General features: G+C 44.8%; 3 protein-coding genes and 2 pseudogenes across 4 annotated transcripts; 1 reads left to right on the top strand and 4 right to left on the bottom strand.

The window, feature by feature from the left end:
* Window positions 1-18,740: 18,740 nt before the first annotated feature.
* Window positions 18,741-19,851, bottom strand: LOC139414124 (complex I assembly factor TIMMDC1, mitochondrial-like). The gene is made up of 2 exons (XM_071162004.1): window positions 19,222-19,851; window positions 18,741-19,140 (listed from the first exon to the last, which is right to left on the bottom strand). The coding sequence occupies exons 1-2, from the start codon at window positions 19,401-19,403 to the stop codon at window positions 19,002-19,004; spliced, it is 321 nt and encodes a 106-aa protein (XP_071018105.1). The 5' UTR covers window positions 19,404-19,851; the 3' UTR covers window positions 18,741-19,001.
* A 5,415-nt stretch (window positions 19,852-25,266) lies between these two features.
* On the bottom strand, window positions 25,267-26,679 carry LOC139414123 (complex I assembly factor TIMMDC1, mitochondrial-like; annotated as a pseudogene).
* Window positions 26,680-28,377: 1,698 nt separating this feature from the next.
* LOC139414023 (protein O-glucosyltransferase 1-like) lies at window positions 28,378-35,624 on the bottom strand (annotated as a pseudogene).
* A 1,119-nt stretch (window positions 35,625-36,743) lies between these two features.
* On the top strand, window positions 36,744-46,172 carry LOC139414122 (calsequestrin-2-like). Its single transcript, XM_071162003.1, has 11 exons — window positions 36,744-37,215; window positions 40,771-40,855; window positions 42,385-42,485; window positions 43,351-43,459; window positions 44,184-44,257; window positions 44,374-44,504; window positions 44,818-44,863; window positions 44,965-45,019; window positions 45,304-45,404; window positions 45,520-45,594; window positions 45,770-46,172. Exons 1-11 carry the CDS (start codon window positions 36,979-36,981, stop codon window positions 45,986-45,988), a joined length of 1,233 nt encoding a protein of 410 aa, XP_071018104.1. The 5' UTR covers window positions 36,744-36,978; the 3' UTR covers window positions 45,989-46,172.
* A 7,121-nt stretch (window positions 46,173-53,293) lies between these two features.
* LOC139412977 (vang-like protein 1) lies at window positions 53,294-102,667 on the bottom strand. Of its 2 annotated transcripts, none has more exons than XM_071159911.1 (9): window positions 102,507-102,667; window positions 94,133-94,407; window positions 81,670-81,799; window positions 68,274-68,705; window positions 66,211-66,386; window positions 58,701-58,834; window positions 56,698-56,845; window positions 54,480-54,714; window positions 53,294-54,246 (listed from the first exon to the last, which is right to left on the bottom strand). In XM_071159911.1, the coding sequence occupies exons 2-9, from the start codon at window positions 94,201-94,203 to the stop codon at window positions 53,986-53,988; spliced, it is 1,587 nt and encodes a 528-aa protein (XP_071016012.1). In that variant the 5' UTR covers window positions 94,204-94,407; window positions 102,507-102,667; the 3' UTR covers window positions 53,294-53,985. The 2 variants fall into 2 exon arrangements, with proteins under 2 accessions (XP_071016012.1, XP_071016011.1); XM_071159910.1 differs by having other exon boundaries at window positions 58,674-58,834; window positions 102,507-102,663.
* Window positions 102,668-108,267: the final 5,600 nt, after the last annotated feature.

The following is a 108,267-nucleotide window of genomic DNA, read 5'->3' as shown; positions in this document are numbered from 1 at the left end:
AATGATTACAATGACGATTCTAATCCAAACATACATTCATACATTGTGCCCCTGGCCTGAGAGGATGGAAGTTCAATATGTAGCTAGATGTAGTAGGTTAATATAAACTAGCTGGCCTGGCGCATCGTTGCCCTTGACAGTAAGTTAGGCTAGCGAGCAAACATTTTAGCCAGGTAGCCTAGGACAACAAAAAGTGTTTAGGTCTACTGTATGACAGTCATTGACCGTTTCATCAACATGAAGGATGTTATTGACCGTTTCATCAACATGAAGGATGTCATTGACCGTTTCATCAACATGAAGGATGTCATTGACCGTTTCATCAACATGAAGGATGTCATTGACCGTTTCGCTACAAGTAGGGTGAGCCATGTTTTTTCTACTTCACACACACACACACACACACACACACACACACACACACACACACACACACACACACACACACACACACACACACACACACACACACACACACACACACACACACACACACACACACACAGTAATCAATACTATAGACAGTCACATCATATTTAGCTTACGTTGATTGGAATAAATTGTTTTTGGTATCTTTTAGTTGTCACTGTATTAGACTAAGCATGGGTGATTTGATGATACTGAAATGTTAAAGTTGAAATGGTGCTGGAATAGTGGAAGCAGCTCCTGTTTTCTTTTCAACTTGTGGTAAGTCTGTGGTTCTAAATCAATAGAAAATGACGGAAACATTAACTTCCTTGATCATGCTGTAGGTCATGCTACCCTCGGGGTGGCAGGGTAGCCTAGTGGTTAGAGCGTTGGGCTAGTAACCGAACTTCACTCCGTTCCAGCCATTATTATGAGCCGTCTTCCCCTCAACGGCCTCCACTGATGTAACTGTTTGTTACATGTAATATGCTTTGTTGCTCTCATTTTTGTGATGAAACAAAGGTGTGGTTAAATGTATTTCTGCCACTGTCTTATTGTCTCGGCATTAGGCCTACATATCACACTATATATCACAGTAGCAAGGCATATGAACTAACAGGTTATAGAGCAAACAACACAATTATGGCTTTTTTTCCTGGATTGGCTTCCCAAGGGATTTTACTCACGCACCGCTACTGGGCTAAACTAGCTGGCTAGCTGAAGTATGCTTGTTTTCATCCTCATTGCGAATCTTCATAAATACTGCACCCTCAACTTCAAAACTCATTTGTTAGTTATATAAACATGTAACTAAGACATTCGCTGGAAAGCAACTGAAATGATGTATTGTTTTATTAAAGTCATGACTGGTTCGAGATATCTGTCGTAAGACGACGGTGGAGAAGGATATCATTGCTACTTAACGCGGATCCAAGTTCAGTTTTGAGATCCAACGGCGCCATTAGCGTAGGGTTAGCTGGGTGTTTCTGACTGGTCTTGGAACTGTGACAGCGGGAAGCTTTACCCGCTTGGCTTGATGGGATATTTTGTGATTTTGCCAACAGCAATGTTCAGTATGTACATAGTCTTGTACCCTTAACCTTTTTTCAACTGACTATCGTATTTGTTGATTAATCACTCTTTATTAATATAATGAGAAATCCAGGAATGTCACAAGAAAACTGGAGAAAATAACAACTCTACAGATTGCAATGAGTACAATGAATGGCTAAATTACTTCCTTAAAATTAACTTAAGGCTAGGGGGCAGTATCCTGAATTTTCAGCTGACTGAGGTGCCCAAAGTAAACTGTCTGTTACTCAGGCCCAGAGGATATGATATGCATATAATTGGTAGCATTGGATAGAAAACACGCAGAAGTTTTGAAAACTGTTAAAATGATGTCTGTGTGTATAACAGAACTGATTTGACTGTTGAAAACCTGAGGAAAATCCATCCGGAATTATTATTTTTGGAGGTCACAGGCCTTTTCAATGCAAGCCTATGGGATATACAAAATAGCTCCCAGATTGCAGTTTCTATGGCTTCCTATGGCTTCCACTAGATGTCAACAGTTTTATACAGGTTTTCAGGCTTGTTTCTTGAAAAACGAACAAGTAGTTGTAGGTTATCCAAAATGTTCTCATCAGGAAAGGTAGGCTTTTGGCATGCGTGAATGAGGGCGCGCTATTCATTATTTCCCTTTTCTATTGAACACCGCTCTTTCCGTCTGAAATATTATAATTCATTTACATATTAGGGTACCTGAGGATTGATTAGAAACATTGTTTGACTTGTTTGGACAAAGTTTACCGGTAGATGTTTGGATTTCTTTGTATGCATGTTGAAGGAATGGATTACTGAAATCAATGGTGCCAACTAAACAGACTTTTTGGATATAAAGAAGGACTTTATCGAACAAAACAAACATTCATTGTGTATCTGGGACCCTTGGGATTGCAAACAGAGGAAGATCTTCAAAAGGTAAGTGATTTATTTTATCGCCATTTGTGATTTTTGTAAAGCCTGTGCTGGTTGAATAAGTATTTTGATGTGGGGCGCTGTTCTGAAATCTGACAAAGGGGTTGGATTAACAAGTTAAGCTTTTAAATTATTTAAGACACTTGTATGTTCATGAATGTTCAATACTATGATTTTGTAACTTGAATTTGGCGCGCTCCAATTTCATAGGATGTTGTCAAATTTGATCCCGCTAGCGGGATCTGATCCCTTAGAGGTTTTCATTTTAACAGGCAGTTGTCTTTAGTTTTTGTAACGTGTCGCCAAATGACCCATGGGAACTTCTTCCTGCGATGTGATTGAGACGCTAAATACCAACAATGTTTACAGTCACTGTCAGAAATTAAAACCGAGAACATTGACATCTCGACTCACTCCTCTCACGAATCACCGCCCAATAAACGCCATCGCTCATCCTGGGCACAAATCTCGATGCACTGAGATGCCAAGGAGATTAATTACAGTCGTATTGCAACCATTGTCTGCCCTCGTGCACATCATGGCCAGCCTTCCTCCGCCTGTACCAAACCCAACCTCTGAACGGAGCGTGGTTGTAGAATCGGGTGACACTTTCCCACTATTATGACAGAGACTACGTGCACTCTTTTTCATTATTTTTTATTTCAAGTTCTCATTTGCAACTGCGACCTGGCCAAGATAAAGCGTGGCAATTCGACACATACAACAACACAGAGTTACACATGGAATAAACAAAACATACAATCAATAATACAGTAGAACAAAATAAAATAAAAAGTCTATATACAGTGTGTGCAAATGAGGTAAGTTAAGGAAATAAATAGGCCATGGTGGAGAAGTAATTACAGTATAGCAATTAAACACTGGAATGGTAGATCGGCAGAAGATGAATGTGCAGGTAGAGATACTGGAGTGCAAAGGAGCAAAATAAAAATAAAAATACCAGTATGGGGATGAGGTAGGTAGATAGTACATCTGTAAACAGCCCATCTATGTACAGGTGCAGTGATCTGTAAGCTGCTCTGACAGCTAGTGCTTAAAGCTAGTGAGGGAGATGTGAGTCTCCAGCTTCAGAGATTTTTGCAGTTCGTTCCAGTCATGGGCAGCAGAGAACTGGAAGGAAAGATGACCAAAGGAAGAATTGGCTTTGGGGGTGACCAGTGAGATATACCTGCTGGAGCGCGTGCTATGAGTGGGTGCTGCTATGGTGACCAGTGAGTTGAGATAAGGCGGGGCTTTACCTAGCAGAGACTTGTAGATAACCTGTAGCCAGTGGGTTTGGCGACGAGTATGAAGCGAGGGCCAACCAACGAGAGCTTACAGGTCGCAATGGTGGGTAGTGTATGGGGCTTTGGTGACAAAACGGATGGCACTGTGATAGACTGCATCCAGTTTGTTGAGTAGAGTGTTAGAGGCTATTTTATAGATGACATCACCGAAGTCAAGGATCGGTAGGATGGTCAGTTTTACGAGGGTATGTTTGGCAGCATGAGTGAAGGATGCTTTGTTGCGATTCTAGATTTAAGCCGATTCTAGATTTAATTTTGGACTAAAGATGCTTAATGTGAGTCTGGAAGGAGAGTTTACAGTCTAACCAGACACCCAGGTATTTGTAGTTGTCCACGTATTCTAAGTCAGAGCCGTCCAGAGTAGTGATGCTGGACGGGCGAGCAGGTGCGGGCAGTGATCGATTAAATAGCATGCATTTAGTTTTACTTGCGCTTAAGAGCAGTTGGAGGCCACGGAAGGAGAGTTGTATGGCATTGAAGCTCGTCTGGAGGTTAGTTAACACAGTGTCCAAGGAGGGGCCAGAAGTATACAGAATGGTGTCGTCTGCGTAGAGGTGGATCAGAGAATCAGCAAGAGCAACATCATTGATGTATACTGAAAAGAGAGTCGGCCCGAGAATTGAACCCTGTGGCACACCCATAGAGACTGTCAGAGGTCCGGACAACAGGCCCTCCGATTTGACACACTGAACTCTTTCAGTAGTTGGTAAAAGTAGTTGGTAAACCAGGCGAGGCAATCATTTGAGAAACCAAGGCTGTCGAGTCTGCCAATAAGAATGTTGTGATTGACAGAGTCGAAAGCCTTGGCCAGGTCGATGAATACGTCTGCACAGTAATGTCTCTTATCGATGGCGGTTATGATGTCGTTTAGAACCTTGAGCGTGGCTGAGGTGCACCCATGACCAGCTCTGAAACCAGATTGCATAGCGGAGAAACCTTAGAAAGACAGGGTAGGATAGATATAGGTCTGTGTCAGTTTGAGTCTAGAGTGTCACCCCCTTTGGAGAGGGGGATGACCGCGGCAGCTTTCCAATCTTTGGGAATCTCAGACGATACGAAAGAGAGGTTGAACAGGCTAGTAATAGGGGTTGCAACAATTTCGGCAGATCATTTTAGAAAGAGGGGGTCCAGATTGTCTAGCACGGCTGATTTGTAGGGGTCCAGATTTTGCAGCTCTTTCAGAACATCAGCTATCTGGATTTGGGTAAAGGAGAAATGGTGGGGGATTTGGCGGGGTGCTGTGGAGGGTGCCGGGCAGTTGACCGGGGTAGGGGTAGCCATGTGGAAAGCATGGCCAGCCGTAGAAAAATGCTTATTGAAATTCTCAATTATAGTGGATCTATCGGTGATGATGGGTGATGACGACTGATGATGATGATGATGACTCTAATGATGATGCTATGAACCACAGCTCTAGCGTCGACCAGTCCCAGCCTGCCGGCTTGGCAGTGACCGTCGACTAGAAAATATCCTTGTCTGAAATCTTTGAGTGTGTGCAAGGAGGAACCTCAGTGTGTAGCATACACCTACTGCCGTGGCATCCTCATCCAAGTTTGATAAATTCAGTTCTTCAAAGACGGAGACATCCATCCCGTTGTTCAAATACTTTGTGCGTGAGCTCCAATGTACTTTGACCATGCCAAATGACAGAACCCTAGCCATGCCAAGCCTTGCGAATTTCCATCGAATTTCCCGTCGCCGTCGCTGCAGGAGTCGCCCTTCACGCCGTCGCTGCCGGAGTCGCCCTTCACGCCGTCGCTGCCGGAGTCGCCCTTCACGCCGTCGCTGCCGGAGTCGCCCTTCACGCCGTCGCTGCCGGAGTCGCCCTTCACGCCGTCGCTGCCGGAGTCTCCCGCCCGTCTATTCGGGGGCCGCTGCAAGGGTCCCCAGTCCGAGGTCGGCGGCGAGGGTCACCGCTCCAAAGGCGCAACTTAAGTGGGCCAAGACTATGGTGGAGTGGGGTCCACATCCCACGCCAGAGCCGCCAATGCGGACAGATGCCCACCCAGACCCTTCCCTATGGGTTTAGGTGTTGCGGCCGGAGTCCGCACCTTTGGGGGGTTGGTACTGTCATGCCCTGACCGTCAATTGCTTTGTATGTTTCTAGTTTTAGTTTGGTCAGGGTGTGATGTGGGTGGGTATTCTATATTTTGTTCTTTGTTTGTATTTCTATGTGTTTGGCCTGGTATGGTTCCCAATCAGAGGCAGCTGTCAATCGTTGTCTCTGATTGGGAACCTTACTTAGGCGGCCTGATTTCGCCCTTGAGTTGTGGGTAGTTGTTTTCTGTCTTTGTGTGTCTGCACCAGACAGAACTGTTTAGTTTGTTCTGCTTTGTTGTTTTTTGTTCTAGTGTTCAGTTTCTTTATTAAATTTACCTTGAACATGTACCACGCTGCACCTTGGTCCTCTTCACCTTCTTCCACCTACTACAACCGTTACATGTCCGGAAGGACCTGTATAGAACCAAACACGATGCTACAGTATGGAGAGAGACAGAAATTGTATAATTTATGCTGCTGCTCTTGCTTTCACGAGAGTGGCACGTGTAGCTTGTTGTTGGCCAATCGTAAGTGTTGTGACTTTACCTTCATTAATCTGATGACTGTTATTTATTTAATCCACTAGCTATGTTTAATTATTACCCGATTCAATTAATTGTATAACAATTAACTCATTAGAATTTGGGGCACCACGGAAGAAGATGTTTAGAGTTACCATCTCCCGAATTAAACTCTATAAGGTCTTTACCTATAGCATCCATAAAACATATTAATCATAACCTCTTATCAATTCTCATTCTGACCTTCTTGGATCTGCAAGAACCCCAGCCTTGAGCATTATTCAGTACTTCACAAATTGGTTTGATAATTTATTTACTAGCTTACTAAATAAGTGTGAATACACACTTACATGAGACAAGGGTCCCTAGTGGCTGACAAAATATAATGGCTTATTACACAGAGTTGGAGAAAAAGAGACACATTCTATAACTATTCTCACATTAATCATATACCTTGCACCCAAACCACCGCCCGCTTGGAATAAGAAATAATGAATGTATTTTCGTGTGAAATGCCTTTGTTCATGGTTAATCTCAGTCGGAACCAAGCCTTCTCTGAAAGTTGTTGTGGTGGGATCTCCTGTTGGTGTAAGGCTCTGATTGTCCACAAGAGGTCATAATATCCCTCTTCTAAATTGTCTGTCGTTTAAATGATTCCCATTGATGATGAGCATAGTAGGAAAGCCTCACTTAGATTCGCTTTGTGATTTGTCTGAGGTGAGCTTCTCCTCTCTTCCTCCTCGTGTTGGCATTCAGGATTCGGACCAAGATGGACATGAGCTGCAGCTCTTAGTCTCTCTGAAGGAAGGTGAGTTAATTTATTCACCCCGTGTTGAGGTTCAAAGCGTCAACCATTTCAAAGCATGTAGCTCTCCTCCTCACGTTTCCTGGTCTAAAGGTTGATTTTGTCACCAAGGCTTTTTATGCACTCTGGCCAAAGGGGGCGTTCTGTCATGCTGACACGATCTCTGAGCTCACTCGGGCGTGGATAGTTACTGTGCATAGTTTATAGGAAAAACAATTATCTCATTAGAAAACAAAAATCACAGTCCTATCTTAACATAGGATTGTTAAGACATTGCCATTTTTAATGACATCACAAAATAGACATTAGTTTTCCATAGACCATCTCTCATCATTCCACACAATCAGATGTTAGAAAAATTGTTCCAGTGTTCACTTTTTGGACGTTAGAGTTTTGGGCGTTCCTTTGGTTGATACTAAAGGGTAGAGAGAGAGACTCCCTCTCTGGTCATTTACGAAGGTCGATCATCCAGCAGCCCCCCCTCCTCTGTGGGATAGAGAGAGAGGCTTGATTTTATTGTATTTTTATTTATTAACCTTTATTTACCTAGGCAAGTCAGTTAAAAACAAATTGTTATTTACACTGCTCAAAAAAATAAAGGGAACACTTAAACAACACAATGTAACTCCAAGTCAATCACACATCTGTGAAATCAAACTGTCCACTTAGGAAGCAACACTGATTGACAATAAATTTCACATGCTGTTGTGCAAATGGAATAGACAACAGGTGGAAATTATAGGCAATTAGCAAGACACCCCCAATAAAGGAGTGGTTCTGTAGGTGGTGACCACAGACCACTTCTCAGTTCTATGCTTCCTGGCTGATGTTTTGGTCACTTTTGAATGCTGGCGGTGCTTTCACTCTAGTGGTAGCATGAGACGGAGTCTACAACCCACACAAGTGGCTCAGGTAGTGCAGCTCATCCAGGATGGACATCAATGCGAGCTGTGGCAAGAAGGTTTGCTGTGTCTGTCAGCGTAGTGTCCAGAGCATGGAGGCGCTACCAGGAGACAGGCCAGTACATCAGGAGACGTGGAGGAGGCCGTAGGAGGGCAACAACCCAGCAGCAGGACCGCTACCTCCGCCTTTGTGCAAGGAAGGCCACTGCCAGAGCCCTGAAAAATGACCTCCAGCAGGCCACAAACGTGCATGTGTCTGCTCAAACGGTCAGAAACAGACTCCATGCGGGTGGTATGAGGGCCCGACGTCCACAGGTGGGGGTTGTGCTTACAGCCCAACACCGTGCAGGACGTTTGGCATTTGCCAGAGAACACCAAGATTGGCAAATTCGCCACTGGCGCCCTGTGCTCATCACAGATGAAAGCAGGTTCACACTGAGCACATGTGACAGACGTGACAGTCTGGAGACGCCGTGGAGAACGTTCTGCTGCCTGCAACATCCTCCAGCATGACCAGTTTGGCGGTGGGTCAGTCATGGTGTGGGGTGGCATTTCTTTGGGGAGCCGCACAGCCCTCCATGTGCTCGCCAGAGGTAGCCTGACTGCCATTAGGTACAGAGATGAGATCCTCAGACCCCTTGTGAGACCATATGCTGGTGCGGTTGGCCCTGGGTTCCTCTTAATGCAAGCCAATGCTAGACCTCATGTGGCTGGAGTGTGTCAGCAGTTCCTGCAAGAGGAAGGCATTGATGCTATGGACTGGCCCACCCGTTCCCCAGACCTGAATCCAATTGAGCACATCTGGGACATCATGTCTCATCATGCTTTAGTCCAGGTCTGGGAGGAGATCCCTCAGGAGACCATCCGCCACCTCATCAGGAGCATGCCCAGGCGTTGTAGGGAGGTCATACAGGCACGTGGAGGCCACACACACTACTGAGCCTCATTTTGACTTGTTTTAAGGACATTACATCAAAGTTGGATCAGCCTGTAGTGTGGTTTTCCACTTTAATTTTGAGTGTGACTCCAAATCCAGACCTCCATGGGTTGATAAATTTGATTTCCATTGATAATTTTTGTGTGATTTTGTTGTCAGCACATTCAACTATGTAAAGAAAAAAGTATTTAATAAGAATATTTGATTCATTCAGATCTAGGATGTGTTATTTTAGTGTTCCCTTTATTTTTTTGAGCAGTGTATAATGATGGCCTACCCTGGCCATACCCGGACGACACTGGGCCAATTGTGTGCCGCCCTATGGTACTCCCAATCACGGCCGGATGTGATTTAGCCTGGACTCGAACCAGGGACTGTAGTGTCACCTCTTGCACTGAGATGCAGTGCCTTAGACCGTTGCGCCACACTGTCACAATCTCGCCAGTCTGATCCTCACAGGATAGTCATCAAAGCAGCAATAGGCTACAGTCAAAGAGTTAGGAGATATGTAATCACAGGAAAATGGAAATAAAATGATGGAATTAAAAGTTGGAGACGGATAGGCTACAATTACCAAAAGCCCACAGGTAGGCTGCTACTTAATATTCTGAATGGAGTTGTAACTGATTGTAACTGCGTAGGACAAGAAAGCTCATGCAGCCTCATTTAGTTTAGCTATCTTAACTAGATTCTCCCGGTTTGATGCAGTCAAGACCGGTAGGTACTGTGTAATCATATTGGATGATAAATAATCTTGCTATAGCAGCTATTAGTCTAATATAGTGCGAGTCTGCGTGGTTGGTTGCTGTCTCTCCCTCCCTCCTCCCCACTTACCGTGTCACTCGCTCACAGTAGCCTACACACACATCACAGGTGAGCTTTCTACCTCCTCACCCTCGCGCCTTATAAGCTCCGGGTAATAAAGTAGCTTAAAAATGTACTTTTCTGCTGCTTCCCTCGCTCGGATCGGGTCTGAATCCGACCAGGTCTAATTGGAATGGATTTAGTTGTCCTTGGGTCCGTTCGGAACTGGTCCAACTTTTTGGACCTTTGAAGGCCTCTAGTTCAGACCAAGAGCTGCCTAACAAATGATGCAGGGCATTTGATTGCTTTCTACGCAGAACACATGACAGCACCTCTTCAGCCGCCAGGCTTACCAATTCAGTAGCGATACATGCTTTCTATCAGAAGGCGCTGCAGGCACGCCTCGCCGCAAACTACGATGCTGAGACCATGAAAGAACTGTCTACAGTTACAGACCTACTCATCCAATGTCTTCGGGAGAATGCTCAGATGTTTGGGAAATCAAATCAAATCATTGGCAACACTGTGTTGAACGGCACCACCAATGGTTAGGGAAGTCCAAGCTCCCTGACAAAGAGAAGGTTCCACTCCTAGGTGTACCCATATCACCTGGCCAGACATTTGACCCAGCAGCGGCTCACCTCCTCCAAGTGTCTGAAGAAGACAAGGAAGCAAAGATGGTGCTTCAGCGCGTCATTCCAAAGCTTATAATGCATCCGGCAGCAAACCATTACTCCCGTTCCAGGGCCCCAACTGGGATGCCGAGAAACCAGGCTCAGACTTGGGCTGTACCTGCTCAGGAGTGGAGGAACAGACACTCTCAGCCCTACCGACGAGGTGGAGCGCAGCATCGCCCAAGAAGCAGAGGTGTTCCATGTGCAGCCGTGTCCCCTCTGCACCACAGCACGCTGAGCCTCGTTCCTGACGGGGCTGACTCTCTAGCGCAACATAATTTCCTTGAGCACCACCTTTCCAGCTGGAAAAGGTCAACAGCCAACAAATGGGTGTTATGCACTCTAACACAAGGTTACGCACTACAATTGTCAGTGACCCCTACACTTCAGGGGTGTCTTGAAAACAACAGCTCGCCACCCTGCTGAAAAGCAAACTCACTGCTCAGAAATGCATTTCCTCCTGGAAAAGCATGCAATCGAAGAGGTAGAACCAGAGCAACAAAACTGCAGGTTCTACACAAATCTATTTTCTGGTGCCAAAAAAGGGCAGAGCCCTCATTCTGATCCTGGCCCAAAGGTGTCTGAATCATAATCGTTCAGCACTTCCCTTCAAAATGCTGCTAATCAAAACCATCCTTCAGTCAGTAAAACCAGGTGATTGGTTCACCACAGTGGACCTGAAAGACGCATACTTTCATATCTCATTCCAGCTGCACACAGAAAATACCTGAGGTTTGCCTTCGAAAAATAGTGTTTTCAGTTATTTCACTCGCCCCTCTGCTTGACACTGTACACTCAAATCATGTGAGCAACACTCTCTCCGGAAAGAGTGGTGTCGTTGCCAAATTTCCTTTCAACATTCAAACTGAGAAAACAGGTGACAGTGCTAGAGAGTCAGAGGCTCCTAGGCCTCCTAGCTGCTGCAGTCCATGTTGTACCGTTGGGCTTGCTCCAAACAGTCACCTCCCTACAGGGATGAGGAACAGCCTTGAACTAGTCAGGGGTCTATGATGTATGGTCAGCACCATAGACAACACCTCACATCAACGTACTGGAGCTCAATGCAGTTCACCGTGCACTCCGTCACTTCCTCCCAGTACTATAGGACAACCGTGGTTGCACACATCAACCACCAGGGCGGACTGAGGTCTATAGCACTGCAGCAGGTACTAATGGAGCTACTGCTTTGGGCAAACAGACACCTTACATTCCTCAGAGCAATACACCTGCCGGGTGTAGAGAATCAGGCAGCATACCTTCTCTCTAGTGGAGGCCCTTATCCTTCATCCTGGTGGATACAGTGGGCTGCTGGAAGAGTTTCCAACAATTCTCTTGCTCCGTCAAGGTCTTGAGGAAGATCAGTCTCGAGAGCATGTCAGTTCTACTTGTTGATCCACATTGGCCACAGCATCACTGGTTTTCAGACCTTGTACAGCTGACAACCTCCCAACCATGGGATTCCCCTCTTCGAAAGGACCTCAGCATACTGAAGTTGTGGGTGTGGCCCCTGAACGTGACTGCCTTGTAGCTGCAGGGTTGCCCTCCTTGGTAATTGATACAGTTCAGGCAGAACCTCTATGCTGGAAAGTGGAATTTGTTCTGTAATTGGACTTTTCTCCAGTAGCTTATGTCTGCAGGGAAGTCCCCATCTATACTGACGTGTTGATCCCATGTCTCATGAGCAGAAATAAAAGTTCCCAGAAATGTTCCATTCGCACAAAAAGCTTTGTTTCTCTCACATTTTGTGCACAAATTCTTTTGCATCCCTGTTAGTGAGCATTTCTCCTTTGCCAAGATGATCCATCTACCTGACAGGTGTGGCACATCAAGAAGCTGATTAAACAGCATGATCATTACACAGGTATACCTTGTTCTGGGGACAATAAAATACCACTCTTAAATGTGCAGTTTTGTCACACAACACAATGCCACAGATGTCTCATGTTTTGAGGGCGCACGCACCTGGCATGTTGACTACAGGAATGTTCACCAGAGCTGTTGCCAGAGAATTTAATGTTCATGTATCTACCATAAACAGCCTCCAATGTCGTTTTAGAGAATTTGGCAGTATGTCGAACCGGCCTTAAAACCACATGTAACCATGCCAACCGGGACCTCTACATCCAGCTTCTTCATCTGTAAGATCATCTGAGACAAGCCACCCGGACGGTTGATGAAACTTAGGAGTATTTCTATCTGTAATAAAGCCCCTGCTCAGTCATGTGAAATCCATAGATTAGGGCCTAATGAATGTTTTTTAATTGACTGATTTCCTTATATAAACTCAGTAAAATCGTTGAAATTGTTGCATGTTGCGTTTATATTTTTGTTCAGTATACATTAAAAGTGTATATGGCAGCCATCTTTATGGGTCATGGCCAGATTGCAGGTGCATCAGAGGCATTCTAGAATTACAATTAATTAAAGGTGCCCACAGGCTACGGCCCTCCAACGCTCCTTCAATACCCTCATGGGCGTTAGATGTTGTCCCACGGTCACTTATGAGCCCACCATTTGAGCCCCTGGCTTCACTTGAGCTATACTACATGACCAAAAGTATGTGGCCACCGGCTGGTTAAACATTTTATTCCAAAATCATGGGCATTAAAATGGAGTTGGTCCACCCTTTGCTGATATAACAGCCTCCACTGTTCTGGGAAGGCTTTCCACTAGATGTTGGAACATTACTGCGGGGACTTGCTTCCATTCAGCCACAAGAGCATTAGTGAGGCCGGGCACTGATGTTGGACGATTAGGCCTGGCTCGCAGTCATCGTTCCAATTGATCCCAAAGGTCAATGGGGTTGAGGTCAGGGTTCTGTGCAGGACAGTCAAGTTCTTCCAAACCGATCTTGACAAACCATTTCTGTATGGAACTCACTTTGTGCATGGGGGCATTGTCAAGCAGAAACAGGAAAGGGCCTTTCCCAAACTGTTGCCACAAAGTTGGAAGCATAGGATCGTCTAGAATGTCATTGTATGCTGTAACTTTAGGATTTCCCTTCAATGGAACTAAAGGGCCTAGCCCAAACCATGAAAAATAGCCCCAGAACATTATTCCTCCAACACCAGACTTTACAGTTGGCACTATATGCATTGGAGCAGGTAGCGTTCTCCTGCCAGATGGTGAAGCGTGATTCATCACTCCAGAGTCCAATGGCAGCGAGCTTTACACCACTCCAGCCGAAGCTTGGCATTGTGCATGGTGATCTTAGACTTGTGTGTGGCTGCTCAGCCATGGAAACCCATTTCATGCAGCTCCCAACCAACAATTCGTGTTCTGATGTTGCTTCCAGAGGCAGTTTGGAACTCGGTAGTGTGTTGCAACCGAGCACAGAAGATTTTTACTTCAGCACTCGGCGGTCCAGTTCTGTCAGCTTGTGTGGCCTACCACTTTGCGGCTGAGCCATTGTTGCTTCTAGACATTTCCACTTCACAATAACAGCACTTACAGTTGACAGGGGCATCTATAGCAGGGTAGAAATTTGACAAACTGACTGTTGGAAAGGGGCATCCTATGATGATGCCACATTGAAAGTCACTGAGCTCTTCAGTAAGACTATTCTACTGCCAATGTTTGTCTATGGAGATTGCACGGCTTTGTGCTCGATCTTATACACCTCTCAGTAACGAAATAGCCGAAACCACTCATTTGAAGGGGTGTCCACATAATTTTGTATATATGGTGTATGTGAGCTCTCAGTCAATTGGCTACTGTTTCAGCCTAGCGTGTTGGAGAATTACATGCTCTTTCTACTCATCCTTCCAGCCTCACTTCAGCAGAACATGGCTCTAAGGCAGTGCTTCTGCCAAATCTAGCAAATCTAAGGTGCTTTCATCGTCACATGCTAACCAGCCCTTAATCATAGAAGCATTTCACCTGCCTCCTCACAAGAGTCATGAGTTGCATATCCTTTGCCCAGTTAGGGAACTGGCTGCCTATCTTGCTGCAACAAAAACTGTTTGTCAAACGGAACAGTTTTTTGTGTGTTAATGGGGAGAACACCAAAGGTTGCACTGTTTAGAAGCAGAGACTGGTACATTGGATTACCAATGCAGTGTCAAAATTATACGCTGCAGCAGGTACACCAAGTCCAGACAGCGTGGAAGCACACTCCACCAGGGATATGGTCACTTCATCGGCCCTGTTCAGAGGGGCCTCCCTGGACTCTATCTGTGCTGATGCAAGTTGGGAAACACCCATGACTTTCATGAGGTACTACACACTCAATGTTATGCCCACACCATCAGTGTGGTGTGTGAATCTGGACACAGCACACTAGCTCAACCCAGAAAAGTGAGCGCACCGTGAACCTTGTACATACTTATCAACCATCAGTGAGATGGACGTTCTAAACAGTGACCTTCCACTCTTGGTGCTGTTGCACCCAGTCGAAGCCTCATGTTTTAAGTTCTAGCTTTCAGCTTGCTTGTCTATAAGGTTGTAAATCACAGTAGAAAGTCTGTGTTACCCTGTTGGGTAATTATATATTGCTGCATCCTGTTGTGGATACAAGGATGTCCCTTGGACTCATCTGGACTAAGTTAAATGGGGGGTTATCCCACTCTGTTGTCCGAAAGAACTCTTTGGTACCACCTCTCCCATAGGTTGTTTGGTGACATGTTGCGAAAACGAAAGAGAACGTTACAGATGTAACCTTGGTTCTCAGAGTAGAGTAACAGGTCGCTAAGCTTTCATGTCTTTCCACTTTCCGCCACACCGCCTTTTATAATGACAGGTCATGTGAGTACAGTAAGGGTGTGGAGTGACTGTACAATGGTTGGTTCTAATCCTGAATGCTGATTGGTTAAAACCGCATTCCAGTCGGTGTCTATTTCACAAGTTACCACCGGCTAAATCTATGACGTTGAAATGCCTATTTACTCTGTTCCATCTCACTGCGCAATCCACTGTCTCATCCACCCTGCCAGGAAATGTATAAACTTGACCTCCACTATAAAAAACATAGACATTATCTCCCTTTTCTTTTATAGACTAGAATTTGGTTTTCAACAGCAGAGACTTGTATAAACCTTGCTGTCTGTCTCTCTGACCTTTTCAATATTGTTTCAATGTTGAATTGCGATCTCCACCGCCCCATATAAAATGAACATATCAGAACGACACTGACAGCATATCCTTCTCCGACAGTTTTATGGAAATGTACGAAATGGGAAGGGGGAGCAGTACAGCATATGTAGTTACCTGGCACTCCGGAGTGGGCTCAACCGGTTTCTAAACAACCCACCCATCGGTCGCAGCTGGTGCCTTATGCAGGACACTGAATTTACCACCTCATGTATTTCAGGGAAACATCAAACAGCTAATACGACAAGGAAAATATATCACAATCAGCCACCCTCCCTTCACTGATAAGGACATGGCCCAGCTCCAAAACTCCCAGGCTCTGAATCCCGGTACACCAAGGGGTCTGGTCCAGAAAGTGTGGTTCGACCTCCAGTTACATCTGGGTTGAAGAGGAAAAGACGGGAACAGACAACTAAAGCCCAACGGACTAAGGTATGTTGTTCATAACCTGTTTGTTATTTCTAAGTTGCACTCGTAATTAGGCTACTGGAAAACAACGCATTCTCTCTCAGATACGCCACTCTCGCATATAACGAGGCCATAAAGAATCATCTGGACCCAAGGGAGACACCGGTGCCAATATATCCAACAAACACCGGCCTCTCGGGCATTATAACTTAAGTCAGCTGTGGTGGATAACAACATGAATGTATGGTTTCATTTATTAAAATCAGCTCAAATGAATATCATGAATTGTCTTTATTTTGTCTGAATAATAAATAAGAACGTTGCCAGTCAGTATGGCATTTAGAACGAACGACTGGGTCGCGTCCACAGAACAAAAAGAACGAAGCAACCCTAGATTTGTGTCAGGGCTATATCTTGTGGAAAGATGAAATAGTACGAATAAATGTATCAAAATAACTTTTTTAATGAAAATATGTCGATCATTATTTCCCTAAGTTGGTAACCCGTTGTAAAAAACAGTGATAATGCCCTAGAAGCTGACATTATCACTTAAACGTTTGATATGTCTCAGCCTCCAGTATTTATGCTGCAGTAGTTTGTGTTGGGGGGCTAGGGTCAGTTTGTTATATCTGGAGTACTTCTCCTGTCCTATTCGGTGTCCTGTGTGAATTTAAGTGTGCTCTCTCTAATTCTCGCTTTCTCTCTCAGAGGACCTGAGCCCTAGGACCATGCCTCAGGACTACCTGACATGATGACTCCTTGCTGTCCCCAGTCCACCTGGCCGTGCTGCTGCTCCAGTTAACTGTTCTGCCTTATTATTATTGGACCATGCTGGTCATTTATGAACATTTAGACATCTTGGCCATGTTCTGTTATAATCTCCACCCGGCACAGCCAGAAGAGGACTGGCCACCCCACATAGCCTGGTTCCTCTCTAGGTTTCTTCCTAGGTTTTGGCCTTTCTAGGGAGTTTTTCCTAGCCACCGTGCTTCTACACCTGCATTGCTTGCTGTTTGGGGTTTTAGGCTGGGTTTCTGTACAGCACTTTGAGATATAAGCTGATGTACGAAGGGCTATATAAATACATTTGATATTAAGCGTTTCAATCACATCGCGTGAAGGAGTTCCCATAAATCGCTTGACGACAGACTACTCAGAGAACCAAGGCTACATCCGTAACCCAACGTTATGTTAGCGGGCACATGGCGATGTCAATATTGATGCAGTGAGACAAGGAACTGACAGTGGTGAGGTTTTCAACTGCACAAAATTGGTTGGTTTTCATTTTCATTTTCTCACGTTACCTCTGAGGTTGCTTTTCTATAGACACCTACCTTTCCAATGTTATTTCCGGTGCAGTGGGAATCCCATTAGCTTTGACAGCTTTACATACACACTGTAGGCGTAAAGATGTTATACAATCTATGCAAATGTACAGCAGCATGAATTGTTTTGGTACATTTTTTTAAAAGCATGTCATAATTTTGTCTAAAACACGCTGCTCAGTGCCCTGAAAATAAATTCCATACATTCCTAATGCCATTCCAATCCAATTATTTAAATTGGACTGTAGGCTAGCCTTCAGCTGGGAGGTGAAGAAAAATGTATTTCTTTAGTAATAGCTCCGTGGAACAAAAGGAGACACTATTGCATTGCATTTCAACAAAAACGAATTTGCATAATAACGCTTACATCACATGTTGATCTGAGGAGATTCCCTCTGATAGGACATGAAATGTGATTCATTCAAATGGAGCAGCAGGTAGTGGTTAGAGTGTTTGACTTGTGACTGAAAGGTTGCAAGATCGAATCCCAGAGCTGACGTGGTACAAAATGTCGTTCTGCCACTGAACAAGGCAGTTAACCCACTGTTCCTATGCCGTCATTGAAAATAAGAATTTGTTCTTAACTGACTTGCCTAGTTAAATTTAAAAAATCATAACTTAATGACACACTAAAGCACATAGCTGTCACTGACCAAACCTTTAAAGTTTAATTAGAATGTTAGCTGTGGCTATATGTTGTCAGTCTGAGCCCCAGCTGTTACTGTGCCACATCTTGTTTACAGCAGGGGCAGAGGCTATGGTTGACCTAGTTGCTGCTGACAAGCCTAGGGGCCAACATCACAGACATGGAAACACACACACACAGATTGTAATTCAATTTGTATGTTTCTAGACACACGCTCCACTGTGATTAAGAAAGAATGAAGCAGGTCAATTCCATGCTAACAGAATGCTGAGACTGATTTTTCAATTCTAAATGTTTAAAATTTTTACAAAAACACATTTACTTGAACAGAGCAGATGCAAAGTTTGGTAACAGAAGGACGGCACAAACCATTCTTCTGTTAACAAACTTTGAATTTGCACTGTTCTTCAAATGTTTTTGTAAATTGTTCAATGGAAATTGTTAAGTCGTCCTTGTGCATAGAGTTTTATGGTTTAACTTTGCAATCATTGGTTTTTGTTTGGCATACCGTGGAATTGCCTAGCAGTCGGTTGCTTGATCATTTATCTGAACATAATGGCAATGTGATTGTCTTAACCTATACACTGGGCAGCAGGCAGCCTAGTGGTTAAGAGCGTTGGGATAGTAGCCAAAAGGTCGCTGGTTTGAATCCCGAGCTGACTAAGTGAAAAATCTGTTGATGTGTGCTTGAGCAAGACACAACCCTAAGTTGCTCTGGATAAGGGCGTCTAGCTAAATGACTAAAATGTAGTGCTTTTCCTCAAAGTTCTTCTGAATAATGGGACCACAACTTCAGACCCACTGGCTCTCAGCCTCATGTACTTTGCACACAATGTCATGACTAATGCAGTGAATTTCAGACCTGAAGATACTGTGTCATTATTGGCATTTATATTAAATATGTTGGAAATCATTTAAAAGTTCCAGACAAAGCGATTACATTTACAGTATAAATCATAATACAGCATCAATACATATTTTGTTGAGCGAATAAGTAGGTCCCCTTTTCCATTCAACAGGAGTAAACAGAACAGAGTAGTCAACATCAAAAGAAACCAGTATGTCCTCAGGGGTGAGGAAAGTCCCACCCACCATTGTCTGTCTGTGAGGATGGCTATGATTGGTATCTGAGTATTTCAGCTGCTGTCATTGGCTGTCAGTCTTGGGCCACGGACTCGTTCCATGGTAAACTGAGCAGCTCCTGGATCTTCTGTATGTCCTTGTCTACATCCTGGATCCGCCCACTGCTGCTCAAATCACCAATCAGGTCATCCGTCAACTGCAAACGGGCACTCCTTGAGGGTGTAGGAAAAAGTGAGTGAATACTAGGAGTAAAAAAGTGTGTGTGTGTGTGTTTTGATGCCCATGGAATGTACCATTCTGCCAGTTTTAGTTCATACAGCTTTCTGCGCTCCCTCCTCCTCTCCCGTACTGTTTCTCCTGCCAATCCCTGCATGGTGCTGATCAGAGCTCCAGCCAATCCCTGCATGGCGATGATCAGAGCTCCTGCCGGCACCCTGACAAGAGATGACATGAGCCGAGCTGACATCACCTTCATTCCAACATGTCAATGTTCTGCGTCACATTAAATTCTGTCACTGTGGCTGTCACTTACTCTCAGTAACCATCAGACTGTTATACAATATAGAGAATTTGGCCAACTTTAGAGATGGACGCCATGTTGCTACCTCTCTGAGCATTTCACCCGATATCAACTGCAGTTCTCATTCCAACCCCCTTAAACTCAGTTTAGCATGAAGAGCTGTGGTGGCTGTCACTCACTTAGTAACCCGCCCCGCCCCATCACCTCATCCACGTGTCAGGACTATGAGGGAGGTAGGGGCAGACATTTGGAGCGTGATGTGTTATCTGATTAGCTGCCTGCTTTCATCCCCCCACGTTGCACCTGGCTGAGGCTGTGGGTGCTCCCGGGACTGTTTGCACACATCAAACACACAGTCCAGGTGGCTGGGCACTGAGGCAGACACGAACAGCGCTCTGCTTCGCTCTGGAGACACAGCAACATGGATGCTGGATCACATACACCCAGTCCATTACTACTCTAAAAACCTTCACTGACACATTAGATATACATACAAATCAAAAGGGGAAGAGAGGCAGGAGAGGAAAAAGAGGGAGAAGACAGGTGAAGAGGAGAGGACAGAAGGGACTAGTGCAGCAGAGATAGAGGGAGCTGGATAGAGATGAAACGCTGGAGTAACAATGGGGTGGTAAAAATAGAGGGGCAGCTGCTGCCTTGGCCTCCCTCCCTGCTCTTCTGCCCAAAACACAACCCTCTGCAACGCACATGAGTCCCTCTGGCACCCAGCGCATGGTTAGGGGGAGGGAGGGGGGCAGCTGGGTAGCAGAGGGGTTGCAGGGAGGGGGCGCAGCTGGCAGCCAGAGACTTGCTTCTCAAATTCTTCAGGCTTCATAGTTCATATTTTACCATAGTCCGGGCTTGCCATGCAGTATCTGGCTCCCTCAAATTGCTCCTCAAACCTCTTCACTGTAAACACTATTAGTCCAGGTAACCACTTCGTTCAAAACCAGCCCGTTATTTTGCCACTGAAAACCCTTATATCATATCCCACCCCATGGTTGCTCCTGTGGCCGTGCCTGCCACCAGTCCCCAGAGACCCAGGTTCAGCCTGAATAGGCCTCCTGTCACAGCTGCTCAAACCCACACAGGCAGGAATGTCATACACACACATATTTACAAAATCACACTTACTGTGCCTTCAGAAAGTATTCATACCCTTGACTTATTCTACATTGTGTTACAGCCTGAATTCAAAATAAAAAATGTTCACCGATCTAAACACAAGTGAAAACATGTTTTTAGGAATTAGCAAATGTATTGAAAATGAAATACAGAAATGTCTCATTTACATAAGTATTCACACTCGAGTTAATACTTTGTAGAAGCACCTTTGGTCGGGATACAGCTTTGAGTCGTCTTGGGTATGTCTGTATCAGCTTTGCACATCTGGATTTGGGGATTATTTCAACCTGTTAAGTGAGATGGGGAGCGGTGGTGTATTTCCACAGATTTTCAATGGGATTCTGGGCCACTCAAGGACTTTCAGTCTTGTTCTGAAGCCATTCCAGCGTTGCTTTGGCTGTATGCTTGGGGTCATTGTCCTGTTGGAACGTAAATCTTTGCCCCAGTCTAAGGTTGTTTGCAATGAAGCAGGTTGTCATTAATGATTTTCCTGTATTTGTCTCCATTAATTGTTCCCTCTGTCCTTACCAGTCTCCCAGTCCATGCCACTGAAAAGCATCCCCATAGCATGATGCTGCCACTACCATGCTTTACGGTAGGGATTGTGTTAGATGGGTGATGAGCTGTGCCTGGTTTTCTCCAGACATAGCGCTTTCCATTCAGGCCAAATCATCAGACTACAGAATCTTTTGAGTCTTTCACGTGCATTTTGGCAAACTCCAGGCGTGCTGTCATGTGCCTTTTTCTCAGGAGTGGCTACCGTCTGGCCACTCCCATAAAGCCCGGATTTCCCAATGATGGTGACCACTGTGATCTTGGAAAATTTCAACACTAGAAATTGTTTTTATACCCTTCCCCAGATATATGCCTCCTCACAATTCTCTCTCAAATATTTACTGTTACAAATTTGCTGAAATATCTTAAAACATGTTTTCACTTTTTCCATTATGGGGTATTGGGTGACAAAAAATATTTAATCCATTTTGAATTCAGGCTGTAACATAAAAAAATATAGAATAATTCAAGGGGTATGAATTATTTCTACCCTGCAGGAAAAGTATATTCATTATCAGCATTTTCTTATCTAATAAATTATATCATAATTAACAGTATATATCAACAATTATTTCACTAGAACCCATTTATATTAAAACACTATCGCAATGACATTTTCATAAATCACAAGACTCATATACAGTGCCTTCGGAAAGTATTCAGACCCCTTGACTTTTTCCACATTACACCCTTTTCTTAAAGTGGATTAAATAAATAAAAACCTTCAGCAATCTACACACAATACCCCCTAATGACGAAGCAAAAAGAGTTTTGCAAATGTATTAAAAATAAAAAACAGAAATACCTTATTTACATAAGTATTCAGACCCTTTGCTATGAGAATCAAAATTTAGCTCAGGTGCATCCTGTTTCCATTGATCATCCTTGAGATGTTTCTACAACTTGATTGGACTTGGTCCGGCGGCAAGTAGCCTAGTGGTTAGAGTGTTGGACTAGTAACCGAAAGGTTGCAAGATCGAATCCCGAGCTGACAAGCTAAAAATCTGTCGTTCTGCCCCTGAACAAGGCAGTTAATTCACTTGATTGGACATGATTTGGAAAGGCACACACTATATAATGTCCCACAGTTGAAAGTGCATGTCAGAGCAAAGACCAAGCCGTGAGGTCGAAGGAATTGTCCGGAGAGCTCCGAGACAGGATTGTGTCGAGGCACAGATCTGGGGAAGGGTACCAAAACATTTCTGCAGCATTGAAGGTCCCCAAGAACACAGTGGCCTCCATCATTATTAAATGGAAGAAGTTTAGAACCACCAAGACTCTTCCTGGGGAGAAGGGCCTTGGTCAGGGAAGTGATCACGGGAAGGTCACTGACAGAGCTCTACAGTTCCTCTGTGGAGATGGGATAACCTTTCAGAAGGACAGCCATTTCTCTCACTCCTCAGTAAAAGGCACATGACAGCCCACTTGGAGACAAGACAAAAAAAACAAGATTCTCTAGTCTGATGAAACTAGGATTAAACTCTTTGGCCTGAATGCCAAGCGTCATGTCTGGAGGAAACCTGGCACCCTCCCTTGAGTGAAGCATGGTGGGGATGTTTTTCAGCGACAGGGACTGGGAGACTAGTCAGGTTTGAGGGAAAGATGAATCCTTGATGAAAACCTGCTCCAGAGCGCTCAGTACCTCAGACTGGGGCAAAGTTTCACCTTCCAACAGCACTGCCTGGTATGGCAACTGCTCGGCCTCCGACCTCAAGGGAATACAGAGGGTAGTGCGAACGGCCCAGTACATCACTGGGGCCAAGCTTCCTGCCATCCAGGACCTCTATACCAGGCAGTATCAGAGGAAGGCCCTAAAAATTGTCAAAGAATCCAGCCACCCTAGTCATAGACTGTTCTCTCTGCAACCGGGCGGTAAACGTTACCGGAGCGCCAAGTCTAGGAGACTCCCGAACATCTAATCAAATGCCCAGACTATTTGCCCCCCTTTTACACCGCTGCTACTCTTGGTTGTTATCGTCTATGCATAGTCACTTTAAAAACTCTACCTACATGTACATATTAACGGTACCCGGTACAGAGTCAAGGTCTCGCTATTGTTATTTTACTGCTGCTCTTTAATTATTTGTTACTTTTATTTCTTATTCTTAACCATTTTATTTTTTTTAACAGCATTTTTGGTTAGGTGCTCGTAAGTAAGCATTTCACTGTAAGGTTGTATTCGGCGCATGTGACAAATAAAATTTGATTTGAAGACAACGCAGGAGTGGCTTAGAGCCCGGACTTGAACCCGATCGATCATACATCTCTGGAGAGACCTGAAAATAGCTGTGCAGCAACGTTCCCCATCCAACCTGACAGAACTCATCAAATACAGGTGTGCCAAGCTTGTAGCATCATACCCAAGAAGACTCGAGGCTGTAATCGCTTCAACAAAGTTCTCAGTAAAGGGTCTGAATACTAATGTAAATGTGATATTTCTGGTTTTTGCTTTGTCACTATGGGTTATTGTGTGTAGATTGATGAGGGGAAAAAAGTATTTAATACATTTTCGAATAAGGCTGTAACGTAACAAAATGTGGAAAAAGTCAAGGGGTCTGAATACTTTCCGAAGGCACTGTATACAGTACCAGTCAGAAGTTGACACCTACTCATTCAAGGGTTTTTCTTTATTTTTACATTGTAGAATAATAGTGAAGACATCGAAACTATGAAATAACACATATGGAATCATGTAGTAACCAAAAAAAGTGTTAACCAAATCAAAATATATTTTGATAAAAATATAGCCACCCTTTGCCTTGATGACAGCTTTGTACACTCTTGGCATTCTCTCAACCAGCTTCATGAGGTAGTCACTTGAAATGCATTTCAATTAACAGGTGTGCCTTGTTAAGTTAATTTGAGGAATTTCTTTCCTTTTTAGTGCGTTTGAGCCAATCAGTTGTGTTGTGACAAGGTAGGGGTGGTATACAGAAGATAGCCCTATTTGGTAAAAGACCAAGTCCATATTATGTCAAGAACAGCTCAAATAAGCAAAGAGAAACGACAGTCCATCATTACTTTAAGACATGAAAGTCAATCAATGTGGAAAATTTCAAGAACTTTTAAAGTTTCTTCAAGTGCAGTCGCAAAAAACATCAAGCGCTATGATGAAACTGGCTCTCAGGAAAAGAAGACCCGTCACAGGAAAGGAAGACCCAGAGTTACCTCTGCTGCAGAGGATAAGTTCATTAGAGTTACCAGCCTCAGAAATCGCAGCCCAAATAAATGCTTCACTGAGTTCAAGTAACAGATACATCTCAACATCAATTGTTCAGATGAGACTGTGTGAATCAGGCCTTCATGGTCTAATTTCTGCAAAGAAACCACTACTAAAAGGACACCAATAAGAAGAAGAGACTTGCTTGGGCCAAGAAACATGAGCAATGGACATTAGATCGGTGGAAAATGTGAGATTTTTGGTTCCAACTGCCGTGTCTTTGTGAGAAGCAGAGTAGGTGAACAAATGATTGCCGCATTTGTAGTTCCCACCATGAAGCATGGAGGAGGAGGTGTGATGGGGTGCTTTGCTGGTGACACTGTCGGGTGATTTATTTAGAATTCAAGGCACACGTAACCAGCATGGCTACCACAGCATTCTTCCACGATACACTATCCCACTATCATTTGTTTTTCAAAAGGACAATGACCCAACACACCTCCAGGCTGTGTAAGGGCTATTTGACAAAGAAGGAGAGTGATGGAGTGCTGCATCAGATGACCTGGCCTCCACAATCACCCGACCTCAACCCCATTGAGATGGTTTGGGATGAGTTGGACCACAGAGTGAAGGAAAAGCAGCCAACAAGTGCTCGGCCTATGTGGGAACTCCTTCAAGACTGTTGGAAAAGCATTCCTCATGAAGCTGGTTGTGTGTGCAAAGCATTCATCAAGGCAAAGGGTGGCTACTTTTAACACTTTTTTGGGTTACTATATGATTCCATATGTGTTATTTAATAGTTTTGCTGTCTTCACTATTATTCTACAATGTAGAAAATAGTAAAAATAAAGAAAAACCCTTGAATGAGTAGGTGTGTCCAAACTTTTGACTGGTCTCTATGGCTTATGAATTATTACTGTAAAGTAATTGAATAAGTGTGGGCGTGTCTAATACATTGAGGCATCCTCTCCATTTGAAGTAACTCACCTCCTGCGTAGAGGCTGAGGGTATACTTGTCTCTGCACACAGACAGGCCTGTGCTCACAGTGCTGACAGAACACACACACACAGCGAGAGAATCAACCAATGTCAATCAGCTCAGGAGAACAAACTAATATAGTGGCCACATAGGAAAGAGTCCCATAGCCATGTAGTCATTGTTTACTTGAATAATATGACGAAGGCTGCTACTCTCCAGCTCCACCTCCAGCCGTACTGCACAAAGCCCCGGATGGCTGCGTTATGGGCAGAACGCTGGGGGAGACAAACAATAGGAGAGAGGCGTCACGGTCATAAATTACTCCCTGCCGAAGAGATCCTTGATGCAGTCCCATCCAGTGTCTGGGAACTCTGGCTTGCCCACGAGGCTGGGCAGAGGGGAGGGGATCTGTACCGAGGCAGGCGTCACACTGTCAGCTGCATGGACCCTGGGGAGGAGGTGGCCCAGGGAGGGCATGGCTAGCTGGAGACCCCGCAGTGGTCCGGTGCAGAGGGTGCCCTGGGGGGGCCGAGGCAGCCTGCTGACATGGGGCTGGGGACACCCAGGGCCGTTCAGGAGGATGCATCATGAACGCTTCACCAGCAATGGGAGCTGGATCTGAGAACACATGGCCAGGAGCTAGGATGTTACAGCTAATCCTTCTGCTAAATAAATGCCTTTTGGGCAGATGAAGAGAGAGCAAATGTACAAAATACATACACAGTGCAACAGCTGTTTTAATACCGCATCTGACATTGCATTGTCATTGTTGATATATGCATATTATGTACTGTATAAAGTAGAGTGCGCAATATTCTAAAATAGAATACCTACTGTACATTTTCAGGGTTGGTATTTATTGTTATGGAACTTTAACACTTGCTGGAACATTGACAAATAATGTCTATACTAGTTGGAAGTGACAGATGGGTCAACAGCACCCAAGCCAAAGTAAAGGTGACCACTTACGTTGTGTAGCTATCGTATGAAGCAGACTGAACGACACTCGATACAATGTTACGTTTGCATTCAAGTGGAGCAGGTGAGGTGACACGGTTACCAAAGACGGTACATGTCTTCACCATAACTTCACGTTCTCAAAGCATCTTGTTCCATGCGAAGCAGCAGCGAGATAAGGGGGCTTCATCATGCTGTGTAAACTGTTCAGCAGTTCCGTGCTTTATGAAGCAGTCTATTATTTGTCTAACGTAGTTAATCATTGTTATATCACAGACTACGTTTGAACGGTTAAATTGTTTACCGAGTATTTACCTATTTAATCTGAAATGTCCTTGTATTTTGTTTTTCCTACCTGCTTCTGCTTTCCACCGGCACACCGCTGAACTGCTAGCTGGTAAATTGAAGATATCTAGTTGGAGAGCACCCCCTTCAGGTGGAGGACCAAACAAACACATTATAGGGAGACCATTCTGAATTTACTTGAGATTTGAATGGTTTATTAGAGGTAAAAATGATACATTCGATATAAAATAATATTGCATCATATCACAACATTGTCATTGTGTTTCATGCCAAAAACAGCATCAATTACTGTTAATTAAAGGCCAACAGACAAACCAAAACCATTCCACTGATTTTGCAGGTGAAGATCACGTCATATGTTTTGACCACAAGCTGAACATAGTTTTTTGGCATTGTACCTCTTACTCTTTGGTCAAGACAATACACAGCACAAAGTACCTTACATACATGTATGCCACAGCTGTAGAATCAGAGAACTATAACACATACATTCTACAATGGGAATACTAGAACATATTCAACATTTCGGGACCATTGTGGCTTATACTCATCTTTTCCAAGGCAGGTCCAAGTAAAGTAGTGTAGTGACAGTGGGTTTGACATGTCATTCTACATTAATGAGTCACGTTCTATTGGCACTTGGTGTTGAGTGTAGTTATTTACTGCTTAATATGTAGTGTTTCAAGTTTCATCGTATCTCTACGGTATATAGCAATGGTTGTGCATTGTTCTTCTTAAACAGAGGCAACACTCTTGAGGTGAGGAGTGTTTTGGTTGTGTTTGTAGTTGAATGGACCACTGGAAATCAAATGGAAGGTGTAAGTATCAACTCCTGAGCAGCATACAGGGCTTCGTCACACACTAGAGGGCAGTAAGGGAAAGCAGATGGAAAATAGCCTTTTAGGTGTAATTTCCCAGAAACAACAAATTTAATTGATTTTTCACACAATTTCAGTGTGGGGTGAGATAGCAGAAATCAGTTGATGGCAAACGCTATCAAGCTCTTCCTAAATCCTCTACTCTAAGTTCCTTTCAAGGCATAAAGTCACTGATATTTTGAGCATGGAAAGACTAAATACCAGGCCTGGGTTAAAATAAATGTGTATTTGATCATTTGTTATTTAAACACTTAAAATACAGAGAAAATAAGTATTTTCAAATAATGTGGCCCGAATCAACTACTTCTATTGGAATTATTTGAAAGTATTTTCAAATAACTTCCTATATACAGCCTACTATTTGAAAGTACTGTATTTTCAGAGGGGTTGGGTTAAATGCAGAAGACACATTTCAGTTGTTCAACTGAATAGGTATCCTCCTTTCAAATACTAATTTCAACAACAACAAAAATCTAATACCTGGACTAAATGCATGGGAGTGATTTGAGTATCTTCAAATACTTTCCAAGTGTATTTCCAAATACACTCCAATATTCAACTACTATATTTGAAAGTAATTATAATACCCTAAACAATATTTGAACCCAGGTCTGCTAAATACAAACTGTAAACCGTGTGATAGAACCAACATATACAGTATCCTACTCTTTCTGTGTGCTAATCCCAATGGTCATTTCAATCCCAAATAGCCACTTTCTTCTTACAGCGTTTTTTCAACTCCTAAATCTTCTATAACACAATACTTTAAAAAAAAGGTACTCCATTACATCTAACCATATGGAGAATCTATGGGGAGACCACAGCCTAAATATGAAGACCAGCAATTCTTCATTCTAAGACCAGCATTAGGGACATGAATAAGCAGTGTGAACAAATATCAATCTGCAGCTATCTATTGACTGGATCTCCATATAGTCTATACAGTTATGACACTCAGCCAAGCCAGACGGGTCACCTGAGGTCAGAGAGGTCCTGTTTGACAGGGATGTAGTGTACCCAGGGTAGCAGCTGGGGATAGAAGAACTCCATCCACTCCCTCCCTACAAGGAAGACCAGAGAGCCACACAGGAACAGGTGCTTGAGGCGGAAGCTGGCCACCACGCCCCAGAAGTTGAACAGTTACCTGAGGGGTTAGAGGTCAGATGATGAGGTAGGAATTGTGGTGGAAATCACAATGTGTACAGGGTAAGGAAAAAGTTAACCCTGTCCTTGGTAACTGGTAGTCTGTAACAGGTGGGGCCACGATTTGGAGCCCTGGCCTTACGTGCAAATCTAACTGAAGCTGACAATGCACACCTGTAGTGTTTCATACCATAGCTGAAGGTGTAAGATAAATAACCAGGGTTAATTAACTGACCTTTGAAACAAGTAACGAAAGTTTCCCTCTCAAGTCATGAAAACCAGGGCCATGTTTACTCAGTCAATCTAAAAATCTCTGAAGCAATTTTTTTTTAACAAGTCTAATTTTATCCAGGCTGACCTGGAAAATGCCAGTGAGTGTCAGAGAGTGAAGCCACATCTATGCACTTGATGTAAAACATTGTATACACAAAACCAAGCGCAATACATTTCCACCATAATATCTTGTTTACTTGTATTGACAGTGCTCCACCAGGGGAATCTCCTGAGCTGGTGGACTACCTAGTGTGTCCTTTGTAAAAAATAAGAAGATATTGAACAGTTGTTGATATTGCGGTTGAAAAACATAGCACTGCTCTCAGTGCATTCAAGCGGCAGGTAGCCTAGTGGTTAGAGTGTTGGGCCAGTAACCGAAAGGTTGCTAGATCGAATCCCCGAGCTGACAAGGTAGAAAAAAAACTGTTGTTCTGTTGTCCCTGAACAAAGCAGTTAACCCACTGTTCCTAGGTCGTCATTGTAAATAAGATTTTGTTCTTAACTTACTTGCCTTGTTAAATAAACATTTGCATTGGTAGTTCCAGATAGACTTCCAGGCCTGGTTCTTGGTGTACTCAGCATCCACTAGACCTGGAGCCTCTCTGGACAGAAGGACCAGGGGGTCCCTCTCAGGACTAGTCCTGGAGCCTCTCTGGACAGAAGGACCAGGGGGTCACTCTCAAGACTAGTCCTGGAGCCTCTGAAGAATCCTCTGGACTCCTTCCTCTTCCAGGGCCACTGTGCTGCCGATCTAAGACAGAGTGTTTGTGAATAACAGAAAATGATCTGGTAGTATAAATACAAATGTTTTCTACTTTTTTAGAGGTCCCATCATCCTAGTCCAGTGGGATATATGGGCCATACCGCCGGGCCCCCCTCCCAAAACGTCCAGGCAGGATACATGATGTCGTGGTAGTCAGCAGTCTAAATGCACACAACACACTTTAATTTTACACTAACAAATGCCATCACATTGGACAACTCTCTTTTACTACTTCCAACAAATATATATACATTTACAAAAGTAAAAACATATTTTGAAATAACATAAACAAGCAACACTGTTGTGTGTGTGTGTGTGTGATGAGGACATGCATGGTTGCAGAGCTGACCTTACTGAAAGACAGGACAGGCAGGATAGGCTGCACCCAGCCTGGCACCTGAGGGTAGTCCCACACATTCACCACCATCTCCACGTCACGTCTGTCAATCACCTGCAGGATGAAGTGCTCCACCCCACTACACCTAAACCAATCAGAGAGACAGGCGGGTGAGACATGACACTACACCTAAACCAATCAGAGAGACAGGTGGTTGAGACATGACACTACACCTAAACCAACCAGAGAGACAGGCGGGTGAGACATGACACTACACCAATCAGAGAGACATGATGACGGTATCATATTAACTAGCTCGCTACTGATATTGGCCTAAAGATAATAAATGTTACTAAATGATCGACCACTAATTAATGGACCACATTTATCATACAAAACCAGGGTCTGACTTCTAAGCTTGATGAGAAACACTTGCACACACAAACTCAAATGTGTACACAGACTAATTGTAATGTTTTGTTTCCTCACCTGGCTGGGAACATACAGTTCTGTTCCCGATACAGTTTACCATTAATGATTTGGTAGTGGGTGCCCACACCACCACGAAGCGTGTCCGCCATGAGCTCCTCAGACACTCCCTCTCTGAAGGGTCATAGGTTATCATTCAAGACACTGGATGGATTGAGGACAATGGAGAGAGAATGAAGGATCTACTCTAACAAGGTAACCAACGGCTTTTTGTTAAAAAGCTGAAACCCTTTTGTATAGCAATATTGTTTTCATGGGGAGCAACATCTGTTCTCCTGCATACATTAACTGCAGTTGTATGGGCTGCAAGGCTTGTATTGTTGTGTGGCTTTGGTGATATTTTCAAGGTATATCTGCCACCTGTCACCATTACCTAATAAAACAGAGCTTGTTAGGCAAAGAGCATGCACTTCCTGGACTACTGAAATACAGATCAGTATGCATGATTGCTTACACACTGAAAGCCTGTGGCAAAGGCTACTTACACTGCCTTGGGTTGTAAATATGGGATAAGCTACACTAGTATTTAGAAGAGACTGAGGTCAGGAAAGGCAACCTGGTCTCAGAGCATTTTGTATTATTCTGTACATAAATCTAAGACACTCCATTTCATATGATATGTTACAAATTGCAATTAATATGATATGTTACGTATTCCAATTTGTTGTGGCTAACATTAGCTAGGTGGTTAACTTTAGCTAGCGGTTTGGGTTAAGATTTAGGTTTGCTAACCTTTTAAGGTAGTTGCAAAGTTGCTAGTTAGCTAAAATTGTCCATGATGAGATTCGAACTCGCAACCTTTGGGTTCCTCGAAGTTTGCGTTATATGCCCACCGGACCAACCACCCTCCTTTAGTTTTTTCCCTTGAATAACCTTCAGTCTTATGTAACCATACTAAACGTAAAATACTGTATTTTACTAATTTACTATGTTATGATTTACATTTACTATGTTACATCTAGTCTATGAGACCAGGCTGGGAAAGGTTAGGGTAAACATCAGATAATCCGAAGTAACATTACTACAAGTAACGTTACTACAAGTAACGAAGCTAGCACCAATTAGCCTGGAGCTAGCCCATGCTAGGCCCCTATCCCGGCTAGCAGAAGCCCAACAGCCACTCTTAGGCTATAATACCCTTTTTGCCAACTGACCCGGACCCCCTTCTACTGCCGGTACGGGGCACGGAACCCCGCCGATTATTCACGACTGGACTACCGACAAAATCTGCTCAATGGCGTACTTAAACGGACTCCGTGGCACTGCTAGCCATGGCCCGCTAACGTTAGCTGTCTAGAGCACACTGGACTGTTAGCGTAAGAGGCTCATTGGACAAATTCTTTGGCCACTATACCTATTTTGCCAATTGGCTTGGTTTACCACACGGAGCCCTGCTGATCCGTCTGCCGACATATTCAGCACGAGGGGGCCACAACAGACTTTCTTCTGTCGCGACGTCCTTCTAAAGTTGCCTTCTGCTAGCCACGGCCCTCTAGCTGCCTGAAGCCACTCACTGGACTCCCATGACTACTCGGCTACGCATGCGCATCTCCCTAACGTCAATATGCCTTGTCCATTGCTGTTTTTGTTAGTATTTATTGCCTTATTTCACTGTAGAGCCTCTAGCCCTGCTCAATACGCCTTACTGAACACTTTAATTCCACCTCCAACACATTCAGTGACATCACCTGGTTTTCATTGTCACTCTATGCACAGGTTTACCCCCACTGTATTCACATCTTACCATACCTTTGTCTGTACATTATGCCTTGAATCTATTCTACCGCGCCTAGAATTCTGTTGCTTTTACTCTCTGGTCTGAACGTACTAGGCGACCAGTTCCTTTAGCCATACCCTTATCCTACTCCTCCTCTGTTCCTCTGGTGATGTGGAGGTTAACCCAGGCCCTGCAGTGCCTAGCTCCACTCCTATTCCCCAGGCTCTCTCATTTCTTGACTTCTGTAACCGTAAAAGCCTTGGTTTCATGCATGTTAACATTAGAAGCGTCCTCCCTAAGTTTGTTTTATTCACTGCCCTAGCACACTCTGCCAAACTGGATGTCCTAGCCATGTCTGAATCCTGGCTCAGGAAGACTACCAAAAACCCTGAAATTTCCATCCCTAACAATAACATTTTCCGACAAGATAGAACTGCCAAAGGGGGCGGAGTTGCAATCTACTGCAGAGTTCTGTCTTACTATCCAGGTCTGTACCCAAACAATTTGAGCTTCTACGTTTAAAAATCCACCTTTCCAGAAACAAGTCTCACTGTTGCCGCTTGCTATAGGCCACTCTGCCCCCAGCTGTGCCCTGGACACCATATGTGAACTGATTGCCCCCCATCTGTCTTCAGAGCTCGTGCTGCTAGGTGACCTAAACTGGGACATGCTTGACACCCCGGCCATCCTACAATCTAAGTTTGATGCCCTCAATCTCACACAAATGATCAATGAACCCACCAGGTACAACCCCAAATCTGTAAACACGGGCACCCTCATAGATATCATCCTAACAAACTGCTGTTTTCAAACAAGATCTCAGCGATCATTGCCTGCATCCGTAATGGGTCCGCGGTCAAACGACCTCCCCTCATCACTGTCAAACGCTCCCTAAAACACTTCAGCAAGCAGGCCTTTCTAATCCTCATCCCGTCAGTTGAGGATGCCTGGTCATTCTTTAAAAGTGCCTTCCTCACCATCTTAAATAAGCATGCCCCTTTCAAAAAATGTCGAACCAGGAACAGATAAAGCCCTTGGTTCTCTCCAGACCTGACTTCCCTTGACCAGCACAAAAACATCCTGTGGCGTTCTGCATTAGCATCGAATAGCCCCCGTGATATGCAACTTTTCAGGGAAATTACTATTTCGCAACAAAGCATCCTTCACTCATGCTGCCAAACATACCCTCGTAAAACTGACCATCCTACCGATCCTCAACTTCGGCGAGGTCATTTATAAAATAGCTTCCAACACTCTACTCAACAAATTTGATGCAGTCTATCACAGTGCCATCCGTTTTGTCACCAAAGCCCCATGTACTACCCACCACTGCAACCTGTACGCTCTAGTTGGCTGGCCCTCGCTTCACTCTCGTTGCCAAACCCACTGGCTCCAGGTCATCTACAAGTCTCTGCTAGGTAAAGCCTTGCCTTATCTCAGCTCACTGGTCACCATAGCAGCACCCACTTGTAGCATGCGCTCCAGCAGGTATATCTCACTGGTCACCCCCAAAGCCAATTCATCCTTTTAGCAACCAGGAAATTTTGCTCAGACAGTCTGTGTTTAAGATACTATAAAGATATTTTTTACAGATATATTGTTTTACCCTAATTCTGACTAAAACTAAAAACATCATTAATTATAATTTTACTGACTAAAACTACACACATCAGATTATAATTTTATGATTCTAATCAATTTCATTGAATTATAAGGTTTCAGAGTGAATTATTTCATCATTATCTTTCAACATTTAAATGATTTTATCACATAGCCAATCTGTAAACAGCCCATCCAACTACCTCATCCCCATACTGTGTTTATTTATTTATCTTGCTCCTTTGCACCCCAGTGTCTCTACTTGCACATTCATCTTCTGCAAATCTACCATTCCAGTGTTTAATTGCTATATTGTAATTACTTCGCCACCATGGCCTATTTATTGCCTTAACTCCCTTATCTTACCTCATTTGCACTCACTATATAGACTTTTTGTTTTCTTTTTTCTACTGTATGACTGTGTGTTTGTTTATTCCATGTGTAACTCTGTGTTGTTGTATGTGTCAAACTGCTATGCTTTATCTTGGCCAGGTCGCAGTTGCAAATGAGAACTAGTTCTCAACTACCCTAAATAAAGATGGGGGAAAAAGTGACAGACCTGTTGCATTACATTAACTAACCTTAGCTAAAGTAACAGTTTGAGCCACACAGTTAATCAAGTTCCTATTCTTTAAAAAGGGGTGCCTTGGGAAAACTCTGTATCCGATATTGTATTAAGATTTCTGCTAAAAATGAAGAAATATATATTATTTTGCATGCAACCAGTTGTTTCTACTTGCTACGTTAGCTAACTTAGTTTGTTAGCTAACGTTAACTGGGCTAACTAGCTAGAATGAAACCCGGCCACAATGAAATCAACTCCACAAAACGGTAAAGTTAGAAGAGGGATCAAGAGCCACGGCAGTTTAATTTTCTTCGCTCAGACAGTTAGCAATGACTGATGCTTGGTCAGCCTCTAGTTAGGTCTGAAAACACTTACCGTAATTACAGGTTTTGACGTATCTCCCCGTAATATTGTGACCATTTTGTGTGTGTTTTGTCAACCTGGTCTCATAGACTAGATTTAACATAGAAAACGTAAATCCGAGACACCCAAATTAGTATGATATATTATGTTTGGTATAGTTACATAAAACAGGTTACTGAAAGCTACAATATGTAATTTTTTGGGTGACCTGACAAAATTCACCTAGAAACGTGAGTTATAAATCTTGAATGCAAGTATAGTAAGTGGTAACTACAGATCAGAACAGATCTCTGTTCTATGCGTTATTTCTAGACTTCTCCTTCTTAAGTTTCGTTTTTGCATCTTTTACTTTCAGTTTTGTACACCAGTTTCAAACAGCTGAAAATACAATATTTTTAATTTGGAAATATATGTCACAACGATTTAGATGGTACAATGATTCTCTACACAATGACTGCTTGTTTTGTTACATAAACTGAAATTAGGCGAACTATTAGAATTTTAGCAACCAGGAAATGGCAGAGCTATTTCTGCATTGTGCCTCTTTATTAAAGAAGCACTATGCAGAAATCGCTCCTCCATTTCCTGGTTGTTAAATTCTAATAGTTTGCCTAATCTCTTGATGGATAACTTTAGCATTTTAGCCACTTTGCAAATACTTACAACTTTTTAGCTACTTTGCAACTACTTGTCATGTTAGCTAACTTTAACCATTTAACCTAACTCCTAACCCTATCCTTAACTCCTAACCTTAACTCCTAGCCACCTAGTTTATGTTAGCCACAACAAATTGGGATTCGTAACATATTGTACGAATTGCAATTCGGAACATATCATATGAAATGGATGATGGACATCCACAAATTAATACATACCATAGGAAACGTAACATATCGTACTACATGGCGGGAGACAGATTTCCTTTAACTATGTTTACATGTAGCTCTGAGTCCAGGTTGGTTCTGTACATTGCTTCTTTTTGTTTCAATGGAAAGAGGCCTCAATCTGCTGCTCACTTGATTTGAATTTGATCAAACACAAAACGCATTCAGTCACAGTTATGTACACACCCTTGTTCCATGCTGTTAGTCCCCCTGACAAATATGGGACACAGACATATTACATTTGTAAACTTTTCTCTCATGTCTTAGATGGCATTGTAAGTGTTATTTTGGCCCTCTCTACCCGGCCGTGGAGCTACATTACACAATGAACAAATCTGTATTCAGTACGCTCATCTACACCATGGTAACACATTGTTAGTCTGGGTACCAGTCTGTTAAGATATCATTCCACTCCTTGCCATTTGGCATATGACACGAAGTACAAGGATTGGAATGTTAGCTAAACACACTGTGGCTTCCTTAGCACAAACAGTGGCTTGTGTGAGGGCAATGATTACATTTCCTTCACATTGTAGATCAGGCTTTAGACCTATTATTCTTTAAACACTCTACTGTATTTGTATTAGAATAACATGCATTGCTGTAACAGCACTTCACATTACTGAAAACACACTCATTGCTAAAATAATGGTGATCCTGATCAACTTCTCTCCTCCGCCCCACATCCCAACTCCTTGGCTATTCCCCCGACAGATAGAGAGATGTTTTATCATGTCAGGCGTTGATAGAGAGACAGTGGAAACCCCCTGGGGTTCTCCTATCTATCTGTCCTCTTTTCTGCAGCCCAACAGTTATTTTAAGCCCAGAAACAACTGGCCTCCTAAAAAGACCCCGAAAGTGCAATAGAAAGGGGGTCACTTGCTATTTTATTGTGAGCTTTCCACTCTGCCAAAACTACCCGGATTCACTTTTGGGGACTTATTTTTTCAACCACAGTGTGAGGCAGGCAAGAGAGAGAGAAGGAAAGAGAACTAGAGAGAGTGAGGAAGAGAGAGAAAGGGAGAGAGAGAACGAGGAAGGAAAAGAGGCAGAAAGAGAACTAGAGAGAGTGAGGAAGAGAGAGAGGAAAGAGAGGACGAGAAAGGGAAAGAGCGAGAGAGGCAGAAAGAGAACTAGAGAGAGTGAGGAAGAGAGAGAGGAAAGAGAGGACGAGAAAGGGAAAGAGCGAGAGAGGCAGAAAGAGAACTAGAGAGAGTGAGGGAGAGAGAGTGAAAGAATACAACCAAAGCTGGAGACTTTAGGACAAACAATAGTTCTTCTCTTGCTTGTTATTTTCAAAAACTGATTTTTCTGTTTCTTTAACTGGTGCAAATTGGTGGCTAGTACTGGAAGGCTCAAGGGTTCTAGTTCTGTATAGTTTCCCCTGCTTCTTCCAGTTCCTACTCATTGTCCATTAGTGGACATTTCCCTCTAAGAAGCATGCAGCTCCTCTGGCTGTCCCTATTGCCCTGTCTGTACCTGGCCTCGCTGTGCTCTGCAGAGCAGGGACTGGAGTTCCCCAGCTTTGACGGGAAGGACCGCGTTCTGCACATCAACGAACGCAACTACAAGAAGGCTCTGAAGAGGTTTGACATGCTATGCCTACTCTACCATGAACCGCAGCCGGCTCACAAAGGCAGGCAGAAGCAGCTTCAGATGACTGAGCTTGTGCTGGAGGTAAGAGGGGGAAGAGGAGATGTGGTGAGAGTGGAGGAGAGAGAGGGGGAGAAAGTAGAGCAGGGATGTTCAGATGCTATAGGTCAGCCAACAGGGGACAACATTCCTTGTCTGAGGGTCAGTGCTATCCGGAATCCTTGGGATGTCCCTACCCCCCATTGAAGTTGAAATTTAAAATGGTTAAATTATGGGTTAAGATTAGGGTTAGGTAAGGGTTATGGTTAAGGTAAAGGTTTAGGGTAGATACGTTCCAAGGATCCCGGATAGTAAATGTTTTCTGGTAAGCAAGGTCAATAAGGTAGTGAATAGGATTATGAGATTATTATTCGACCCCAAGACAAAATGTGTAGACCACAGACAAAAGGTCATTTTAACAGATGAGGATGGGGACATGTAGAGCTTTAAGGCTTAATGGTAATTACAGTGAATTTATACATTTAATTTGATAATTGACATGGAAGATATATTACACATCCTAGTTCCTTAGATACATCTTTGTAAAAGCACCTGTTTGTTCCCAAGGTCAGCATCGTCTTTCCATCACATTCAAGCTGGCTTCCCTCGCTGAAGTTAACCGTCTGTCACTTCAACTCCGGTGACATCATAAATAGAGTTGACATCTTTATGCGCTACCAGGACATTTTAAATGAGGATTGCTGGACACTGTGAGGACAAGATAAATAAGTTCTGTGCCTGGACAGCTGCTATATGACCACATTAGAAGCCTTTGTAAAACAAAGATTTGATGTCAGAGATTACTCAAAGCCGAATGGCACCTCAATCACACATACCTTTCTGTCACCCAACTACCTCATCCCTATATTGTTATTTATTTGTTGCTCCTTTGCACCCCAGTATGTATCTCTACTTGCACATTCATCTTCTGCACATCTATCACTCCAGTGTTTAATTGCTAAATTGTAATTATTTCGCCACTATGGCCTATTTATTGCCTTACCTCCCTAATCTTACTACATTTGCACACACTGTATATAGACTTTTCTATTGTGTTATTGACTGTATGTTTGTTTAGTCCATGTGTAACTCTGTTGTTTTTGTCGCACTGCTTTGCTTCATCTTGGCCAGGTCACAGTTGTAAATGACAACTTGTTCTCAACTGGCCTACCTGGTTAAATAAAGGTGAAATTTTAAAAAATTAAAACGGTTGATTGGTAATTTCAGAGAGAGAATTACCTCGTTTCTCTTGTAGAACAGAGCAATATCATACCATCAGGACGTGATGATTATCGTATTCCCATGTTGATTCCCCCAATGTCCCAGCACTGTTTCTAGGTCAGCTTATAATTATAGTTTATACAGTGCATTCTGAAATTATTCAGACCCCTAGATTTCTTTGACTTTTTGTTACATTACAGCCTTATTCTAAAATGGATTCAATTACAAATGTTCAATCAACACACAACACCCCATAATGACAAAGTGAAAACAGGATTTATAAATTTTTGCTCATTTATTAAAAATGAAAAAGAGAAATACCTTATTTAGAAATACTGTGCTTCTACACCTGCATTGCTTGCTGATTGGGGGTTTAGACTGAGTTTCTGTACAGCACTTTGATATATCAGCTGATGTAAGAAGGGCTATATAAATTGATTTGAATAAATTTGATTTACATAAGTATTAAGACCCTTTGCTATGAGACTCGAACTTGAGCTCAGGTGCATCCTGTTTCCATTGATCATCCTTGAGATGTTTCTACAACTTGATTGGAGTCCATCTGTGGTAAATTCAATTGATTGGACATGATTTGGAAAGGCACACAAGGTCTCGTAGTTGGTCCCACAGTTGACAGTGCATGTCAGAGCAAAAACCAAGCCATGAGGTCGAAGGAATTGTCCCACAGTATTGTGTCGAGGCACAGATCTGGGGAAGGGTACAAACAACTTTTTGCAGCATTGAAGGTCCCCAAGAACACAGTGGCCTCCATCATTCTTAAATGGAAAAAGTTTGGAACCACCAAGAGCAATAGGGGGAGAAGGACCTTGGTCAGGGAGGTGACCAATGGTCACTCTGTCAAAGTTCCTCTGTGGAGATGGGATAGCCTTCCAGAAGGACAAACATTAACAATCAGGCCTTTATGGTAGAGTGGCCAGACGGAAGCCACTCCTCAGTAAAAGGTATATGACAGCCCACTTGGAGTTTGCCAAAGGGCACCTAAATGACTCTCAGACCATGACACAAGATTCTCTGGTCTGATGAAACCAAGATTGAACTCTTTGGCTTGAATGGCAAGCGTCACGTCTGGAGGACATCTGGCACCATCCCTACGGTGAAGCATGGTGGTGGCAGCATCATGCTGTGGAAATGTTTTTCAGTGGCAGAGACTGGGAGACTAGTCAGGATTGAGGGAAAGATTAATGGAGCAAAGTACAGAGATTCTTGATGAAAACCCGCTTAGGACCTCAGACTGGGGTGAAGGGTCACCTTCCAACAGGACAACAACCCTAAGCACACAGCCAAGACAACGCAGGAATGGCTTGGTCTCTGAATGTCCTTGAGTGGCCCAGCCTGAGCCCGGACTTGAACCCGATCGAACATCTCTGAAGAGACCTGAAAATGGCTGTGCAGCGACGCTCCTCATCCAACCTGATAACCATTCAATGCTGCTTGAGAGGATCTGCAGAGAAGAATGTAATGTGAGAAATTCACCAAATACAGGTGTGCAAAGCTTGTAGCTTCATACCCAAGAAGACTCAAGTCTGTAATCGCTGCCGAAGGTGCTTTAACAAAGTACTGAGTAAAGGGTCTGAATACTTATGTAAATGTGATATTTCAGTTTTTTCTGTTTAATAAATTTGCAAAAATGTCTAAATCTGTTTTTGTCATTATGGGGTATTGTGTGTAGATTGATGAGGGAAAACAACTATTTAATCAATTTAGAATAGAATAAGGCTGTAACCTAACAAAATGTGAACAAAGACCAGGGTTCTGAATACTTTCCGAATGCACTGTAACTACTTACTTGGCTCATGAACATAAACTAATTAATGAAAGAGGCTCCATTGCTTCTTGTGACAGTAAAGATGCATACTAAACAGTAGCTTAACTATTTGCAAACATCTGTTTTTCAAAAAGTGAGAAGTACCCACCCCAGTCACAACAAAAGGACCTCAGTCAAACTCTACTTTAGCCCTCTGCAGTGCAGTGGGAGATAGGAGGCCTTTGTTCCTCTCTGAGGAAGTGTTCTCTGAACAGTAAACAGTGCTGACACTTACAAAGGAGTTTCTCCCACAGTCAGTCCACAGGGTGCTCTCCTCTATAACCTTGGTGATCAAAGCTGTGTAGACAAAGACAGCACTGGCTGCAGTTGCTAGCCCAAATTCCAAGCATCAGGGAGAGAGGAAGTTGAGCTTGAAAGCAGGTTATATATGTCTATTTCCCACAGTGGACTAATGCAATGCTGAATATGTCTAATGATTTGAGGTGGATCATAAGGAAATTAGTGCCCACAACACCCCAAACAACACATTGTTGCTACGTTGTTGAAATGCCAAGTTGGCTGATGACAAATGTTGTGTCTTGTTAAATCCTCAGCTGACTGCACAGGTCCTGGAGGACAAGGACATTGGCTTTGGGATGGTTGACTCTCAGAAGGATGCCAAAGTTGCCAAGAAACTGGGTAGGTCATAATTGGTCATAAACTCAGCAAAAAAAACGAACATCCCTTTTTCAGGACCCTGTCTTTCAAAGATCATTTGTAAAAAGCCAAATAACTTCACATATCTTCATTGTAAAGGGTTTAAACACTGTTTCCCATGCTATGTTCAATGAACCATAAACAATTAACGAACATGCACCTGTGGAACGGTCGTTAAAACACTAACAGCTTACAGACGGTAGGCATTTCAGGTCACAGTTATGAAAACTTAGGACATTAAAGAGGCCTTTCTACTGATTCTGAAAACACCAAAAGAAAGATGCCCTGCTCATCTGCGTGAATGTACCTTAGGCATGCTGCAAGGAGGCATGAGGACTGCAGATGTGGCCAGGGCAATAAATTGCAATGTCCGTACTGTGAGACGCCTAAGACAGCGCTACAGGGAGACAAGATGGACAGCTGATCGTCCTCGCAGTGGCAGACCACGTGTAACAACACCTGCACAGGATCGGTACATCCAAACATCACACCTGCGGGACAGGTACAGGATGGCAACAACAACTGCCCGAGTTACACCAGGAACGCACTGACGAGTCGTGGTTTTGTCTCATCAGTGGTGATGGTCGGATTTGCGTTTATCGTCGAAAGAATGAGCATTACACCGAGGCCTGTACTCTGGCGCGGGATTGATCTGGTGGTGGAGGGTCCGTCATGGTCTGGGGCAGTGTGTCACAGCATCATCGAACTGAGCTTGTTATCATTGCAGGCAATCTCAATGCTGTGTGTTACAGGGAAGACATCCTTCTCCCTCATGTGGTACCCTTCCTGCAGGCTCATCCTGACATGCCAGCATGACAATGCCACCAGCCATACTGCTCGTTCTGTGTGTGATTTCCTGCAAGACAGGAATGTCAGTGCCATGGCCAGCGCAGAGTCCGGATCTCAATCCCATTAAGCACGTCTGGGACCTGTTGGATCGGAGGGTGAGGGCTAGGGCCATTCCCCCCAGAAATGTCTGGGAACTTGCAGGTGCCTTGGTGGAAGAGTGGGTTAACATCTTGCAGCAAGAACTGACAAATCTGGTGCAGTCCATGAGGAGGAGATGCACTGCAGTACTTAATGCAGCTGGTGGCCACACCAGATACTGACTGTTACTTTTTATTTTGACCCCCCCCCCCCTTTGTTCAGGGACACATTATTCCATTTCTGTTAGTCACTTGTCTGTGGAACTTGTTCAGTTTATGTCTCAGTTGTTGAATCTTATGTTTATACAAATATTTACACATGTTATGTTTGCTGAAAATAACGCAGTTGACAGTGAGAGGACATTTCTTTTTTTGCTGAGTTCATATTCCTGGTCAGGTCATATGGTCAGGCAAATCCCTGGTCACAAAACACGAATATGGAAACAAGGCTTCTGAACTAATCCTTTACATCAAAAATATCAAAATACCATAACTTCTACAAAATAGGTATTTGTCAAGGCTTGTTTTCCAGTTGGCACTCAGTCACCAATGCTTCCTGAATCCTCCTTTCCTCTGGGCTCTCAGGTTTGGAGGAGGAGGGCAGTCTGTACATCTTCAAGGACGACCGTGTGATCGAGTTTGACGGGGAATTCTCAGCAGACACGCTGGTGGAATTCCTGCTGGATGTGAGTAGGATCAAAGGGGAGGGAAGAGGGAGGTAGGAGAGAGAGAGGGATGAGGGAGGTAGGGGAGAAAGGTAAGAGGGAGGTGGGACAAGGGAGAGGGAGGAGAGAAAGGTAAGAGGGAGGTGGACGGGGGAGGTAGTAGAGAGGGAAGTAGGAGAGAGAGGGAAGAGGGGTAGGAGAGGGAGAGAGAGGGAGGTGGGACATGGGAGAGAGAGGGAAGAGGGAGGTAGAAGAGAGAGGGAAGTGGGACATGGGAGAGAGCGGTAAGAGGGAGGTGGAAGACAGCAGGAAGAGGGAAGTGTCTCTTTCTCCAGTGTAAGAGGGATAGAACCGCAAGGGGAGAAGACTTCCTAGCTCATCATGTTATAAAAAATTAACAGCCTCTGCCTCGTTAGATGATATGTAAATGCTGCAATGTAATGCAAGGCTCAGCAGGAGAACACTAAGTCCTCTCCCCCTTGTCTTTCCTGGGAAAAGAAGCAGAGTTTGAAGGGATGTTGTAACTGGTAAATACAGCTGGTGGTACAGTTTGAAGGGATGTTGTAACTGGTAAATACAGCTGGTGGTATAGTTTGAAGGGATGTTGTAACTGGTAAATACAGCTGGTGGTGTAGTTTGAAGGGATGTTGTAACTGGTAAATACAGCTGGTGGTGTAGTTTGAAGGGAGTAGAGAGGAAACATGATAAATTAATAAAAGATAAACGCAAGGAGTAAACTTCTGTTGCTCATGTACAGTACAAGCAATGCTTTTTGCCTGGTACAAGTGGCAACTTTTCTGTTATTAAAGGCAACTCACTCATCACTGCCCACTCTCTCCCACTGTGTTAATGAATGGCCATGCTGTTGTGCTGCTCTGCCCCATAGGTGTTGGAGGACCCAGTGGAGCTCATCAGTAATCCTATGGAACTGAGGGCCTTTGAGAGGATGGAGGAAGACATACGCCTCATTGGTTACTTCAAGGGAGAGGACTCATGTGAGTCTGTGTAAGCCAAAGCATGCATTATGAGATGGCCTGTTCATACGAGTCAAACAAGTGAATTGTGTGAAAAACTCATGGGAGTGAGAAATTGTCTCTTGCTTTAAGGTGCACTCATCTCAGTGTGGTTTCATACTTCAGCTGTCCAAATCAGCCCCCTTAAAATCGCCCTGCTGTTCCTGCCCAATACTCCCCAGAAGCTCACTACTCCACATAGGACCTAATAGAGGCAAATAGCCATTAAGCCAGATGCTATAAAGACACTTTGCTCTGGGCTGATCTTACACTCCTTCTTGCCTCCTGAGAGGCTTTTAATAGTTTCTAGTTCTCTGTCTAATAGGTCGAGAGCAATTATAGACAGTGCTGCTCCAAAGAAGAAACAGAGAAACGAGAGAAGGGAAGATAAAATCTCATATTTGACAGAGGCGTGATGCAGCTTTTATTAGGAAAAATCCTATTTCGGAGAGAAGATTGTAGGTCCTACGGCCGTGACCTTGGGGCTTATTGAGAGGATAGCCTGGCGCCTCAGAAGCTGGATGTAAAATGGTTCTGTTACTGAGGAGGAGGAGGGAGAGAGATTACGCTGGGAAATTGAAATTGAATGTCAACCCTTGTTTTCCTGATCACATAGCTTTCTGAAGGAAGATGAGTTTTGAATGCAATCCTACCAAACTGTAATCTCTTTCTTTCTCTCTCGCTTCCTCTTCTTCCATTCTATCAGACTACAAGGCGTTCCAGGAGGCCTCAGAGCGGTTTCAGCCCTACATCAAGTTCTTTGCCACATTCGACAAAGCTGTAAGTACAGTACACTCCACAAACCTGAATCAAGTCAAACCTGTGTGCGTGTAGACAGTATCGAGGTCAGTTTCGACACAACATCAGTGATGGATAAGTTATGTGTTGTGATGCAGACGGCGAAGCACCTTTCTCTGAAGATGAACGAGGTGAACTTCTATGAGCCCTTCATGGAGGAACCAGCCATCCTCCCTGGCAGGCAACTCTCAGAGATGGAGATAGTGGAGTTTGTCCACCAACACAAAAGGTAACCCGAATAAATATTTCATTTAAGGGCTTGAACACCAATAGCGTTTTCCTCCCGAGAGGGAACCGTGTGCAAACCGATTTTACATGTAGAAAATGTTGTCAGTCAGACTTGAACAGGAGATCCACATTCAATGCGATGTGTGCGACCCTTTAGTTCTGTGGTTCTAACTTCTCCCGTTGGTGCAGATGGATCATTAGAATCCAGTCATTTTTCATGTCATCACTGCTATTCTTCCTGATCTCATATAGATGACCCAGTTTACTGTTGGATATTCTTGAAATGTTGTGTGGCTGCGGTCTGTCTTACGCAGGGCGACTCTGAGAAAGTTGCGTGCAGAGGACATGTTCGAGACGTGGGTGAGTTACCTACAGTGTTACTGTACCTCTCCCTGAGAAAAGGGAATTATACTGTTGGTATTATATGTGTTCCCTTTACAAATTCAACGTCCCTTTCCCAGGAGGATAACCTGGATGGGATCCACATTGTAGCCTTTGCTGAGGAGGAAGACCCAGGTTTGTTGATCTTTTATTTTCTCATTTGTAAAGCTGGAATCCTTAAATGGTGAAACTGCAACGTCCGTTTGGAATGTTACAACAACAAAGATGTTACTGAAAACAGCAGAATATGCACTGCAATTTCCTCTTTGGCCACACAATAAAAATAATAACAAAGGTGCTGGGGCGGACAGTGGCGCCGTTTCCCCTAATGTGGATTCCATATTTAACACAGTACATGGGCAGGGACACAAATGGGTGTGTACAAATATCTCTAAGCTGTCCATCTGTGATTTCTCCAGATGGTTATGAGTTCCTGGAGATCCTGAAAGACGTGGCCAGAGACAACACCAACAATCCTGAGCTCAGTATAGTGTGGATAGACCCTGATGACTTCCCACTGGTATGACCTCTGACCCCACACACACCATCATACTGTATATGATGACCTATTTCATCTGGTGTGCTTGGTCAGCTTTATAAACTGCACCAATGCCTTGTCTGTCTCCCCGATCCAGCTGACCACATACTGGGAGAAGACCTTCAAGGTGAACCTGTTTAAGCCTCAGATTGGAGTTGTGAACGTGACAGACGTAAGTTGAGCTCTCCTTTAACTTAAGTTGTGTTCCACCTGTTGGTTCAACGTAATGGTAAGATAATATCTGTGGGCGTCTCGTTACAATAGAATCTGTATGACCTCTTGAGCCGAAGACAAAATTGAATTGGATGAGGTGGCCAGTGGTTGAACTTTGATCCCCACTGTGGCAGGCGGACAGTGTCTGGCTGGACATGTCCAACGATGAAGACCTGCCCACAGCTGAGGAACTGGAGGACTGGATCGAAGACGTGCTGTCTGGGAAGGTCAACACTGAGGATGACGATGATGTGAAGGACGATTATGACGGGGTTGACAGGGAGGATAGGCACCAGAGTGACGATCACGATGATCATGGTGATGACTATGACGACCATGATGACAGTGACTAACCTGCAGTCCAGCAGAGATTGCATGTTTCATTGAACAGTCTGATATTTTATCTTGTATTTTCATGAAAATTGTAGGGTGAAATGGTAGTTCTAGAGAATTATTGAATAGTAAACGCCTGGTCTCTTTGGGATTTATTTAAAGATAAAGTCCATGTATAGCTTTACTACTTGATACCAGGTATCTGCAGTGATATCTGCAGTGTTCAGTTCTTTGTACTAGAAGCACTAAAATAACCAATTATTACCATGCAATTTCTCAGACCATAGCACGTAAATACTTAATTAGACTGTGAAATAAACTGCAAAAAAGCTAAAGCTTCTTTATGGCAAAGGATTGTAAAGGTTCTTATGAGTCCAGGTTGTGTTGTCTTGATTCCATAAATACTTGATTGTATAATTATGTGATTGTGTATGAATAAATGTAATGTAACCTAAAGGTTTTGGGTGTGTGTGTGTGATGTGTGTGTAGCAGTGGAGGCTGGTGGGAGGAGTTATAGGAGGACTGGCTCATTGTAATAGCTGGAATGGAATAAATGGAACGATATCAAACATATAAAAACCACGTTTGACTCCGTTCCATTGCTTCCATTCTAGCCATTACAATGAGCCAGTCCTCCTATAACTCCCCCCCCCCCCGGCTATCCGTAAATTAAAAAAACAAGAAATGGTGCCGTTAGCTTAATATAAGGAATTTGAAATTATTTATATTTTAACTTTTGATACTTAAGTATATTTCAAAAAGAAATTATTTTAGACTTTTACTCAATTAGTATTTTACTTGGTGATTTTAACTTTTACTTCAGTCATTTTCTATTAAGGTATCTTTACTTTTACCACCTGTGTGTGTGTGTGAGCGTGTGCGTGTGTGTGAGAGTGCGCTTCAGGCCCGTCATTACAGGGGCTTCTGGGTGGCACAGTGGTCTAAGGCACTGCATCTCTGTGCAAGAGGCATCACTGCAGTACCTGGTTTGAATCTAGGCTGCATCACATCTGGCCATGATGGGAGTCCCATAGGGCGGCACACAGTTGGCCCAGCGTTGTCCAGGTTTCACCGGGATAGGCCGTCATTGTAAATAAGGATTTGTTTTTAACTGACTTGCCTAGTTAAATAAAAAATAATCACATACTGAGGTCAGATCTCACACTGCCAGCCAGAGTCCTGACCAGCATCCTCTCTGGCTATACACTTCTCACTATGAATTATTCAAACCGTTCTGAATAATGCAACATCGTTAGTCCTAATACAGGGTGAGAAGCACAGGCAGCCCACCCCACAACCGCAACCACATACACTTAACATACACACACTCTGGGTGAATCGGTGTTACTGGGTATAAATGAATAATGAGAGATTCAGTTAAAACCACCCCCCTCCAGCTACTCATATGCTGTGGTATGCAGACGGTATGTTTGGATTATGGCAAAATGCATAAACATGCCATGCTATGGCTGAAGGGATGTGGTGGAGGAGCTAAGAGGTTGTATCCGCAGGAGACAGGACAGATGACTGCATGTTCTCCCTGCACCAAGGGAACCAGGGAATGAAAACACTTAAGACCAGAATGAGTGTCTGAATTATGGTTGTGGCCCCCAGTGAGGGTCTCCAGGGCCTTCAGTTTTATTGATACCCGTGTCATGACAAAACATGATGTTCAACATGAATAATGGCTGAAGTAAATGCAACGAGCGGCTGGCATGTAGTTCAGGGGATGGGTTATTCAGTGTCCAGCACAAGCTCTATGGAAGATGGGATTAAGGAAGGGTTTGGTCGAGAAGGGATACAGCTTTTGTTCAAATTGACTTTCCGGAGCTGGTTTAGGAGAATTTACGCAGCAGGTTAGGAGAATTAGGTTAATGTTAGGAAAAGGGTTAGGTTTTTTTAATTTTAGGGTTAGCTAGAATCATTTCTAGACAAGATAGAGGATAAGAGTAGGTAGAGAATGAGGCTGGATGGAGATTACCTCTATCAGCTCAACAGTGTGGCCCTAACACTTGTTCATTTTTTGTGGGGGACTTAGAGGTTTATTGCAGGTACAAAATCAAAGAAAAAGAGACGATTGATTGAGGGGCAGAGTTACAGTGCCTTCGGAAAGTATTCACCCTTTGACTTTTTCCACATTTTGTTACGTTACAGCCTTATTCTAAAATGGATCAAATCAAACCAATTCCTCAATCTACACACAATACCCCATAATGACAAAGCGAAAACAGGTTCAGAAATAGCTTATTTAGATAAGTATTATGAAACTCGAAATTGAGCTCAGGTGCAGGTCCCTAGAGCTGGCCACCGACCAAACAGGGGAGAAGGGCCTTGGTCAGGGAGGTGACCAAGAACCTGAAGGTCACTCTGACAGAGCTCCAGAGTTCCTCTGTGGAGATGAAAGAATGCCAAGCGTCACGCCTGGAGGAAACCTGGCACCATCCCTACGGTGAAGCATGGTGGTGGTAGCATCATGCTGTGGGGATGTTTTTCAGCGGCGGGGACTGGGAGACTAGTCAGTATCGAGGCAAAGACGAATGGAGTAAAGTACAGAGAGATCCTTGATGAAAACCTGCTCCAGGGCGCACAGACCCTCAGATTTGGGGAAAAGGTTCACCTTTCAACAGCACAATGACACTAAGCACTCAGCCAAGACAACGCAGGAGTGGCTTCGGGACAAGTCTCTGAATATCCTTGAGTGGCCCAGCCAGAGCCCGGAATCCGATCGAACATCTCTGGAGAGACCTGAAAATGGCTGTGCAGCAACGCTCCCCATCCAACCTGACAGAGCTTGAGAGGATCTGCAGAGAAGAATGGGAGAAACTCATCAAATACAGGTGTGCCAAGCTTGTAGCGTCATACCCAAGAAGACTCGAGGCTGTAATCGCTGCCAAAGGTGCTTCAACCAAGTACTGAGTAAAGGGTCTGAATACTTACGTAAATGTGATATATTTTTTTTTTGAACTGTCTAAACCTATTTTTGCTTCGTCACAATTTAATCAATTTTAGAATAAAGCTGTAATGTAACAAAAAAGTGGAAAAAGTCAAGGGGTCTGAATACTTTCCAAAGGCACTGTATGTGCACCTGCCACTATTAGTGCACATTTAAAGGCCCAGTAAAAAAAAAAAAAAAATGTGATTTCCTGTGTTTTATATACATTTCCACATGAGGTTGGAATAATACTGTGAAATTGTGAAAGATGCTATTTTAGTGTAAACACTACTTGAAAAGACCACCTGAAATTTCAGCCTGTTTTGGTGGGATGCAGCAAATTATATAGTTAAAGAAGTTGTCTTTTTTACAACCAAATCTCAATGTAATTGTAATGTTTCAGATTATTTAGGGTGATTTCACTAGTTTTTCAAAAAAACTTACCCCAAGCAACGATTCACTTCCTCATCATCGTTGTGCAGTACGGGGCCTCTAAAAAAACATGAACAAATGCTCCAAAAACACCCAAATATGTAATTTTAGAAACGGAAACGCGCTCAGTATCATGATGCAGGTGTTTAGATGTTGCACACGTTAAATTGTCATTCCGAACATTATCCACAGCGTTATATTCCATGCAACGTTTCCCCTACCCAGCTGTTCCATTCTCCGTGTAGCCTCCTGCTGGAATGGAAGGAGAGATATCGCTCGAGTCGCAACAAAACGGAATATAATGTTGCAGTTAAAGTTCTGAATGTTTTTGGAGCCTTTGTTTGTGTTTTTTTCAGAGCCCCCATACTGTGTACTTTTCTCAAAACAAGTGAAATCGCAAAAAAAGTGCCTGGACCCTTCTATAACATTTTGTTGTGAATAAGCAAACTTCTCATTTAATAGACCAATAAGAAAGAGTTTCAAACCTCTGCCAATAACAGCCAATTTTCTGTTTTCCCCTCCCCTCTCAGACCACTCCCAGATAGTTCCAGCTACAGTCAATTCTTGCTTGAGAAATTGCCCTTTGCTATTTTTGTTTATTTTCGACTAATTTAATTGAAAATAATCAGAGTAAGGTACTTAATTGTTACTCAGAAATAATTTGATATTGTGATAAAAACAGCTGCATAGGTCCTTTCAGTGTGTATTCCTGATGTGTTTCAGAGTCAAGCTCCTTGGTTAGGAGAGCTTCATCAGACTCTGTGAGCACAGGGTAGTACTAAAGATCTGCCCTACCCAGAACTGATCTTCTTCAGCAGAGCCCAAAGCCCAAAAGGCCCGACTCAGAGCAGGCTGTGAGAACAAAATACCACTGATCTCTCCCCTCTGCTTCAGTCGGTCTGCACACAGCCAGGCCAGCACACATCACCAAGTCATTACAAAACCAAATGAGGGAAAGTATGAGAAAAAAAAACATTCCATTTAGATGCAAATGCTTCTCGTTTCCTCTCCACACTCTTGACAATGTATTTCTGTGGCTCTTCTGGAGAGCGAAGGAGAAGCGAGGGTTAAACCGGTGATAGATGAGTAGTGACAGGTGGGCCCGCAGCTAGTTTTCGGGGGATGAGGTCATGTGCGTCGCCGCTGCACACATTAATTTACCCACAAAGCTGTGTGGCGCCCCACTGAGAGCCTGACAGCAAGCCAATTACTATGGGCACCATGACAACAACCAGACAGCCCCAAAATAACCCAAAAAGGTGACATTTGGCTCATATAGCAGGATCAAACTGTTAATGGGCGATGACAGAGCAGAATGTTTAAAAATGGGGTTTGACAGTTAATAGGTCATAACACACTGTGGTACTTGTGGGTAGTCTGGCTGCACTGTAATAATTTATAAAGTAGTGGAACTCTAGTCTGGACAATTATACACACTGACAGCTCCTTATTGAGCCTTCACAGAAGAGGCAACAAGTAATGGTCATTTCACGTTCTCTGCCTGGGTGACAGTCAATACAAGAGATTTCTTAGTACCAACGGCACTCATTGTCGCACCTATAACCACCCTAGGACCACAGACATGCCTAGGATATAATTGTGTGGTCCAAAAAAATATTATTTCAATGGAATGCTTGAAAAACAGTCCTTCTTAGAGCCAGTTAATAAATGTTCATACAAATGTTTATTTTACACAAATGCCTATGTTGTATAGTGAAATTGACACATTGATTACAATGCGTTGTCAGGTCAGTAAAAAGCAGAGGTCTACAGTATGGGTGCAACCTGGCTAACCTTTAGCCTGGTCGCAAATCAGTTACTGCCAGGTTAGCAGAACCTGACAGCACAACAGCACAAACAGATCTGTGACCAGGCCAGAAAACCATGACAGAGGTCAAGACCCAGGTTAGCATTTATTGGGATGACTCCTGTACCGGAAGCAGCTCTACAGAGTGGTCACTAGCTGGCACAGGCACAAAGGCATGATCTTAACCACACTGCTAACACTAACCTTAAATTAAGAACAAAAAGCTATTTTTTTGTTTTGATTAATTTTTGCCATACAGACAATTTTACTTTGCCACTGACACATCTAGCGGAAATCGCTCAGTTCTGCCTCCAGGGCAAGACTAATCCCAAGAAACGTCAATCTGCGGTCAGTACAGGGAAGGCTGAGCATGTGATAAGGGAATGGCATGTGCACACGCTTAGCTACATAAATACATACAGTGTAAAGACAAAGTCCATCAATTATGGGTACAAAAGACTCCCAGTGCTAGAAGTATAAAAAACAATGTTTTCATGACGACTGAGAAAACAAAGAGAGTTGCATTTCCAAGTGGCTTTTATGAGCCACATGCTGATCGTTAAAATGGTTTGTGTATAACCTGCCACGGCACCATGCGTTTGTTAGTGAATGTGTCAGCACCCAACAGTAACCCCTTGCCATACCAAAGTCTGACACCTTCTGGTTTGTCTGCCAGGGGGCGCCCACGGACAGTTTTGTTTTAATGAATGACATGCAGAGCTGTAATACCGTGGAGGACCTCGACAAACCGGAAGTCCATTCTACATGGGGATTTATGAGATCTTAAGTAGATAGGATCCTGATCACCTCTGAAACAATTCATCCTGGATGGATCTCAATCTGCCACCCACATTCACTTGGGGAGAATATAGGATTCTGATGTCATGAGTGATTTTTATGTTCATCCTTTTAAATAAGGAACAGACTCAAAGCTATTAGGTCCCCAGATTCACGGCTCAACATGATATCTCGCTTGATAACATTGTAATAGATGATGAACCAGACGGGTGAGTTACAAGGGAGGCTCCTTTTCACCCCCTAGCACCATACTCACCATCTCAAGAGGCGATTAGCTTAATTAACGGCTTAGACTTTCAATGGTAATAGCTGCTGAATAATCAAATGTATTTATATAGCCCTTCTTACATCAGCTGATATCTAAAAGTGCTGTAAAGAAACCCAGCCTAAAACCCCAAACAATGCAGGTGTAGAAGCACGGTTCTGAATAGAGTTCTGCTTACCGTGTACAATGTACACAGGCAGATTGAGGCTGTGGTCCAAATCAGTGTCATACATTAGTTGTATGTGTGTATCTTCTCTCCCGGAGTGCTCTATCAGGCAAAGGAAGCGTGATATAAAGGAAAGCCTGAACCCTGAGAAGAGATTTATGCGGGGAATGAATGTGTCGCTTTATAAAAAGGTAACTTAAGTTTCAGCAAATACAGGGTCCTTAATGGACACGTTATCAAAATATGACTACGCTGGGAAGTGGGACCATCCTCTGAAAAATGTTAAGAGTGGAACGAGACAGCAGCACATCTCCAAAATCCATTACAGAAGCTGTAAATATTGACTTACATCAGCAATCAGGATCCTATGGGATTCCTAATACGTTTGAAGAGCTCTGCTTTACAAACCAGCCATGAGTGTATAATGGTATGTTGAAAATGTTACATAAGTTAATTTGGGATATGGATGGACCATTCTGAGCCCGTGTTGACAGTAGTACTTATAAAAGAACATAGTCCTGTATAGTACAGAATAGCCTGGTTAAAGAGAGCGCTGGCTTGTGGATGAGATGTACTGCAGTATAGCATGCTGTTGTATTGCGACATTGCGCCTGGGAAAGTGCTGCTGTATGCATAAGCCGTACTACAGTACACACTGAGGTCTAAAAATATATATATTTTTTAACAGATCCCCTGGAGATTGAAGGACTTCAGCCTTGGGGGGGGGGAGTAATCGTATAAATTTGGCATTGAATTAGAATTTCTATTTAACATCACCAATAACAGCTAAAACAAGGTTGTTTTTTAAAATATCAGAATAACAATGAATGCCACCGATATTCATGTCTTGCTCTGTACACCCACAGATCGGGATATAAGGAAATGGGAGGGAGATTGACCCAGTACGCATAGACTTAAAACACCATTATATCACAATGTGTTTATACATAATCAATATACAGATGTAGAGAACATGTGCATGTAACATTAAAAAAGACAATTAAGTAGCTATAGTTTCAGAACAGCAGACAGACCTGAGACGGTTGTGTTAAAATAAACATTTTGTCCAGAAGTTAAATAGTGGCAGTTCACCATCTGTAGTGGTTTGGCTGAGGGGGAATGAAGCAATGTCCATAGCAACAGTAGTGTCATTTGACTCTTTGGTGAGATGTCAAAATGGCCGTCCCCCTCCTTCGGTCTCCACTTTCTGTCTGGAGTCATGGAATTAAAACAATTCCTTGTCTTGAGCTCTGCATCAGTCTTTCAGAGGTGGAACAACTGATTGTGTTCATAGACATTGACACATATGCAGTTGTGTGCACACATTGTTCATTTACAGTTCCATCTCCACAGAGTCCAGTTCAATCTTCTGTGTGTGCATGCAAGACAAGTCAAATTCATCACCGGTGTATATTTTTTAAAACATTTAAAAAAAAATATTAACTCAAACCAGGTAAACCATAGATAAAAAAGATAATATATTCCAACATGTGTAACATATATATTCATATATAATATTAAAATCCAAAAATAAAATAAAACTGCAAACCCAAAATAAAAACATTTTGAAAACAAAACTAAAAAAAGGTGTGTGGTGGTAAAAACAGTTGTCCAGTTCTACACAGAGGTCTCTGACTGTAGCCGCAGGACGAACTTGTGCGACTTGGGGTCGATGAACTCCTCTGAAAGCTGGATGTAGGGGATCCTTTTGGCCGTCACCACCAGGCTGAAGTCTTTGCACTTGAGGAGGAAGATGGCGCCCTCCTTGAGGCCACTGGTGACCGACACCTCGCTGACCAGAGTCCACTGCCGGGCCAGCCAGCGCTCGCGGCCATACTGCAAGGTGGGCCCGGGGGTCAGGTAACTCTCCAGGAAGGCCTATGAGGAGAGGAGTTAGCACTTTCCCAATAACATCATTATTTGTTACTACTATGCAAGTAAGGTGCCACTCAAAGGAGTTGGTCAAAACCAGTGGGGGATGATGGTGGACGGGCTCATTGTAATGGCTGGAATGGAATGAAATCCCAAACTATTCCATTTCAGCCATTACAATCCGCTTGTCCTCCGATTTCTCCTCCCACCAGCCTCCACTGATGAGAACACTTGGTCACCTTGGGCGTCATGTTGTTGGTGATGCAGAAGGCCAGGTGCTGCTGGATGCTCTCCATGCTGTGGCAGTGCTGCTGCCTGGTGGTGCAGAGGTACTTCTGCAGGGAGCGGGCCATGGAGGGGAAGATGGCCTGGGCGGCCTCGCGGGGGTCCATTACGTCCCCGGGGGCTTTCTTCTGCTCCTCCTCCTGCATGCGCTTGATGTGTGTGAAGGCCTCCTCTACCGCCACCACCAGTCTAGGAGGACACATGAAATGTGGCTGTTCAGCGCGCAATGTGGTTGTTCAGCGCACAATGATGGAGTGTATACTTCTACTACAGGGGCTTTGGAAACATCTAAAAAGGCTTTACATGGCATAGGAGTAACTACAAAAATATATAGAACTAAAACAATTACCTGCACTTTTCTTGAATTAGCTTTTAACTACAGTACCAGTCAAAAGTTTGGACACCTACTAATTTAAGGGTTTTTCTTTATTTTTACTATTTTCTACATTGTACAATAATAGAAGACATCAAAACTATGAAATAAAACATATGGAATCATGTAGTAACCAAAAAAGTGTTAAACAAATAAAAATATATTTTATATTTGAGATTCTTCAAAGTAGCCACCCTTTGCCTTGACAGCTTTGCACACTCTTGGCATTCTCTCAACCAGCTTCATGAGGTAGTCACCTGGAAAGCATTTCAATTAACAGGTGTGCCTTGTTTAGTTAATTGTTGGAATTTCTTTCCTTCTTAATGTGTTTGATCCAATCAGTTGTGTTGTGACAAGGTAGGGGTGGTATACAGAAGATAGCCCAATTTGGTCTAAGACCAAGTTCATATTATGGCAAGAATAGCTCAAATAAGCAAAGAGAAACAATAGTCCATCATTACTAAGACATGAAGGTCAGTCAATCCGGAAAATGTCAAGAACTTTTAAAGTTTTTTCAAGTGGAGTCGCAAAAACCATCAAGCGCTATGATGAAACTGGCTCTCATGAGGACCTCCACAGGAAAGGAAGACCCAGAGTTACCTCTTCTGCAGAGGTACGTTCATTAGAGTTACCAGCCTCAGAAATTGCAGCCCAAATAAATGCTTCAGAGTTCCAGTAACAGACATATCTCAACATCAACTGTTCAGAGGAGACTGTGTGAATCAGGCCTTCATGGTCCAATTTCTACAAAGAAACCACTACTAAAGGACACCAATAAGAAGATACTTGCTTGGGCCAAGAAACATGAGTAATGGACATTAGACCGGTGGAAATCTGTCCTTTGGTCTGATGAGTCTAAATTTGAGATTTTTGGTTCAAACCGCTGTGTCTTTGTGAGACACAGTGTAGGTCAATTCCGCATGTGTGGTTCCCACCATGAAGCATGGAGGAGGTGATGTGATGGTGCTTTGCTGGTGACACTGTCTGTGATTTATTTAGAAGTCAAGGCACACTTAACCAGCATGGCTACCACAGCATTCTGCAGCGATATGCCATCCCATCTGGTTAGCGCTGAATGGGACTATCATTTGTTTTTCAATAGGACAATGACCCAACACACCTCCAGGCTGTGTAAGTGCTATTTGACCAAGGAGAGTGATGTAGTGCTGCCTCCACAATCACTTGACCTCAAACCAATTGAGATGGTTTGAGATGAGATGGACTGCAGAGTGAAAGAAGATCAGCAAACAAGTGCTCAGCATATCTGGGAACTCCTTCAAGTCTGTTTGAAAAGCATTCCAGGTAAAGCTGGTTGAGAGAATGCAAAGCTGTCATCAAGGCATAGGTTGCTACTTTGAAGAATCTAAAATATATTTTGATTTGCTTAACACTTTTTTGGTTAATACATGATTCCATGTGTGTTATTTCATAGTTTTGATGTCTTCACTATTATTCTACAATATAGAAAATAGTACAAATAAAGAAAAACCCTTGAATGAGAAGGTGTGTCCAAACTTTTGACTGGTACTGTACTTTATTTAGGTCAAACTTTTGTGTCTCACCTAGCTATCTTAAGATTAATGCACTAATTATTAGTTGCTCTGGATAAGAGCGTCTGTTTAGCGACTCAAATGTAAATGTGATCTAATATCAAACCAAAGAGAGGAGACATACTTTAGTATCCGTTTGGTTGGTAAGTCCAAACGTCTCCTTTACCACAAATATGTATAAAAACAATCCCCATATGTCCTTCCATTCATTTACCAAACAGCCGAAAACCCCCCAAACCTGTCTCTCACCGGGCCTTGCGTTTACGGACGCGTCTCTCGTGCTCCGCCTCCTCGTAGTACAGCTCGTTGTGACTGGTGTCTCGGCGGCGGGCGGCAGCGGCAATCATAGCCCGAGACTGGGAGTGGGCCAATCCGGTCGCTGCGTTGTTCTCAGGGCCTAGGGAGGCAGACAACAGAGGGATGTTAGGTTAATACAGGTGTTCATTACTTCCATTGATGCAGAATCTTGCAAAGTCAGTGTGTCAAGATATCTCCACAGTAAAAAAACATGCCCTATACTCAACGTAACACAGACATATAGACACTTTTTTTAAAAATTGTGTGAAAACTGAACAAACACTGTCTTTGAATAGTAGTAAACCCTAAAACCGTAAAGGACGGAACAAAGTAATAAAAACATTAAAAAATCGATATAGTTGAAAATGCATGTACCAAGTTCAAACCACCACACCCACTGTAACATTCTGTTATTCCGGGTTCTCTGCTACTCCGCCTCTCTGTCTTTGAGCGGAGCCGAGTGTCCGTCTTAATAAACCTCCCCGGCCAACTTCAAAAGTTGAATGTCAGTCGCACGTCATTATGAGTGTTAATATGCAAGAGAGCGACGGCTCATGTTAATAGAGGCTAAGAGAGGGAGCTGCTGCAGTATTAATGTAGGCTGGCGATTCAGGACTGGAGAATTGTATTATATATCCAGGCCCTATTTCTCCAGTCTGAGAAACGGCAGCCATGTTTGCACTGCCAGTCAGGTCATGAACCCGTCAACTCACCAACCCAAAAGAGATTTGTTTTCTTTTGAAGTAGTAATGTTGGGGGTTAATACCACAAATAAGAATTACCTGGTGATCAAAAGAACACCGCTTGCTTGATGTAAAGGAGAGAGCCCTGTGGGGCTGTAAATGGGCATGTCAGTATAAAATATAGTTCTGAAAAGCTAAACATTTGGAATTAAGGGTGCCTGTCTATGACTATCATGATTCATTTCAGCAAAGCCATGTCTCCTGCCAACTCATCTGAAGTGTGTGTTCTAACAGCCTCTACCATGCTTAGTGGTTAGGTGATGGACCTTGGTCATGGATAATGGAGGGAGGACAGTCTCTCTCCCAGACTACCCCAAATCACTGTCCCTGCTGCAGTTACTGTGATGACACTCCCCAGAGACCAGCTCCTCAATGAGGAGAACAAGAGGAGAGCGACAGTGGGCAGTATAGCTATTGATTTAACACTGCTGGCTGTCTCATCTCTGAGCTCTACTGGAAGGAGGAGGGAGGCAGAGAAAGAATATAGGGAGGAAGAGGGAAAGAGCCAGAACGAGAGAGAGGCAGAGAGAGAGGGGGGGTGTACACTTATGGGGAACACAGAGAAGGAAATTGCTTCATGAGTAGTCACAAGCAGTCCTGATGCCTCTTCACTTCAAAACATGTTCAAACAAATGCATTTATTTAGTTTCCCTCTCTCCAGATATCCTATTAGATTTCGCTCTTGCCCAGAGCTGATTTTACAAATTATTATTCCATATCAGAAACAGTCAAAGCAAGTGTTCAGCTAAAAGTGAAAATGTATAACACACTAGTAAATAGAAGCAGCGATAAAACGTCACTAGGTCAACGTCGATAGTGACATCACATGTTTTGGGTGTGGCCTACACAAACGAGTTTAATCATTTCACAGCTGTGTCTCTAAACCAATGAGGCATGCCGATTACAGTGGAGAGCAAGGGGATTGGTTTGGTGTGCAGCTCCAGTGAGAGAGAGACGGGTTAGTCAGTGAGTCCAGACAGTGTTCAGAGATGCAGGGTTTTAGTGAGAGACAACTACTGAACTTACTGTCCAAAAGGTAAGCTTTCAGTTTGGCTTTAAAGACCTCTGGGTGTTAGAGAGCAACCGAGGAGAGGAGAGAGTCAAACATCAAGCCCAAAGGACAGATAAGAGAAACAGATATAGAAGAAATGGATAGATAAACCCAAGGAGTCTCCATGCACTCACCAGTGGCGGGGGATGCCGGGAACTCACCATCCACATTATAGACCTTAAGGCCGGCCAGGTGCTTGGCGGCCCGGGACTTCGAGGCGGTGAGCAGGGCCGGGTTGTGGACAGAGAAGTCCCTGTAGTAGTTCTCTATGATGGCCAATGCCGCCCGCTGAATACTGAGCACACAAACGCAGGCACACACACACACGCAGGCACACACACGCAGGCACCCGCAGGCACACACACGCAGGCACGCAGGCACACGCAGGCACACACACAGGCAGGCAGGCACACACACACACACAGGCAGGCAGGCACACACACACACACAGGCAGGCAGGCACACACACACACACAGGCAGGCAGGCAGGCACACACACACACACACAGGCAGGCAGGCAGGCACACACACAGGCAGGCAGGCACACACACAGGCAGGCAGGCACACACACACACAGGCAGGCAGGCACACACACACACAGGCAGGCACACACACGCAGGCACACACACACACGCAGGCACACACACACACACACGCAGGCACACACACACACGGAGGCACACACACACACGGAGGCACACACACACACACGCAGGCACACACACACACACGCGCAGGCACACACACACGCAGGCACAAACACACACACAGGCAGGCACACACACACACACACACGCAGGCACACACACACACACACGCAGGCACACACACACGCAGGCACACACACACGCAGGCACACACACACACGCAGGCACACACACACACGCAGGCACACACACACACGCAGGCACACACACACACACACGCAGGCACACACACACACGCAGGCACACACACACACGCAGGCACACACACACACACGCAGGCACACACACACACACGCAGGCACACACACACACACGCAGGCACACACACACACGCAGGCACACACACACACGCAGGCACACACACACACGCAGGCACACACACACGCAGGCACACACAGAGAGAAAGAATAAGGAGGAGGAGATTTACTTGGAACCTGGACAGAGGATACATTTTTTTTTACTTAAGCTAATAAAATCCACGATCAATAGAGGCACAGAGAGAGAGAGAGAGACGCACAGAGAGAGAGAGAGAGAGAGACGCACAGAGAGAGAGAGAGAGAGAGACGCACAGAGAGAGAGAGAGACGCACAGAGAGAGAGAGAGACGCACAGAGAGAGAGAGAGACACACAGAGAGAGAGAGAGAGACGCACAGAGAGAGAGAGAGAGAGAGACGCACAGAGAGAGAGAGAGACGCACAGAGAGAGAGAGAGACGCACAGAGAGAGAGAGAGACGCACAGAGAGAGAGAGAGACGCACAGAGAGAGAGAGAGACGCACAGAGAGAGAGACGCACAGACAGAGAGAGAGAGAGAGAGAGAGAGAGAGAGAGAGAGAGAGAGAGACACATGCACAGACAGAGAGAGAGAGAGAGAGACACACGCACAGACAGAGAGAGAGAGAGAGACACACGCACAGACAGAGAGAGAGACAGACACAGAGAGAGAAATAGATAAAGCGAGAGAGAGAGAAATAGATAAAGGGAGAGAGAGAGAAATAGATAAAGGGAGAGAGAGAGAGAGATGGAGAGAAAGAGGAAGATTGAGAGAGGAGTGGAGTCACAAGCACCAAGAATGTGAGTGTGACTGTGTTACTTTGAGCCATCATGTTATTAACCCCCCCCCCCCCCCCCCGAACACAGGGACATATCCCTGCTGTCTAGGCTCTGTCAAATAAAACCAGAACAGAACCTCACAGCACTGCTGGGAGAGAGCGGCTGAGGTTAGAGAGAGACAGACTACTTCCTATTGCTGCTGCAGCATGGACGCCATGTCCCGGCACAACATGCCATGTCTTGCCTCTCAAAGAAGGCAATATTTCACCAGTTGAGACTTTACATACGTGTTCTGTTCTTGTGCTTTAGCAATCCATTATGTAGCAACCGAGTATGGCCTGAACACATCTCTAAGTCATTGTCTACACAGACATGTAGTCAAGTGATCTATGTACCAGTGCTGATTAGCCAGATACACAATACCAATTCATTAAGCGTGTGTATCCATTTTGTTTACGTGCCTTTACACAGGTCCAGGTTGACCGTTAGGGTTTTGATCTAGAAATGCCAGGGATCATTTTCTGCTGTAGCTCATTGTAGCCTACTGATCCAATCTAGCCCTGTTAGTACACTGCTGAGACACAGTCAGAGCCCAGTTCCTCTGCGTTGTAACTGCGTTGGGCCCACTAACAGAGCAGCAGCAGATGCAAGCAGCTTTTCACAGGCCTACAGAAGCACAGGGTCATTCCTCACGGCTCAACTGACTAGTCTACAGTTCCCTTGCTCCAGAAAAAACGGCCCATATGTCAGGAATGGGGGAGTCTCCCCTCCCTCTCTCCTCCCCTGCCCTCCTATTTGACACTGAATCCTGTCGCTCTTTCAATTCTATTGAATTCAAAGGGCTCTCTCCTTTTACATCTTCCTCCATGCCCCTCCTTTCTCCTCCCTCTCCCCTTTCCCCTCCCTTCCTCTACCAGGGACTCATGTCATTTGTTAAGACGAGCGAGGGCGCTAACTTTACTGTTGCAGACCGAGTCAGGGAGGAAGTACCACGTGTTGGCCTGGAAGCATGTGCTTCCAATTTCCCCCTGGGGCAGCCAGGCAGCACACTGAGGCTACTGTCCCCCTCTGTAGACAGACACAGTCCTCTCTTCTAACCCTTCCTCTTTATTCCCCTATTGATACTACACCATGAGAAAGGTTTACTGCTGTGTACCGTTCCACATGTAAGAGTGAGCAGGAGAGAGAGAGGGGAGATAGAAACAGCAGTGACATTGGGGGGGGTGAGAGAGGTATGCAACTTTACACACCCAGTGCTGACGCAGGGGAAATGTCAGGCTAAGTGACAGGACATTATGGACATATCCTCTCCCTCCCTCTCCCTCATTCCAGTGCAGTACGTACGTACATACATACATACATACATGTCTGTTGCACAACCGCTGTTCAATAAACTTCTGCTTTAAAGAGTGAATTTACAAATTCAAACCTAACAGTCCAAATCTAATCTTTGCTCGCACATACATACATACATACATACATACATACATACATACATACATACATACAGTGCCCTCAGAAAGTATGCAGAAGCCTTGACTTTTTCCACTTTGTTGTGTCACAGCCTGAATTTAAAATGGATACTATTTAGATTGTGTGCCACTGATCTACACATAATACCCCACAATGTCAAATTGGAATTGTTTTTCTGAATGTTTACAAAATGACAGATTTTTTTATGATTACTCCATATCTTTTATGATTACTCCATATCTGTACCACGCATACAATTATCTGTAAGGTCCCTACAATACAAAAACATCTCTTTGAGCATGGTGAAGTTATTAAATTACACTTTGGATGGTGTGTCAATACACCCTGTCACCGCAATGATACAGGCGTCCATCCTAACTCAGTTGCCGTAGAGGAAGGAAACTGCTCAGGGATTTCACCATGAGGCCAATAGTGATTTTAAAACAGTTACAGAGTTTAATGGCTGTGATAGGAGAAAACTGAGGATGGATCAACAACATTGTAGTTACTCCACAATACTAATCTAAATGACAGAGTGAAAAGAAGGAAGTCTGTACAGAATAAAAAATATTCCCAAACATGCATCCGGTTTCCAATAAGGCACTAAAGTAATTTTGTCCTGAATACAAAGTGTTTTGTTTGGGGAAAATCCAACTGAAAACATCACTCACTGATTACCACTTCATATTTTCAAGCATGGTGATGGCTGCATCATGTAATGGATATGCTTGTCATCAGCAAGGACTAGGGAGGGTTTTTCTGGTTAAAAATAAATGGAATAGAGCTAAACACAGACAAAATCCTAGAGGAAAACCTGGTTCAGTCTGCTTTCCAACAGACACTGGGAGACAAATTCACCTTTCAGCAGGACAATAACCTAAATCTCAAGGCCAAATATACACTTGAGTTGCATTGAATGTTCCTGAGTGGCTTTGTTACAGTTTTGACTTAAATCTACTTGAAAAACTATGGCGAGACTTGAAAATGGCTGTTTAGTAATGATCATTAACCAACTTGACAGAGCTTGAAGAATTTCAAAAATAATAAAAATGGGTAAACATTGTACAATCCAGGTGTGGAAAGCTCTTAGAGACTTACCCAGAAAGACTCACAGCTGTAATCGCTGCCAAAAGGTATTGGCTCAGGGGGTGAATATCTATGTAATCAAGACTGGGTTTTATTGTTAATTCATCTTTAAAAAAAATATATAGATATATATATATATATATATAATTTTTCTTCCACTTTGACACTTTGTATTTTGTAAAGATTAAAAAATGAAATAAGACAATTAAATCCCAATTGTAACAAAAAAAGGTGGGAAAGTAAAGGCATGTGAACACTTTCTGAAGGCACTATTATACACTGCTCCAAAAAATAAAGGAAACACTAAAATAACACATCCTAGATCTGAATGAATGAAATATTCTTATTAAATACATTTCTCTTTACATAGTTGAATGTGCTGACAACAAAATCACACAAAAATTATCAATGGAAATCAAATTTATCAGCCCATGGAGGTCTGGATTTGGAGTAACACTCAAAATTAAAGTGGAAAACCACACTACAGGCTGATCCAACTTTGATGTAATGTCCTTAAAACAAGTCAAAATGAGGCTCAGTAGTGTGTGTGGCCTCCACGTGCCTGTATGACCTCCCTACAACGCCTGGGCATGCTCCTGATGAAGTGGTGGATGGTCTCCTGAGGGATCTCCTCCCAGACCTGGACTAAAGCATTGGTGGATGGAGCGAGACATGATGTCCCAGATGTGCTCAATTGGATTCAGGTCTGGGGAACGGGCGGGCCAGTCCATAGCATCAATGCCTTCCTCTTGCAGGAACTGCTGACACACTCCAGCCACATGAGGTCTAGCATTGTCTTGCATTAGGAGGAATCCAGGGCCAACCGCACCAGCATATGGTCTCACAAGGGGTCTGAGGATCTCATCTCGGTACCTAATGGCAGTCAGGCTACCTCTGGCAAGCACATGGAGGGCTGTGCGGCCCCCCAAAGAAATGCCATCCCACACCATGACTGACCCACCGCCAAACCGGTCATGCTGGAGGATGTTGCAGGCAGCAGAACGTTCTCCACGGCGTCTCCAGACTCTGTCATGTCTGTTACATGTGCTCAGTGTGAACCTGCTTTCATCTGTGAAGAGCACAGGGCGCAGTGGCAAATTTGCCAATCTTGGTGTTCTCTGGCAAATGCCAAACGTCCTGCACGGTGTTGGGCTGTAAGCCCAACACCGTGGGCTTACAGCCCACTAGAGTGAAAGCACCGCCAGCATTCAAAAGTGACCAAAACATCAGCCAGGAAGCATAGGAACTGAGAAGTGGTCTGTGGTCACCACCTGCAGAACCACTCCTTTATTGGGGGTGTTTTGCTAATTGCCTATAATTCCCACCTGTTGTCTATTCCATTTGCACAACAGCATGTGAAATTTATTGTCAATCAGTATTGCTTCCTAAGTGGACAGTTTGTTCCCTTTATTTTTTTGAGCAGTATATATATATATATATATATATATATATATATATATATATATATATATATATATATATATATATATATATATATATATATAATAATAAAGCAGCTTTACCACTGCAGGGAGTATTGTGTAGACTAGCAGCAGCTGTGTGTCCCCTATAGAGGGATTAAATCCTGAGATTAATCTCAGAGTGGTGTTGGATATCCCATATGACTGATACAGAGAAAACGACCAAGGCAGGACGAAGGGTGTCAGTGGATGTGAACATATGGAGGAGTTAGGTGGGTTCACAAACCCACAACTACGATGTCAAATACATGGATGTATAAACATATTGCTGCTATGGTACACAGACAGACAGACCGCTGGTATGTTACACAGACAGACAGAGACACACCGCTGGCATGTTACACAGACAGACAGAGACACACCGCTGGCATGGCACACAGACAGACAGAGACACACCGCTGGCATGGCACACAGACAGACAGAGACACACAGACAGACAGACCGCTGGTATGGCACACAGACAGACACATTCTGACATCGCCAAAACAAAAGGCACACTAAAACAACTTTGTCAAGTTTTAAATCCACTTAAAGCTATGATTCATTTATACATACTGTATGAAGACGTTTCGTCAGACACACGCAGTTGTGCATTAGCACAAAACAAGTACAAACCACTAAACCAACCTCCTAAAGTTAACTACACTACATACACCCATTGTGATGAAGGCAGCACTTTAAGCAGTCAGGCTCTCTGGTGCTCGGTACTTTGATCAATTATTAAACTACAGTAGAGAGAGGAGACAAACCAATAAAGCCCAAACACTGGCCTAGATATGAGCCTGACTGTGCCTCGGTTGCCTGTGGCTCTTCTCTACCATAAGTAGCGACTTCTTATGGTAGACCACACTGGAGATGGGGGACAATTAATGAGGAGAATAGCAAGATTCTTGCAGAGGTGAATCTCTGGTAATGTTGGTGTTAGGATCTTGAGCATTTCCTCAGGCTTCTTCTGCCCTGAGATTGGCATCAAAGAACAGCCAGGTCAGAGTCAGACAGGAGAACAGGCCTCCTGGACAGGTTCATTGTTCTGATATCCCATCAGACACTTGCCAGACAGCCTGCCAGACACAGAGGAATGTCCTCACCAGTTGCCTGGGAATGGAGGAGGACAGGCATGGGAAAATGGCTGGAAACACACCCAGTCTCCACCGGGAACCTGAGAATCTGTGTGTGTGTATTATGAGTGTGTTTGGTATGAATCTTCTCTGACCAGATGCTCAATGTGGCCTGTAGGGAGCACTAATTAGCTGTTTGTTTACAAGTGCATACAGACAACAGAGAGAGTGATGCTGCATTGGCCAGCTGAGGAAAATAGCAAGGCACGTTATGAGCGACAACAGCCCCAGGGCTGCCTCTAACAACACTAGTGAAGCAGAGGCTAAAGCACTTTACATGTCCATCATCTGCCACTGTACTTAGGTAGACAAAGGTGAAACAGAGGGCCCCAGCATAATACCAACATATGTTATGTTTGAGGCCCTCACAAAAGGGGATATGCGAGAGCGAGAGAGGATTTTGACAGTCTTACTACATCTTTCAGCAACTCGTCATGAGGTAAAACCTCTTCCTGGTACAGTCAGACGGCACATCAAAAGGACAGTCATTACAGATCAGGTTCTTCTAGTCTGAGCTGTTCTCTCTGGCTTATTACTTCTATTACTCATCTCACACACACACACACACACACACCTCTTACTTTCTTTTCTCTGCTCTCTCCTTCTCAGCCTGCTCTACCCAATGAGTTGTCCCGTCTTACTTTCAAGGAATTATCTCCTCTCGCATCCTCCCCCTCTCCGTTCCCCCCACCCCCCCATCAGTCTCCCTTCCCCTGCCCCCTCTCGCTCACCCGCCCTCTCCCTCCGCATCTCACCTGAGCTGGCCCAGGTTGTAGTGGCGTGTCTCTCCGTCGGTGGAGCGCGTGACGCAGACAGAGAAAGCGGGCTGCAGCTGCCTGAGCTCCAGCAGAACGATGGCCAGGTAGTGGATGAAGAGCAGAGCGTCCACTAGAGATACAGCATACTGCACGATGCCCTGGTAGTTCTCATCCTGGGAACAACAAGACAACCCAGCAACTGTTAGTGTCAATACACTACATACAGTCGTGGCCAAAGGTTTTGAGAATGACACAAATATTAATTTTCACAAAGTCTGCTGCCTCAGTTTGTATGATGGCAATTTGCATATACTCCAGAATGCAATTAATCTGATCATTCTTCATAACAAAGTCCCTCCTTGGCATGCAAATGAACTGAATCCCCCAAAAACATTTCCACTGCATTTCAGCCCTGCCACAAAAGGACCAGCTGACATCATGTCAGTGATTCTCTCGTTTACACAGGTGTGAGTGTTGACGAGGACAAGGCTGGAGATCATTCTGTCATGCTGATTGAGTTCGAATAACAGACTGGAAGCTTCAAAAGGAGGGTGGTGCTTGAAATCATTGTTCTTCCTCTGTCAAATATGGTTACCTGCAAGGAAACACGTGCCGTCATCATTGCTTTGCACAAAAAGGGCTTCACAGGCAAGGATATTGCTGCCAGTAAGATTGCACCTAAATCAACCATTATCGGATCATCAAGAACTTCAAGGAGAGCAGTTCAATTGTTGTGAAGAAGGTTTCAGGGCACCCAAGAAAGTCCAGCAAGCTCCAGGACCGCATCCTAAAGTTGATTCAGCTGCGGGATCGGGGCACCACCAGTACAGAGCTTGCTCATGAATGGCAGCAGGCAGGTGTGAGTGCATCTGCACGCACAGTGAGGCGAAGACTTTGAGGATGGCCTGGTGTCAAGAAGGGCAGCAAAGAAGCCACTTCTCTCCAGGAAAAACATCAGGGACAGACTGATATTCTGCAAAAGGTACAGGGATTGGCCTGCCGGCCTGGGGTAAAGTCATTTTCTCTGATGAATCCCCTTTCCGATTTTTTGGGGCATCCAGAAAAAAGCTTGTCCGGAGAAGACAAGGTGAGCGCAACCATCAGTCCTGTGTCATGCCAACAGTAAAGCATCCTGAGACCATTCATGTGTGGGGTTGCTTCTCAGCCAAGGAAGTGAGCTCACTCACAATTTTGTCTAAGAACACATCCTCCGAGAGCAACTTCTCCCATCCATCCAGGAACAGTTTGGTGATGAACAATGCCTTTTCCAGCATGATGGAGCACCTTGCCATAAGGGAAAAGTGATAACTAAGTGGCTCAGGGAACAAAACATCAATATTTTAGGTCCATGGCCAGGAAACTCCCCAGACCTTAATCCCATTAAGAACTTGTGGTCAATCCTCAAGAGGCGGGTGGACAAACAAAACCTCACAAATTCTGACAAACTTCAAGCATTGATTATGCAAGAATGGGCTGCCATCAGTGTGGCCCAGAAGTTAATTGACAGCATGCCAGGGCGGATTGCAGAGGTCTTGAAAATGAAGGGTCAACACTGCAAATATTGACTCTTTGCATCAACTAATCAACTAATTGTCAATAAAAGCCTTTGACCCTTATCAAATGCTTGTAATTACACTTCAGTATTCCATAGTAACATCTGACAAAAAATATCTAAACACACTGAGGCAGCAAACTTTGTGAAAATTAGTGTGTGTCATTCTCAAAACTTTTGGCCACAACTGTAGGAACACACCAGTGGAGGCTGCAGAGGGGAGGACGGCTCATAATAATGGCTGGAACAGAGCGAATGGAATAGCAGACACATAGAAACCATGTGTTACATAACATTCCACTGATTCCGCTCCAATCATTACCACGAGCCCGTCCTCCCCAATTAAGGTGCCACCAACCTCCTGTGGTACACACACATTCATGACAAGAGATTTACACAGATGAAAGCAATGACGTACAAACTGAATACTTGAAGAGGCAGATGTGGTGGCCAGTAATTAGACGCATTACAAACACTGAGTGTGAGTCTCTCTCTCGCTCTGCTGTACCTGGGAGTCCAGTATCCTTACGCCATAGAACAGCCAGTAGGACACGACGAACAGCAGCACCAGCACGGCCAGCAGCGCTCTGAACACAAACACCCGGGGCAGGCCGGCGCGCGGAGCCCGGAAGAACAGCGCCCACACGGCCAACAGCAGTATCAACAGCTTAAACGCCACGGAAATAAAGAGGCCCTCGCAGGCCGTGCCGCACACCAGGAGCTTGTCAGGCCAGAGGAGGTGGGGGAGAGCCAGGAAGGCCAGGGGAGTGAGGAAGACCAGCAGGCCCAGAACCACAGCCAGGGTCAGGCTAAAGTAGCGCCGGCAGTCCAGGCCCACGCTGTCCTCCAGGTCCTTGGTGATCCGGACAATGTCCTCCTGGGACAGGCTGTGTTCCGACGTCCCCGTGACGGCCGTGGTGGTCTCACCCCAGTTGTCATCCTGGGAGGAGGGGTGGGGGGGGGGGGGGAGAAAGAGAGAAGAGTCCGTGTTAAATACTGTAGCATATGAGCATGTTACTACTAGAGTCATATTTATTAGAGACAGGAAAAGTTATACATCTGGCAAGTCAGGCTGGAATTGTCTACTCTAGGCTCATTTCTATAGACAGCTTAAAGCTGTGCTCATTTCCGTTCAAAAGTCAACCAGGGAGGGGAGGACGAGCAAACAAAGAGCTAGAGAACAAGAGAAAGAAAGATGGGAAATGGAAAAAGAAAACAGAATGGACTGACTGCCTGGGGTACGCGAGGCGAGGCGCTGACGTCTGTGTTTTCTGGCAACCACAGATAATAAAGGTCATTTGTGACTGGCGAGAGCTACTAAAACAACACAGATAAGAGCCTTTATAACACTGTACCAACACAGGCCCACAGTGTAGACTGCTAACTGAGCTGACAGAGAGGGCTACCCAATACAAACCAACAGGGAGACTGGACAGACAAGACCAGAGACCAGAGAGATCTATCCATCTTGCTGCTCTTTCCCTAGTTCCCCAACGACAACAGATGGAGCCTGATTTGATTTCCTCAGCAGACTCCAATTTAAATCAGCAGGCAGCTAAAAATAGCACAGAGGGGAGAAAAAGGGAATTCATACAGGATGCATTTACCATCCATCTGAGATAGGGGACTGCACAGTGTGTGTGTGTGTGGGTTCTCTCTGTCCCATGGCCCTAGGAGTTAAAACAGCACAGGATGGGCAGAAGGAGGCAGAACACTAGAAGGCCAAGCTTTACAGAGACACTCTATCCCCAGTCGGAAAGATGCAGCATCCACAGTTAATATCCCACTGTAATCAGGCCAGCTCCTACTGCAGTGTCCAGAGACAAACTACATTTAGTTCAATGTTGCTGTTGTGGGTTCAATACGTTAGAAGCGTATTTGATGTCCCTATCCCAAGCCCCTTACAGACAACCCACCATGGTTATTACATTGTGTTCAACTTCAAAAGGAGGTCAAAATTGAATGAAGTCAGAGAGCACCAAGTGAGACATTTAAAATCAAATTGTATGTCACATGCGTAGAATACAACAGGTGAAAACCTTCGTGAAATGATTACTTACAAGCCCTTAACCAACAACGCAGTTAAGAAAAATATCTACAAAAATAAGAAATAAAAGTAACAAATAATTAAGAGCAGCAGTAAAATAACAATAGCATGACTATATACAGGGGATACTGGTACAGAGTCAATGTGGAGGCTATATACAGGGGGTACCGGTACAGAGTCAATGTGGAGGCTATATACAGGGGGTACCGGTACAGAGTCAATGTGGAGGCTATATACAGGGGGTACCGGTACAGAGTCAATGTGGAGGCTATATACAGGGGGTAGGGGTACCGGTACAGAGTCAATGTGGAGGCTATATACAGGGGGTACCGGTACAGAGTCCGTGTGGAGGCTATATACAGGGGGTACCGGGACAGAGTCAATGTGGAGGCTATATACAGGGGGTACCGGGACAGAGTCAATGTGGAGGCTATATACAGGGGGTACCGGTACAGAGTCAATGTGGAGGCTATATACAGGGGGTACCAGTACAGAGTCAATGTGGAGGCTATATACAGGGGGTACCGGTACAGAGTCAATGTGGAGGCTATATACAGGGGGTACCGGTACAGAGTCAATGTGGAGGCTATATACAGGGGGTACCGGTACAGAGTCAATGTGGAGGCTATATACAGGGGGTATCGGTACAGAGTCAATGTGGAGGCTATATACAGGGGGTACCGGTACAGAGTCAATGTGGAGGCTATATACAGGGGGTACCTGTATATAGGAGTCTTATGGCTTGGGGTAGAAGCTGTTTAGAAGCCTCTTGGACCTAGACTTGGCGCTCCGGTACCGCTTGCCGTGTGGTAGTAGAGAGAACAGTCTATGACATGGGTGGATGGAGTCTGACCGTTTTTAGGGCCTTCCTCTGACGCCAACTGGTATAGAGGTCCTGGATGGCAGGAAGCTTGGCACCAGTGATGCACTGGGCTGTACACACTACCCTCTGTAGTGCCTTGCAGTCGGAGGCCGAGCAGTTGCCATACCAGGCAGTGATGCAACCAGTCAGGATGCCAGGATGCTCTCGATGGTGCAGCTGTAGAACCTTTTGAGGATCTGAGGACCCATGCCAAATCTTTTCAGTCTCCTGAGGGGGAATAGGTTGTGTCTTTGGTGATGTGTACGCCATAGAAACTACACCTCCATCGCTCCTCCATTCCTACAGGCTGAATTCCATCCATTTAGTAATAAAACCTCTTATATCATGACTTTCTGGCAATTCAAGCAGGCCAAGGGAGGGGTTGACGACACAGTCAAATGTCCAGGTTCTTATCTGAAACAGTAAAACTGACCCACCTAACGGATACCATTCCTGATACAATCCTGACCGATAACACAACCTGACAGTCGTAAATACCCATTAGTCCAGTGAGTCTGGCCTCCAGAGAATAATCCTTATAATGGACCAATGGGTAGGCTGTAAATCAGTGTAGAGCTGCTGTATGACCTTTGGGGCGAGGAGGTCACAGGGTCAAGACAAAGGTGGTTGTTATGTAACTGCACATTTGCATTTAGGTGGAAAACAAACATCCACATCTGATTGAATGTTCAGGTCACATGGCTGGCTTGAATTGCACCATTCAACACTGGAACATATTTCAGTGCCATTTCAACAGTTCCCTGCTGTGATTTTGATATAGGAGTCAGCTGACCCCATTGTGTAGTTTCCGGGTGGTGTTGAGCATCAGCACCTTGACTCTACCACCACAGCCCATAGCCAAGTCTCCACCTCCCCACTGAACCAGGAAGAGCTGTGTGTCCACAGAGAACACACCAGGGTTATTACCTGACCTACAAACCCAAACCTGCCACAGTAATGAGTGGGGAAAGGGGTAGAGGGGGGCAGAAAGGGGTAAAGGGGGGCAGAAAGGGGTAAAGGGGGGCAGACAAAATAGCGAGAGAGGAGAGCCGAAGGGAGACAGGAGAAAAGGGGAATGAGAGAGAAGGGAGAGGGATTGTAGAGTATTACATCCCCCACACACACACCTGTCAGGCCTATCCACAACATCCACCCTAATCAGAAACCTGCGGTGATTCACCAACACCTCTATGGTGGTGGGGGAGGGGTTATACAGTGAAAAGTCAGCTGAACAGCCATTGAAACACGCTGACACACATTCAGAAAGAGAGGGGAGAGGGGTTGGGTATAAATGCAGAATACTTTTTGGTTGAACGCATTCAGTTGTGCAACTGACTAGGTATATCCCCACTTCCCTTTCACACATGCAAAAAATCCAAACATTTTCACTCAGGACTACTTTCATTCTATTATAAAAAATAAAGAGACAATCAGGAAGGAAATGTTTGTCAAACCAAAGTGTAGAAATATTAATGTTGCCAACCATTCAGTGTGTGTGTGTGTGTGTGTGTGTGTGTTACTAACGTGTCACCGGTGGGAATCTTTCTCCACATACACCTTAAGTGAAATACAGTAACACTATGCGTGACTATAAATACAAGCTATTGTCTCCAATGTCTCAGCCTCCAGTATTTATGCTGCAGTAGTTTATGTGTCGGGGGGCTAGGGTCAGTTTGTTATACCTGGAGTACTTCTCCTGTCCTATTTGGTGTCCTGTGTGAATTTAAGTGTTCTCTCTCCAATTCTCTCTTTCTCTCTCTCGGAGGACCTGAGCCCTAGGACCATGCCTCAGGACTACCTGACATGATGACTCCTTGCTGTCCCCAGTCCACCTGGCCGTGCTGCTGCTCCAGTTTCAACTGTCCTGCCTTATTATTATTATTATTATTATTATTATTATTATTATTATTATTATTATTATTATTCGACCATGCTGGTCATTTATGAACATTTGAACATCTTGGCCATGTTCTGTTATAATCTCCACCCGGCACAGCCAGAAGAGGACTGGCCACCCCACATAGCCTGGTTCCTCTCTAGGTTTCTTCCTAGGTTTTGGCCTTTCTAGGGAGTTTTTCCTAGCCACCGTGCTTCTACACCTGCATTGCTTGCTGTTTGGGGTTTTAGGCTGGGTTTCTGTACAGCACTTTGAGATATCAGCTGATGTACGAAGGGCTATATAAATACATTTGATTTGATTTGAATGTTAAATCACATGTCCATAAAAAAGGGCTGTGTGCTGCTGTGGTCTGTGGGGTAGATCAAACAGGGCCCTTTGCTCAGAGACGGAGCACAAGCACTCAACAGACTCCCGGGAAATGAGCGGTGTGGGGTTCTGTAAATATAGCAACGTACAGGGTACATTCCTAGAAGCTGTTAACATTCAGCCCCAACCACAGTTGACAAGCAATGCAAAGCAAACAAAGCTGCCGATTACATGTCAAGACAGAGAAGGTGGGCAGTAGCAATGTTCTACACGAACATGGAGGAAATAAGTGGAACAGTCAGGAACAAGGTGGGAGTTCAGACTGCCAGAAAGAGTCAGTAGAGATAAATAGGAGTTCTTCAGGTAAAATGATGACTTCTATTTAAACACTTGTCCTCTAACCCTCCTATCACATCGTGAGATGCAGCTCATTTTGAAATTCATGTAAAATGACCATAAGATTCCAGCTTTGTCATCACCGCCGTCATCACAGAGCAGATTTCTCCCTCCAAAAAGACGGCCATTTTTAAATCACTTCTAAAACAGTGGTCTCGCAGACAACAACAGCTACACCAAAAACACTGTCTCTCTCTGTATTTAACAAATGCACACTACTTGAACACGAATGGCTTGCCAGTTGCATGCATGTCAACTCCTTGGATCCAGACCTCAAATATCCACTTATATAGAAGGAAATGTTACAGCCCTTGGCCATCCAACACACAGTCCGTGGTTACTGTGTCTTACCTGGCCTGACTCTGTGCATGGCCCAGGGCTGAGAGCAGGAGTGTCCCCAGGTGGAGAGTTGGAGTCTTCCTCTTCCTTGGAGGTCTCCACCACCATCACCACCTCCACAGTCTCCATCAAAGCGGAGAGCTCATGTCGACACGGCAAACTTTAACGTGTAACAGCGTCGCCCGGCCAGGACAGGGAGAAGAGAGATGATGCATCTCTCCACTCGGAGACAACGTGTAACAGCGTCGCCCGGCCAGGACAGGGAGAAGAGAGATGATGCATCTCTCCACTCGGAGACAACGTGTAACAGCGTCGCCCGGCCAGGACAGGGAGAAGCTTGGCCATAGAGATCCAGCTAGTGCATCTCTCCACTCGGAGACAACCTACACTGCTGCAGCCTCACCACTAGATCTCCATCACTCTCCGAGAGAGATTGTACTGTATGGGCTGTGTGTCTCTGGGTTTAATGTACAGGCTTTGAAAAGCAACACACACACACACACACAGAGACAGAGAGACATCACATGGGATGTCCTAATAGCAGTGAGATGGGGGGGTGAAAAGGCCAGTGGAGGATGAAGAGGGGGTCCATTAAACAAACAGCCGTGCCCCCCAGAGAGAGAGAGAGCAAACAAAATAATAAACCAGTTAGGCTCAGAGGGTTCCTGCCTGCCACCCCATTATACACATCTTTAAACGCTCTTTTCTATTCCTTCACTTCCCTGGGGCAACTTCTCTCATTCTCTCTCTGCTCATCTTTGCTCCAGTGAAAACCACTCTGTCCATTCCTTCTGAGCCACTGAGCACTGCAGTGATGGTGTTACGACTTCCCTGATCCCTCGTCAGCAAAGGGCCTGACGAGGGATCTGGGCGGTTCGGGCCAACAAATGAACACACAGTGACGATGACAGTCTTTGTACGGATGAACTGTTCATAGACATTGGATTGCAGGGTTTTAGCAGCCTCTATGTAGGATGACAATACAACCACACAGTCACACCAACGTTAGAAGACACCTTGCTACTAAAAGACGGAGACGTCCTTAAAATATTGAAACTCTTCAGATTCAAGTAAAACGCAGATCTCCAAAAGGACTGGAGTGGACATAGTAACTCACTTCCTGTGTGAAGAAGCGACGTCATTAGGGTTGCACATTTTGGGGAATATTCAGAGGTGGAACATTTCCATGGGAATTAATTGTAGATGTTTTTTGCATTGGATTTAAATACCATATCATAAGGGAGACAGAAACATAACCATTTTTCCTTATAAGTAGACATAATTGCAAATGATTAAATCCTTCCAATAGAAATAAAATGTAAAAAAATTGTTACGAATTGAACTTTAATTAAATGAGTTGACTCGTCACATGGGATGATTTCACTGAACAACAAAAGGGAATATTGAATGATCCCCAATGATCCATCGCATCTCCCAAAAATGTTTTCAACATACGTCTAAAAATGATAAACTAGCAACTAAACCTTTGGTTGTCTTCCTCTCAGGCTTCCATGTCTTCTCCCTGGACCTCCTCAATGTCCACCTCTTGAACATCAGACTCTGAGGCCTCATCTTCACTGTCATTTTCCAACCTTGCTGAGGATGGCTATTTGTCAGGCTCAAAAAGACTCAAAGTTTCCCAGGTGGCCACCAATTATTCAACCCTTGTGTTGGTCAGCCTGTTGTGTGCTTTGGTGTGTGTGTTCCCAAACAAGGACCAGTTGCGATCTGAGGCAACTGATGTTGGTGGGATTTGGAGGATGGTGGAGGCAACAGAGAAAGAGCCTCTGATCCACAAAGTCCCTTCCACCAGGTTGCTGATGAGATATATCTGGAGTATTTCTCCTGTCTTATCCTGTGTCCTGTGAGAATTCAAGTACGCTCCCTCTAATTCGCTCTCTCTGAGGACCTGAGCCCTAGGACCATGCCTCAGGACTACCTGGCCTGCTGACTTCATGCTATCCCCAGTCCACCTGGTCATGCTTTCAACTGTTCTGCCTGGGGCTATGGAACCCTGACCTGTTCACTGGATGTGCTACCTTGTCCCGGACCTTCTGTTTTGGACTCACGCTCTACCGCACCCGCTGTCTCTGAATGATCGGCTATGAAAGGCCAACTGACATTTGCTCCTGAGGTGCTGTCCTGTTGCACTCTCTACAACCACAGTGATTATTATTATCTGACCAGGCTGGTCACCTATGAATGTTTGAACATCTTGGCCATGTTCTGTTATAATCTCCACCTGGCACAGCCAGAAGAGGACTGGCCACCCCTCAGAGCCTGGTTCCTCTCTAGGTTTCTTCCTAAGTTCCTGACTTTCAATGGAGTTTTTCCTAGCCACCGTGCTTCTACATCTGCATTGCTTGCTGTTTGGGGTTTTAGGCTGGGTTTCTGTACAGCACTTTGTGACATCGGCTGATGTAAAAAGGGCTTTATAAATACATTGATTGATTTTGTTGGCACAACTGCCGTATTGCATCTCCATCCCAAAGCCCTTGCTTGGAAGTGTACTTCGCCAGACTGCCAAGAAACCTTGCTCTCATCCAGGCCAAGGTGGCGAGACACTGTCGAGATGACACCATAGGCCTCGTTGATCTCTGCACCAGACAGGATGCTTTTGCCAGTATACTTGGGGTCCAACATGTACGCTCTTGTAGAATACTGGTTGAGGGGTGGAGATGATGTAGTTAATTATTCCTTGCCCACGAACATTCAACCACCCATCAGAGATGATTGCAATACAGTCTGCATTCTCTATGATTTGCCTGACTTTCACTTGAACTCTGCATCCAGAGTAGATAAAGCATGTCTGGTTGGAGGGGTGTATACTGGGTGAAGAACATTCAGAAATCTCTTCCAATACACATTGCCTGTGAGCATCAGAGGTGAACCAGTTGCATACACAGCTCGAGCAAGACATTCATTAGTATTTCTGACTACGTTCTTCCATTGAGTAAAAAAAACGTCTGATTCTAGGAGGACCATGAGCTGTTGCTGTCCATAAGGTGTCTAATTCATCATTTTCACCCCAAATAGAAGTGGAGGGACTTTGGTCAGAGGTTACTTGTTGTGAGCGCTGAGGGAACTTTATGCACTTGGCCAGATAATTCTGCATCTTTGTTGCATTCTTCACATATGATTTGGCACAGTATTTGCAAATGTACACAGCTTTCCTTTTACATTAGCAGCAGTGAAATGTCTCCACACATGAGATAGTGCCCGTGGCATTTTCCTGTAAAGATTTTTTTTAAATGAGTAAGAAACCCCAAATGCAATTCCATGTAGAGATAAATCTAACTGCTTAACTATTTATCTTACAAAGGAGTTGTTTAATGTTTTAAAATTAAACATGTATGGAAACAGGTGAATTAACACTCAGTTAGCAGGCTCAAGCAAGCTAAAACCCCAAAACAAACTAGCAGAAATTGTTAACAAGTTAGAAATGATTTAAACACACTTTGCTGTAGGCTACTATTTCTTAGTTAACAAAAAATAATGCATGTCGTATAAAATATATTCACCCCACCCAGTATTGGAATCAAAACTTACCAGAAAGCATGCAGTCCTTGGCTCAGACAGTGTAGTAGTGTGGGCTCAATAGCATCTAATTACTGTGCAAGATCTTGAGAATCAGCTGTATGCAGAGGTTGGCTTTGAATTGGGGATAGTTTAACCAAAATATGCCACAAGACCTAGAATTGCCATGTGTATCCCACAAAAAAGGTTCACTGTTATAGGCTAACGTTTTTAATGAATTTAAGCTAAATTCCCAAAATTAACTTCCCATGGAAAATCTCTGGAAAAATTCCAGAAACTTACCGGAAAGTTTCCGACCCTTTGCAACCCTAGACGTCTTCAACCACTTGTCTCCTGCATAGACGGCCTAGAAATCGCCTCAACCCCAAGAAAACCGTTCCAGAGCAAGGAACTTGCATGAGCAGAAAACACACAGAAACATGGAATAATTTTGTTTAAGAGACCTCAACTCGTAGAGAAGCAGAGACTCAACTCACCATGGAACAATGGGGGGTGTGGAAAAAGACATGAGAACAAGCCCCGTGCTGCATCCAAGGTCCCGACATCGCTACTACTGTACCTCGTACTTCCCCAACACAGACCTACCTGCACTCTGCTTAGAAATGCACTGTAGTCCTGTTGTTACCTCTTTGCCTAACCATCTCAGAGGACAGGCACTGCTTTAATTGGGCAGAGTTAAACTGGAGAGAGAGAGCGGGGTAGACAGGGGTGGGGATGTAGAGGTGCACATGTTATGGGGTTGGGGGATCAGAGGCTGACAGAGTTTAGTTTGATGTCCCGTTGGCACTGCCTCCATTCTGGGGGGGGGGACTACGCCTGTCCCCCTTTGGATTCTGCCTGCAGTAAATTACTACAAAGACCAATTGGCAGCCTAAAACTTTGTTTTTTTTTTGCCACTAAGCCGGATTCTCATTCACTTCAAAGCCGAGGTCAGGTAGTACACGATCATCACACAGATGTGAACACGTGCACTGGGGAGTACATGTGCAGCACACTGTGTAATGTGCCTTTATAAAACAGAATTAGCCTACATAACACAAACAAGCTTTGAGGTGGAGGCCTGGAATGAGTCACACACACACACACACACACACACACACACACACGAGTACCATGTCTAATTGTTGGGTTCTAAGGATTCTGATTTCATTGACATCCCGTGAACTATAAATAAAGTTGGATCCACTTTCTATTTTCAAACAGTCCTCTGTCTGTGTCAGCAGGAGAGGTGGGAGGTGGAGGGCTGTTCATTCTCAAAGAATGCTTCTTGGCTCTTACATATCATGTTTCTCCTGGGTGCCACTTCACATAATGGTGGAGCAGAAAGGACCTAGAGTGCATTCCTCAGATGCACAACTCTTATACCCGAGAGTACTTCAGAAGTCACCATTCCACATCTATGGTCTACCGTTACAACACTGATATAATGTATCATACGTGTATGCGAGTAGTCAAGACGAATAGGGACCGCTACTGTTCTCTCGACTGGAGAGGGTTGAGAGTCAGCATAGCCTGGAGGCTGGAGCTTTGGACTGGTTCCCTCAATGGCAGCGGTTCAATATTGTAGCAAACTGCTCTGTTCAAACATCACTGCAGAATCACCTAGAGCTGCAAGCTCATAAAACTGTCAAGGCAAATGATGAGAAAATGGAGCATATTGAGACCAACGCCCTGATTTGCCAATTCAAATACTGTACCCAAACACACAATGACAAACATACCGTATAAAGTATTTACTGTGTCACACAACAAGTTTTCATGACATGCTCAACAGCAAACAACCCGAAACACACACAGTCACACACACATGCACCCTGACACACACAGTTCTTTCTGGAAGGCTGGTTATAGCAGAGTAACAGAGGGACACAGCTACACTGAGAGGTCACAGCTTGCTGAGGGCTGGCACCCTCCTGACAAACACAGCCCCTGCATCTGGGCTCACACACCGTGTCAAAGACACCACACAGTACACTCACACAGTGTCAAAACACAGAAGATACTCACACATACACAGCGCTACAGCCAACCCCCAGACACACACACTAACCAATTACACAAGGTGAAAAGCACGTGAGTATGTCTGGATACATATTTCCAGAAAATAAACTTCCAAATTCAAAAGGACAGTCCAATGCACGGTTAAAAAGTTGTGCAGCCGGTCTATACTAGGGATATGCGCGGTTAAAAAGTTGTGCAGCCGGTCTATACTAGGGATATGCGCGGTTAAAAAGTTGTGCAGCCGGTCTATACTAGGGATATGCGCGGTTAAAAAGTTGTGCAGCCGGTCTATACTAGGGATATGCGCGGTTAAAAAGTTGTGCAGCCGGTCTATACTAGGTATATGCGCGGTTAAAAAGTTGTGCAGCCGGTCTATACTAGGGATATGCGCGGTTAAAAAGTTGTGCAGCCGGCCTATACTAGGGATATGCGCGGTTAAAAAGTTGTGCAGCCGGTCTATACTAGGGATATGCGCGGTTAAAAAGTTGTGCAGCCGGTCTATACTAGGGATATGCGCGGTTAAAAAGTTGTGCAGCCGGTCTATACTAGGGATATGCGCGGTTAAAAAGTTGTGCAGCCGGTCTATACTAGGGATATGCACGGTTAAAAAGTTGTGCAGCCGGTCTATACTAGGGATATGCACGGTTAAAAAGTTGTGCAGCCGGTCTATACTAGGGATATGCACGGTTAAAAAGTTGTGCAGCCGGTCTATACTAGGGATATGCACGGTTAAAAAGTCGTGCTGCCGGTCTATACTAGGGATATGCACGGTTAAAAAGTTGTGCAGCCGGTCTATACTAGGGATATGCACGGTTACTTGAATATTAGAATATCCGGACGGATATTCATTTTAGCAAGCAAAAATTATCGGCCTATTTTAACACTGAAAAAACTAAATAAAATGTTAATATCCATGTGATGTGACAATGCTACATACAAGGATATACCATGACATTTCAAATTATTCATTTAATAAAAACAAACTTTTCAATGTAGTTTTTATGACGCGACCCACAAAAAGACTGGTAGCCTTCGCGTATGTAGCTTGTTGTTTATGCCTTTCACTAATGCAATGCAAGATGGATTAAAATAACAGAATTAAAAGCTAGCAAAATGAGAAGTGGTAGGCTACAACGAACTACCAACAGGTAGGCTGTTTTATCTGAATGGGGTTGGGGAGAAAGAGTAGCATGTGGCCTCAATTAGCCTAGCCAGCTATAGTTGGCTAGCTTAGCTAGCTTCTCTAGGCTACTCCAGTCAAGATAGATATGGGAGGCTGCTACAAATCAGCTAGTCTTGGCTATAGCCGAGTTGCATTGGCTACTGCTTCTTGCTCTCCTCCCCCCCGCACAGACGTTACACACACACCGCCTTAGCCACCTTAGTGAGTGGTAACGAGCGCAGCCCTGTACTGTGGGGACTGTGAGACCGGCAGGGCATAGCTTTTAACACAGCAGCTCCTCTCCATCTCTGAGGAGATTCCCAGAGAGCCTGTATTATTCTGACTGATGCCTATAGTACGCCCGTCAGCATTACCTCAGGCAGGGTGGGCCACAACATGAACACATATACTGAGTGAGTACTGCTGTTCGCTGGCAAATCCTGTTGAGGCGCTTAATATATCACACACACACACACACACGTGCGTACATACATGAACAGTACTAAAACACACCCTGTGTCGTGCGCACAAGTCTTGTTCATCCCGAGGAAGGGAGTTTGTCGAGTGGGTCAGTAAGGGTTATTGTAATGGTGAGAGAAGGGCTGGTAGTGGCAGTGTTGTTCTGGGCTATACTCCACTGTAGTGAATATAGAATTTGCACGTGAACGGCAAAATCTCTTGTCCTCCAGTCTGTGTATAAGCCATAACATCTGGATCTGTCCAACTGTCTGTCTTGCTGTTAACATCTATTTTTATATCCCTCCCTCCATCTCTTCAAGGGCCAGGCAGACCTAGCACTCAAAGCCCACTTTCAGCAGTACTTTATCAGCCAAAGCCTGAAACCCTTAAAGCCAGAGTGCCCAGTGTTTAACACCAGAGACTATGTGCACATTGATCAGCTTGCTGTACAACACAAAGGGACATAAACATACTGTGTGTAATCTGAAAGCCTCAATCAGGCCTGTGAAGTCCTCAGCTCAACCAGAAAGGCACAGGGCTTACCCGGACAGTAGATAGACTCACTCCCATGAGGGGATTTATACATTTGTATTACAAAGAAGTTGTTTACCATAAATCCAACTACAAGCACTGATAAACAGCCACGTGAGCCGAGCTGTCCACCGGTGCATACTGTATGTGTCTGTGCCTTTATGATTAAATTACCATCAAAATGAGGCATTGCACAATAAATTCAAAATCAGGGGAAAAAAAACAAACATAGAAATACAGAAATTTAAAAGTTAAGGAGTTGTCATGTGAAAAAAAAGGTCAAGTTCATATTTGGAGGGTTTCCAGCAATGTGGTTTGTTGCCTGTCTGGGCTGTGTGGGCTGTGTGAGCAGGGATTGGCCTACCTGGACCTCCTCCCCCAGTACAGACGAGTCTCCCAGCAGCGGTTCTGCTGGCGGTGCGTTGATGGTGACAGACTTCTCCGAGCGGCTGCCATCCTTGCTGCGAGACTTGTGGTGGTCGCGGCTGCGTTCCCTGAGAAACAACGACAGGTACACCGGGTGAGTCGACGGGTACGGGGTTACCATGACAACGGAGGAGAGGAAGAGAGCATGTCGGCGTGGCGATAGCAATGGACTGCCACACACTGGATTTCAAGCAAAACCAAATGTTATTTCTCTCTTTGGTTCCCATTCTCTCCCTCTTTCCTCCATAGCGTCAGCAACAACAGGGTTAAAGGAGCCATCATCCCCTACGACATTAATCCTGCTGGCTTTTACTTTGAATTTCTTTAATTAGTCTTTTCTCACAGTGAACGTCTGCAGGGGCTTAGCTGAAAACTCAGACACACACAAAAACGCTAGAACAGGCAGATGCTGTTTGAATCAGAAAAGAGGACCAGGGGCCAAGGGGAATAGAGGACCAGAGGAATAGGGGACCAGAGGAATAGAGGACTAGGGAACCAGAGGAATAGGGGACCAGAGGAATAGAGGACTAGGGAACCAGGGGAATAGAGGACCAGGGGACCAGGGGACTAGGGAACCAGAGGAATAGAGGACCAGGGGAATAGAGGACCAGGGGACCAGGGGAATAGAGGACTAGGGAACCAGGGGAATAGAGGACTAGGGAACCAGGGGAATAGAGGACTAGGGGACCAGAGGACCATTAATATAACTTAACCCTTCTTATGGGATGGGGGAGGGGGGGTGAATGAGCAAATAGGAAGCTGGGGATGTATAGGTGGCCATGATGGTATGAGGGCCAGATTGGGAATTTAGCCAGGACACTGGGCTTAACACTCCTACTCTTACAATAAGCTTTATAGGATCTTTAGTGACCACAGAGTCAGGACACCCGTTTAACGTCCCATCTGAAAGACGGCACCCTACACAGGGCAATGTCCACAATCACCGCCATGGGTTATTGGGATTATACATTTTTTGACAAGAGAAAAGTGTGCTTCATGCTGGCCCTCCAACACCACTTCCAGCAGTATCTAGTCTCCCATCCAGGGATCGACCAGGACCAACCCTGCTTAGCTTCAGAGGCAAGATAGCAGTGGGAGACTAGGGGAGCAGAAAACTAGGGGATTGGGGACCAGGAGAGTAGAGGACCAGGCCTTTACATGTTGATGCGTCTAAAGCATATTCCATTCCTTGCCTACCTCATGACCCAACTACTGCCAACTACCAACCAAACCGTTGTGAACTCTCCACTACTTCATCCCATGTTAAATCTCCCCGCGAGGCTCATTAGCATACTGACCCTCTTCACCTCCCCGCTCCCCAGATCCTGTGTGGGAGTGAGTGACAGACAGGGTTTCTCCATCCATCCACATACAGTACTTACTACACATGGTCTGTGACCACTGCAGCTCCGTCATGGCTCTACTACCCCGGACACTGAGGAGGCTCATCGCCCTCCCAGCCTCCACTAATCTGATCTCTACTCAATCCCATTATATTTCCATGGTACTGTGCTGTAGCTAGATACTCATGGTCTGGTCTGTTAGAGGGATAGCCATGGTACTGTATTGTACAGTAGCTAGATACTGCACCTTCTGGTCTGTTACAGAGGGGCAGTGTGAGAATAGAAGAGAGATGAGGAGAGAGAGAGAGAAACAGGCTAGTGTGGAGATAGCAGGGCAGGCTAGGTCTGATCTAATTTATCGAAGAGGGATTACGGGGGAAACAAACAAGTTACAGAATGAAAATTGTGTTACACGACATTATTAAAACCTCCAGGAATTGTAAATGCTAGACAACAAGGGCTGAATTCTAACCGGAGTGCCACCCAGTGACATCTACAAACAACTTCTGGGACAACCATGATTTAAAACACACACAAACCTCTAGTTATGATTAAGACCAAGTACAGTTCAAGATATTGCTGCCATTTTTCTTTTGACCCAAAATGTTAATTTCTTGTCCTCTGAGCTTATCTCCGTGTTAGGAGTCTTCTGTGAAGAATAGGGTTGCAAAGGGTCGGAAACTTTCTGGTAAATTTCCAGGAAATTCTTCTGAAAAATTTCCATGTGAAGTTACTTTTGGGAATTTTGCTTAAATTCATTAAAAACGTTAGCCTATAACAGTGAACCTTTTTTTGTGGGATACACATATGGCAATTCTAGGTCTTGTGGCATATTTTGGTTAAACTATCCCCGATTCAATGGAATTGCAACCCTCTGCATGTACAGTGCACTCTTCCATCACATGTACAGTGCACTCTTCCATCACATGCACAGCTGATTCTCAAGATATTGCACACTAATAAGATGCTATTGAGCCCAAACTACTACACTGTCTGAGCCAAGGACTATATGCTTTCTGGTATGTTTTGATTACAACACTGGGTGGGGTGAATATATTTCTTGTGACATACATGATTTTTTTGGTTAACTAGTAAATTGTAGCCTAAAGCAGTGTTTAAATCATTTCTAACATGTAAACAATTCCTACTAATTCGTTTTTGCTACCATGTGGGTTTTAGCTTGCTTGAGCCTGCTAACTGAGTTAATTCACCTGTTTCCATACATGTTTCATTTTAAAGCATTTATCTTTATCTTTCATCTTGGATGAAAAAATTATCCAAAACTAAACTGCCTATTTCTCAGGCCCTGAATCTAGACAATGCATATAATTGTCAGATTAGGATAGAAAACACTAAAAGTTTCCAAAACTGTCAAAATATTGTCTGAATATAACAGGACTGATATTGCAGGTAAAAACCAGAGGAAAATCCAACCAGGAAGTGCTGTTTTTCCTGAAACCTCAGTTCCATTGCATGCCTTCCCCCCATTTAAAGGGATATCAACCAGATTCCTTTCTCTATGGCTTAAGCATGGTGTGAACAGTCTTTAGACATAGTTTCACGCTTTTATTCTGAAAAATGAGCGAGAAAGATCACATCGCTTCATTGTATGGCTGGGTGCCACCAGAGTTTTGCATGCGCAATAACTTGGAGCAGACATTTTTTTCTCTCTCTCCTATTGAAAAAGCTACGGTCCGGTTGAAATATTATTGATTATTTATTGTAAAAACAACCTGAGGATCGATTATAAAAACGTTTGACGTTTCTACGAACTTTACGGATACTATTTGGAATTTGTCTGCCCCGTCGTGACCACTCGAGCCTGTGGATTTCTGAACAAAACGCGCCAAACAAATGGAGGTATTTTGGATATAAAAATAATCTTTATCGAACAAAAGGAACATTTATTGCGTAACTGGGAGTCTCATGAGTGCAAACATCCGAAGATCAAAGGTAAGCGATTAATTTTATTGCTTTTCTGACTTTCGTGGCCATTCTACTTTGCTGCTAGCTGTTTGTAATGTTTTGTCTGCTGAGAGAGATGTCCTAACAAACGCTTGGATAGCTTTTGCTGTAAAGCTTTTTTGAAATCTGACAAGCAAGGTGGATTAACAACAAGCTAAACTGTGTTTTGCTAAATTGCACTTGTGATTTCATGAAAATTAATTATTTTTAATTTGAATTTGGTGCTCTGCAATTCAGCGGATGTTGATGAAAATGATCCCGCTGAAGGGAACAGTGCGCCAAGAAGTTTGAATCTAACTGCTTAACTATTTATCTCTACATGGAATTGTATTGGTTGTTTTTTACTCAGATTTTTCAAATCTTTACAGGAAAATGCCACGGACACTATCTGATGTGTGGAGACATTTCAGTGCAGCTAATATAGAAGGAATAGCTGTGTACACTTGCAAATACTGTGCCAAATCATATGTGAAGAATGCAACAAAGATGCAGAATTATCTGGCCAAGTGCATAAAGTTTCCTCAACGCTCACAATAAGAAAAAGTCCCTCTACTTCTATTCGAGGTGAAAATGATGAATCAGACACCTTATCAATAGCAACAGCTCATAGTCCTCCTGGAATCAGAAGTTGTTTTTTTACTCAATGGAGGAACGTAGTCAGAGAAATGCTGATGAATGTCTTTCTCGAGCTGTGTATGCAACTGGTTCACCTCTGATGCTCACAGGCAATGTGTATTGGAAGAGATTTCTGAATGTTCTTCACCCAGTATACACCCCTCCAACCAGACATGCTTTATCTGCTAATTTGCAGAGTTCAGAGTTCAAGTGAAGGTCAAGCAAATCATAGAAAGCAGACTATTGCAATCATCTCTGATGGGTGGTTGAATGTTCGTGGACAAGGAATAGTTAACTACATCATCTCCACCCCTCAACCAGTATTCTACAAGAGAACAGACACAAGAGACAACAGACATACCGGTCTCTACATTGCAGATGAGATGAAGGCAGTCATCAATGACCTTGGACCACAGAAGGTATTTGCACTGGGTGACAGACAGTGCTGCGAACATGAAGGCTGCTTGGTCTAAAGTGGCTGTGCTGCTCATGCATTGAATCTGCTCCTCAAGGACATCATGGCACTGAAAACAATGGATACAAGAGAGCCAAGGAAATGCTGAGGTGTGTGAAGGGTCATCAAGTTATAGCAGCAATCTACCTCACCAAGAATAGTGAGAAGAATAAGAGCACCACATTGAAGCTGCCCAGCAACACCCGTTGGGGTGGTGTGGTCATCATGTTTGAAAATCTCCTGGAGGGGAAGGAGTCTCTCCAAGAAATGGCCATATCACAGTCTGCCGATATGGACAGCCCCATCAAGAGGATCCTCCTGGATTATGTATTTTGGGAGAGAGTGGAAAAGCAGCCTGAAACCTATAGCAATAACCATTGAACGGATTGAGGGCGACAATGCCATCCAGTCTGATGTTCAGACTCTGCTTATAGATGTGAGAGAAGAAATCCATACTGCCCTGCCCACTTCACAGTTGCTCCAAGCAGAGGAAACTACAGTTCTGAAATACATCAAAAAGCGTGAAGACTTCTGCCTGAAGCCCATACACGCCACAGCTTACATGTTGAACCCCAAGTATGCTGGCAAAAGCATCCTGTCTGGTGCAGAGATCAACGATGCCTATGGTGTCATCATGACAGTGTATCGCCACCTTGGCCTGGATGAAGTTCTTGGCAGTCTGGCGAAGTACACTTCCAAGCAAGGGCTTTGGGATGGAGATGACATATGGCAGTCGTGCCAACATATCTCATCAGCCACCAGGTGGAAGGTACTGTGGATCTGAGGCTCTTTCCCCTGTTGCCTCCATCATCCTCCAAATCCCACCAATATCAGCCGCCTAAGAGCGCAACGGGTCCTTGTTTGGAAACACACACACACAAAGCACGCAAGAGGCTGAACAATACAAGGGTTGAAAAATGTATGGCCATCCAGTCAAATTTGAGGCTTTTTGAGCCTGACAAATAGCCATCCTCAGCAAGGTTGGAAAGTGACAGTGAAGATGAGGCCTCAGTCTGATGTTCAAGAGGTGGACATTGAGGAGGTCCAGGGAGAAGACATGGAAGCCTGAGAGGAAGACAACCAAAGCTTTAGTTTCTAGACTATCATTTTACAGACATATGTTGAAAACATTTTTGGGAGATGCGATGGATCATTGGGGATCATTCAATATTCCCTTTTTTTGTTCAGTAAAATCATCCCATGTGACGAGTCAACTCATTTAATTAAAGTTCAATTCATAACTACATTATTTATTTTGTATCTATTGGAAGGATTTAATCATTTGCAATTATGTCTACTTATGATAAGGTAAAAGGTGTATGTTTCTGTCTCCATATGATATGGTAAATATATCCAATGCAAAACACATCTCCATTTAAATGGTATTAATATTAATTCCCATTTATTCCCACGGAAAGTTTCCACCTCTGAATATTCCCCAAAATGTGCAACCCTAGTTAAGACTAAAATGGAGGGGATTTTCTTGCATCTTTCTTTCACTGCAGGCAGTAACATGGCCACCTCAGTCTCAGGCAGAGGACCCTGGTGTGTTACAGTATGCCTTGTTTAGGGATGTTCAAATCCTTTAGAATACCTCACGTTGTCATATCAGATTCACTTTTTGGTGCAAAGCACTGTAGATATGTATTCCTTATGCATTAGGATAAATGCCACAAACAACATATGATGGTTCAATAGGTGTTACTGGCACATTTTACCCTGCCGTTATGGAACATGGGCATGGATTTGGTTGTAAGAACTCGACGCCAGGTCATGAAATGCAAGCTTAAGAAAAGTGCAATGTGGATATTCAATGACATTGATCACATAGATCCATTATTTATTGACCTAAAGCAATCAAACAGCAATCAGTTTAAACTAAATAGATGAGTCACACTTCAGAGGGCCGCTTACGCATACAGCATAGATAAAGTGGTTGGAGGATCAATGCTGATCGGACGGCCCATCAGGATATCCTGACATTAGGCTCATCAGGGAAGTGGTGTGATTGGCTGCTATGGAAGTAATGGACCTCTATAGAAGCCAATGTGTTGTGATAGAAGGGTGTTCACCTCTCTGTTTCCTGCCTCTATTCTGGTGTTTCCGTTTTGAACAGGACACGGTTTCACACTAAAAATGACCACAGCCAACTTCCCAACCACAAACGCAGGTAAATACCCAAAAAATGCATTATTTAACAATTGCTTAAAAGAAAGTTCAACATTCAAAGCAAAGATAATTGGAACAAAGTGGTGCAGGATTTGTATGAAATATATTTATTCATTGACACAGGGAAATCTGAAGTCAGTCATAGTGGATTGGCATTTTGTACCATTCATTTTCACTGGGGACTCCCAGAGAGGACATTGACATTACATTACTTCAACACTGCATGGTACTCCAGAAATAACAGGAGAGGCACCAAGAGCCATTCATAACTAATACATTGAATCGGAAGCGGAGATCGAAGTAATCCTTAATTAAATGATGGATATCATTATTAGTGCTACAATTAGTCCAGCGAGGAGCATGATCATCATTCACACTGACAGTGATGATGATTAGTAATTGGAGGAGCCCTATTGGGAGATACAGTTGAAGTCAGAAGTTTACATACATTTAAACTCAGTTTTTCACAATTCCTGACATTTAATTGAAGTAAAAATTCCCTGTTTTATGTTAGTTAGGATCACTACTTTATTTGAAGAATGTTTAATGTCAGAATAATAGTAGAGTGATTTAATTCAGCTTTTATTTCTTTCATCACGTTCCCAGTGGGTCAGAAGTTTACATACAATGAATTAGTATTTGGTAGCATTTCCTTTCAATTGTTTAACTTGGGTCAAACGTTTTGGGTAGCCTTCCATGAGCTTCTCACAATAAGTTGGGTGAATTTTGGCCCATTCCTCCTGACAGAGCTGGTGTAACTGAGTCAGGTTTGTAGACCTCCTTGCTCGCACACGCTTTTTCAGTTCTGCCCACACATTTTCTATAGGCTTGAGGTCAGGGCTTTGTGATGGCCACCCAATATCTTGACTTTGTTGTCCTTAAGCTATTTTGCCACAACTTTGGAAGTATGCTTGGGGTCATTGTCCATTTGGAAGACCCATTAGCAACCAAGCTTTAACTTCCTGACTGATGTTTTGAGATGTTGCTTCAATATATCCACGTAATTTTCTCCTTCATGATGTCATCTATTTTGTGAAGCACACCAGTCACTCCTGCAGCACAGCACCCGCACATCATGATGCTGCCAACCCCGTGCTTCAGGGTTGGGATGGTTTTCTTTGGCTTGCAAGCCTCCTTCTTTTTCCTCCAGGCAAAACGATGGTCATTATGGCCAAACAGTTCTATTTTAGTTTAATCATACCAGAAGACATTTCTACAAAAAGTACGATCTTTGTCCCCATGTGCAGTTGCAAACCGTAGTCTGGCTTTTTTATGGCGGTTTTGGAGCAGTGGCTTCTTCCTTGCTGAGCGGCCTTTCAGGTTATCGTTTTACTGTGGCTATAGATACTTTTGTACCTGTTTCCTCCGGCATCTTCGCAAGGTCCTTTGTTGTTGTTCTGGGATTGATTTGCACTTTCCGCACCAGAGTACGTTCATCTCAACGAGACAGAACGCGTATCCTTCCTGAGCAGTATGATGGCTGTGTGGTCCCATGGTGTTTATACTTGCGTACTATTGTTTGTACAGATGAACGTGGTACCTTCAGGTGTTTGGAAATTGCTCCCAAGGATGAACCAGACTTGTGGAGGTCTACTATTGTTTTTCTGGGGTCTTGGCTGATTTATTTTGATGTTTGCCTGATGTCAAGCAAAGAGGCACTGAGTTTGAAGGTAGGCCTTTGAAATACATCCACAGGTACACCTCCAATTTACTCAAATTGTCAATTAGCCTATAAGAAGCTTCTAAAGCCATGACATCATTTTCTGGAATTTTCCAAGCTGTTTAAAGGCACAGTCAATTTAGTGTACGTAAACTTCTGACCCACTGGAATTGAGATACAGTGAATTATAAGTGAAATAATCTGTATATAAACAGTTGTTAAAAATGACTTGTGTCACACAAAGTAGAGGTCCTAACCGACTTGCCAAAACTATAGTTTGTTAACAAGAAATTCGTGGAGTGGTTGAAAAACTAGTTTTAAATGACTCCAACTTAAGTGTATGTAACCTTTCGACTTCAACTGTAGATGATGGTGAGGAGAGTGGGTGAGGAACTTATTACAGTAGTCATTTATATGGTACTGTACTACTGCACAGCCAGGATTGGGTAGAGGGGTATACTACAATGCAGGATCAAGGAGTTAGCCTGCTAACTTGCCTAAATATTCTGGAAATAAATTATTATTAGAAAAATAAGTAGACCATGCCCCCTTTAAGCTTAACTCAACAACCAAAAATGAATATCTAAGTTTAGCTTTATGAACAAAAAAAGAACTAGTTATTTCTGGTGGTTAATCAAAGTTAGCTGGCTTACTCATTGATATTCCTTTCTTGTATACCCCTCTATCTAATACCAGGTCATGTGAAACATAGGGGTTGTAAGTTAGATACAGGTAGGATCAGTTAAGTTGTTTATATGTGAGTCGATGTAAAGATTGGATGACTCATCCACTGGTGCATCTGGAGGCAGCTGCTTATGACTGGTGTGATTGTTTAAAATCAGTGTAGGATGGAAGATGAAGGAGAGAGTCTCAAGCACCCTTTTTATATCCCAGTCTGCCTTCCAGAAACAGACTTCAGGAAGGCAGAAAGTAGCTTGTGGGCAAATCAATGTGCATCTCTTCCTCCTCTCATCCTCCTCCTCCTGCATCATTAACACACAACGCCAGCCAGCCTCATTGCTATTCTACAGCCCTCCTCTGGTATCATTTGATTAAAAGGAATTTGACTTCCAGCGTGGCTTCCTAAAGCAGATATGGCTTTTAGATGGAGGATGGAAGCCTGGCAAGCTAGGGCAGAGCCAAACCTGGGAGCGATTTCCACCGCAACACCCGCAGTTAAGTCTGACACTGTCTGTGCACCCCCTCTTACTGACACACTGGGCTGCGGGAAACGGGGCCAATTTACACCTCCTCCGCCAAGAGTCTGGATGAATTTGCTCGCTTTCCGCATGGCTGGCCAGCCAAACCACACACCTGTGTAAAATAGGCCCCGTGTCAATGCAGAGCTCAGAGCCCGCGAAGCTAGGTACTTACTGCCAGTGTCAGCTAACAGGAGGATGACGAGGAGCCAAATACATAACCACACTCTCAGAACAATCATATTACAGAGAGCGAGAGGCCGTTTTCACTTCACCTTGAGTGGCCGCGCTCAATGACACTGGCAGCTCTGCTCACTCTGTGTAACTGTAACGAGGAAGGGGGGCGAACAGGCAAAGAGGTGTGGCTGATAGAAAGACAACATTAAACTAACAAAGGCCATTTACTCAAGTCTAGGTCAACACAGCCACGGTCTCTATAGCTTCATGCCTGGCCATGGCACATTCATTTGCCCATCCCTCATATTGACTGGGAGAATCCATGGCGGCAGCATTGCTCAATGACACTTCTCCACAGTGTTGAGCCAGAGAGAGAGAGGGGCCCGGGGAGCAGTGCGTGATAGGAGCCGAGGTGAGGCCAGACTGTTGGCTAGGATTAGCTCCACTATCAGGTGACAGGGTACACACTGTATGACATGTACCAGTGTTTCCACTATAGCATTAGTCAGGCAAGGCGGGTCCCTCTTCTTGACTTGCTCTGTAGTCCCATGACTAAAATAAATGTAGTTTCAGTTAGAAATTGAAAAAGCAGCATGTGGGTAGGGGTACTTTTCACTCCACTTGGCTTTTCCATAAGCATCAACTCTAATCAGAAAGTTCCAGAAATAGGGTGTCTCTCCAAAATGTGGCCTGCCTCAGAAATGGGAACAGTTTGGGGAACCATAATACCCAAGCAGCAAAGGGATTAAAAGTTTGGCATGAGATAGTGTAATTCCTTCAATTCCCTGTGTTAAAAAGAGTGTGCCGCCATATAATTGGAGTTCTACCAATCAAAAAGAGCCAATTTTCCACATGACTGACTACCAATGTGAGACTCACTAGTCAATGATCAATGGCACGCTCCACAGCCACAGAAGAGCCCCTCTCTGGAGAAGAGAAAGGAGCCTCAGAAGTTACTGTCGTAACTCAACACCACCATTACAGCGGATGCAGAAAGGCAGGTGATCTTGGTCTGGGAGAATCGTCAGTAGCTAGCAAACTACTCTGATGTCCTTCAAATGACCAAGCACCACTGTCTACAGAGGCACAGTGGCTTACAATGGGGACTGACTGGGTTACCTGTGTATAAATCACACTAGAGACAACACTGCAAAAACAACACAAGGCAGTGACCCGGAGTCAGTGGGAGAGACGTTTAACACGGTATAGTAGCACGCAGCTTGAACCATGGTAAGATCTTGGAAATCCACCTCCTGCTGTGGACCATCAAAGTTAATTATGTAGTATGTTTTTTAGCTTTAGTTGTGTACCATGGCCAGACACGGGATCTCAGAGAGGCACACAGCTGTTTACATGTCTGCTTGTGTGTGTGTGTTTGTATCCATCAAAGTCTGGCACAGATGCAATTAGACAATGGCAACCTGAAGCCTCTTCATGCATGGCACCAGTCAGAGTAAAAGGATTATACTTCAGATGAGACAGGGGGTTTTCAAAGCCAAGCGTTTCTCTTTTGTCTATTGAATTAGAGGCCAGCCAGTGGCCTTAGCATCGTGGGAGAGAGGAGCGAGTGGAAAGGTGTTTAGAAAGGAGGCCCTGTATCGCCGTCACTCACTTCCTGCAGCCCAAACGGCAGCCTATTCCTTACATAGTGCACTACTTTTGACTAGAGCCCTGTGGGCCCTGGCCAGAAACAGTGCACTATATAGGGAATAGGGTGATCTTTAGGACACAGTCACTCTCTTCAGAGTTACAGATACAGGAAGAGAGGGGATTGGGTGATCTTTAGGACAGTCACTCTCTCCAGAGTTACAGATACAGGAAGAGAGGGAATAGGGTGATCTTTAGGACACAGTCACTCTCTCCAGAGTTACAGATACAGGAAGAGAGGGAATAGGGTGATCTTTAGGACACAGTCACCCTCTCCAGAGTTACAGATACAGGAAGAGAGGGGATAGGGTGGGAAAGTGAGTGCCCCCTCCCCCACATCAAAGCCCACTTTCATTTACAACAGTGTGCCCAGTTTTCATTGCCTAGCTTCAGACTACAAGGTCAAATCTTCCCCCCGGGAGAACGTGAGAGGAGCGCTGGGGCAGGGGAGCAGAGAGGCCTCTCCATCCAGTGATACGCCTGTCCCCGTCTATCCCATGGGAGTGGTGGTGACACCACTGGAGAGAGGGAGGAGGTCAAGTGGAGATTAACGAGGGAGGGCAGCTGCTGGCTTTTCAACACGTCCGGGGCTTGGGAGCGAGGGATTGGCGACTGACTGGAGCCGAGTGGGCGTGTGAGAGACAAGAGAGCATAGAGAAAAAGGAAATGAGCGAGAGATAGCGAGCGAGGGAGAGGTAGAGCGAGAGAGATATTAAGCACATGAGGGTTTCAGGGGGTCCCACCAGATTCAGCCATAGAGGGATCCTTTCCCCTGGGTAACAGGTCCCAGAGAGAGAGAGATTGAAGGAAGAGGGAGCGAGAGGGGGATGTGCTGGCTGGATAAAGGAGGAGCTGTGTGGAACAGGAGCCCCTTGCTTGTGGCCCTCCACGTATCAGCTGAGCCATCAGTCAGGCCTCTTCAGCACCTGTCCCCCTCTCCCTTCCTGAGCCTGTCAGACACTGCTATTCCACTAATGACAGACAAATAACCCCACACTGCCCTGTGGTGGACAGATGGAGGGAGGGGAAAGAGGGGACAGAGACGGAGTGGAATGAGGGAGAGAAAGAGAGGAAACAGAGGCGAGGAAGAGAGAACAATTTATTAGAGGTTTCGTGACCGTCTATCCATCAAACTAGAGAGGATATGAAAGCCAAGAACTTGTTCCTCTTACCCGTGTCTGTGGGATCCCCGGGAGCGACCAGAGTAGTATGAGTACCCTGAGTAGGTGGACTCCGTGTCCATGGCGACGAGGTCCTTCCTCCCGGGCGATTGGCCAAGGGCCTCGCGGAGGTTGCTGGGCTTTGCCGCAGGCAGACGCAGCGGGAGCTTGTGGGCAGTCTTGTCCGGTGGCAGGCAGAGCTCGCTCAGGAGATTGGCAGAGGCCGCAAGCTGTCGGGGGTCAATCTTGAAAGCAACCCTGGGGGTTCCCGACTAGGAAACATCAACCTGGGGAGGAGACAGAGAGAGAGAGACAGCCAGGTCTGGTCAGAGGACAGACTATGGACAGAGTTTTGGGTTGAAATGTTGATCTACAACAGCCCAGTTGATACTGAAAAACATGGATGTGTGTTGCAGATCTCTCTGCACATAGCTTCCACTTTGCCTTTTACTCTGGAATGAACATTCCAGGAGATAAATATGAGAAAAACACAATCGCTTCATTTAAGCAGCATTTTCTACATTCCCATTAGGCAGGCTGGGGAAATCTTTATTTTAATGAAGATTGTGCGATTCCTCCCACACACACACCAAATGAAGCTTGACACAGGAGAGCCTTGAAACCATTGGACTAGTTTCTGTTGATTCTAATATAAAAGGTCAATTGTGAAAGGCTCTTCTTACTTCTAACCTAATTGACAACTCAAACCTACAGTAGTTCACAGAGAGTTTAAGCACTAAGCACACCCACAAACAGAACAGCAGCAGACCTAGCTATGAACCCCTCCCTCAACAAATAGACCTTTCCACAGACAGACTGGCCTATGAGAAGAGAGATTGAATTGGAATGTTGTGCAGAGCATGCAGGTCTACGTTTGGAGCTTCAACAAAACAATAGTCGGATGGAGAGCAAAACCCCACTGCCCTCACCTACCCCCCCCACACACACACACACACACACACACACACACTCAGCCCCAGCCTTATCAATGAGAGCCATCTCCAGAGGGAAATCTGGTAGTGACCAGCTCCAGCAGCGAGGCGAGGCTCTCCTCTCTTCCATTCCACTAGCGTGACATCATCACACAGACAAAGTGCTCCAGGTGAAACCACCAAACACTATCACATTATTAAACCAAGAAGCTTTCAGAGGGGAATTGAGACAACCAGCCAACACACAAACAGATGCCGTAAAATATTGAATATAGCTTCAGGCCTATATTCTGTGTTTAAATCTATAACATTGGAAACATTCTTTCCCATGAGGATAAATCTCCCAGACAAATGCTAAAAAGCTGTGTGGATGCAGAGGAGGACCGAAACTCAAACATCAAGTGGATTTCAATATCAAAGGCAGGACAAAAAAAACTCCCCACTAATTCCATACCATTAGTTCTACTCCCAGGCCTGGCTAAAGACTTTACAGCATCCACTAGGAGATGCAGGTCTGATAAGAGCGTTTATTGGGTGCCCTTGATTTGATTACATATACAGGAGGATATGATATAACAGTTGTTCTTAAATGACTGAAGATAAGAGGGAACAGAGGGGAGTGAACAGGGTGAAAAGGAAAGAGTAGAAACAGACAGTGAAATAACGAGATTACGATTACGCACATGGCTGAGTAACAATACATGGGGAAACAGAGAGACAAGTGAGTTGTAGTGTACACTCCTTCGGGGCAGGGAGAGCTGGGGACATACGTACACACACAGCAGGTAAACCATTAGGGCTGAGTAACAATACATGGGGAAACAGAGAGACAAGTGAGTTGTAGCGTACACTCCTTCAGGGCAGGGAGAGCCTGGGACATATGTACACACACAGCAGGTAAACCATTAGGGCTGAGTAACAATGCATGGGGAAACAGAGAGACAAGTGAGTTGTAGCGTACACTCCTTCGGGGCAGGGAGAGCTGGGGACATACGTACACACACAGCAGGTAAACCATCAGGGCTGAGGCATATAGGGAGGTGAGGGGTCGGTTCTCTGTGGCATCAGAGATGGGGCCTCGTCCAGACAGAGAGCCTCTAACAGCTGGAGGTAACGGGACAGGAAGGTGAACGGCGCCCGTTACATAAACTCACACCCATCAATGCAATAATATGGCAGAAGAGCTGATAACCCTAAGGATTCCATTTAGACCTAGAACCCTCCAATCACATTTAAAGAAGAATTCAATGAAAATGTAGCATTTCAGAAAGGAGCGTTGACAAAGTGATAACATATGTTGTATTGTAACACAGGTGATAAATAATGTATACAGCACAGGAGGCTGGTGGCACCTTAGAGACAACAGGCTCGTGGTAATGATTGGAGCGGAATCAATAGAATGGTATCAAAACCATTAAAACACATGGTTTCCAGGTGTTTGATGTCATTCCATTTACTCCATTCCAGCCTTTATTACGAGCTGTCCTCCCCTCAGCAGCCTCCTGTGGTATACAGCTTGTATTGGGCCAAAATCCCTAGTGAAATCTTCAATGTAAACAAGGAGCTGAAGGAGAGAGGTTAAGGTGAACCTTGTTTAATTTACAAACATATCCCAGAAAGAGCACGCTCACTGGGCAGTACACTTAAAGCATGCCATCTCCCATGACACCTTGCAGCAGAGGAAGTCCACTCTAACTGACCTAGATCTGTTGTGAAATTAACCAGAGGGCTACAGTCACCACTCTCTGTCTCCACCACAGTCACATCCTGCTGTCCTGACGTGTTTGGAGTTAGCAGTATAGTATGCATGCTCATTCAAACACTTTTGGAATATCACAAGTGTATAGCTTCCGTCCCTCTCCTCACCCCTACCTGGGCTCGAACCAGGGACCCTCTGCTAACATCAACAACTGCCTCCCACGAAGCATCGTTACCTATCGCTCCACAAAAGCCGCGGAAACAACTACTTCATTGTCTCAGTGACGACTGAAATGGCTAGCTAGTTAGCGTGCACCCCACTAACTAGCTAGCCATTTCACACCGATTACACAAGCAAAGCACACTTGTGCACACATTAACTACCGCAGCAGTCACAACCGAAGCCATGGGAAGTAGAGCGGGGCTCGAACTCTCCCTTGGGGCACTCCCTCTGTTTTCATCCTGCTGCTGCTGCTTTCATAACCACATTTGTTCCAGTCGTTTCATTGAAAAGAGCTGCTCATCCAAGATACTGCCCCGTGCCATCTTATCTGCCACTTAGAAGGGAAAACTAGAGAAATACTAGAAACTAGTGGCAGTTGGGGTGAATGTAAACAATGACCCATATAGTGTGTGTGTGTGTGTGTGTGTGTGTGTGTGTGTATATGCTTGCACATGGGGATTGAAAAAGCTAGTTCTATCAAACAAAGTCTAATTATTTTATTTTTTTAAAAACGACAGCACTCTTGCTGACACGCTTTTAAACGTCTGAATCATCGGAGGGAATACTGAACAACATGATGACAAACCTCTCTAAAGCTGTTTTATTCTACTGAAGAGCCAGTTGCCAGCTCAGTCACTGTGCCAGTAAGGCAAACAAAATAGCTCTGGTGTGAGACAGACAGAATGGCTGCTTTTAGACAGGTAGCACAATTATGATTTATTTTTTTTACTAATTAACCAATCAGATCAGCACTGAAATATCTGATGTGATATGTCAAAAGACCAGGTAGGACAATCCAGACTCTGGCAAGAGTAAAGCAGGGCTAAATACAGCCTCCAGACACTCTGGCAGGGTGAGACAAGGTTACAGACGCTGTGGCTAGGATAAGGCAGAGGGCCTGGGTTGAGGTCTGCAGATACTGCTACAGGCGCAGACAGAGCGCAAAGAGAGCAGACAGAGAGCAGACAGAGCGCAGACAGAGCGCAGACAGAGCGCAGACAGAGAACAGAGTAAATAAGGCTGGTTCTGCAGACAGCATCACAGAGGTATTTCCATCTCCTGTGCTAATCCTTTTAAGAATGAGGGATGAAACAGGGATTAACAGGGTTAAATAGATGGGGGTCAGAGAGAGAATACCACCACCACCTTGCCAGTCACCACCTTCCCAACAGCCCAGCTAAGCTGCTTTATGTCAACGAATTTGGCCGAAATGAGTTTCAATTGAAGATGTTGGTGACTGAAGGCAGCTTTGAGGGCTGTCTTCAACAGATCTATAAGGGAAACACTAATCTGGTCCCTGGTCTTTACTTATAGTGGTGCCAGTGGCCGTGCAGCACTAAAGCTGAAGCCTCTGTGTGCCCCCCCCCACACACTACTTAGGGAAGCCATCAGGTTATCCATGGCAGCCGAAGCCAGCAGCGTTTGCCTGCCTCTGATTTGGTCTATGGTGGGACAAGCTGGCAGCGGCCCAGAACCTGCCAATGAGAGCCTCCTTGTTTATCTTCCTCCATTCAGTCGCTCTTTTCCTTTTTACACTGAATAAACATCCTCTCACTGTGAAGGACCACACCCTCAGAGAGCCGGGAAAGAGAGGCATGGGGACTGATCTACAGGGTAGAGAAACACACATATACACACACACACACACACACACACAGGTGTGACTCTGGAATTCATGCTTGAGGAACTGCGGGAGTGTAAATACCCACGAATGAAACGCACAGGATGACAAACATGCGGCAGCACACCATCAAAGCAAAGAAACAAGAAAACAACCATCTAACCAGCAAGCTCATTAACAAAGCCGCATCAAGTGCCGGCTAACCAAATCCAAACCCAGACACATCCTCAAGACCTCCCACACATCCAACACATCCTTCTTCCTCCAGAGCAGGTTGTAGTAACAGTCTGTTGATAACAGAGCAAACAAAACAACAACAGACCAACACAGGAACGATAGAGTAGTCATGTAGTTCAATCCTTGTGAAAAAAACAAACATTTGTATTGCATTTTTCTTCTTTACATAAAGGGTAGTTTCTTCATTCATGGTTTCAACAGCGACAGTGAGTCCACAGATTGGTCTTCTAATTTCAACCAAGCTTCCGGCTCCAAAGACAGTAATCTAATCCCACTGTATATGACAGCCTAATTTACAGATCCTTCACTACTCACAGCCTTTAATAGGAGATGGAACTCTCTCCCAAACTGGGGATGAGACAAACTAGGCTACTGTACTTTCCCAAAAATATTAATTCTCTCTCGTGACCGAGTCTAAGCACAAGGCTCTGCCAACCGGGGCAGGTATTCAGGAACAAAGGGGAGCCCTGGCTGAAGACATCTCCTGTGCTAGCCTGTGACCAGGAAGTACAGCTGTGCCATGTGCCCAACAGAGCCCCTCCCACACCTCACCACAACATAAACAAAAGGCCTATTAAAAGCTCATCATCATTACCAGCCAATGATATGCCTGACCTTCATTAGCCAAGGTATTCCAGCTAGGCCATATGTATCAGAGGCAAGCAGCTGTGTTGTGGTGGTGCGGATGTGAGAAACTAAGACCTTTAGCTGCGATACATTGAGGAGCGTTCCAATCACTGGAGGACAAAATGACAACACTGACATTTGTACAAGCAGCTCCCAACGAGGCACGCCCTTCCTGCCCTGTTTCTTTCACATTAAACAATATTCATTGAGAATGCATGCACACGCATACCGGCACACATACTGTACACACACACACGTCCAATCATACTTCTCACTGTAAAATCTACTTGGACTCTATTAACTTCAATCTAACACAAGCATAATGAAAGACAAGCTGAACACGGGAGAGATGACGACTTATTAAGGTAACATGATTCATCTGAGACGCCGGAGGGGTGGGGGGGGGGGGTTCGACCGAGGGAAGAAACACGAGTCAGCGACTAAATGTGTTCCTCGGATTCAAATGGTGATCGAGATGCTGTCCATGGAGCAAATGAACCCATTAATTGTATCCACATTCCAGAATGTCACCCTCTCTCCCGGCCATTCATTAGTGTCAGAGATGCAGAGAAACAGAGGCCCAAATGGAACCCTATTCCCTTTATAGTGCACTACCCTTGACCAGGCGCATACGGCTCTGGTCAAAAGTAGTGTGCTATATAGGGAATATAGCGTCCTATGGGCCCTGGTCAAAAGTACTGCACTATAAAGAGAAGAGGGTGCCATTTTAGGACTCACAAGAGAGGCAGACACCACAAGAGACGCAGACACCACAAGAGAGGCAGACACCACAGGTTATTAAGGCCGAGTTCAGACAGGCTGCTCTATTCTGATCTTTTTTTCCCACTAATTGGTCTTTCGACCAATCAGATCTGAAAAATATCTGTTCTGGGCTGCCCGTCTAAACACAGCCTTAGAGCCTTAAGAGACAGCACATGAGGAGCATAACAATTAAACTGGGATTTCTCTATATAAAATGATAAGCTCAAAAAGAGGAGAAAGCACTGCAGAATAAAAGAGCTAGATTCCAAGGTGTAGCCTGTTACTGTAATGTTGCAGCAGTGTTACCGTCTGTGTTGCAGTACTTTGGCTTCCAAACATACTGGATTAAAATAAGATAAGATGAAGAACCCCCTTCTTGCTGTTGTATGTACTTTGTATGGTCGCACATTATCTAAGATTATGGTGAAAGATGTCCTCTTGGACTTTTTCCCAGGAAGCAGCTGTCTCTCTGTACTTCTGTAGCTGAGCAGAGGCACTTGATCTGTGATTACTCCTTCAAGCAATTCCCATCTGGTTTGCAATCACATCTCTCTTGATCACCGACACAAATACCACAATACTACACCTAAAGCTCTCACAGGGGCAGTATCCCTCCCCATCCATGTTGACGATCACTCACACGCTGTCACTCACACGAGGAGCTTATGACAGTTATCATGTCATCAGCTTTAAAATATTCTCTTTGCAAATGTGAAGAGACACACAAACTGAAGCCACTTAGCCTACCAGAATGGAGAGCGCTGCAGGAGCATGTCATGTTCAAATGCCACAAGGAAACTACCTATAATAACATTTCCCTGACATTAGGCTTGGTGTAAAGTTAAGAGATGATAATGGCTTCATTGAATTATTCATGGTCAGATAGGAAGATACTTACATTTTCACTCGTGAGTGTATTCTCGTCTGAGACAAGTCAGTCATGTTGAACAACACAAAGGGAGTTTCATTGTTCAGCGTTTCCTAAGCACTACCACCAACCAACCATCCTGGTTCCTTACTGCACCTGGGGGCCGTGGAGTTTCAATAGAGCTGTATATTGGAGTCAATTTCATCTGAGCATCTAGAGAATTTATGAAGGTTAGCTACATCGTATTCACACAGTCTGCGTATTCACACAGTCTCCTATTCTTATGAAATCATCTTAAACACTGAGTAAATGTGTTGGTTTGGGTTTGTTTATACAACACAGAGGTGTACCATCTACTGTGGTCCTTCACGGTCTGTTCAGATGAATTACCATACCGGTCTATTGTATGTTTTGGGACTGACAGTCCATAAGGTTCAGGTAGCACTTTACATTACATTGTTACACCTTTACTACAGCCTGGCTAACACCAAGTATGTGGTGAAGGCAAATCATGGGCATTCTACTCATTTATTCCCTACTCTACCTAATGCAAAGTGCTAGTTTTCGGATTGGACTGTCATTTTCATACAACAGCATAATCAGACTGTAGTGAGGTTATACAGTTGTTTCTCTGCCTGACCCTACCTGTAACCCAAATGGCTGACTTCCATAGGAAACTCCCTGGTCTCTGCTAGGCCTCCTGAGCCCTGCCCAGACAGTTGGTTCGATAACTAAAATGTTAAAAAGAGCAAGTTAATGTTTAAGGATAAATGTTTATGAAATGAAACTGTCGGCACGCGAGTGAATGATATCAATGAACCACTGTGCAACATTGTTTCTGGAGACGCAACGCTGTCGCCGATGGTAACAAGATAAGCATACTGAACTATACAAACGAATTCGGTCAACCGTGTGCAAGAAAGTGGTTCAAAGTTAAGTCCGCAAATTTGTTTGAGACTTTTGAGTTAGGTTATTATTGAAGCAATTGAATTGAACAACACGCGACTATTGTCATTCTAATTGTAACGCTTTAGAAAATATTAACTCCTGCTTTAGATGACTTTCAAGGGTTAACTTTACACCCTACATTGGCTGACTGCAGTCCTTTAGATTGAGGGAATTCTAAATCACATTTTCTCTCCACATGTAGCCTACAGCTCATGTAGCGTATTAGAAAACACAAACGGTTACTCGTAGGTTGTACTAATACAATGTAGGCCCGTCTACCTGTAAAACAAAAAAAAACGAATTTTCACCGAAGAAAAATAAGTAGTAGTGTAGCTTACATGAAGCAGGAACAAGCCAACCAAACTCCCAATTTACATCGGGCTCAATCGCACTCATACAATTCAACGAACAACTACTCAACGTGGGATGCAGACGTTGGAATTCTGACTGTTTCGCGCACGGCTACTCACCTTCACTGGAGGTAAACCATTCCAAGAAGAGATTTCATCCAAAAATGTAAACGAAATAGTTCTCCCTTCGAGCACACGGTACAGTCAGGGACCAGCCCGGGTTCAAGCCGTTGTACAGGGGGCAGCACTTACATGACGAGAGAAAGGGAAATGTGTAGTGCGACAATGGTGCGCTAGGGGGGGAATGGTGATGACTGTGAACTGTCAAGTGATTACAGTAGGCTGTACAATGCAAATATAGTAAAACAGGATAAAACCGCAGGACCAAATGACTTGGCAAAATCTTCTTTACTTGTCTGACAGGTAGGCTACAGGTGTTTGCAATTAATTTCTGATTCAGAGTCCAGTTCACACCCACATTTCAAAGTTGTGTTTTGCGCTGACCAAACATTCAACACCTTCGGCGAGTGTCAGAAACACCCGCAGCTCGGCTCTGTTAGGTGGACATGTCACAAATGGCTGAAGTGGGACAAGTGACAGGAGAGTGCAAATAGCTTAGGGTTTGGTGCCATGGAAACCAGGGAAAGTAAAACAACATTCACCCTCCTGTCTCCGGGGGATGTTTTCAGTGAAGTGCACATTACATGCATTGCATTCTTGCATTGCAAGTCGTATATGCACTTAGCCTTGCATAACTGTTATTTATTAATCCGAATATGAACATTCAAATCAAATTGTTTTGGTCACATACACATGGTTAGCAGATGCTATTGCGAGTGTAGCGAAATGCTTGTGCATCTAGTCCCGACAGTGCAGCAATATCTAACAAGTAATATCAAATAATTCCACAACAGATAGCTAATACGCACAAATCTAAGTAAAGGAATGGAATAAGAATATTTAAATATAATTATATGGATGAGCAATGACAGAGCGGTTTAGGCTAAGATGCAATAGATAGTATAGAACACAGTATATACATATGAGATGAGTAATGAAAGATATGTAAACATTATTAAAGTGGCATTATTATAGTGACTGGTGATCCATTTATTAAAGTGGCCAATGATTTCAAGTCTGTATGTAGGCAGCAACCTCTCTGTGCTAGTGATGGCTGTTTAACAGTCTGATGGCCTTGAGATAGAAGCTGTCTTTCAGTCTCTCAGTCCCGGCCTTGAGATAGAAGCTGTTTTTCACTCTCTCAGTGAGAGTGATGCACCTTTGATGCACCTGTACTGACCTCACTTTCTGGGTGGTAGCGGGTGAACAGGCAGTGGCTTGGGTGGTTGTTGTCCTTGATTATCTTTTTGGCCTTCCTGTGACATTGGGTGGTGTAGGTGTCCTGGAGGGCAGGTAGTTTTCCCCCCGTGATGTGTTGTGCTGACCGCACCACCCTCTGGAAAGCCCTGTGTCTGTGAGTGGTGCATTCACGAGGCTTATCCCATTATATAGATTCTAGAATAATTAAATGTATCCTGTTATATAAAGTGACATCCTCTTGCTTGAGTACCATCATGGTTTATCTCATTGCAACATGAACAAAGCAGATGAGTGATTAGCATCATGTTTTATCAGTGCAGTCCATCGGACCTTGGAGAGATATAGTAGGGTGCTTGGTTCCAGTCAGTGAAAGACAACAAAGAGCTAAGTGAAGCCTTAGAGCTGGCTCTTAAAGGGGAATGTAAATAATGTGGGGGGGTTTCTTCCCTCGGACCTCCAGAGCCTCTATGCTAGTCAAGGTCAGATGGTGTCGGTCTGCAAAACACCTTCAGAGCACCTCATTGGCAAGGAGTCTGCTCTGAAGACCAATCGATTCTCAACTGTTTCCCCTCTCCCCCACCCAGACGCGTGGAACAGGAAATACTAGGAACTGTTCCAAACGGGTTTAGTGTGTTATTCATTTATAATACAAATGTAAATCAAATCTAACACAACAAAGCTGCTGAGCAGGGAGATGACATCATGTGATGACATGTGTATTTTGGCCTCTTCAGCCCCCCACCCCCAAAAATACCTCCTCCCCTCAGCAGAGAATAAAGGTCATGACCGGAACATGACCCCCTGATCCTTCATTTCTGTCCCTCCCCACTGAGGGCCATGCAAACACAGAGGCTGGGGAAAGGAGGTTTAACTGACAAGTACATAATGTCATTCTAAGGTTCAATGAATGGTGAGGTTGATAAAAGTGGATCATCAGGGTTATTTATCTGTATGTTGACAGAAACATGAGGTGAAAACAAGAAGGCATGAGACTACCAATAGGCTCCTAAAACTCACTCATCACACAGTTACATCATTTAGCAGACAGTCTTATCCAGAGCAATTTACAGGAGAAATTGGGGTTAAGTGCCCTTGCTCAAGAGTACAGACAGATTTTTCACCTAGTTGGTTCTGAGATTCAAACCAGCAACCTTTCAGTTATTGGCCCAAAGCTCTTAACTACTAGGCTACCTGCCACATATTAGTCAAGGTCGATTCCTGAGACTATATGACATGTTTGGTCAATAGCCTGGATACCTCATTACAACAGAACATAAAGTTGAGCATTGGGTTTTCTCACATTGTAAGGTTAGTGCGCCCCGCTATGGCCATATCAGAGTAGTACAGTTTCATTACAGTATAACGTGCAGCACTGCACAAGCTGTTCCTTTCCAAAGGAGGTGCCTTTGGGACCACCTTATGTTGTTGTTTTTAAAATATATTGGGGTTTGAGATAGTGTTTTATGTTGGCAAGGATAGATAAATAACATGACCTTTAGAATAGAATAGTTTATGTTTTACTTTAGTTTTATACTTTGATAATCAACACATGAAACATTTTGTGTCATATTTTGCATTATCAAATCAAATCAAATCAAATGTATTTATATAGCCCTTCGTACATCAGCTGATATCTCAAAGTGCTGTACAGAAACCCAGCCTAAAACCCCAAACAGCAAGCAATGCAGGTGTAGAAGCACGGTGGCTAGGAAAAACTCCCTAGAAAGGCCAAAACCTAGGAAGAAACCTAGAGAGGAACCAGGCTATGTGGGGTGGCCAGTCCTCTTCTGGCTGTGCCGGGTGGAGATTATAACAGAACATGGCCAAGATGTTCAAATGTTCATAAATGACCAGCATGGTCCAATAATAATAAGGCAGAACAGTTGAAACTGGAGCAGCAGCACGGCCAGGTGGACTGGGGACAGCAAGGAGTCATCATTTCAGGTAGTCCTGAGGCATGGTCCTAGGGCTCAGGTCCTCCGAGAGAGAGAAAGAAAGAGAGAAAGAGAGAATTAGAGAGAGCACACTTAAATTCACACAGGACACCGAATAGGACAGGAGAAGTACTCCAGATATAACAAACTGACCCTAGCCCTCCGACACATAAACTACTGCAGCATAAATACTGGAGGCTGAGACAGGAGGGGTCAGGAGACACTGTGGCCCCAACTGAGGACACCCCCGGACAGAGCCAAACAGGAAGGATATAACCCCACCCACTTGAGGGATATCTTCAACCACCAACTTACCATCCGGAGACAAGGCTGAGTATAGCCCACAAAGATCTCCGCCACGGCACAACCCAAGGGGGGGGGGGGGGGGCCAACCCAGACAGGAAGATCACATCAGTGAAAAATGCACAGCAAAATTCACAAATTCTAAACACTGGCTAACAGTGTAACGGTTCTCCTCTTGTGAAGTAAAGGCGGACCAAAGCGCAGCGTGGTGGTTGTTCATTATATTTATTGACGACACTATACATGAACAAACTAATGAAAACAAAACAAGAAACGTGAGAACTCAAAACAGCCCTGTCTGGTGCAAACACAAAAACAGGAACAATCACCCACAAACAAACAGTGAAACCCAGGCTACCTAAGTATGATTCTCAATCAGAGACAACTAATGACACCTGCCTCTGATTGAGAACCATACTAGGCCGAAAACATAGAACTGCCCCAAAACATAGAAAAACAAACATAGACTGCCCACCCAACTCACGCCCTGACCATACTAAATAAATACAAAAAACAAAGGAAATAGAGGTCAGAACGTGACAGTACCCCCCTCCAAAGGTGCGGACTCCGGCCGCAAAACCTTGACCTATAGGGGAGGGTCTGGGTGGGCGTCTGTCCGCGGTGGCGGCTCTGGCGCGGGACGCGGACCCCACTTCGCCATTGTCTCAGTCCGCCTTATTGTCCGCCTCCGTGGCTTACTCACCATGCCCACCCCTCTCAATGACCCCACTGGACAGAGGGGCTGCTTGGGACAGAGGGGCAGCTCGGGACAGAGGTGAAGCAGCTGCTCGGGACAGAGGGACAGCTGCTCGGGACAGAGGGACAGCTGCTCGGGACAGAGGGACAGCTGCTCGGGACAGAGGGACAGCTGCTCGGGACAGAGGGGCGGCAGCAGCTCGGGACAGAGGGGCAGCTGCTCGGGACGGAGGGGCAGCTGCTCCGGGCGGAGGGGCTCTAGCGGCCCCTGGCTGACTGGCGGCACCTGGCTGACTGGCGGCACTGGCGGCCCCTGGTTGACTGGCGGCACTGGCGGCCCCTGGCTGACTGGCGGCACTGGCGGCCCCTGGCTGACGGGCGGCACTGGCGGCCCCTGGCTGACGGGCGGCACTGGCGGCCCCTGGTTGACTGGCGGCACTGGCGGCCCCTGGCTGACTGGCGGCACTGGCGGCCCCTGGCTGACGGGCGGCACTGGCGGCCCCTGGCTGACGGGCGGCACTGGCGGCCCCTGGCTGACGGGCGGCACTGGCGGCCCCTGGCTGACGGGCGGCATTGGCGGCGCTGGGCAGACGGGCGGCACTGGCGGCGCTGGGCAGACGGGCGGCACTGGCGGCGCTGGGCAGACGGGCGGCACTGGCGGCGCTGGGCAGACGGGCGGCACTGGCGGCGCTGGGCAGACGGGCGGCACTGGCGGCGCTGGGCAGCACTGGCGGCGCTGGGCAGACGGGCGGCACTGGCGGCGCTGGGCAGACGGGCGGCGCTGGCGGCGCTGGGCAGACGGGCGGCGCTGGCGGCGTTGGGCAGACGGGCGGCGCTGGGCAGACGGGCGGCTCAGATGGCGCTGGGCAGACGGGCGGCGCTGGCGGCGCTGGGCTGAGTAGCTCTCCTAGCGCCGAACAGGCGGGAGACTCCGGCAGCGCTGGAGAGGAGGAAGGCTCTGGTAGTGCTGGACAGGCGAGGCGCACTGTAGGCCTGATGCGTGGTGCTGGCACTGGTGGTACTGGGCCGAGGACACGCACAGGAAGCCTTGTGCGGGGAGCTGCTACCGGAGGGCTGGGGTGTGGAGGTGGTACTGGAAAGACCGGACCGTGCAGGCGCACTGGAGCTCTTGAGCACCGAGCCTGCCCAACCTTACCTGGTTGAATGCTCACGGTCGCCCTGCCAGTGCGGCGTGGTGGAATAGCCCGCACTGGGCTATGCAGGCGAACCGGAGACACCGAGCGCAAGGCTGGTGCCATGTAAGCCGGCCCAAGGAGACGCACTGGGGACCAGCTGCGTAGAGCCGGCTTCATGGCATTAGGCTCGACGCTCAATCTAGCCCGGCCGACACGCGGAGCTGGAATATACCGCACCGGGCTATGCACCCGCACTGGAGACACCGTGCGCACCACTGCATAACACGGTGCCTGTCCGGTCTCTCTAGCCCCCCGGTAAGCACAGGGAGTCTGCCCAGGTCTCCTACCTGGCGTAGCCATACTCCCTGTTAGCCCCCCCCCAAGAAATTTTTGGGGCTGCCTCTCGGGCTTCCTTCCGCGCCGCCGTGCCTGCTTCGCCAACTCCATTCTCTGATAGCCTTCCGCGCACTGCTCCATCGAATCCCAGGCGGG

This window comes from Oncorhynchus clarkii, chromosome 7 (assembly GCF_045791955.1).
Source record: "Oncorhynchus clarkii lewisi isolate Uvic-CL-2024 chromosome 7, UVic_Ocla_1.0, whole genome shotgun sequence".
NCBI lineage: Eukaryota > Metazoa > Chordata > Actinopteri > Salmoniformes > Salmonidae > Oncorhynchus > Oncorhynchus clarkii.
This window is presented reverse-complemented; position numbering and strand designations above follow the sequence as displayed.

What these genes read in the sequence shown, in the direction of transcription:
- LOC139414124 (XM_071162004.1), bottom strand. Translation starts at nt 19,403, where the DNA reads ATGAAGGTGATGTCAGCTCGGCTCATGTCATCTCTTGTCAGGGTGCCG. An exon ending in GAACTAAAACTGGCAGAATG is followed by an intron (nt 19,141 to 19,221) that starts GTACATTCCATG and finishes TACACCCTCAAG; the next exon opens with GAGTGCCCGTTTGCAGTTGA.
- LOC139414122 (XM_071162003.1), top strand. Translation starts at nt 36,979, where the DNA reads ATGCAGCTCCTCTGGCTGTCCCTATTGCCCTGTCTGTACCTGGCCTCG. An exon ending in TGGTGGAATTCCTGCTGGAT is followed by an intron (nt 42,486 to 43,350) that starts GTGAGTAGGATC and finishes TCTGCCCCATAG; the next exon opens with GTGTTGGAGGACCCAGTGGA. An exon ending in ACCCTGATGACTTCCCACTG is followed by an intron (nt 45,405 to 45,519) that starts GTATGACCTCTG and finishes TCCCCGATCCAG; the next exon opens with CTGACCACATACTGGGAGAA.
- LOC139412977 (XM_071159910.1), bottom strand. Translation starts at nt 94,203, where the DNA reads ATGGACACGGAGTCCACCTACTCAGGGTACTCATACTACTCTGGTCGC. An exon ending in TACTGGGGGAGGAGGTCCAG is followed by an intron (nt 68,706 to 81,669) that starts GTAGGCCAATCC and finishes CCCTCCTCCCAG; the next exon opens with GATGACAACTGGGGTGAGAC. An exon ending in TAAGGATACTGGACTCCCAG is followed by an intron (nt 66,387 to 68,273) that starts GTACAGCAGAGC and finishes TGTTGTTCCCAG; the next exon opens with GATGAGAACTACCAGGGCAT.